At 37.7% G+C, this 144,179-nt stretch overlaps 2 pseudogenes; both read left to right on the forward strand.

The window, feature by feature from the left end:
* Nucleotides 1–3,187: 3,187 nt before the first annotated feature.
* Nucleotides 3,188–32,898, forward strand: LOC124973299 (flavin-containing monooxygenase 5-like; annotated as a pseudogene).
* Nucleotides 32,899–47,263: 14,365 nt separating this feature from the next.
* LOC124973271 (5'-AMP-activated protein kinase subunit beta-2-like) lies at nt 47,264–104,575 on the forward strand (annotated as a pseudogene).
* The last annotated feature ends 39,604 nt before the right edge of the window (nt 104,576–144,179 follow it).

Raw genomic sequence — 144,179 nt, forward strand, 5'->3', positions numbered from 1 at the left:
CTGTACATGTGTTTGGCCCTCACCACCTAGAGTTGCACTTATTGTCTGAGAAATTATCTGCTATTAATATTTTCTTTATTTTTTAATTTAATATTTTATTTGTTCTGTTTAGTTATACATGACACTAGAATGTATTTTGGCATATTATACATACATGGAGTATAACTTTCTATTCTTGTGCTTGTGCATGATGTGGAGTTACACTGGTTATGAATTCATATGTAAACATAGGAAAGTTATATTCAATTCATTTTACTGTCTTTCCTATTCTCATTCCCCTCCCTTTCCTTTATTCTCCTTTATCTAATGTACTTCTATTTTTCCCTTCTCCTACCTTATTGTGTGTTAGCATCTACATATCAGAGAAGATATTCAGCCTCTGGTTTTGGGGATTGGCTTATTTCACTTAGTATGATAGTCTCCATTTCATTGATTTATATGCAAATGCCATAATTTCATTCTTCTTTATGACTCAGTAATATTCCATTGTGTATATATACCACATTGCTTTATCCATTCATCTGTTGAAGGATATCTACATTGGTTCCATGGTTTAGCTATTGTAAATTGAGCTGCTATAAACATTGATGTGACTGTGTCACAATAGTATGTTGATTTTAAGGTCTTTGGGTATAAACCTAGGAGTGGGATAACTGGGTCAAATGGTGGTTCTATTCCAAGTTTTCTGAGGAATCTCCATATTGCTTTCCAGAGTGGTTGCACCAGTTTGCAGTCCCCCCAGCAATGTATGAGTGAACATTTTTCACCATATTCTTGCCAACATGTATTCTTACTTGTATTCTTGATAATTATTATTCTGACAGGAGTGAGATGAACTCTCCATGTCATTTTAATTTGTATTTCTCTAATCACTAGAGATGTTGAACATTTTTTTTATGTTCGTTGTGTGCTATTAATATTTTAAAAATAGTACAATCCTCACAGGTTAAGTAGAAGTTGCTCACATTTGCTCTTCTTATGTTCCTTGGTGATAGCTTGATCATAATTTTACACACAGATTAAGGAGAACCAGGAAAATACATTTCTTCTTTGTACAGCCCCATTCCAAAGGGATACATGATATTGTAAGCGGAGGAGAAAACATTTTACTGAGTATCTAGCCAGTGTCTGCTTCTTGTCTAGCCACTAAAATTCAATGTTAATTCTGCTCTTGATATGCTCATTCCTACCCCAAGAACAACAACTCCAAATCCATCTGGCTACTGCACCCAACTTGAATTGTATGTCTGGGTGACATGCAAATGTCTCTCTCGATTCAGATGTAGCTCCTTGTGGTCCAGTGATTCATTAACAGAAAGAATACCATCTGTGTTCTCCAACACCTGACAAACCATGGTTTAATAGAAACCGCATGGTTGTAGATGAGATATCTTGTTCTTAAGTATCCCTTGACGCTTCCACTACCATAGGTCTTGGGAGGGATGGAATGGGAAACTAATTATTCTGAAATCTCAAAGGAGATTTAGGTAACTGAATAAAAGAACATTGTTTTATCTTCCTAGGAGAAAGTAGCATTAAACAGAAGGAACGGTCCTTGGTGACAAAAGTCACTCTTTTTGGTGATAATCTGTGAGGACAGACACTATTTAAATAAAGGTTTTAGTGGAAGCATTGCAGGAGCAAAGTGAGATGAGAATTCAGAGCAAAATTAAATAGTAGATCTTTTAAAATAAAAACTACTTTACTAGGTCATCTTGATGTGTCCATTGAAAGACTAATATATTTTGATGTATAACTTTTGACAGAACCACATCAAAAAGTTAAAATAGTCTGCCCAGTGCTGTGGAACTCACCTATAATTCCAGTGGCTCAAGATGTTGAAGCAGGAGGGTCACAAGTTCAAAGCCAGCTTCAGAAAAGTAGTGAGACCCTAAGAAACTAAGTGAGATCCTGTCTCAAAATGAAAAATAATGGGTTGTGGCTCAGTAGGTAAGTGCCCAGGTTCAATCTCTCATACCCCAACCAAAATTAAAACATTCCTTTTTATTACATATATACATACATATATAAATATGTATGTATATATACATATTTACATATATACATACATATGTAAATATGTATGTGTATATATATATATATTTTTATGCGCACACACACACAACTCAACCTTTGATTCTCCTTTCTTTCATTCTCCCATTAGGTGATGTGGACATTTTGTGTTTCCAATTGTGTGCTTCCTACATTTTTATAAAATTCAGACCATATATTGGTCTAAGACAGGCATCTTCCTGATGGAGTAAAATAATCCTCCAAGCCAAAGATCTATTTGTAACCATATTTAAAAGTAGTTGAAATGAAAACGGCTATAGTTTATCTAAAAGTAGTTTAAAACATGCATGGGGATTTTAAAGTAAATTCTACCAGTAGTGTAGATCTGAAGATTCAGTTTGTGAGGTAGGGAGGAGGGAGAGAAAGTGGTAGGATCAGCTGTTTGAACAGATTTCCTGCAAGGAAGGTGTTCTGTATTTTGGCATTTCTGTCAAGCTTGCTTGGGAGTTGTTGACAGTTATGTTTTAGTAGGAGTTTGTCACTTTAAGGGAAATCCAGGAAGTTAAAAGTGAATGTGGAGAGTAGGGAAGCAAAAGAGACTAGAGGACCATTGTGACTCCAGAGGGAGTAAAAAGGCACTGCCTATAAGAGCAGCTGAATACTACAGAAGTTGTAGATAATTTTTTTGGTTTTTTTTCTGCCCAAAGCCGATTCACTCCATGTTTTCTTCCCATTATGAGAGGGAGAATTGCTGCCATGAGTGAGTGGGGTGTTGGCTGAAAGGAAGTGGGGCAGAACAGCTCCTCTCCATTGACTGTTGCTTCTGTTTGTACTTCTGTAGTTTATATTTCTTTTATTACTGCAGAAAATCAGATTAACTTCCAGATTGCAGCTGAAGAATCAGGCAGATGCTTCTGGAAACACTAAGATAACACTATGGAGCTGCTCAACTCTTGGTCCTGCAGGTAACAGGGCTGCCCTATCCTGTGCAGGAGATTCCTTCTGAAGAAGGCAACCCGATCTGGCTTTCCCAAAGTCACCTTTTGTTACAGCATTTATTTGAGTGTCATGGAAACTGTCTTTCTTAAAAACTGTGACATATTTGTGCTTTCTGTCTCTTGTCATTCTTTCTTTATGACAAGTGACATTGCCACAGCCATAACCTGTGGAAACCATGACCAAGAAAAGAATTGCTATGATTGGGAGTGAATCCTGTGGGCTCTCTTCTGTCAAGTGCTGCCTGGATGAAGATTGGAATCTGTTTGCTTTGAAAGGACTGTTGACATTGGATGGCTGTGTAGGTATCAGGTAAATCTCCCATCCCTTAATATTGAAGCCTTTCTGCAGATGGGTGCATGCAATATTTTATCTCATATTAGGTAATATGAGAGCTTGATAGTGACTAAACCTGATAAAATTCTGCCTGTTGACTTCTTAACATCCCCCCACCCCACATTTTATGAGGGTTTCTCTTTCCCTCTGTTGGTTGCAAAATGCATTGCAAATGTCCCTTTTTTTTCCTTTTCTACTGTCTATGAAAACCACAGACAATGTTTTCATTTCACTAGTTTTTGTTTTTTAGAAGAGGAAAACAATCTGGTGAAGCAGAGAGGATGAGTGACAGAACAACAAATATTAGAAAGCACAAAGTGATTAGAAAATGTAAAGTGGTTGCTTTTGATATGTCTTAAAGGTCAATGAGCTAGAACTGCCTGCTAACAACTCCTTCCAGGAATACCCCCTCCAATCCTCAACATTACTTTTTCTATTTAAAAAAAAAAACAGGTATTTTTCTGGCATTTCTTGTCCTTGAATAAGGTATAAAATTTGATAGAATTGTTTGCTGTAAACTTCTTGCTTTGAGAAGTTCAAAATTCTTTGTCTTCCAGAAGAGGGTAGAGGGAACCTGTAAATGGGTTTTCTAGTATTACACATACTCAGTTTTAAAGTTAAATTGTTTTGATATGCATATCCAACACTACAACTTGTTAGTAACCATTGACAATATCATCTCTTTAAATGGTATGCTTATTAAATTCCAAAAAGTATAAGTCTCCTTCTTTGATCTCTAACTTGGTTTACTTTTAAACTCATTTTCTGGACAAGTGAATGGAATTGAGGCATCACAGGTATATTTCACATCATAAAAACTAACACAGTGTTGGCCAGCTACTTAAAAGTGGCCTTATGACATTTCTTAGTTAACAAATGTGTTGTTTCTTGTCTCCATTTTGGGAACTAATTCTGACTATAGTCTTATTCAGATCTAAAATGAATCCCCTTAGCAAATACCTATACCTTTATCATAATCAGATGCGGGCTGAAAACCCTGTTAATTTGTTTTTAGTAACAGAAAATTCTACTCTTGAAATCCAGTCACACCTTAATGTAGAGGTTAAGAGAACTGTTTTAGATTCAAAGACTGTCATATACAAGAAATATGACCTTGGGCAAATCATTAAACCTCTCTGCCCACTGTTTTTTTAATCTTTAGGAAGGAATAATAGTAATACACCCTTTGTACACTGATCATAGTGAGTAAGTGAATGAAAAATTGCATCAATCACTTATAAAAGTGACAGCTCTGCATATGGTTACATGTCAGTTATTATTCATGCCTAGAGTGAGACTCCCACATTTTGAGTCTCCTTAAAGCATCCTAGCCAGGTTTGGCAATTACTGAACAGCTGTGAAATCAATTGAGGCAGGGATTATGTTGGGAGTGTAGCCATTATTCTGCCAGATTTTCAGTTTTGTGGTTTTTAAACTCTAAAATGATTTGAAGTTAAAATCTGCTGAATATACAGCATGGGGATTTCTTTTTTATTATCCTCTGGGCAAAATTTCAACACCTTATAAATTGCTTCTATAAAAAAATAAACTGTCATCATAATGTTCTGACTTCTCTGACTTTTCTTAACACACACACATCTATATGGATCACTATTATATTCTAAAACCAAGAATGATGCCTGGCATATATTTCCTACCAATATATTTCTGTTTAATAAGTGAATATCTGAGAAGGAAACTGTCCTGAGTGGCTGCTAAGAATGTTTATGGTGATATAGGCCCTCCTTTTTACATTTTTCAGTTACATAGCTGTGGAGACTAAAGTATTGTAAACATCCTTTAATGGGCTGAACATATTTTGCATGTTGCTGGTGGTTACCTTGAGAACTTTTTCCTGAGATATACTTCTCTATCAGTCCTATGATCATTATTTGGAGTCTAGTTGTCCTTCCACCCCCCAAAACTTTGTTATAATTTGCTAGAGGTTTCACATGTAGAATTGATCTAAGCACTTTGAAATTCCAGCTCCACTGGTAGGTGTCCAATAAGAACACTGGGAATTCAGGGTTCCTATTTTCTCATTTTTTGTGACTGTTTCCTGGGATTCAGTATATTTTCATTTTCTTCTCAGGTAGTACCACTTGTACTTTCCTATGGTGATTCCTCTTTCATTTTTCTATCTGCCAAACAAGTGTTTTCTCAGACACCACCATTTCTAATTTCTGATCATGTTCGACCTACCAAAACTGGTATTGTCTCCTCCTTGTACAGCTGAAAATTTCTAATAATAATTATATGAGCTCTCAAGACATTAATTTCAATCAATTCTTGATCTCTTCATTAACATTAAGTAAGATTGATGGTAGAAAGTAGGTTGTGATATGATATATATATATCAGTTTACTTTGATGTTACCTTATGAATGAAATTACTTGAAACATTAATAAATTTCAAAATGCTAAGGATTTAATAAGTACTCAATGCTATAAAATAATCTTGATATTTTTGAGTCAAACTGCAGATCTAAAAATCATTAAAGCATGCTAAACTGTGCTTTTCAAACTTTAATGTACGCATGATTTACTAGAGAGTCTCATGAACTAATTTGGAGTATACTGTTGTGCCCAGCAGCTCAAGACACCACAAAGACCACCAGAGACCATGATCAATGAAAGCAACAAAGAGTCACTTATTAGCAAGCTTGAGCCTGGTCCTCCACGCACTCAGTAACCGGTGATGCTAAGAGGCCCCGAGCCCTTGTTTAGCAGGGTTTTTATAATGAAAGGCAAGCAGTTTTACAGAGTCCTTTTTAATTGGTTAACATATAAAATTGTATACAAGGCATGTTAGTTTAATTCTGGGTCACCCTGACCTCCGAGAGGAGGGTTGTCATTATCTTTAAGTTTGCTTCTTTTTGCCAGTAAAGTTTGCTTTTGGGTCAGCCACCTGGCCTTTACAGGTAAGATAAGAGAAGAAAATTCTTTGTGACTTTTATGAGGGGTTGAGGGCAGTTTGGGAAAGCCTCATATTTACACAGGTGCAAGCTTTTTCTATCTTTTCATTCCCCCATTTCCAAGAACATTTAGAGAGCCAATCTTGGGTCTCTATTGTTTTAATTCTTGCTACTTAATGGGCTGATATTAGACCTTTAGCATGATTACTTGTACCATATTTATTCTATCATTAACAAAGGCAATTAACTTATTTAAAATGCAGGGGCCAAAAGTTAAAATAAGCAATAGCAGAGCTAAGGGGCCTACTAGGGTAGAGATTAGGGTAGCAAGCCAAGGGGACCTATTGAACCATGCTTCAAATCAATTTTCTTGGTCCTCCCTCTCTCTCTATCTCTTGGTGAGACCCTCTATGACCTTAGCAATGGATTCCCTCACTACTCCAGAATGATTGACATAAAACCAACATTCTTCTCCCAGAGCTGCACATAGACCTCCTTGCCTACAGTCTTTAAAGGCAGGTAAATTTGGTAATTAATGAGCTTAGAAGATCCTTAACATTTTATACTCCCAGGGGCAGTCTCCAACTTCCAGAGGCAGAAGGCCTTCATGGCCTTCATTTCCTCAATTTGACCTGATCCAATATTTCTATACTAACTGCCTGTCCCCAATTCTGACTTCATTTACCCCTCTAATACTAGGAACTCCTTCACTGCTATAGGGAAAATGGGTGATGACTGATCTGGCTTCTTCAAGCTGGAAGTGCGCAGCATGGGGCAAGCAGTTTGGAGTTCCCTTTTTAGAAATTGGGTCAACTGAGGGGTCCAATAGAAACTTGGTTGGGGAAGAGCAGGCTGTAAAGGCATCTGAGGATGGGTGCTTCTATGAGAGAAGAACAAAAAGACATGTGTACTGAAATGAAATTGATACAATATAAATGTTGCGGAATCTGGAACATGCCAATGAATATCATAAAGATGACAGAAGTCAATAATTCCTCACCAGGGGGTGGAAGAACTGAGAAGTTGTTCCCATAACAAGGCCTAGCAAAGGCTGGAGGGGACAAGGCCCTTATTTGGGGAATTTAACATTGTCCAGGTTATCAGGAATGTAAACACAATATTTAACTCTTAATGTCATTGAGGTCCCCAGAAAATATAGTTAAGCTACTTAATGTCATCTTGTTTTTATACAATATCCCTTTATTGGTATAGCCTGTGTTAAGTAGAGATCTCTATATTTCTGTTACTTAGAGCTAGATAATCATACTAGCAAACATAGATAAAGCCTATCTGTGAATGTAGGCCTTAAACTGACTAAAATCTTCTGACTCTGGCAGTTTCCCTTGATAGTTATCAGGCACATTTGCCTAAGAATCTTTCTTTTGTAGCTTCCACTCTTAATTTTAGTGGGCTAACACAACTGTACATCTTAAGTTACTTTTAGCTATTGTTTCTTTTAAATGCCCAAGAATGGCTGTATTTTGGTTTTTACTGTTTTGCTAGGTGTTTAAGATCAAGTTGGTCAAATTGACCTGGTTCCTGTCTTGTTAAAGAGTCAGCTGAGTTCCCACAGGGGTCACTCATAGAGAACTTAAGAGCAGCTTCTTAGCTCCAAGAGTGCCATTGGTTAGGCAGGGTCTTCTTGATGAGGTGGCTCTCCTTGAAAGCATTAGGGGTGTCTCCCTTTTTCTATGACCCTCCTCTGCAGCAGATGCACAGAGTGATTTTCATCCTCTAGTCTCAACAATCTCCTTGATCAGGAGGTTGTGTGACCCAGAGTTGCAGTGCTCCTTAGAGAAGTCTTCTTATTCCCTGGGTTCAGGCTGACTTTCAGGGCAAGATACTGTTTTTTTGTTTTTTTGTTTTTTTCTCTTGGCCTCTGTATTTAATTCCAATTTCTAAGTTTGAACTTAATCATTCAGCAAGCCAGTCTCACCAGTCATAAAGTAAGAGTACTGAGCTTTAACTTTAATGTCCATAACTTTACAGTCATTTACACTTTTATTAAAGTACTACTGCATACTATCTATTTTGAAGGTGATGGCCTATTATCACAAGTTACCTAGGTTGTATGTTCTGGAAGCAGCTACTTCTGCAAAACAGTAACAGGCAACAGTTTTACAAAATGAAATTAGCAAGAGTAAAAACATATTTAGCTTGTATAATAGTTATCTTGAATTTTGGTTGAGTCCTACATTATATACCCTGTTTGATATCACAGTTATCTTTACAAAAACATCAAACTTTTGAGCACAACTTTAAATGAGTTAAAGTCTGGCTTTCTTTGGAGCCATTCTAACATGTAGCAGGGTGAGGCACAGCCTTATCTCAGGTAAGACAGGGCTCTTCATAAATCTTATGTAAAATGTTCTAATCCTAAAGGTAATTTTTGCCCCTTTTGCCATGACCAGCATGACCAAATTTTCAAGTTCAGTGAGGGGCAAATGAGTATTAGAAAATAAAGGTTTATAAGCACAGATTTTGAAGATTAAGCTGAGATCAGATGGAGCTCTGTTCTCTGATGGAAATGCAGGACCTAAAGAGTTATGTTAGCAATCTTTATACTTGTCTTATTATTAGGTTAAAGACTATGTAAGCATTATTCTTTGTTTTCAGGAAAACTACAGAGACTAGAACACCTATGTAACTTTTTCCCACAACTGCAAAGTGCAATGTTAGAAACTCTGTGTATCTCTCAAAGAAGTCCAATATCCAAAGTTACTCTAAGATGGACAGGAGCTAGAGAAGGGAACTGATGAAACACTGGTTATCTAGCAAAACAATTTCTTTCTGCCCAAGAGCTGTGTGCCTGAGATCAATGTAAGAGCTGATCAATGTACAGCTGATCAATGCCACAGCAGTTAGACATCTTGTGCTCCTACACAGGAACATTCCCAGGCACCAGGCATGCTATAGTCATGAGTTCAGAGACCCCAATCTCAGTCATTGTTTTCCCATTTTTGCTATTGCCCATTACACTCTTTCTTAAATGTCATTTTAAGAAGTTTAATATATTGATTTCTGAGTCCATATGAACATTAGTTAACACAGTCTAACATTATATCCAAAAAAGGAATCAATCAAAGAAAGGCTGAGAGAGTTTTTAACTTTTCTTTTATGTAGCAAAATGCTTTCACCTTCTACAATATGAACCTTTAAACAATCAGGCTGTCACTAACTCTTAGAAATACATTTACATTTAAATTTTTATCTCAGTGAAATAAGTAACCAATTTTACATACACCTTACTGATAATAGGTCCCATAATAGAACATTAAATGATAGAAATAAATCCCCAGTAAAATGTACCCTTTAAGTTTAATATTACTTGTACAGACAAGTTTATTCTGGAGAATAGCAGCTTGACAAATTTCCTGCTTTAAAAACTTGTATACCTGGAAAATATGAATACATTTAATATACAAAGAGAGACCATTTCACAATTACCTTGACACTTTAATCTTACTAAATTCATTTTTGAAAGAAAAATTTAGACTCTGTAACATAGTACAATACTCTTAACAGTTGTTTAACCATAATTGTTTAAACCCCAATTTTTAAGACTAATTGTTCTAAAGAATAAAACTTAATAGACACAAAGTTAAGAGTAAATTAGTATTTCTTAGAAGTCCTTTTCATTTTACCATGTCATTTTACCATATAGGTTAAACTTTGGCTTATATCAGAACATTAGTATTTCACCTTAGGAAAAACCTTAAATAGCTTCAACTGTCTCATATACATACAACCAACTTAGTTAAACACAAACTTGTTGAAACTTGCCCTTTGCTTACACAGACTTTCTTAGCACTTACTTAGACCCTCATGTATTCCATCACACAAGCACTTTCTTACCCAGAAACATTTCTTTTCCTTTTTATTAAATATATTTCCATATCCAAAACCTTTTATTTTCTCTTTCCTATCTGTTGACCCCTTTTTGTTCACATTCTGAAACAACTCTTATGAAATTTCTGAATTTAGACAATTTACTCCAATTTAACCAGATAAAATACTTTATTGTTTATAGTAGTCTAACTGAAACACAGTGAGAGGGGAGATGGTAACTCTAAATCCAAATCTAAGAGCTCCTTGGAGCTTTGCAGAACTGGAGGGGGAGCAGGGAGAAGTGGTAAGGGAGCAGATGAAATGCTCACCCTCTGGGTTGGGATTTTACCTATTAGAACATAACTCTTAATAACCTTGTTTTTAGTAATGACACAAAGCAATGTTAAACACTTTTTAATTTACCAACCTATGAAAACACCAATAATATTTAAGTATGTTATTCCATGGAATTTAAGGACTTAAGAGTATTTAATGATATTTAACAAGTAGAATTTTAACTTCCTAAATTAATCAGATGTCACCAACAAACACATTTGAGTAGTCCCACACATGTTAAATTTAATTTACTTATTTTGAAAAAACCAAGATATCAGACAAGTGTCCTGAACAGTATTTGTCCTCTCTTTCCTGTTGAAGAAAAGTCTTAGAAACAATTGATATTAGACATTGTTTAACATCAACATTCCATTAGTTTGCCCACCTACAGACTTGCGAGTTATTTCTAAAGACATTTTACTTTTATTAGTTTACCCTGATTTAAATTGAACCCTTTGAAATCATGTGAATAAAAGTATTTGGATCCATTTTAAAATTTTAATTTTATGTGACCTTAAACAATTACACATACACATAACACAAAAGCAAAGGCCTTGTAATGTTTATCTCCATTGCAATGTAACAGATGTTTAAAAATAACTCCAGAGTTGGATAAAAATAGAACTAATCAAAAAGAAAAAAAAAATCATTAACCTATGTATGTAGGACCAAAATTATGAGCTCAAAAATACAGCATTAAAGAAAAACAAAACAAGAATCCTAGAAAATGAGTTAGTTCTGTGTAGCAACCCAGGAGTTTAAAAGGGACAACTTTTTTTTCTTCAGGTCACCCACCTCTTCCCGCTGAGACTGCTGCAGTTCATATTCCAATGCAGGTTTCAGCAAGGCCAGGCAGGGAGGAAGGGGGATCACCTAGGACTTTTTAACCCTTTTTCTTCCTGGTTGTGAAATCAGGTTAGGTTTGAATGCAGAAAATCACAAAATATTATTTCTCACTACTTTTGAGGAATGGAGCTGCTGAACTCTCTGCCTAGGGGGATTGGAGTAAACAAATCTCTCAGGAACAAGGAGAAGGATTGTAAAATACCCTGCAATGAGTATCCCTAAGCCTAAGATCAGATTAACACAATGAACATTTAATATGAGACAAGAGTAAAGACTGTACGGTACAAAACACAAACAGACAGACATATAGTGTGCTAAATCAAAATTGGCTAGTTGGTATTTGTTGACAAAAAACAAACAATTTCCAATTGTGACAAAGAGTTGTCCAGATGCAACACAAAGGCTTCCCAGATGCAACATGAAAGTTGCCCAGATGTGACAAAGAGTCACCCAGGGTGACAGAGTCAAGGGGCTGTCTCCCCAGATCCTACTGGGGTCCTATAGTGCATCCAACAGGACATTGCCAGCCCAGAACCAGAATCTGCAGGCAATCCAGAAAAAATGTGGCAATGCCTTACTCACTGGCCAAAGGTGTCACTTATGACTCTATGATCAGGTGTCTGTGTGGGCTTGGGGCATACTGGATGAGCCCCCAATATGTTGTTCCCAGCGGCTTGAGACCCCACAAAGACCACCATAGACCATGATCACTGCAAGCAACAAAGAGTCATTTATTAGCAAGCTCGAGCCTGGTCCTTCACGCACTCAGTAACCGGTGATGCTAAGAGGTCCCGAGCACTTGTTTAGCAGGGTTTTTATAATGAAAGGCAAGCAGTTTTACAGTGTCTTTTTAATTGGTTAATATATAAAATTGTATACAAATCATGTTAGTTTAAGTTCTGGGTCACCCTGACCGCCGAGAGGAGGGTTGTCATTATCTTTAGGTTTGCTTTTTTTTGCCAGCAAAGTTTGCTTTGGGTCAGCCACCTGGCCTTTACAGATAAGAGATGAAAATTCTTTGTGGCTTTTATGAGGGGTTGAGGGCAGTTTGGGAAGAGCCTCGTATTTACACAGGTGCAAGCTTTTTCTATCTTTTCAATACCAAAATTCTCCATTTCTGACAAACCCTAAGTGATATTTATGCTGATGATCAGATAACTATTTCACATAGTAAAGTTTTAAAGTATAGACAGACAAATTGATGCCATGTGGGCACAATATAATATAAAGTGTTACTGTTACTGTTTAATCAGAAAATTAAATAATATACACACTTTAATAAAATATGTTTTTAAAAAAACAAATTTCATAACTCCTCCTTTCTCAAAAAAATGGCAGAAAAGAGAATAAGACAATAAATGGATTGAAAAATCCTTTAAAGTATATGGTTGTCCACTTTTGCTACATATTTAAGAATTAATCACCAGAAGAACATTAACAAAAAATTGGTGTCAGCCCATTCATGGGATTCTGGTTGTGTTGATCTGGAATCCCAATAAAGCTCTCTGCTAGGTAATATAGGAAACATGAACAGCTAAAATATTTATTAGGGGAGAGATATAGTCATAACCACAACTTAAATGAATACTTTGGTTGAAATAGGTAAAGCAAATAAGAAAAGACTTGAAAGGAGACTCCTGAAAACCTTATTAGTAGTCAAAAAGAAATAATTATGGGGCAGAAAAATGAGTATGGTCAATTTTGGATTCCTAGACTAAATATTTTTTTTAATAAGAATTGGAAAAAAAAAATAAACCTGAATGTGGACAAATCCAACACTCTGTTTTGTGGATATTTACTGTTTTGTAATACCCACTCTCCTAATATTTATTCATTTCTGTAATACAAAGGAAGGAGAGGGTCCATATTGGTTAAGGTGATTTTCTATAATCAAAAAGAATTTAAATGTGATAGATTTGAAAACCTGTGTTTTGTAAAATTTCAGTGACAGAATAATAGGCTGGATTCATAGTGCATTATTTTAATGGATTACCACCTTAACCCCATAAATTAATTAATTGGAAATTTTGGAGGAAGCAAAAAGTTTGTTGTAGGGAGGAAGACACTGAATTAGGGATTAATGTCATGTGAACCAGTGTTTCTCAGTTTTCATTTGCATCTGAATCAGTAAGTCTAGGGAGGGGCCTAAAATTCTGCATTTCTAACAATGTCCCTAGTGATCCCCTTTGTGCTGGTCCACAGACCATACTTGGGGAAGCAAGGATCTTGAACAGTGGTTCTCAAATTTCAGTTATTTTTTCTTAAGCATTTAACTTGTTTTCTTTTTATTTTATGAATAATGCTGACAGTAACATCCTTTAACAATAATCTTTGTTTGCAAGGCTGAATATTTCTTAAAAGGATTTTTATATACATTGCAAAATTACTCAGAAAATATTATACTAACTTATACTCTCCCTAGTATGTTTTTATCTAACCCATTTTTACTCATTTAAATGACTGTGACCCAGCAATAGTAACAATGGGGTAAATAACAACTTATACTGGAAAGAGACTTAGTACATTTTCTTGAGAGCAATGTCTCAATATATATGAAAATTCTTGAGGCTTATTCATTCATCTAGGAAGTTCTCACTTGAAATTTCTTGTGATTGCCATCCAATGAGTGCTAAGACTGAATTTAATGTAACTACTTTGTTCACATGTTTAGAATTTTAGGTGGGATAGATAGAATTTCTGGGGGCTATTTGAATATTTCTCTATCCTAGATATTTTCTTTCATGTGCCTAGGTTTGGCTTCCTAAAATAATTGTGGTCTTAATGTAATTGGAGTTTTTATAGTAAAGATTTAGACTATCCCCAAAAATCCCAGGTGTTCAAGTCTCGGTATCCAATACAGCATTGTCCAGAGGTGGGTATTTTGGAAAGTGATTCACTCATTAGGGTTCTGACATCATCAATGGATTAATTCATTGACAGCTGAATGGATTACTAGGCAGTGGTAGAAACTGTAGGCAGGTGGGGGGACACAGTTGAAAAGCAGATCACATGTTCAGGGGGACTACCTTTGGGGACTCTATCTTGTCCTGGGCCTCTTCCCCCAACCCCTTCTTTCTGGCTACCATGAATTGAGAAGATTTCCTCTGCCATACCCTTCCACCATGATTTTCTGTGTTGCCTGAAGCCAAAAGCAGTGGAGCTGAAACCTCTGAATCCATGAGCCAAAAGAATTCTTTCTCATTTTCAGGTATTTGGGTCATAGCTACCATAGCTAACTTCTTACATGCCTGCTACATTCCACCAAACTGAGCCTTCTAAGACTCCCAGGTGGAAGCTGCAAGGCTACTTATTACTTAGTATTGAAAGTCATTCAGTGGCATTTCAACTGTATACTGTTGGTCAAAGGCAAGTCGTAAAGATACTGAGATTCAAGGGGAAGGAACTACACAGAGGTACAAGTACTGGAAGATATATGGAGGTGGTGTATGTGTGCATTTGTTTGAATTGGCATTTATTTTAGGAAATTTTTCAACTATTCACTCTTTGTAAATCATGATATTAGTTCTCAAGTTGCCATTAATACTTCTAATTTACTGCAGGAAAATCCTGAAGGAGGGAGACTCAGTATTTACAAATTGGTGATCATCAATTCTTCTAAGGAGATGATGTGCTTCAGTGACTACAGCACCCCAGATCATTATCTTAACTTAATGCACAATTCCTAGGTCCTTGAGTATTTCAGGATGTATGCAAAAGACTTCAACCTTTTAAAGTATATCCAGTTCAAGGTAGGCAGTTTTGTGGGTGTCTTTGTGTTTGAAATTCTTCATCAAGTAAATGAATAATGTGGCTTCATTTACCAGTGCTTATGTGTAAATATTAGCTTGATATGCTCAAGTACAAAGACTACACTCTTTGTTATCTCTTTAAAATAACCCTGGGATATTCTCTCATATATTTTGGCTGCAGATACAGAAAGATACCTGCCACCAGTATTTTCATTGTCTTCTTTTCACACTCTGCTTATAATAAAGAAGATGAGGGAAATGAATAAGTATGGGAAATTTAAATCTTTCTGGTTCCACTACTTTTCCACTATTGATTTATTCTTTTGTACTTTCTGAGGCACTTTTCAATATATTATTTTATGTGATCATCAAAACCACCTGGTGAAGTCCTTAGTGACTGGGAAGTTATTGAGGAAGCAAAGAAGTTAAATCTGGAGGAGAGAGTAGAACACTGAATTAGGAAACAAAACCCTGAATTCTGGCCCTTGTTCTTACCACTAATTAACTTATGACCTGAGATGAGTTAGTTTCTCAACTTGAATTTATCATAATTTTCTTTTTATGTAAAAGAAGATAATTGTACTGTATGACTTTTGGTTCCTTTCTTCTCTAAAGTCTGCTGTGATTTTTCCATAATTTATAATCATGACCATAAACAGATATACCACCTGGCTTAAAGCCCAAACCTTCCACCTTTTTCTGTTTAGCAACAATAACGAAATGGTATTATCTGGTGACAATTTCCAAAGCCAGTCATTTACAGCACAGTTGTGCATCTCTGACCTGTTTAAGTGTCAGATCTTGAACAAGTTTGTTACTGTACTAAGCAGTGATGATGCAAAGACAAAAAAATGTAAATTAACTAAGTAACTATTTTTAAAGACACAGAAAAATGAAGAAAATTATTATACATATAAGTAATAAACCAAGTGATAAGTGCTATAGAGATCTATACATTGCAGCTCAAAGAGGGATGTTTAACCCATCAGGGAAGAGGAATCAAGTTCCAGGAAAGATTTTTAGAGAAGATAATGTCCAAGCTGTCTTGAGTAGAAAGGACTCTACCAAATGAAGAATGAATAAATGGATGATCCAAGTAGAAGCACCAGCCTGTGTAAAAACACATGACAGGAACTATAAATTGTACAGGATCGTTAAGGCTTAGTGTCTCTATTATTCAACCAAGACATTATAGCCAAGGCCCTAGAAGCTCATTGGAATGCATTCTTGATGTTTCCTTAGGCTTATTGCTTTTTATTGAAAAGCTAAAAATTATATCACTATTTTCCTTTCTCACAACCTCTTTCTCTATAGTTACTTGTAAAGTGGGCATATGTAAAAGGCAAAGAGAGATTCCTTTAAAGAAATCTGAAATATTTTCCTGCTCTAAAATAAAATGGAGCCTCATAGTCACATGTTTGAGGTTAGTCAAAGAGAACAGGATTTTAGTGTCAGAAGACATCAGAGAATTTGGGGATGTCTGGGGTTAGTGAAGGAATAGGTGTTTAGTGCACAGAGTGTCACAGAAGTACAGGAGAAATTCAGGATTTATTCAGGTGCTACAATGCCTTAAGGCAGAGACTAGAAATTCTCAAAAATCCTACTTTTCTAGAGGCACAGGAGAGTACATTAGTCTGTCAACTTCATTTTACTTTATCTGCCTTATAGAAGACTTCTCAATTGAACCACAACCTCAAACAAAACTGTTCTTTATGGTGTATGAAAATCAAATAATCTTGCAAGGACACTAATGATGTGATGGTACCTGCAGTATCAACTTTTGTGTAACATTTTACATAAGTCATGTCTGGAAAGATATACATTGTACTGGCTATGGTTACAGTCCCCTATATATGTTACTTTGCTTTCAGACCACTGTGTACAGTGTGAAGAAGATGCCTGATTTCTCTACTTCAGGCCAATGGGAGGTGGTCACTGAGTGTGATGGGAAAAAGAAGGTTAATGTCTTTGATGGAGTCATGCTTTGCACTGGCCATCACACTAATGCTCACTTACCCCTGGAAAGCTTTCCAGGTGAGTGACTTACCAGAAAGGAGGTTGACCCTAAAACCATGCCTTTGACACTGAGGAATAGAAGGTCGTGGTCTGAGTGATTTTTACTTTGGGGTGAAATAAGGCCTACCCTAATTGTGCATGTTCCCTTGAAAATGGGATAATTTGTTTTATTGCCATTTGGGCAATGGTAATTTTAGAGTTTAGAGGTCTATGAACAATCATGCCACCACGTAATGCCATTTCAGTCAAGGCTGGAAAACATACAGAATGGTGATCCCATAAGATTATAATGTGGACTGAAAAATTCCCATTGGCTGAGTAGTATCATAGCCATTAAAATATCATGGTGATTTTGATGTATAAACCCATTTGCACTGTCACTTGTATAAAATTATAGCTCACACAATTATGTATGTGGTACATAATAAAAATAAACAACCATGTTACTGGTTTATGTATTTACTGTACTACATTTAGTGTAGAATGTACTATTTCTACTTATAGAAACATTTACTGTAAAGCAGATTGCCATGTTACACCAAATAGCCTCACATGTCTCATGTTTATTGTGGGTCTTGATTGTATCAGGAGGCCACATCGAGTGACTGGCCTAAACAATTTATGCTTGTGTAAGTACTTCTATGATGTTTTCACAATAATGAAACCAACTTACAGCAAATTTTTGGGAATGTATGTATTTCTGACAAGTAGAACATGATTATATTTATTTTCACAATGACTTTGGTCTTCTTAAGGATCAAAAAGGAAGACTGTGGAACTCTTACCAAGCATTGGTTCACATGTGGAATTTTTCAGTGATTGAGAAAACAAATATTGAGTTTCTAAGGGTTAAATGAAAGCTTGAATAATTTAGTTTCAGTTTGGGGCCTGAACTTTCTTTTTATAAAAAATGCACTTTATATATATCCTAGAGTATACAGAAACATATATACTCTAATTGAAATGGAAGTATGTATCTAAAGGAATGAAAAGACAAAAGAGAATGGCAGTTTTCTGAGACAGTTTGGATTTGTGAGTCTGCAAATACAAAAAAAAAGTACTTACAATAAAGGAATCACAAGTTACTATTCTGGGACTATGGAAGAAAAAAATAAGCAAAAGTATTCAGAATGACAAGAATAACTGAACAAAGGGAGATCATAAGAATAATATGTTCTTCAACTTTAAATTCTACAAAAGAATGATTTTACAAATGATATCCATCATATAAACTATCATCCAAAATTATTTTATATTCTCCTTTAGGAATTGAGAAGTTCAAAGGACAATACTTCCATAGTCAAGACTATAAAAACCCAGAGGCATTTGCTGGAAAAAGAGTTTTTATAATTGTCGGGAATTCTGGAGGAGATCTGGCTGTAGAGATTAACTACACAACCAAGCAGGTTTGAGTCAATGATTTACTTTGCTTCATTCTATCTTCAGTCTTATCAAGAAGGTAGACCCAACAGAGTATGGATGACTGCACCATTGCCCATCATTACCAGTGGCAAATATGGGGCTTGGTTTCATTGCCTAAATTGACATCATGTATGATGCTAATGGAGAGGCATGATTACTGGTTAGAGTTCCACTATTCAGTTGGCTTTATGCTAAGGAATAAGTTCACTGCTTCAGACTGCACTCAGAATCCCATTTAGGGCTTGGGCTATAGCTCTTTGGCAAGGCCTGGCATGTGTGAGGCACTGGGTTTCATCCTTAGCACCACAAAAAAATATACAAATAAAACAAAGGCATCTGTCCATCTATAACTACCAAAAAATTTTTTAAAGAATCCTAGTTAGCCTCTCCCTGGCCTTGATGAAGACCAGGTATTTGCTGGAAGAAGTTATATAAATGCAATATTGAGAGTGTGAATTGTCCATTGGCCAGAAGAAATGCCATGTTCTCATATAAAGGAAGACACATTTTGGTAATTAAAAACTTTTACTTAACAGGATGGTGCATGAGTTTCCTTTTTGTCACTCAAAGGGAAAAAAAATAAGCAATCTAATCTTTCCAAAAACATATGGATATCAGCACTTGCCAACTAAGTCACTTCCCCAGCTCTTTTTATATTTTATTTAGAGACAGGGTCTCACTGAGTTGATTAGGGCTTGCTAAATTGCTGAGGCTGGCTTTGAACTCATGATCCTCCAGTCTCAACCTCTGGAGCCACTGGGATTATAGGCATGCACCACTGAACCCAGCCTATTCCATGATTTTTAATGAGTCCTATAGTTGGTAAGTGCTAGTGAAGTTCAGAGGATGGAGAGAGAATTCTCAGTCTGAAAGGTCAGTGGTGTTCTCATAGAGGAAGGCAACTTGATTTGGATGTTAAAAATGAATGGGCTGAGGAGAATTTAAAAGAGGAACTTTTCAAGCACATTAACTTTAAACAGAAACATAGTGGTGGATCAGAGTGAGATATATTCTTGGACAGTGTTTAGGAAGGAAAATGGCAGGAAATTTTTTAAAAAGATTGTACAGTACTAAAATGCCACACTAGTGAGTTTGAACTTAATCTTGAATAAAGTGGGAGTGCTTTCAGATTGTGAGCCAAAATGATAAATGTAAATAATATTTTCCATGCCTTAGGTATTCCTCAGCACCAGGAGTGGGGTTTGGATCCTGAATTGTGTAGGGGACCATGGATACCCTTTTGATGTGGTACACTTTTCTGAACTTAAACATCTTATATCAAAGATATATGACCAAGCATTAACAAATACATTTTTGGAAAAAAGTATGAGTCAAAGATTTGATTATAAAATATTTGGCTTGAAGCTTAAACACAGGTATGTTCTCAGGATGAGAATGGAGTTGATAATGGCTAAGATACAAGATAAAGGATTGTTCACACAGGCTAACAGAGCCATCTCTACCCATACATTAAGAAAATCCAGAGAATTTGAAATTCAATTTTTACCTTATCAACCACAGAAGAAAAAGATCTGCTGGTCTAAAGGATTTCTGTCATTTATTCTCATTGGCATTAACCATTTTCTTATTCTGTCAGGTATCAGTTCTTTTTATATTGTGCCCAACAACAACAAAAATGTAGTACAGGGCAGTGTATCATTCAGTCAGTCAACAAATATGGGGCACCTGTTGTGAGCAAGGCATTATATTGGGCATGAAATACAGAGAGAAAATACATGATAATACAAATAATACCTTAACTTTTTTGAAGAGTTTTTAAAGACAAGCACAGTGAATAGTTATATGTATTATCTCATTTAACCCTTACAAATGGCCCTGGGGTTCCGTATCTTTTTATGTCCATTTTACAGATTTAAAAAAGTGAAACTAAGAGAAACTAAGTAATTTGCACTAGGAAAACATGAGTAACAAATGGAAGACTTCAGAATGGATATTACCTTAAAAATATATATGAGAAGACAGACAACAGAATATGACAAAGAAATGCATAGGATGCAGAGTATAAAGAATGAGATTCTCATAGAGCCAGGAGGACCATTGTGAAGTCATTTCTATATACTGACTTTAAATGATTTTTTTCTGTCTAATTTCTCATTTTTGAAAATGTTCAGATCCACAGAAAAACAGTTCAATAATAAATACATTGAACATTCATATATCTTTTACCTAGATTAACCTATCAAATATGGCCATATTTGCTTTTTCTGTTTTTCCCTTTTAGAAGATAGAAAGATCCAAACAATATGTAGTATACATACATACTTAAGTTCTTTTTTTTAAAAGTAAGTCAAAATCATTAATATATACCTAAGAAAATGGGCACTCCATTATATACCATAATACAATTATCACATTTGGGAAATTTAACATTGATAAAATTTAAAACATTGATTATCTACAATGTTGGCATATTTAAATTTCCACAGATGTTCCAATAATATTCTCTTCTTTTTTCTTTCGGTACTAGGGATTGAACCCAGAGTCACTTTACCACTGAGTTACATTCCCAGTCCTTTTTATTTTTTGAGATAGGGTCTCACTAAGTTGCTTAGGGCCTTGCTAAATTCCCTCAGCAATTTGAAATTAATTAGTGAGATGATACTCGGATGCTGTGTTTCCCAACAAATTTTTCATTTAGTTATTTAAGTATGAATATCTTTTGTAGTTGCAAAACAAATTGAGATGTTATGAATAATAAGGGTAGGTAAATAGTGTTAGCATCTAGCATTCTAATTATAATATCTTAGAATAGCAAAAGGAACATTACAGTCTGAGATCTGCACATTGTCTGATATATCTAGACTATATGGCAAAGGTAGAAGAGTAGTTGAATATATTTCTAGGTCTGTCAGGTAAGAAACTTTTTGTATTCTCTACTAAATAAAAAGTTTCGGGGTTGGGTATTTAGCTCAGTGGCAGAGCATTTGCCTAGAATTTAAGCAAGTGAGTGATATAAAAATAAATCTGTAATAAAAGTATTGTAGAATGACCACAGCACCTGACCGGATAATATTCTTTCTAGCTTTTTATTTTCTTTGCTAAATTGAGTATCCTAAAATCATGTTTACTTGTCTTTCTATTCTAAGGCAAATGGTATAGAAGGCAGATAGGAATGGAGCCCTAAAGACAACTGTAATAGTTCTGGGGAGATAGGTAGGAAACAAAACTATTCTGGGTAATCTCCCTTTTTAAGGGTTAAAGAGCATAGGCTTGGTAAGCAGATATGAGACAGTTTTGTGATTTGGCCATCTATGTAAATGGTGGTACTGCTAGTGAAAGGGAATAGGTTTAGAGAGAAAAATGAAATTATGATGTTGGATGCAGAAAATAATCTTCCAAAAGGTAAGAATCAAAGCAAATTAAATTCAACAAATCAAGAATAGTTGTAAACCATATAATATTTCTGAGGCTCGGCCAGGAAGATAACGGAATGAGGACTGTCACAGCCTACTGACTTAAAATTCATAAATTAAGATGGTTTTAAAACTGAATTAAGACTTTTTTTTTTAAAGACTCAAGATACTGGAAACCTGGCTTACTTATTTTGATACCCTTATTCCATGCTGTCTCTAGAAAAATACTACGTAACAGGTCCAAAGTATCCCAACAGAGTTTATAGAAAGTTATTTTAATAGAAATTCTAAAATACTAGGCTGTATAACATTGGTCAAGTCAGTTCACTTCTCTTGACATCGGGCTCCACATCTATACAACCGAGATAATGACACCTATCCTATCTCCTTCATAGAGTTTGTGTGACTGTCAAGTTAATGCATGGAAATGTAATTTAAATTCTAAGTTGCTATATGGATGTAATTTATTACACAGTTTGGGAAATGGAATTCTAAATCTACCTCTTGTGCCTTTGGAATTAGAAGTGGAACTGAACAGAATATTAACAGACAAGTTCTGCCAGACTTAATGATATGTGGACAGAAACTATTAGCCTATGGCCTTATGATACCACAGAGTATTAATATTATTAAGAAACCACATATGCATTCCTCAAATAAGACTCTTCTTCCTTCACTTCTCCAGTACTTTCCCCTTTCAGTGACTTCTAGGATTCAGTTTTTGCCCTGAAAAGCTGATGTAAAGTAGAACTGGTATAAAGTAGAACTTTTCCAAATTTCATTGGTAGACTGAGTGGAAACCATTGAAATTGTTTAACCACCTCCACCAAAGCAAAAATTTACTTACTTGATTTATTCCTCTCTTTCCCCTTCTTTTCCTCTCTCTTGGTCACTCTCATTTCTCCTCTTCATCTTTATCAGCACTCATAGAGCTCTGAACCAGCATCCAACAATAAATGATGATCTGCCAAATATATAACTTCTGGCTTGGTAAAAGTAAAAGGAAATGTGAAGGAATTCACAGAGAAAGCTGCCATATTTAAGGATGGTTCCAGAGAGGATGACATTGATACTGTTATCTTTGCCACAGGCTGTAGGTTTGCCTTTGCTTTTCTTGAAGTTTCCATCAAGGTGGTCAAAAACAAAATATCCCCATATAAAAAGGTCTTCCCCCAACCTAGAAAAGTCAATTCTTGCTATCATAGGCCTGATTCAATCCTTAGGAGCCATTATGTCCATTGCAGAGCTCCAAGGATGCTGGGCCACTCAAGTATTTAAAGGTAAGTGACTGTACAAATTGAGTACTTAGTTACTTGATTATGTTTAATTGTGTTTATGTGTTTGCTTTTAAATAGCATTATGTATAACTGAAATCTTGAGGGTTCCATAATGTCTGGCATAAAGTTATTACTAGAACATTTATTTTTAAGTGACTCTAAAATAGTAATTTATAAGCATAAACATATATTAGAATCACCTGGGATATTTTTCAAACTTAGAGATGCTTTGATCTCATCCCTGGTGATGCTTATTCAGTACATCTGGGTGGGACAGGCATAAGATGTTTTGACAAAATTGTTCCCCAGATGATTCCACTCATCTAAATTTTGGACAACTGGCATGTATTTGTGAAGTAAAAGAATACCATCTTTCATTATAGAGAATGTCAAATATAGAAATAATGTGACTTAATTTCAGACAGTAAGTTAACACTGGTAGGAGACTAGTCCAGAATGTAGAATATTCAACTTTCAAATCCTCACACCCTCCTTACATACCTTCTTTCAGTTTTGGCTAGGAGTACTAGGAAAAAACTTTGAGGTTTGGGTTACTAGGCTCAATATGAGACAGCAGAGGATAAGACTTCTAAAAGGCATGATTAAATCTAGCATCATCAAAAAATTATGTCCCAGAGCACATAATTTTTCTCTAAACTTATCAGACTACCACCTGAAAACATAAAATTGAAACTGGGATTCAATAAATAAGGAGAGAGATAAGAATGATTTAAGGAATGTGAAAACATATCAATTGAAATGCAGTTGAATTTGGTGGAGAAGTTTAGACAAAATAAGTTAAGATCTGGGGGAGATCTGAGAGTTCCCTTCAAATATTTAAAGGAATAACCTACTTAGTAGGGCAAAGAGTCAAACTAGAACCAAGGAGTGAAATCTTGAGGGTTGCATAATATCAGCTTAACATTAAAAAATAAAAGAGACAAGACCTTTTCCATTTTGTCCATATAAAGGTTTTTTCTTAATTTGTTGTTTTTAGATATGCATTACAGTATGGTGTATTTTGACATATTATACATACATGAAGTGCAACCCATTCCAATTTGGATCACATTATTGTTGTTGAACATGATGTGGAGTTACACTGGTCTTGTATTCATATATAAGCATAGGAATGTTATGTCTAATTCATTCTACTGTCTTTCCCATTCTCATCCCTCCTCCTTTCCCTTCATTCCCCTTTGTCTAATCCAGTGAGCATCCTTATTTTTCCTCTCTACCCTCCCCTGTTATGAGTTATCATCCACATATCAGAGAGTACTTTGGACTTTCAATTCTTGGGGCTGGTTAATTTCTTTTTTTTAATTTTTTTTTGGTGTAAGATGGACATAATAACTTTATATTATTCATTTTTTATGTGGTGTTGAGCATCAAACCCAGGACCTCACACATGCTAACCAAGCACTCAAACATTGAGCCACAACCCTAGTTCTGATTTATTTCACTTAGCATGATATTCTCCAGTTTCATCCCTTTACTAGCAAATGCCATAATTTCATTCTTCTTTATGGCTCAGTAATATTCCATTGTGTATATATGCCACATTTTCTTTATCTATTCATCTGTTGAAGGGCACCTAGGTTGGTTCCATAGCTTTCCTATAATGAATTGAGTGCTATAAACATTGATATGGCTGTATCACTGTAGTCTGCTGATCTTAAGTCCTTTGGGTATAAACCAAGGAGTGGGATAACTGGGTAAAATGGTGGTTCCATTCCAAGTTTTCTGAGGAATCTCCATACTGCTTTCTACAGTGGTTGCACCAGTTTGTAGTCCATCAGCAATTATGAGTGAACATTTTCCCCTACATCCTTGCCAACATTTACTGTTACTTGTATTCTTGATATATTTCTGACTGAGGTGAACTCTCAGTATACTTTTAATTTGCATTTCTCTCATTACTAGAGATGTTGACTATTTTTTCATATTTTTTGACCATTTGCATTTCTTCTGTGAGGTGCCTGTTTGGTTCCTTTGCCCATTTATCGATTGAGTTTTTGGGGATTTTTGGTATTAAACTTTTTGAGTTCTTTGTATATCCTTGAGATTAAAGCTCTGAGGTGTAGATGTTAAAGATTTTCTACCTTTCTGAGAGCTCTTTTGATTGTTTCTTTTGCTGTGAAGAAGCTTTTTATTTGGTACCATCCCATTTATTGATTCTTGATTTTACTTCTGCCTTAGGAGTCTTATGGAGGATGTCAGTTCCTGAGCCGACATGATAGAGAGTTGGGCCTTCTATTTCTTCTAATAGAGGCAGGGTTTTTAGTCTAATGCCTAGATCAGCAAGACCTTTTCTTGGGCAGCCTCTGAAATTCTGAGAAAACTAAACATAATAGCAAAAGAATGTCACATGGCTAGATGGCCATTTGAAAGAGGTGAATAGAGGAAAGTTAAGCCTCGGAATAGAGAGATGCCAGATGACTTTGAAGTTTCTTTCTAAAGAAGAAATTATTTGATCCTATAATCATTACAATAAAATTTGTTATCATTACTAGTATTTAATTAAAATTATTCAGTGTTTTCATTGGAATTATAGATTACTGTTTACTAGTGAGATCCTCATGATGTCAGAGAAAAAAATATAGTGCTATATAGTTAATAGGTAAAAGATATCTTTCCAAATGTCTGACATTTCTTAATTCCTTATAATTCATGCAGTAGGTCATGTACTATTTAAGAGCCCTGGACCACCAAATGCAAGTAACCCATGGTTGGCTTAATTCTAGTCATATTGAATGGATATTTTAATTAGATCAAGTAAGTAAGGGGAGAAAAATTCATTAACATAGACCAAAGCATCTTAGTATGATTGAAGCAAATGGGACTCTTATTCCATGCCCAAGTAACTTGCAAAGAGAAATTGGATAAATGAGTATTTGGAAGAATCTGCATTATGGGTATGAGAGTAGGTGATCCGAAGGAAAATTTACAAACATTTCAGCTTCTTATGGTAGCAGAAGTCTAGCACACATTCTTCCAACTTTTGCAAAAAAGAAATCTTTGGAAGAATCCCTATGACTTTTCCAAACTTCCAACAGGAACCCTGAGTTTTTTTTTCTAGCCATGACTTACCTGTCTACCTACCAAATTCTTGTCTTTCTCATCCCTGAATTTTATCTTCACTAGTTCATCTTTCACCTAGTTTCTCCTAGTCTTTCAAGCCTGCCCAGCCCAGTCTGTCCTCTTCTTTGGTCTGTCTTCCCTCTACTAAATCCCATTTTTCTTCTTCTTTCATTCTCTGGAATTATTGCCTTCTTGTCATGGGAAATATTCCACCATTTTCTATAACACTGAACCCATGTTCTTGCCATGAATGAAATCAAGTTTCTTTTTTCTTTGCCTGTTTTGCCAGTCTCACAAGGGTTCTTTCATTCAGCAACTGTCTTTCCTTGAAAACTATATCAAGTTATACCAATTCTTTTTATTACCAGAAGGTATAATGTCATAGGGTGATATTTAGGTTCCACCACAGATTGGTATAAATTGCTTTTTCAGATTCATTTTTTATTAGTCTTTACCACACATCAAGACTTCTAGAAACACAGGATGACTTACTCACTAACCAACAATATAGCACATATGCTTGTACCCAGAGATTTTGTTTCTCATGTTCTCTTCTTAGTATGCCATCCTTTACTTTCTGTTATTCAGGACAAACCTATGCATATTTCCTCCCTCCTTTATTATTATATTGAAAGCTCTTTAAATAATCATGTTTATTTACCTTTCTATTCCAAGGCTAGACCAATGCCTAGCACATAGAACATATCTAATAAATGTCACTTCTAATGAATACAGTGTGGCCTTAAAGCAAATGAAGTTCTGAATTCTGTAGTAGAAACTTTATAAGATCTCAGCTTATCAAGTGCCTTGGCCAATTTCTCTTCATGTTAAAAGGCTGAACTGGTCTGGAAGACCAGTAGGAGAGCCATATCTCTTTTCTCTTATAGCATTATACCCAAATGTACAGGGCAAGTCAGGATTTCAGAAAATCAGGATTAGACAAATACAACATGCCTTACAACTGAGAGTAGACCTTGAAAGACCCATTACCATAGAGCTTCATTTAGGCCTTCTTCATTCCCACATTGTCTTGGGACCCTGGGAAAATTAACTTCAATTCCTCACCATTCTTCAACAACATTGTTCAGCAAACATTTACTGATCTCTCAGTATATATGATCTCCTAGGTTCAGAAAAAACAAAAAAAAACAGAAATACCTATTTTCATGGAACTCAGAGTAATAGAAGGAAGATAGACAAGAAACAAACATTTAATGTGTTCATTCACTTCACACATATTTACTGCATCCTAAGCAGAGATGGTCTAGTAACAATGTAGAGGAACTACTGTGGGAAGAGTGGGCAACAAGTACCCAATTCTTCCATGGCTATATACTAAGAGAAAAAAGGAAATTTTGATATATGAGTAGAAAAATCACCAATATTTATATAAAGTTAGGGGAAAATAACAGTAAATTGAGTTCTGGGTATTACAAGTAATTGAGAATGTTGGGAAATAATGTTATAGGAATTAAGAAAAATGAAGTCTGGGGTACCCATAGAGGTGAAATCAAGAAAGTTCTTGGCTGCCATGCAAGAAGTTTTTTTTTTTTTTTTTTAATGTACACTGTAACAAATCACTAAAAGATTTTAAGTGGAAAAGGAGAACTCAAATCAGATTTGCAATTTAGAATACATGTTAGAGGGAGTAAAATGAGAATGTCAGTCCAAGTAAGACCTCTTGAAGCCTTTAGACCAAAGTAATGGCAATGTAATGAATAGGAGGTGACAAACTTGAATGAAATTTCATAGGAATTTTTAAAAGGATTTTGTGGCAGAATACATGTTGGGGATAAGAGAGAAAAGAATCTGCCCAGGTGCTGTGTCCATTAGTGTAAACTAGGAATATAAAAAGGGGAGCAAGATTGGGAGGGAGATAAGAAATATGATGCAATATGTGTGTAAACAAGATAATACTGAAAGTTAATGAATTCAAAGAGAACTGCATCACAGAATGTTGTAAATATCTTTGTCCATCAAATCTTAACAGATTTTTGTTATTGTTTATGAACTGACTCCCTGTCACCACCAAGAAATAGATCTCCACCCCCTCCTCCTCCATAAAGTTTCAAGCTAATAAATGTAAGACTTAATTGCATTTATTTACTTGCTCGGACATGTATTCTAAATTGCAAATCTGATTTAAGTTCTCTCCCAGTCAAAATCCTTCAGTGGTTCTCTATAGCCTACATTAAATGCAAATTTTTTGCATGGCAGCCAAGAACTTTCTTGATATCAACTCTATGAATACCCTGTAAGAAGTAATTGGAAATAAGCTCTCAAAATGTATTTCTTGAGCATCCTAAAAGACCTGTGATTAATTTCAAATGAAACATTCCCATTCTTCCTTATTAATTTATAAGTAAAAATTTCTGTAGCTAAAGTGAGAAAAGACATCAAAAAACACAGTAAGCTCTGAGTATTGAATTTCTGACTTCTGTGTTTCAGGATGAGCATATCAGGATAGTTAATTCAGTGTGCCCATTAGTTGCCAAAGGGCAATTAGAATGGCAGAGAACATGAAACCTGTTATATAAGAAACCTGTGCTGGTTAGCCAGATAATGAGATGATTAAAGTAGTTATGACAGGTGCTTTTCACATATTTTAAGGTCTGTCAATTCTGTAGTTCCAGAAGGAAGAGCTAGTTCCAATGATGCAAGTAGAATAGAAATAGATTTGGGGATCAGTACAAACAATAATGTTCCAGCAACTACAGTAATCAATTATATCATCTCCTTAGATGGCAGTGAGATCTCCAAGACTAGAGAATTTTAAGGAGGAATGAGATGATCACTTGATATTGTATTGTAGAAAGAAGGATTGGACTGAGTAATACACATTTATGTACTGAAATTCTACATTCTAGAATTTTATAGAGTAACACTTTAGGATTGTGGCTTAAATTTTCTACATGGCATACTGCCTACATATCTGGTCATAAGGCTATATATCCGGGCAAAAGGCTAATTGAGCTATAGTTGTTTATATGAACTTAAATTTGATTCTGCCTTTGTCTAGCCATGCCCTTGGTGTTAGATCCTAGTACAAGAACTGTTTGTACATTAATGCTTAAATTTATTTGTCAAGATTGGGTATTATGAGTTACCCTTGGCTTTACCTCCCACACAAACTCCTATCTAATAAACGAGGATAGAAGGTGAGGCTTATCTTCCATAGGACTTTAGCATAAAATGTGATTGAGAATTTATTTTTACTTCCTTTACTCTCCATTGTATAAAATACATTTGTTATTAAGATACCTGTGTAGGTGCATTTCTCCAGTCCCCTCCTTTTTTGAGATGGTGTTTTATCATTACTGATTGAACCCCTGGACTCAAATTATCCTCCTACTTCATCCTTCCAAGTGCTGGGATTGCAGGTTGTGTCACCACATCCAACTTTCCTTTGACCTTTTATATCATTTTCCATGTGATTTTAAAACCATTTGTCATTTCTATGTATCCATATTTCATTGACCAACTCAAAGACTATGTTAGGGAGAAGGCAGGTATTTGTTGGAAAGCAGAGTACAGTAAATGTGTTAAGACAAAGCAGAATAAAGTAAGCTACACATATTGATACAGGTGAATATTCTTTATCTGAAATACTTAGGACTACAGGTGTTTTGAACTTCATGTATTTTCAGAGTTTGAAATATTTGCATATATATAAAATGGCCTATCTTGGAGATGGAACCCAAATATAAAAATGAAATTCACTTATTTTTCATATGTACCTTATAAACATAACCATAAGGTAATTTTATACAATGGTTTTCATGTGCCTGTTTTTTGACTGTGAGCTATCACATGAGGTCAAGTGCTGAATTTTCTACTCCTGGCATCTTGTTAGCATTCAAAGAGTATTGGGGTTTGGAACATTTCAGATTTCTGTTTTTCCAATTAGGTATGCTCTACTTATTATATTTTGATGGTGGCCAGATTGGGTAATCAAGCAAACTATAATCTCTTTGAGTATAGAAAATTATTCTATATTTCTTTGAATTTCTCATAACACAGTAGTTGTTGATAAGATCATTGTTTTTACTGAGGTAATTTACACTCAATTTTTAAATTTTTTTCTTTAGGGCTAAGGAAATTTTCCTCACAAAGTGAAATGACAGGTATAACTAAAATTCAAGAGTAAATGGCCAAAAGATAAGAAATTCTCCCAGGATGATGTATAGTAATTTTTTCTACATATTTTATAATACAAACAAAATTTTACTACATTTCAATTTCCTCTTGTTAATTTGAGAATTCTGATTAAAAAGGGAACAATAATGGTGACAACTGAATGGGAAAATATCACTAAGGTTTCAATGCAAATGAGAAAGGAGAGAAAACTCAAGAAAAGTGTATAAGGACTAATGTTTAGGACTTAAAAGAAAAGTTAGATAGAAAAAAACTCATGGAGAAAAAAGTTTGGTATATTATCTTGGTAGGAATTACTTGAAGCAGTAATACAACTGCCAAAGGAAGGAAGAGTATGTTGAATTAATGATAATTTCAAATCTGTTTAGTAGATTTACAAATATGAACTGACTGCTTTGCTGGCTATCATCAGGTGAATAGCACATGCAGGTTAGACTGGCTTGGCACATGAAAAGTCCATGTGACGTGGTAAGGTAATAACATCAGCTGACTGCTTTGTGCTTTGGTGAACACAGTGATTTGGAAGTCTGAACTTGAGCTCAATCCTAGGGTTGTTTTTACTCAGAAAAAGTGGAAATTGATTGTTGAAGTTCCCAAAATGGTGGTTTTCTGCAACTGACTTATATTAGCATAACTTCCCTATCTTGGAGGAAGAGAAAGTAATTTTTTATTTAATCTTCTTATCCTTACCAGGTGCTCTCCTATTTTCTTCTCCTCTTTCATTGCCAAAACATCTAAAGTTTCTACATCCTATGCTCTCAGGCCTCTCCCCTTGTTCCCCAGAGTCCCTGCATTTTAAACTCACCTTCTTACTCCTGACACTGTTCCCTTGAAAGTCATCCATGACCAGGTTCCAATCTCTCACTACTGAGCTTGGCATTTTTAAACATTTTCCCTTGGAGAGCTTTCTTTCCCTTCTTTTCTGGCACTAAACTCTTATTTGGACTTTTCTTCTGTCCTTCCTTTGTCTTATTCTTGTCCCACCACCTTCTTACTATAAGCAGTCCCCAAGGATATAACTTGAACTTTATTAAGGGTTGACAGTTACATTCAACATTTCATGTTCATGGAGCTTATTTAATCCTCATAACAATCCTGCAAGGCTGGAACTAGTGAATCCTTTTGTGAAACCTTCATGAAAACTCCAGCTCTTGACCTACTGCTATAAGATAAATAAAAGCATGCAAACACCTGAGTTAATATCATCTCCAGAAAGCAAATCTCTCAAATTTTTTCCTATTTAATCTCTTCAAAACTCCACCCCATTTTGATAAAGTACTACTTGACCATCTATCAGTTCCTTCAGAATTCCATCTCAAGAATTCTACCTAAAATTTATTTTCTAATCATTTTTTTCTGTCCTTGTTTTTGGATCCCTCAATCAGCTTAATGTGACTTTTCTCTTATTTCCTTTGTGTTCCATTGTTCCTTCTTTTTATTACAGAAAGTAGCAAGTGAAGGTCTCCTAGTCACACTTCTTTCACCTATTTTACTGTTCACCACATTTTACCACTAAAAAATCTCTTTAGCTCTCCAAAAGCACTTGGTATAATCATTTGATCTGGTTCCATCTGGAGGGCCACTTCCTTTTGTAGGATAAGTCACCCTCTCTCATCCTTTCAGAATTCCAAGTTAACATTTTCCCTGGGAAGCCCTGATCTGTGGACACCCACCACCCCACCACCATTGCCCTCATAAAATAATTGAGAATCCCATGTTTGAGTATTTTTGTGGTGAGTTCCCTCTTTTTCATCAGTCTTCTGAATCTGGAGTGCTGTCCATTCTTGTTTTCTACTAATTTAGGCATTGACCATAAATATTATTTGACCCATTCCTGCTTTATTCTTTCACTTCACTGCTGTTCCCTGATTTTTAATACTTTTCTTTGTTCTCATTTTATCTATATCTTTCACATCCTTCAAGGGCCTAGTATAACTCTCTCTAAAGTGCCCATTTTTACATTTCTATTATCAGTCAAACCCACAATATTTAGCAAAACCCTTGAGTTCTCTTATGTGTATACATATCTTATCTCTTATTAGTAGATTTGTAAGATCTTTAAGGATGTTGACAAATATCCTTTTTTTCACTATTTACTACAGCTAATAGTTCAATATAAAATCAATACCAGCACTCAGAAATCACTGATTTATTGATCATATAATTGATTGCCTTGTTGATAGGCCATGGCTTCTATCTTCTCTACTTTTAGGTACTCGGAGAGCCAATATCATACCATTCAGGGAGACTACATTTATAGCATGGAAGGGATTACTGTTTTGGTGGGAGACAAGCCTAATCTGTCTCTGACCTTCACTGACCCCAAGCTAGAATTACAGTTATTTTTGGGACCATGTGCTCCATTCCAGTTTCATCTACATGTCCCTGGAAAGTGGGATGGGGTTTGAGAAACCATCTGAACCACAGATCATCATATCAGGAAGCCTATTAAGACAGGAGTAATTGAAAATAATAATTCCATAGCTTCAACAAAGACAGTGGGCAGGTTTATGCTACCTGTTATTTTCTTTGAGGTGATTATGGTTTATTTTTAGATGTCCCATTGTCAATGCCCTGGCTTTCATTGGGAAGCTCAATGTAGAGATGGCTTCCAAACCTAACAAGATGAAACAACTCTCAGCTTCAAATTTCCCAGAAAATACTTTTATTTCTCTTTCAGAAGTGTTGATCCTCTTTCTGCTTTTTTCTACAATGAAATCCTGGGTTTTCATTTGTGCTGATTCATCCCCCCCTTACTCTTGTAATCTGTCACATTTTTCTTCCAATAATTTCTAGACTATGAGCTCAGTGACTTCTTTAGTCATTTTTATATTATGTCCTTAGGTATGTTGATTATCAAATATTATGGTGGGGACCCTAAATCAGCATCTCTAAAAAATGGTTGACTCCATGTAATTTTTCTGATAGGATTTGATTTTCTATTAAAAGCTCAATTTTTGTTTGTTTTTAATATTATAACTATATGTTTTCTGAGAAATAAGATAAATAATGGTCTTAACATAGTTGTCTATGATAAGACATTTTGTTTTACTTACTATTTACTAATGTACCTCATAACTGGTCATTTTTGCTCCTCTCCCTAAGCAACATGTCTTTATTTTCTTAATAAAGAAATTACTTTCAACTTTCTAGGCTCATAGGTCATTTTAATAATTTAGCATCAACCCATGGGTTCTTCTTGGTTTAGACAATTGGGATTTTTTTAAAGTAGTTGTCCTATCTTTTTTGATCTCAGTTCCCTGATTGAATCTAATCAGAGTTTTACTTTAGGAAATAAGTAACTGCCAACTATTGTAAGGTGAACTACAAATGTGTTTTGTCTCCTCCTACTCTAATTTTCTCCCATTCCTTCAAGTAGATTCTAAGTAATAAGAATTTAAATAGGTTATGTCTAAAATGCAGGAATATTTTTCTAATATCTCTTTTTCTTATGTCATACCGTGTAGTTCTCAAAAACAGAGAAAAGAAATACAAAGCAGGAACTTGGATTTACATCCAGTGCTGCTGCTGCTATTTTTTTCTCATATGTTGAAGTTTTGCTTTGTTCTAGTTCATGAGAAATTGTCAGATGTCAAGCACAATGAACTCCATAGGGAAATGCAGAAGACATGTTTAAGTAGCCCTAAGATGGTGGCTAGCGTTGGGCCAAGAGGTGGTTTATAATTAGTGTTAACACGGCATGATCTACTTTTGCCTAATTGGTTAAAGTCTCCTCTGCACTAATGGTCAACAGATGTTCCTCATTATTCTTAATTGGAATTGGAGCGCATGCTCCAATCATGTTACCTAATCCTAAGCTGATTGGCTGCCTTGAAGTATATAAGACATCTCTTCATCTAAATTGCAGGATGGAGAACTAAAACCACACCTCTAGATCGCAGATCACTGGGTGGAGGACTGAGAACACACCTCTAGGTCACAGGTTGCAGATCACAGATAGCAGATCATAGAACACAGAACTAAGAATGAACCACTAAGAAGCACCTCTGATAGACAGCACCTTTGATAGACAGCACCTCTAGCATGCACCTCTAGCATGCATCTTTAGTTTGCAGGATGCAGGGTGCACCTTTAAGAAGAAGCAGCAGACCTTTAAGAAGCAGATCTCTGATAATAGTAGCCTCTCTGAAAGCATAGCAAGCCTCTCTTCCTCTAAGATTAAGCAAAGTCTCTCTTCCTCTAAGCAAAGTCTTTCTTCCTCTAAGCAAAATCTCTCTTCCTCTAAAACTTCCTCTACAAGCAAGTAAGCCTCTCTTGCTCTATAAACTAGCAAGCAAGCAAAAAAGCAGCCCACTGAAGAGAAAGATAATAGAAGTAGTTTGTTTCCAGTCCCCTCCAATAAATACCTGTGAGATTGTTGCTGCGGGTGGCAACAGGGAAAGGTGCTGAAAGTATACCAGTCAAGTGTGTATATTCATTAATAGCTGTTGTGCAATATGTTTATATGTTTGGATAACTGCCATTTTTTTAACTACAGGATAAATTTGAACAACTAAAAGGACATCCAACAAATACAAATGTACACAAGAGAATTAGAAATGTGAGAGCTAAGACTTCTTAATCATATAATTACTTGGTTTTTTTGTTGTTGTTGTTTTTGTTTTTGTGGTGCTGGGGATTGAACCCAGGTCCTTGTGCTTGCAAGGCAAGCACTGTACCAACTGAGCTATATCCCCAGCCCTCACATAATTATTTGGACAGCTGTCTGTCATTTCACTTTTCAAGAACTAAAGTGCTGAAAGTTGATATTATTTCTTAGGTCTTTTTCCTTCTCTAATATTTATGATACAGGGGATTTGTCATCTATTAAAGTAGAACTAGTGTTTTTTGATCTGCAGATTATTCTTGTTCAAAAGTAAATTGAAGTTCTCTTCTTAAATTTTCTCCTTTTATAATAAAAACTTACCTCTGTTTTAGAATGTAAATGTATTGAATTAATAATCCACTAATAATTCCTAATTATTACTAATAACAACTCAATTTCCTCTTTAAAGTGTTTGTTTTTAAATTGATTTGATTTCTATTATGTAAGGCTACCAAAAATGAAATCATTGCTCATTTTCTCAACCAAGCTGAAAGCAAGATGTGAATAGAATATTGCACTCAAAACAACTCAAGATGCAAAGCCTTAGTTATTGATGCATATGTACTAATATTCTACATACATATTTTGCTCTTCATATTAAGATCATATACATGTATTTATATATATTTATGTAAAATTTTTCCAATTGTATTAAATCTAGTTATCAAAGAAAAATTCATTCTTGTAGTGCCAGAGAGTGAGAAAGTGCTCAAAACAGAACTGAATAAGTATATATCAAAGGGACACCAGAGCCATCATATAGTGGAAAATTTGAACAGTAAAAGAGATAACCTAGTATTAGAATATAAGACATAAAAGTACATGAGTCCATAGTGATACAAATAAATGATTAAATAAATAAATGAATACATTAATAAATGATATGAAACAGACAACTCTCCCATACAAACGAATTCTGAATTTATATAGTTTCTTCTCAAGGAGATGGAACACAATTTTCTACTTCTTAAATGGGCTGCAGAGATTGACTTCCCTCCAAAAATTACAGTATGGAAAGGAGGAAAAAGTGACTCCAATGGAAAAATTTGAAAAATACCACTGCAGCTAGGTGATCAAGATTAACATCAATGTGATAAATCACACTGACTGTATGTACCCTTGAAATAATATGATAAGAAGGTCACTTACTTCTGTGGTATTCCTCCCCTAAAACATAACTCAGTTTAACCATGATAAAAGTATCAACAATCTCAAATTGAGGAATATTCTGCAAACTACCTGATCACCTCAAAAGTTTCAAGGTCATCAAAAACAAGGATTTTTTTAGCAACTGACACAGTATAGAGGAGCCTAAGGAGATCTGTCATAAAAATGTAATGGATATTCTGGAATAGAGGATCCATTTTTAAAATAGGTGAATATAAATAAAGTAGGCATTTTGATTCATAATAATGTGTCAATGTTGGTTTATGAGTTGTGACAAATGTACCATAATAATGTGTAAACAATAAGAAAACTAGGTGTGTTATATCCAAGAACTTTGAAATATTTTTGCAACCTTTCTTAATTCAAAAACTATTTCAAAATTAAAAGCTACTTTAAAAAAGAGAAATGTATTTATTTGATTCAGGATTTGACCCAGAGCTACAATCTAGTGAAATTTTCTTAGAGGAAGAACATTAACTATACCATTCATTTCTATTACTATGTGTTTACCTGATTACTCTCAAATTAAGTTCATCTAATAAAACATAATCTAACTGAGCAAGAGGAACAGCAATGAGGAACAATAAAGAGAAATAGCCAGTTTTAAGATGGCAGACTAGAGGGTGGCTGCATTTCATGTTGCTCCAGGACACAGGATTCAAAAGAGGAGATAGTGAGAGACTTGGGACCAACTCAAAGCTGCCGGAGGGCTGCCCAGAGGAAGAGGAGGAATGTGGCAGGTCACTTGGTCTAGGAGTGACTGCATCAGAGCTACAGGTGGTTGCCAGAGGAGGAGCTGTGTGGCAGAATGTTTAGACTCAGAACGAACGCTTCTGAACACCGGGGGGCTGCCCAGAGGAAGAGGAGCAACATGGTGGTTCACTTGGTCTAGGAGTGACTGCATCAGAGCTACAGGCGGTTGCCAGAGGAGGAGGCAAGTGGTGAGTTGTTTGGACTCAAAGGGACCGCTCCTGAACACCGGTGGCCTGCCTGGAGGAGGAGCACGGTGGGTCGCTTGGTCTCTGAGCGACCACCCCTGAACACCTGGGGGGCTACCCCAAGGAGGAGGAGGAACAGTGCGGATCACTTGGACTTGGAGTGACTGCCTAGGGCTATGGGCGGTTGGCAGGAGGAGGAGACACGAAGTGAGTTGCTTGGACTCCTAGTGCCTGTGTCGGAACACCTGGAAGTTGTCCAGAGGAAGAGGTGTGTGGTGGGTCTCTGGGTCTCGAAGTTATTGTACGGGTCTCCAGGTGGTGGCTCAGAGGATGGGCCACATAGCCAGGCGATTAGGTGCACAGAAGGGTCCCAGGACCTAGGCGGCTTCGTGGTGGAAGAGTCACACAGAGATACGCCTAGGGGCGGAACGAAGGTTCTAGGACTGCAGGCAGATTCTCTGAGGAGAGGCAGCCTAAGGAGACTCATCTGGGAAGGGTGAGGCTCCCAGGCCCAGGAGGTAGGTCTGGGCCCCTGGGAACATAGAAGAGGAAGGCAGCCCAGCCCAGGCAGCATTTGTAGATTGAGGGGAACCTCTAGGAGGGGAACTGACCAGCGAGACCTCCCCACTGGGTGAGTCTTCCCTGCCTGGTGAGGTTTTCCCACAAGGACGGTAAAACCAGAGACACAGGCCCAAACAGTCCGTGCCTCAGTACGCAGCCTAGTTCCCCTTTCGATGACCATTGGTCAACAAGTGGAGGTATCTCTGCCCACTATCAGGGAATATACCCCACCTGAGGGTCACCAACCCTAGAGAGGCAGCTTCCTTGTGGAGAACCGCATTATCAACTTCCTCCAAGACTGCAGGCCACTGAAGGATAAGAGGGGATACACTAGCAATCTTCAGGGACATTATAAGTCAATAGAGGAAATCTGAAATATCTAAATGACCCACTGATTCCTGAACAATATGAGAAAACAAGGGAAGAAAATGCCCCAAACAATTCTAGATGTTACATCAATAAAATCCAACAACAGCATGGCAGAAGAAATGACAGAAAGGGAGTTCAGAATGTACATAATTAAAATGATCAGGGAAGCAAATAAGGAGATGAAAGAGCAAATGCAGGCATTGAAGGAGGAGATGAAAGAGCAAATGGATGCACTGAATGATCGCACCAAACGACAGTTAAAAGAGCAAACACAGGAAGCAAAAGATCATTTCAATAAAGAGTTAGAGATATTGAAAAAAGACCAAACGGAAATCCTTGAAATGAAGGAAACAATAAACCAAATTAAAAACTCCATAGAAAGCATAACCAATAGGATAGAACACCTGGAAGACAGAACCTCAGATATTGAAGACAAAATATTTAACTTCAAAAACAAAGTTGAACAAACAGAGAAGATGGTAAGAAATCATGAACAGAATCTCCAAGAACTATGGGACATCTTGAAAAGGCCAAATTTGAGAATTATTGGGATTGAGGAAGGCTTAGAGAAACAAACCAAAGGAATGAACAATCTATTCAATGAAATAATATCAGAAAATTTCCCAAATCTGAAGAATGAAATGGAAAATCAAGTTCAAGAGGCTTATACGACTCCAAATACACAAAATTACAACAGACCCACACCAAGGCACATTATAATGAAAATACCTAACATACAAAATAAAGACAGAATTTTAAAGGCTGTGAGAGAAAAGAATGAAATTACATTCAGGAGGAAACCAATACAAATATCAGCAGATTTTTCAATCCAGACCCTAAAAGCTAGAAGGGCCTGGAAAAACATATACCAAGCCCTGAAAGAAAATGGATGCCAACCAAGAATCTTATACCCAGCAATACTTACCTTCAAATTTGACGATGAAATAAAAATCCCTCCATGATAAACAAAAGCTGAAAGAATTTACAAAAAGAAAGCCAGCATTACAGAACATTCTCAGCAAAATATTCCATGAGGAAGAGATAAAAAACAAAGAAGAAAATCAGCAAAGGAAAGAATTATCCTAAAGGACCTGTCAAATAAAGGAGGAAACAAGTTGTGTCAAAAATAAATAAATATATAAATAAAATTTAAAAAATGAACCAAATGATCGGGAATATAAATCATATCTCAATAATAACCCTGAATGTTAATGGCCTGAATTTATCAATCAAAATATAGACTGGCAGATTGGATTAAAAAGAAAGATCCAACAATATGTAGCCTGCAAGAGACTCACCTCATAGAAAGAGATACCCATGGACTAAAGGTGAAAGGATGGGGAAAAACATACCATGCACATGAACTCAGCAAAAAAGCTGAAGTATCCATCCTCATTTCAGATAATGGGGACTTCAAGCCAAAACTAGTCAGAATGGATAAAGAAGGACATTTCATACTGGTTAAGGGAACCATAAATCAGCAAGATATAACAATCAAATATCTATGCCCCAAACAGTGGCTCATCCATGTATGTCAAACAAATTCTTCTCAATCTCAGAAACCAAATAGACCATAATACAATAATACGAGGTGATTTTAACATGCCACTCTCACCACTGGACAGATCTTCCAAACAAAAATTGAACAAAGAAACCATAGATCTCAATAATACTATCAATAATTTAGACTTAACAAACATTTATAGAATATACCATCCAACCAAGAGCGAATACACTTTCTTCTCAGCAGCACATGGATCCTTCTCTAAAATAGACCATATATTATGCCACAAAGCTAATGTTAGCAAATACAAGAAGATAGAGACACTACCTTGTATTCTCTCAGATCATAATGGATTGAAGTTAGAAATAAATGAAAGAGTGAAAAACAGAAACTACTCCAACACCTGGAGATTAAACAATATGCTATTATATGATGAATGGATAACAGAAGATATTAGGAAGGAAATAAAAAACTCTTAGAGGTAAATGAGAAAGAAGAAATATCATTTCAAAATCTCTGGGACACTATGAAAGCTGTACTTATAGGAAAATTTATTTCATGGAGCGCATTTAATAAAAGAAGTAAAACTCAACAAATAAATGACCTAACACTACTGCTCAAAACCCTAGAAAAAGAAGAACAGATCAACACCAAAAGTAGTAGAAGACAGGAAACAGTTAAACTCAGAGCTGAAATCAACAAAACTGAAACAAAAGAAACAATACAAAAAATTGACAAAATAAATAGTTGGTTCTTCGAAAAATAAACAAAATTGATAAACCTTTAGCCACACTAACAAAGAGAAGACGAGAGAAAACCCAAATCACTAAAATTCGGAATGAACAAGGATATATCACAACAGACACGACTGAAATACAAAACATAATTAGAAACTATTTTGAAAATCTGTACTCCAACAAAATAGAAAATTTCGAAGACATCAACAGGTTTCTAGAGACATGAATTGCCTAAACTAAACGAGGAGGACATACACAATTTAAATAGACCAATTTCAAGTAAAAAATAGAAGAAGTCATCAAAAGCCTACCAACAAAGTAAAGTCTAGGACTAGATGGGTTCTCAGCCGAGTTCTACAAAACCTTTAAAGAACAGCTCATTCCAATACTTCTCAAAGTATTCCATAAAATAGAAGAAGAGGGAACCCTCCCAAACCCATTCTATGAAGCCAATATTACCCTATACCTAAACCAGACAGAGACATATCGAGGAAAGAAAATTTCAGACCAATATCCTTAATGAACATCGACACAAAAATTCTCAACAAAATTTTAGCAAATCACATACAAAAACATATTAAAAAGATAGTGCACCATGATCAAGTGGATTTCATCCAGGGATTCAAGGTTGTTTCAACATCCAGAAATCAATAAATGTAATCCACCATATCAATAGACTTAAAGTCAAGAATCACATGATTATTTCAATAGATGCAGAAAAGGCATTTGATACAATACAGCACCCCTTCTTGCTCAAAACACTAGAAAAAATAGGAATAGTGGGAACATTCCTTAACATTGTAAAGGCCATCTATGCTAAGCCCATGGCTAATATCATTCTAAATGGTGAAAAACTGAAAGCATTCTCCCTAAAATCTGGAACAAGGCAGGGATGCCCTCTCTTTCCACTCCTACCCAATAGCATCCTTGAAACTTTAGCCAGAGCAATTAGAGAGACTAAAGAAATTAAAGGGATACAAATAAGAAAAGAAGAACTCAAACTATCCCTATTTGCTGATGATATGACTATATACTTAGAGGAACCAGGAAATTCCACCAGGAAACTTTTAGATTTCATAAGTGAATTCAGTAACGTAGCAGGATATAAAATCAAAACACATAAATCCAATGAATTTTTATACATAAGTGATGAATCTTCAGAAAGAGAAATTAGGAAAACTACCCCATTAACAATAGCATCGAAAAAAATAAAATACTTGGGAATCAATCTCAAAAAAGAGGTGAAAGACCTCTACAATGAGAACTACAGAACACTAAAGAAAGAAATTAAAGAAAACCTTAGAAGATGGAAAGATCTCCCATGTTCTTGGATAGGAAGTATTAATATTGTCAAAATGGCCATACTACCAAAACTGCTATACAGATCCAATGCAATTCCAATTAAAATCCCAATGATGTATCTTACAGAAATAGAGCAAGCAATTATGAAATTCATCTGAAAGAATAAAAAACCCAGAATAGCTACAGCAATCCTTGGCAGAAAGAGTGAAGCAGGGGGTATCGCAATACCAGCTCTTCACCTCTACTACAAAGCAATAGTAACAAAAATGGCATGGTATTGGTACCAAAATAGAAAGGTTGATCAGTGGTACAGAATAGAGGACATGGACACAAACCCAAATAAATACAATTTTCTCATACTAGACAAAGGGGCCAAAAATATGCAATGGAGAAAAGATAGCCTCTTCAACAAATGGTGCTGGGAGAATTGGAAATCCATATGCAACAGAATGAAACTAAACCCATATCTCTCACCATGCACGAAACTAAACTCAAAATGGATTAAGGAACTTGGAATCAGACAAGAGACCTTGCATCTTATAGAAGAAAAAGTAGGTCCAGAGCTTCAACATGTTGGCTTGGGACCAGACTTCCTCAACAGGACTCCCATAGCACAAGAAATAAAGCAAGAATCAATAACTGGGATAGATTCAAACTAAAAAGCTTTCTCTCAGCAAAGGAAACTATCAGCATTGCGAAGAAAGAGCCTACAGAGTGGGAGAAAATCTTTGCCAATCTTACTTCAGATAGAGCACTAATCTCCAGAATCTATAAAGAACTCAAAAACTCTACACCAACAATGCAAATAATCCAATCAACAAATGGGCTAAGGAAATGAATAGACACTTCACAGAAGAAGATATACAAGCAATCAACAAACATATGGAAAAATGTTCAACATCTCTAGTAATAAGAGAAATGCAAATCAAAACCACCCTAAGATACCATCTCACCCCAATTAGAATGGTGATTATCAAGAATACAAGCAACAACAGGTGTTGGCGAGGATGTGGGGAGAAATGTACACTCAAACATTGCTGGTGGGGCTGCAAATTAGTGCAGCCACTCTGGAAAGCAGTGTGGAGACTCCTTAGAAATCTTGGAATGGAACCACCATTTGACCCAGCTATTCCACTTCTTGGCCTATACCCAAAGGACTTAAAATCAGCATATTACAGAGACACAGCCACATCAATGTTCATAGCTGCTCAGTTCACAATAGCCAGATTGTGGAACCAACCTAGGTGTCCTTCAATAGATGAATGGATAAACAATCTGTGGTATATATATACAATGGAATATTACTCAGCCAAAAAGAATGATAAAATTATGGCATTTGCAGGCAAATGGATGAAATTGGAGAATATCATGCTAAGTGAGATAAGCCAATCTCAAAAAACCAAAGGAAGAATGATCTCGCTGATAAGTGGATGATGACACATAATGGGGCATGGGAGGGGTTAGTTTTAGGGTTAGAGTTAGGGTTAGGGAGGGGGGAAAGAATGGGGGAAGGAAGGACTGTATAGAGAGAAAAGAGGGATGGGAGGGATGGGGGAAGGGAAAAAGTAACAGAATGAATCAACCAACATTACCCTATGTAAATTTATGATTACACAAATGGTATGCCTTTACTCTATGTACAAACAGAGAAACAACATGTATCCCATTTGTTTCCAATTAAAAAAATAGTATAAAAAAAAGAGAACTAGAAATGAGGAACTCTAGGCAGCATGAGGAATGAGGAAGACATATACTGCACTTTTCTTTTTATGTTGATCCTGCTCCTTTGAAGTATTGCCCACCACCTCTCCTCATTGTAGTTATTCTCAGACCCATTTACTCCCCTTCATTCTGTAAATATTTTAGTATCAAGCTTTGTGCCTTTCTCTGTAAACATAACTACTCCTGCAGTTCACTTTAGTATCTAGGTTATAACTTTCATATATCCAACATATTAGTTAGGAATAGTTTTGGCTATATATAATAGAAAAGTCCCATAAAATGATGTAAACAAGACTGAAGCTTATTTTCCTCTCATATAAAAAAGTCCAGAGGCAGACAGGCCTGATATATAACAGCTCCATAGTTCTTTTTTCTGCTGTACTCTTCTCAGCTACCTCACGGTCCAAAGTGACTGCTGGATTTCAGCCATTCAATGAACAGTCATACAGAAGGGAGGAGAAATGTAAGGACATACCCTTTCTTTTAAGTAGATTTAACAGAAGTTGCACATAGAATTTCCACTTAGATCTCACTGGAAGAATGTAATCACATATCTAACTACCAGGGAAGCTAAGAAATGTGTCTGTATACAGAAAGACTACATATCAAGGTTATTGAAAATGAAGAGAGAATGAATATTAAGGTGGGACTTTACCACTTTCTGTCATCTCATTTTTCAGTTCTGTAACCTTATTCCAATGATTTTATGATCATCTCACCTACCTACACCTATGGTCAAATTTAAGACCGTACTAATAAATGCAACATTACTGAAATCTCAATGTCAAACATCCTATTCTCCAAACCATCTCTTACCTACTAAGCTCATCTCCTCTGGTACTTACTGCCATCAGCCAGTTCTTTGACTCCACTGGGTCCTCAATCAATCTGCTTTTCATTTCCCAGACCAACAGGTTTAACATCTACCACCCTGCATTATAATCCCACCCTGCTATGCACTCTCAACTCCTTTGTTGCCCTTCTCTATACCTGCTTGTATATACTTTACCTTGGTATATGCCTGCACCTAAAAAACTAAATATGGTAAGACAAAAATACCACTATGGTGAATTGGCTTGTCTTAAATTCATAACCACCAAACATACCTAGACCTTCAGTACAATCTGCCATTAACACTTAGATTTTCTAGTCAATTCTCTATCCTACTATTCTAGTTGATTATTTCACACCTCCTACCTGTTCAAACTTCAAATATTTGTCTCCTCTCCTCAATCAAATAATCACCTTGCTGCTGCTTTTCTTCCTCTAATAGAACAGAAGCACAGCTCAGGATATAGCCCAGTTGGTAGAGTGCTTGCCTCACATGCACATAAGCCCTGGGTTCAATTCCCAGTCAGTTCCCAGGGGAAGACAAAGGAATTGGAGGTGAGAGGGGAAAAAGTAAGGATAAACAAAAGGAGGTACTCAGGCAGTCAAGAATTTGGAGGGGTGAGCAAGAAGTTGTGGTAAAATTGCACCTCTTCCCTTAAACGGTTTTTGATCAACAGCAAGAAGATGAGTTCATAAAGAAACAGAGCAAAAAATGAGGGATGCAGTGTATATTAAGTAGATTTCTTAACTTCATAATATAAGAATGGGCTTTGCAACAAACAGTGCTGCTCACTCAGAAACCATGGCCTGTGTGACTTGGAGTTCCCCAGCTTTGGCTGCCTTCCCCATCACTACCCCTAAGTGGCATATCTTGTAAGAAATGTAGTGAGTAGTATTACTGTACTCCTCACTCAGCAAATGTTTACTGAAATCTTGCTCTCTACACAGTGTGTGCAGAATATGAAAAGGGATCAAATCTGGATCTATGCTGTTATCAGCTGTCAAAGCAGTGATTCTCACACTTTAAAATACACTTGTTAAAATGCAAATTCTACAAAAATCTCTACACCAAGAATACAAATAATTCAACCAACAAATGGGCAAAGGAAATAAACAGACAATTCACAGAAGATCTACTAGCAATCAACAGATATATGAAAAAATGTTCAATTGCTCTAGTAATAAGGCACATGCAAATCAAAACTACCCTAAGTTTCCATCTCACCCCAATTAGAATGGCGATTATCAAGAATACAAGCAACAATAGGTGTTGGCGAGAATGTGGGAAAAAAGGTACACTTATACTTTGCTGGCGGGGCTGCAAATTAGTGCAACCACTCTGGAAAGCAGTGTGGAGATTCCTTAGAAAACTTGGAATGGAACCACCATTTGACCCAGCTATCCCACTCCTTGGCCTATACCCAAAGGACTTACAATCAGCATACTACAGAGACACAGCCACACCAATGTTCATACCTGCTCAATTCACAATGGCCAGATTGTGGAACCAAACTAGATGCCCCTCAATTGACAAATGGATAAAAAAACTGTGAGATATATATATATATATATATATATATATATAATGAATATTTCTCAGCCATAAAGGATAATAAAATTATGGCATTTGTAGGCAAATGGATGAAGTTGGAGAATATCATGCTAAGTAAAATGAGCCAATCTCAAAAAACTAAAGGATAAATGATCTCGCTAATAAGCGGATGATGATACATAATGGGGGGTGGTGGGGCAAGAATGGAGGAAGGAGGGACTGCATAGAAGGAAAAGAGGGGTGGGAGAGGCGGGGGGAAGAAAAAAACCAGAATGAGTCAAAAACTATTACCCTATGTAAATGAATGATTACACAAATGGTATGCCTCTACTTCATGTACAGAGAAACAAGATGTATCCCATTCGTTTACAATAGAAAAAAAAGCAGATTCTGGTTCTGTACAGGAGGATGGAACCTTGGATCCTGCTTAGATTGTAACAAGCAACCAGGTGATACGTGAATGCTGCTGGTCTGTATATATAACACATATTGCATAATAAAGGTTGCTCATAGGGAACAATAAGCCCCATTATAATAATATCTTGGACTCCTTCTAACCCTAGAATTGTCTGTGACATTTTTATACATTTTGTGTGCCTTCTAATGTTATTTTTTTTTATTGCTCTTTCTCTTGGAGTTTTTTTTTTTTTTTTTCTGGAGTTAATCATTGCAAAAATGCAATTTCTTAGCGTATAAGAGTATTCTCCTTCTTCTAACAATTCACTAATTTGTCAGGGTCTATCTACTATTAGACACTTCATTTTGAATTATTCCCCAGGACCCCAATTCAGGCTGACTAGTCCTTCCTGTGGCTCTGCACAGTATCAGCTTCTAACCTTGACCTCTACTTCCCTCTGCCTGGAGATGAAGTCCATGGTATTCCTCTCCCGGTCACCACTCAGAGAGACACGGCTCAGAAAATGTTTCAACACACCTGAGGCCGAATGAGGCCGCCATAGAGAAAGCTGCACCTGTCCTATGGCACTGAGCCTCTGGCGTCCTCTGAGCTGTCCACTCGCCAGGCAGAGCGGGGCCCACAACTCTGGTGCTTCCTCCTTCGGGCATGGTGCCCCATGGGGCGGTCCCTGTCTTGTGCTCCCGGGAGGCGCTGGAGGCTGTGCGCGCCCACCATCCAGTTGGTGGCAGCTAGAGAGGCCGGAGGGCAAGGGAGCCATGGTAGCGGGCGGCAGAAGCACGCAGGAGTGGCCTCCTGCCATGGGCCTTGTAGCCATTTTAGGAGGAAACCCAGATCCCTGGCCAGGGGTAAGGCTTCAAATTCAATAACTTTATTGGTGGCCTTGCCTGCCCAACGGCCAACGCGCCAGTGGTACCAGGAAGAAGGAGCGCATCGCTGGAGGTGATCGGGGTGCGGGAGTGGGCGTGGTACTGCAGGGTAGTCCTGAGGGCGGGTTTCCAGAGTGAGGGCGGCGGGAGACCCAGGGCGGTTGTGTGAGTCCCTGTAGGCCACGAGGTTGGGGACCACGGGGCACAGTTTGCCGCGGCGGGGATTCTCTTCCCGGGTCCCCAGGCACAGAGGCGGGGCCGGTGTGCCCCTGACGTGGCCACTGGGGTGTTTGTTTCCTAACGGTGTAGCTCTCCGCACCAAATGGTCCCCAAATCGAGTCGCAGCCATGGAAAACACCACCAGCAAACGGGTGTCTGGGGAGCGTCATGGCACCAAGGCTGCACGAGTGGAGGGCGATGCGGCCATGCCCCGGGAAAGGAGCACAATATCATGGTGGAGAGCATCAGCGACCCAGGCATCTTCAGCCTGCTGGACTCCGAGGTACTCGTCTCTGCATCCCCTACCATGGTGGTGCAGCTGCTGCTAGGCTTCAGAACTCCCCCTTTCCTTGGTTCCTTTACATCACACTAAACTGGGTTACGAGAATTTTTTTTTTTTTTAATTAAAGGGATATTCCGGGGAGGGAGGCGTTGGATCGTAAACTCTTCTTGTGGTACCACCTCAATATAAGGCACACGTGAAATTCTTGTTTTCTTGGTGGTTTATCCAAGCCTTGAGCCACATATTTAGGGCAGAAACCATGGACATTTCCCCACCCTCACCATCCTTGGTTCTTCTAACAATTTATAGGTTGTAAACTTTGATGGAAAACTTGAGGGGTTAGATTGTTTGAGCTACTGGCCCTAGTTCAGTTGCTTACATTTTCCTTGAAATGGCTAAGTGATTTTTTTTTTCCTAGAATTTTCTGTTTGGATCCTTTTTGCTCTTTTCAGAACTCTGCACTTTAGGTTCTTTTCCCCTTTGGCATGACTGTGAGCACCCACCACTTGTTAACTAGAATACTTGTGCCTAGACTTGGAGATCAATAAAGGGCATCATTTAGTTGACTGTTCAGTTTTTGTCCTATATTTTGTAGTTGTGGTGACTGTGCTTTCAGGCCAGCTGTGCTTTCAGGCCAACTTCTCAAGTGGGAGAACCAGTGATTCTCAGATAGCTCCACTCCACAGTAGTCCTTCAAAATTTTTCCTTAGCCTAAAAGCAACAATTTATCACTTCCCTGAAAACCTTGCTTTCAATCGAAGGAGTTACAGGAAGAGGTCAATTGTGTTCCCCACCTAACAGAAAAGGCAGATGGAACTGACTTCAATGTTATTACCATCCTAATGTTTCTAATAACTTAGAAGTGTCAGCATAAATACATTTCATTCTTTCTGGTATGCTGTTCAGAGGTGAAATATAAAAATAGAGGGATTGAGGCAATTGGGGGATATATTTGAGGCTTTATAGAGAAATTAGTTTTATTTGCCACAGCAGTAGTACATGGAATTTGGATGCTATGGTTTACTTTTTTGGATCCCAATTGAGAACATCATCATAGAGGGAGAAATAAGAGTGGTTGAAAGGGGCATTTCATGGGGCTTTTTCTCCATTCCTTTCTTTCCTCTCCCACTTCAGAATTTCTTCCTCATCATGTGCTCTGTCTATCCAGCTATCTGTATTTACTTCTTTAAAGCTTTCCCAAAGTGATCAACCTCATTGTATTTTTACCCCCTTTCCTACATCAATGACTCAGGATTTAAGTACATTCTATTTGTCAAACCACAGCTGAAGTCATTGGTATCCTGAATTAAAGCCAAATTGTTCTGTGTGAATTGGGGCCTATTCTATGTCATTCTTTCCCTCACTCCAATCTTGCCATTTGGAAAACAAGAAAATGGTTCATATAATTCTTATGGTCCCACCCAAATCTAAAGGTTTTTGACCGACCCTTTCTTCTCTCTGTATTTTACTAAAGCCTCTTCAAACTATAATGTTAATTGTTGTTTTGCCTCTTTTATCAGTGGTTCTGCTTTTTTACTTAAAGAAATCATCTTTTTTTCTAGTCAGCTGCATTCAATCCTACCACAGAAATATCATGTCATAAGTGGAAGGTCTTTGCTCCAAATGTTGAAGCATTAGTAGTTTGTGGCTTTCAGATTCTAAATGAAAAATCCTAAGTTGTAAAATAATTGATAGAAACAGTGGCAGAGGAGCCTCCATTGGATGCTAGCCTTTTTCAGCAGACTAATTCAGTGGTTCTCAATCTTATTTATGTATTGGAATCACCTGAGATTTATTTAAATACTTTATGGAAAATTTGAATCATTCACAAAGTAGGGAGAACAGCATAATGAACTCTGTGTACCTCTCACCAAGTTTAGAGATAGATCAAAGCATGAATATATGTATATCATCCATACCCTAATCTACTATTCCTCCACCAACTTTTTACACCAATTTTTTGAAGCAAATTCCAGATGTCATAACAAATTATGATGTACCTCAAAAGATGAGTTTTTTTTCTCTATTTTAACATAATCACAGTCTTATTTGGGATGATTTTAAAAATAGAATCCCAGATCCTATGTCTGAATCAGAATCTTAGTTTATTCTTAGGCATATGCAAAAATTCCTGTCTAATGCAGCCTGTCAGACAGAATACATTGCTTTTAGAATATGGATACTAGGTTTTCTCTTATGCTAATTCCTTGTAATATTTTAAAATCCTCTTCAGTTTTTTTCAGATTTTTTCTTTCTTTTAGTTAATTAATTAATCTGTACTTCTGCGGCTGGAACCCAAGACCTCATTCATTCTAGGCAAGTGCTCTCTCACCAAGCTACATCCCCAGACCTTGAATTTTATTTTAGATCATGTAACTGGTTTCCAGACTGTAGTTTTGAGGAATAGTGAGAGACAGTATGGAAAGTAGATTTTTCCATTCCCCACCACCACCACACACAAAAAAATCCTAAGTAAATTAGCTGGTCTTTTTTTTTTTAATGCAATTTATTTTGTTTGGTAATATCTTTACTTAACAGTGTAAAGTCCTTTTTACCTGTTACCAGTTTAAGGCAGGGCTTAGCAAATATTTTCTGTAAGGGACCACATGGTAAATATTTTAGATTATGTAGATAATACAGTCTTTCACAACTGCTTCCACAGTGGCATGAAAATAGCTGTAGATAATAGGCATACAAATGAGTGTAGCTATTTTTCATTAGAAACTTTATAAAAGCACCTGGCTTACTGCCTGCAGTTTGCCAACTACTGGTCTAAAGGGATGGTAATAAAAGAAAAACTAAGGAGTTAATATTTTTCAGAATCCTGCAAACTTTATTTGATTATATATTTTGATTATATAATTGTTTTTGTTAAAGGAAAATGTTTTTATTTTCTTTTGCTGTTTGAGGTGACAAAATTTGAATTCCTATACCTTAAATAGAATAAACCTGTCATAGGTGAGCAAGTATGATTTCATAACCACTTTTTGGTTCTAGTACTGTCTCTCACTAGCTAGGCCAAGTCCTCTACCACTAAGCTACATTCCCACCCACTATTTCTCCATTTTATAAAATCAATGGTCTTTTTTAAAAAATTTAATTAATTATCTGATTAATCTGTGGTTCTGGGTCTTGAACCCAGGGCCTTGCAAAGGCTAGGCAAGTGCTCTGCCACTGAGCTACTTCCCTAGACCTTTAATATTAAATTTTTAGTGTCTCCTCTTTGTGTAACTTATTGGCTAAAATAGAGTTTATAATTTTTTTATGAAGTTTGGTATCTGTTACTTTCTTTGCAGTTGATGATTGAGATCTGTTTATAGTTGCATGTGAAAAGTATACACCTGACATAATTTTTAAAAATATATCCATCTTTTGTTTTTATTTTTTTCTCTATCTTAAGAGGTACTCAGAAGTGTGTTATAATTGCCTGCCTATGAATTAAACTGGCAGTAGGGAATAGGGTTTTCTTTTTCTTTTCTTTTTTTTTAAGGTCAATCTTGAGGTTCTTAAAGGGTAAGTAATATATGCAAACTCAAAAGTTAGATTATGATTTATGCAGCACTTGAGCATAAGCCATTTGACAATTTTTGGTTAAAGATTAGTTCTTTTCCTATGGTTTATAAAAATCTGATTTATTCTAATTTTAAGGCTTATTTCCTTAGCTGAAGCCTAGCAACTCTCTCTACTCTAAGAAGGAGAATGATCTTTTTAAGAATTCTTGGGTCACAATTTATTTTACAGATAACCTACTCCTTCTTACAGCTCCCTGGGGACCAAGAGTTTGTATCATGGCAGCAGGATTTGGATGACTTCATAAAGCCCACCCAGAAGGCCCAGTCTACTGTTATCCACTGGTCTGAAAGAGGCAAGGAGATCTTCATTTCTGGTTCTTTCACTAACTGGAGCACCAAGATTCTACTGATTAAGAGGTGAAAATAAGTGTCTTGGTTGAGGCTGAGGGGTCCAGGAATACAGCCTGACCTATTATCCTTTCTAATAGAAGTGAACAGGTTAGACATCCCATCCACTCTCTAGTTGCTTTCTTTGGAATATGTCCTATTCTGTGACCACTTAGTGTTTATGGCATTATTTTTTAACCTCATTGTGAGTCAGATGCATTACCACTTAGAATATCATTACCTCAAGAGAATTTATAATAGCTTTGTGGGTGTATTCTTTAGGATGGTGTTACACAGGTCTTTTCTATGCTTGGAGGAAGCCTGTAACTGACAGAATCTGTTGCTGTGACTTCTGCACTAAAGCAAAATGCACTGTAAAATTTGAGGTGTTAGTGTTATGTGGTACTTGCAGAGCAATGATGAATTAACAGATTGACCCAGATAATGGCCCAGATAACCAAATAGGTCATTTTCCAGTAATGGCTCACCAAAATATGGAAAGTACCTTAAGGACTCCTATATCCCTAATCTTTTAAGGTGCTTATACTTGTGAGGGATCTGTTCTGCTAGAGCAAAATAGTTATACCAAGATGAACCATTTTGGGAGATCATTGACTGTTTTTTCTAGGCATTGATTTAAGAAACAAAGTTTTTGGAAGAGTTGGTAACATATGTCCAAGATGATATAGATAAAGAGATTGGAGAGTGGATGTATACATTATTATGTACACAAGAGACACAGTGGCTTAGGGATATGGGAAGTCATTGGAATAATACTATAATTACCACTTGGTTTTCTATATTCTATCTTCTTAAAGAAACTTGTCTGACCTTCTGTTTTCTTCTACAGCCATAATTACTTCATTGCCATCTTGGATCTTCCTGCTGGTAGAGAACCAATACTAGTTTTTTGAGGTTGGACAGTGGGTTCATGATTCATCAGAGGTAAGGCTTTGATCTCCAAAGGTCACCATGACTTAGCAGCCTCATTTTAACTATCATTGTTCTCTGAAATGATGGTAGCAGTTCCCTTACCCTAAAGGATTTCTCTCAATAAAAGATGGAGATGCTGAGTGTTATCATTTGTAACTTTTAATAGATGCAGAGAGGAGGATGGGTGGAAGAAAAGGATTTGAAAAGGGAACTCAAGAATTTTTTTCTGCTTATTGTTTCAGTCTATGGTTACCAGTCAGGTTGGCACGATTACCAATTTGACCCATGTCAAGAAATCCAATTTTGAGGTGTTTGATGCTTTAAAACTAGATTCATGGAAGGCTGTGAGACACCTTGTTGAGGTAATTTTATAATATTTGCTCTCTTTGCCTTGTCGTTTTTGTAACACAGAAGTGGTTTTTAAATTTCCTCTTGAGAGTAATCTTTTAATTTTGCTTTTTATTTCCATTTCTTCTCAGGAATCTTCTGCATCATTTATATATGTGCACATATTTCTTATATAAACATTTAGATCCTATTCTTTATACCAAAAAGTCTCAGTCTAGTGCACTTTAACTTTTTAACCAAGTATCTACAGTAAGACATTTATTTTGCATTGCAGCCCAATACACACATAACAGATATACAGAAGTGTAATATGTGGTATAATGTTTGCCTTTATTCCCTGTGATGTATTCTTTTCTGTTTTTTAAAAATATTTATTTATTTATTTGGGTACTGAAATTGAACTCAGAAACCCTCTACCAACTGAGCAATAACCACATCCTCTTTTATTTTGAAACAGGGTCTCACTAAATTGCTGTGACTAGCCTTGAACTTGAGATCCTCCTGCCTCAGCCTTTGGGTCACTGGGACTACAGGTGTGTGCCACAGCACATGACTGCTATTGTATTTTTTACAGCCCAATAGTGGGCTATAGCCTATTGTTTGAAAACTCTTTCTAGTAATATTTCAAGTTTTCCATTGACCTCTGGTGGTATCACCCAGCAGAGACTATATGTGCCTTGTTTGTCTTATGAAGTTGCCTCAGCTTAATCTGCCAGTTTGATAAATTGGTTGGCAGTTCTGTAGTTTTATTAGACCCTGCAAGAATAGTAGTCATTGGGAAAATATAGCTTAAAAAACAACAACCACACACAAAATATCAGGCAATTCTTTCGCATATAATCAAAATTTTGTAATTTTTTTATTTAAAAAATTTCCCTGGTATTGGAAAAGATCTCTATAAACTTTTTTTTTCCTTGCAGTGCTGAGGATTGAACACAGGGCCTTGTGCTTGCAAGGCCACTCTATCAGCTGAGCTATATCCCCAGCTCCTTTTGTTTCCTATAATATTAGTTTTTCAAGACCTTCATCTCTACTTAATTTACTGTCAGTAATGCAAATATTCTCCAAACCACATTCATAATTACTGTTTGCTACTTTACAATAAGAGCTATGCTGATCTAAGGAACTGTGCACTGAATTTATGCTGAGCATTCTTCTCGCTTTGAATTCAAAACCCGCTTCTGCTACTAAGTAGTTTTACCATTGTGGACAAGGCCCTCAATTATTTTGGTTCTGTATTCCATAACAGTAAAATCAGGGGTTAGACTCAGTGTTTCTCAGCAATCACAAGTCCTGAAGTGCAACATATTAATATTCACAGGGCATAAGGATGACATGTTGTTTCTAAAACTGTTTAGTATAATAATTAGGAAATTTTGGATAATATTGTTTTCATTATATAAGCTCTCAAAGTTAAGCTAGACATTCTTTTTGACTGGTGGGCAGAGATTTAAAAGGGTTTAAAGATACCAAATTAAATTATGAGGCCAGTGGTAACTACATTTTTGCATTATATGATTCTGGCAAAGCAACAAATGAATAATAGTCAATCATAACTACACAGAGAGAAGACTAGAATACCTTTGATATTTCTCTCTCACTTCCATTTTTCACCTAATTTCCCAATTCATTCAGGTAAGCCTTAGAATACACTTTTATTAGATTTTAATTTCACTAAGTTTAGTGTAGCCAGTTACTTAACCAATTTGCTTTTTCTTTTTTTTGGATGATGATGATGATGAAAAGGAAGTTTAAAAAAAAAAAAAACTATTCTGTGTACTTCCCAGCAGTGTTCTGTGGATTACATGACATAATAGCTGGATGTGCTTTGGAAAGTTTTTAAGATATTGTATAATATCACTGTATTTATTAATTTTGCTTTTGCTTCATATATGTTTAACTGAAATCAGTTCTTTAAATGAACTATTATAATTTTCCACTGGAGACTATAAAACATTTTTTTAAATCTTTAAACAAAATCAGTTTTCTTTATTGTTAATTTTTTCTTCTATGATGCATTATTTTTTCCATTTTTGAAGTATAATTTACATACCATAAAATTTATCCTTTCAATTGTACAGTTTTATAAGTTTTAGTACATTCAGAGTTGTTTTACATTACCACTAGTTCCAGAGCATTTTTATCATCCCCAGAAGGAACCCTGTACCCATTTTCAGTCACTTTCCATTTCTTCTCTCTCATACTCCTATCAACCACAAGTCTACTTTCTGTCTTTATGGATTTGTCTATTCATGGTATTTTTTGTGAGACTCTTTCACTTAGCTTAATGTTTCAGGATTCATCCAAATTGAAATATGTATCTATTTATGACACAATAATATTCCATGGTATGGACATACCATTTTGTTTATTTGTTATTGATAGACATTTGTATTGTTTCTGTTTTTTGGTACCATAAACATTAACATACAAGTTTTCATGTGGACACATATATCTTGGATATATACCTGGGAATGTAATTGTTGAGTCACATGGTAACTTTCTGTTTAACTCTTTGAAGAAATACCAAACTGTTTTCCCTTGTGGCTATGCTATTGTAGATTCCCACTGGCAATGGGAATACTTTAGTTTGAAAGTTTCAACTTCTCCATCTTTGCCAGTATTCATTAGTTTGTCATTTTAATGATAGCCATCCTAGTGAGTATGAAATGGCATCTTACTGTGGTTTTGATTTGCATTTCCCTAATGGCTCTTACATAGCTCTTGGTCTTATTGCTGTAGTCATTGTAGTATCAGAAATCTTAGAATTTGTAACCTTGTTATGCGTTTCTTGGGTGCAAGAAAAATGAAATCTTAATTTGTTCACATTGTTTGAAAGTTTGCAAGGCCTCTTCATATCCATTATCTTTTTAGTTTCCTCAATAACATTGGAAATAGTGCAAGGATTCTTTTTATTTTTATGGGAGAGGGAACTGACTGTGGTAAAAGCATTTTCCAAGGTTGTAAAGCTGATAAATAGGGTAGCTCTTTCCTTACCTCAAGACTATGACCCTTGTCCTCTTCATGGAATCTTGATGCCATGTTAGGAAATTTTTTCCTTGCACTACTTGATGCTTGTAGACCCAATGAGTTAAAAGTTATGATCCATGACTTATATATTTAACATTAGTGGCCATGTATTTTTCTATGCTTTGTCCTAATTTTTGAAATTTTGCTCATATTTGTGGAAATATCTTTTAGATCTTTCCAGCTCACCCCCTGTGCCTTATGGTCAATAAATGTATGTATTTTGATCTGAAGAGAGATTCAAATCCCCACACACCCTTCTTCCTCACCTACTCCAATTTATTCTTAACAAGGACACTAATATTTCTGTAAGTATCCTGAGAATATTGCTGGAGAATCTGGGGAACTGTAGGATCAATTTGGCCAAAATTCAGTAATCCTAGAGCTTGGGATTAATATAAAGGTATATTGAGATTATAAATCATATACATAGGAATAGCACTATAGACTACTTTTATCAAGGCTGGTTTGTTAGCTTATTCAGGAACTAAAATCAAAGCTGATAGTTGTCTCTGTTCCTGAAAAAATCAGGACCACAGTATATTCTGGAAGTAATTTCTGAGATTTCTATTCCAACATGAGGTAAGGAATACTTATCATTTGGGGATATACAAAAGAGTTACCAGTTTTGTTTGCATATAATTGACTTCTGTAGTATTCTCATTGACTCTCACTAAGATTACTTTTGCCATTTAATGCAAATCTTCCATAGTTGTCATAGGTAAGATTTTTGTTTTAGCTGTGTTAGGATTAGCAGATCTTGATGCTTAGGGTTTCTGCCATGAACTGAGAACTTTCCAAATTTTCTGTAATAAGAATATATTATTGATACATACTGGAGCAGATACACTATTGAAAGGAGATAAAGATAAGATGTTCTTAACAGTCCCAGAAAGCTCTAAGAAATAGTAAGCTGATGGTTTGTCCATACAACAATGTGTTATTTTAAAATTTTTGTGTCTCTTAGTGTGATCCAGCCTTACTTCCTGAGCCCACCCATGTTATGCTGAACCATCTCTATGCATTATCTATTAAAGCAAGTGGTGTCCTTGGTTCTTCACATCTCTGCTATATGAAAGGTTAGGGGTAGCATGTTGTGCAGTGGTTACTTGCTCAGCTAATTCATTTTACCTGAAGGTGACAGTAATGGTTAAGAAGAACTTACATTTTAGTCAGCAGATCATTTGTTTTTAATTTCATTCACTGTGTCTGTGTTCTGGCTAACTGACTTGTCCAGTGATTGAATGGTCTATTTTCTTTCCCAGTTTCTTTTTGGATGGCTAGGACATTTATACCACCTACTTATTTGAGTTCATAGCAGTAAGACATCATTTGCCAAAAGTCAGGTTTAGCTTCTAGTTCAAAGAATACTTGAATGTGATAGTAAGACTTCTTTCTCCCATTTTAAATGTGGAATTCAGCTACTTTTAGGTGCCACTATCATATACCCAAAATCTTGCTTCTGTCCTGTATAGTAGGTAAAGGAGAAATGTGACCATAGTTGCCCTGTCCCCTCTAGCTCAAGAGTTCTCTTTGCTTTCTCTGCTATTTTAGATTCTGGGATGAAAATTTCTGTTCTGTTCTAACTTGCCATCTCTGGGTTTAGACTATTAGAATAAAGTTATATAGCTCTGTGGCTGTCAAACTAAGCTGATCATGATCAGAATGACCTGGGAAAGTTTGTGAGCATACAGATTCAGTGAATCCATCTCCAAAGATTTCAAATAAGAGCATCGAGATCCAGGCACATCCCTAAACCTTTTTGTGTTATTTTTATTTTGAAACAGGGCCTCACTAAGTTTCTGAGGCTGTCTTTGAACTCATGATCCTCCTGCCTCAGCCTCCCAAGTCATTGAGATTATAGTCATGCACCACCATGCATGGCATACTGCTTTTATTTCTTAGATGTGTGTAGCTAGATTAGGGAAATCACTGGTAGAACAACTGTAATAGATTATATGGTAATATAGAAAATTTAAAAATATATTTTTGAATTTCACTTTTATAATTACCTTGTGAGCCATTATTTTTAACCCCAGTTTGATAGATAAACTAAGACTCAGAGAAGGTCAAATTGCTAGTAATTAACAGAAAAGACTGAGATTCAGCCTCCTTATCATAATTCCATGTTATATCCTCTGCGTCATCATGCCATGTTTACCAAATAGGTCTTTCTTTGACCTGCTTCTCATTTCTACAAAATTTTTGCTGGGATTGTGTCTGCTGGTGTGTTTTACTATGATTCATATCCAGGGCATGTGCGTGCCAGGGAAGCACTCTACCCCTGAGCTCCACCTCAGCATTTTTATTTAATTTCAAGACAGGATCTTGCTAAGTTTCCCAGGCTAGACCTCAAACTTGCCTTTGCCTGCTGAGTAACTAGTATTACAGTCATACACCACCATGCCCAACTGAAGTTGAATTTTTACCCACCTTCTGTCATATTTAGGCTATGTGTCAGCATACTCTGGTCAAAGTGTTAACCTGAGATTCATTTATTATGGATAATACAGTATGGGGGTGAAGGTAGGAAAATAAATTGGTTTCTAAATTAGATTGACTTGGGTTCTTTGACTACTGAAAAAAAATGACACCATGATTCCATCAAGGTCAAACTTGAATTGGTTTGTGCTTTCTAAAGCATCTATTTCTTGTCTACTTGACTTGTGACCTTTTGCTTTATCCCTTCTAAACCTACCCCACCTCTCCAGCAGTGATGAGGACCAGTGACAGAGATGGTTCAGGGACTTTCTGAATCTCTCCTTCCCCTTTCCCTCTGGCCTCTGTGGTAACCATACAGCCACACATAGGCAGTTCTGGAGTGCCACCTGCCTTTGCCTAACATCCCCTGGCTCCAGGGCACTTAAGTTGACTGAAGATGAACTGCTTCATGTTTTATGTCCTGTTAGCACTTTTCCTGCACTCATGCATATTCTGAAAGAACTCCCTGTTTTGAGTTTTCCTTTTGTCAGAAATCAGAAGGCCTAAGGTAATATGCTATGTATTTTAAGACCCCAAGTAGTTTTTCACATACTTCTCTACTACTGAGATCTAATTTCCATTCATTACTGCTTCCAAAGTTCTTAATAGTGACAGTTTGTGAGAAGATCAAGTAAAGATATTGGGCATCTGAAGGAGTGAATATTACTGCAGGCCTGTGTACCAGTATCTTAAGGGGGGAAATTCTGACTTTCATTCCCATCGATAACTCAGAACTGTGGTCCTACAGCTCTTCTTCTTTTCAGGGATTTTTGTTATCAATTACAAAATTGAAGTTCTGGGTCACAATTATAAGTTGGGAGTTAGAACTGAATAGTCACATGGGTGTTGTCCTTAACAGGGCCTTAGAAAATAAGAGAAAGGGAATTTGGACAGACTAAGGACATTTTAAATACACAAATGTTTGGAAATGTTTGTGATAACCTGAAGGTGGTGTTCCTCTTCCCCAGTTAGTAGAGTTACTTTCTGTAGATTGTCTGGGAGAGTGATTTACAGTTAGAGTATCTATAGATGAAATAAAAGGAATTGTCAGTCCACAGATCCACCAGATCAAGAACTAGTCTGAGCTCAGAAGATTCTGAGGGTAGCATCTTATTTTCAGATGCATCAGAGAACTGTGGTAGCAACTACAACTAGATGAACTTAAAGTTCAGGAAATAAGGTAGAACTGTCCAATGTGTACTGAGATCAATAGTCATTTATCCTCTGGGGCCATTTGCTAATAATGTGTCTGGACTGTGAATGACCTTTGCCTAGTCAGAGGATATCTGTTAAGGTAATAAAGCTCCTAGCAGTATGAGCTAATAGAGGGTGAGTTGGAAACTTGAGGGACTTCAGACATGCAGCCGATTTTAACCCAAAGGACACTTACTATATGGGAAGTGTAAAGAGACACCACAAAAGCTTATAAGAAGCAGAGTAAAATCTCTTAAAGATGTATGATGCTAAGGTCATAAAGACTAAAGCAAGTGGACTCAAGTAAAGCATATGGTTCCAAAATATTTTCCAAGTATTAAAGTAAGGTAGAGTATTATAACTAAAGACCTTCCCAAAATGTTTTTGAAGAAGCAAACTGAATACCAGAACAAAACTCAAGAATACCTGTCAGAATAAAAAAATGTCCACCTCTCAACATGGTAAACAGCTACTATGATTGACAGACAATCAAAAATTACTAGGAAGATTTCTAGGCAAGATAGAATAGCATTAGCTAGATTTATCCTGCCACCAAAAAACACATTCCAGACACATTATATGAACCAGTAGTTTTCAGGCATTGTCTTAGTCTATTGTGCAGCAGTAACAAAATACTGAAGATTCAGAAATTTGCCAAGAAGCCAGGCATGGTGATACATACCTGCAATCCAAGCAACCCTGGAGGCTGAGGAAGGAAGAACACAAGTTCAAGGCCAGCATCCTCTAACTTAGTGAGGTCCTAAGCAGCTTAGTGAGGTCCTAAACAGTGAGAACTGTTTCAAAAATTTAAAAAATGACTTGTTACATGGTTCTGATTAAGTACCTCTAGAATCAATGCCAGGTATACACACACATACACCAAATATGTATATGTACACATACACATATAAAACATTTATTTATTACAGTTCTGGAGACTGGGAAGTCAAGAACAAGGGCCTAGTATCTGACGAGTGCCTTTGTACTATGTCATTCCATGTGGAGGGTCAAACTCAATCTTTTATAAGGAATTCACTCCTATGATAATAAACCCATTCTCACAGTAACAGTTTTAATCTATTAATGAGGCAGAAACTTCATGGCCTAATCACCTCTTAATTTTACTATAATGGAATTTAATTTTGTAACATACTTTTTGGGAGATATATTCAAACTACCATAGATATTAAATACCAAGCAATGAAGAATGATGACCTCTGAAATATGAGAAACAAATGAGGTGGACTTTTTAATTGATTGCCTCAGCTTACTACCCTGAGGATATTTCTGAGTTATGTCTGTAAATTTCTGAATTATGAATTTCCAGCCTACTGAACTGCCTAAGTTGAGAACACGGAGTATAGAACAAAAGGGTTTTCCATTAGTAGTAGGGAACATTCTTCTGAGGACTGAATGCTAATAGTAGGCATAAAAATGACCCTCCAAAGATATCTTTGTGTTCATTCCCAAAATCTCTGATTAGGTTAGCTTATATACCAAAGTGTAACTAAGATTATAGATGGAGGGATTCCGCCTTTGGGTCCCCTTCTTCCACCCGGGAGAAGTCTGCTTTTCCTTTTCTTTAATAAAACTGCATTTTCCACTCTACATTTGCCTCGGCGTGCTTCTCCGGCGTTATACTTCAACACCTGAGGAAGCAGGACTCGTCACCGGGTAAAAAGCGGTATCAGATTTGGAGGTCCCACCGAGATCTACGCCGAGGTAAGTGAGCTTTTCTCTTCACGCACCCCAATCTCTCCGAGGTGCATCTTTCTGTCTCTTTCTTTCTGGAGGGCAAAATGGGCACCCGTCGGCTACTTAAATGCAACTAGTGCAGCCGCCATTCTTAAGACTCGGGTGAGAGGTTTCTCGGCCCAGGCAAGTTTCCAATCCCCTGCTCTGCAGGCACGTTGGGGCTCTGCTGAAGCCGTTTCCTACTTTTCTGTCCAGGCCCGGAGCGCAATTGCCGTGAGTACACAGTGTCCCTAGTCCTGATCTGCCCAGGATGCGTGGAGGCGGAGGAAAGGTTGGAGCAACTGCGGGGTTCTCGGCCCGGGCTACTCTCGGGTGGATCCCAATGGTTCCTTCTCTGGACTCCCCCTCCCGACAGCCCTAAGGGGTATCCAAGGTGATCAGTAGACAAACGGCACCGAGGGAAAGCGCCAATTACATTTGCCTCCGTATGGGCCACGCAGCACACCGCACACATCCATTCCCTCCTGGATGTTTTCCCTTCGCTCGCCGATCAGACATTAAACATTCAGATAGTAGGATCATAGGAAAATCAATAGGAAAGTACTCAGGTTATCTTTGTTTGCATATTTAGCCTTTGTTAGTTTGTTTAAAGTTTTCCTGTGCTTAAAGGTGCTCAGTGTGTCCTAAGCTGCAAGGAGGATGTATACTTTAATTCAACCCCTCCCTTGAATCCCTCAGAGAACAGGGTATTATATGTCTAACAATCAATAGGTGTCCCCCTCACCCTCCGGAGATTCCTTTCATCTACAGGGCAAGAAGATAGGCAAAAGGCACACTTTTTACTTTTGTCATCGTTTTTCATAATTAGGAGTTTATAGTGGCAGGGAGGAAAGCAGTAATGCCCTTAAGTCTGAATCCTCCAAGGGTCTCTAGCACAGGGCAAACTAGAGCCCCAGCACTTTGCCAAAGGAGGCCAGAAATACTTTGGCAAAGCCAGGTAGTGAGAGACGGGTTTTCTGGACCGGATTGAAGCTCAAACTTAGGGAGACGTCCCTGCACATAGTCTCCGGCGCGGGCGCCTGAGGTCTATTTTTCTTTTCTTCCACTTAGATGGGAGCTTCACTCTCAACAGTATTGCCAGGTTCACCACTAGCCTGCATACTGAAAAACTGAGACAAATTTGACCCACAGACACTCAAGAAAAAGCGCCTCATTTTCTTCTGCCGCCAGGCCTGGCCTCAATACAAACTCTCTGATGGAGAATCTTGGCCGCCAGAGGGAAGTACAAATTTTAATACCATTTTACAGCTTGATAGATTTTGCAAAAGGGAAGGAAAATGGTGTGAGGTACCTTATGTTCAGATCTTCTTTATTCTAAGGGAAGACCCCAAATTATGCCAACAATGTAAAATAGATTCAGCCAGAACCACTACTCTAAAGGAAGAAAGCCTTAAAGAGTCACCTACTGAGGGAAAGGAATTTTCTGCTAAAGTCCATCAGCAGGCCTCCTGTCCTCCATACCCTGGTCCTTCTCCATCTGCCCCAATGGACAGATCAAATGTACTACCTCTCCAGGAGATGCCGGGAGGAGAATTTGGACCAATTAAAGTATAAAACCCCTTCTCCCTCCAAGACCTAAGACAGATAAAAACAGACCTAGGGAAATTTTCAGAAGATCCAGATAAATATATTGAGGTGTTTCAAAACCTATGCCAGGTGTTTGACCTCACCTGGAAAGATATTATCCTGTTACTTAACCAGACTTTAACCTCCAATGAGAAGGAAGCCACCCTGAAAGCAGCTGAACAATTTGGGGATGACCTACACCTTGCTTATGCCCCAGGAGCCCAAACTAGATCTAAACCCAACTATCCATCGGGAGCACAGGCAGTTCCAAGAAATGACCCCGACTGGGACCCAAACGATGAACAGGATGCTTGGAAGATCAGACACTTCCAGATGTTAGTCCTTGAGGCCCTTAGGAGAATCAAACAGAAGCCTATTAACTATTCTAAGATTTCTGAAATTACACAAGGTCCCGAAGAAAGCCCGGCTATTTTCATGGAGAAACTCAGGGAGGCAATGAGAAAACACACCACCGTGGATCCTGAATCCACAGAGGGCCATTTACTTTTAAAGGACAAATTTATCATTCAGTCGGCCCCAGACATTCGGAGGAAATTACAAAAATTGGCATATGGCCCTGATCAATCCTTAGATGATATCCTCCGACTTGCAACTTCGGTTTTTTATAACCGAGATGTAGAGGAAAAGAAGGAAAAAGAGTGTAGAGACAGAAGAAAAACTGAAGCGCTGGTCTTAGCCCTAAGAGGAGTTAGCTTCCCGGGTGATGAAGAAAGAAAACGGAATGTACCTCAGGCCACAAGAGGGATTTGTTTCCGTTGTGGAAAGGAGGGACATTTCAGACAGGAATGTCCCCAAGCCAAACGGCCACCACCAAAGCCCTGCCCCAAGTGTCAAGGCAACCATTGGAAAAGTGACTGTCCTCAGGGGCGTAGGTCCTCGAGGCCAGACTCTTCCACACAGGCCTGACGGGGCCCGGGGCCAATTCTAATGGCTCCCGTAACTCCTATCACTACGCATGAGCCCCGGGTATGCTTCTCCGTAGGGAGCCAAGAGGTCAACTTCCTCTTAGATACTGGCGCTAGTTTTTCAGTGCTCACCTCTTATCCTGGACCTCTTTCCTCTAATACTATAATGGTGCAAGGGGTGTCTGGACGGCCTATTACCAGAAAGTTTACTCCCCCACTGAGTTGTGAGTGGGATGGGATGATGTTTTCTCTTGCATTCCTGATAGTGCCAGAATGCCCTACCCCTCTATTGGGAAGGGATTTACTTTCAAAACTTCAGACTTCCATTACAATGAATTTGGGACCACAAGGATCATTGTGTTTACCTTTACTAGAATGTGATATAAACCCTGAGGTATGGGCCACTGAAGGCAAGATTGGACGGGCAAAAAGAGCAATCCCAGTTAAAATAGTCTTAAAGGATCCCTCTGTCTTTCCACATCAGAGACAATACCCGCTACGCCCAGAAGCAAAAAAGGGCTTATTAAAAATCATCCAGAACCTCAAACAGCAGAAACTTTTAGTACCTTGTAACAGCCCATGCAATACACCAATTTTGGGAGTTCAAAAATCAAATGGGGAATGGCGTTTAGTCCAAGACCTCAGAATAATTAATGAAGCAGTTGTTCCCCTCCACCCAGTAGTTCCTAATCCATATACTCTGCTATCTGAGATTCCAGCAACTGCCGCTTGGTTTACTGTGTTAGATTTAAAAGATGCCTTCTTTTGCATACCTCTGGATTCTCAGTCTCAGTATCTGTTTGCCTTTGAGGAACCAGATAGTGGATCTCAACTAACCTGGTCAGTACTCCCCCAAGGATTTAGAGATAGCCCCCACCTATTTGGACAAACTCTAGCTAAGGACTTAGCAGAATTCAGAGATAAGACATCTGCAATTCTCCAATATGTGGATGACATCCTGTTATTAGTCTCTATAATCATCATCATACTCATTGGTGTGTTCCTATGTTGTGGCATTTACTGTTGCATTAATCTTATCCCGGTACTCATAACTTCTTGTTTCTCTTATAGACCGCCCATCTCTCAAATGACCCTCCAGCCTATTACTCTTCAACCAGACTTTTACCGTGGACCCCTTGATCGACCCGATTTCTAAAAAGGAACTCCAAGCTGCTTGCCCCTCACCGTCCACTTTCAGCTCGAAGAAGTCAGAGCGGTCATCGACCCCCTTCCCCAGCAGCATGGAGTTCCTAAAATTAGAGGGGGGAATGAAGCCAGAATTGGGGACAGGTAGTTAGTGTAGAAATAGGAAATCGGGTCAGATCAAGAAAATGGAGGCCATAAAGTCATCTGCCCCTGGAAGAATGGAATGTCAAGGATCTCCGGAGCCCATTGATTACCAAATTTACCTGCCCTTGTCAGAGACAACAGGCAGGAAGATGCTAATTAATGCCCCCTGGGCCCTTGCCCATCTGGGTCACCTTGACCCTCCCTCTGCCCCATCCGCTTTTCGCTTTTTACATTTCAAAACCAGGCCTAATCCGGTAGGCAGGAAGGGAGGAGACAAGGGGGAAAGAATGGGAGAATGAAACCCATAAAAAGAACGAGATTTGCTCATCCCACGGATTCCGCCTTTGGGTCCCCTTCTTCCACCCGGGAGAAGTCTGCTTTTCCTTTTCTTTAATAAAACTGCATTTTCCACTCTAAAAAAAAAAAAAAAGATTATAGATGGAATTAAGGTTAGTTTGAAATGGGGAGTTTGCCTTGGATTATTCAGTTGGACCCAACTATAAATGGAAGAATCTCTGAATGATGTGATATGAAAAGATCCTGATGTATTTGCTGGTTTTAAAGTTGGAAAAAGAGGATAATGAATCAAGCCATGTAGGTAGCCCCTGGGAGCTAGAAATTAAGGAAATGAATTCTCTCCTAGAGCCTCCAGGAAAGAGAAGCTTTAATATTAACCCAGAGATACCCATTATGGAGTTGGGAACCAAAGAAATGTAAGATAATTTGTTTTGTTTTAAGCCACTGAATTTGCTGTATTTTGTCATAGTGGTCATAGAAAAATTAATGCAAAGTCTAAATCTTAAAATGCCAAGTCATGGGGATCAAGTTACTTCAACATATCTGCATCCCAGAACAAAGCTCAAACATATGCACAGAAAACAAAAATATCAAGCACTGAGCAGGATAAAATTTACCATATCTGATATCTAATTAAAAAATGAAGCATTCAAAAAATAGGAAAATTAAACCATAATGAGAAAAAAATAATTGAAATTGACTCAAAACTTAAAAAGAATAGACACATCAGACAATGAATATTGAAAGATATAATTTTTTCTACATATTTGGAAAGATTAACTATATGTCCACACATGTACATATTTATATCACTTGAGCTTCAAGAGATTAGAACTACAAATTATGAGAGGAAACATACTCAGATAAACATTGCTGTTAGATATGGAAAATGAAAAATCCCCAAATAGTGAAGCCTGAGAAAAAGGAGTGAAAAAGAAAGCCATACATTAATAGCATTGATCCTTTTCCATTGCATTCCTGCCCAATGACAGAAAAATCCCATAGAAAGGAAACCAAAGCATTGATCCTTCGCCCAGATAAATTATTTCCCAGGGTAAGTACAATGGCACCCTGAAAGGAAAGAGATAAGTACTGAACACTAACCCCAGACCCTCCATTCTTCTTCAAGTAAAAATAATGCCCAGTAAAAAATTTTCAAATTCTCACAAAGCTGTTTCCTGAGTGCCCAAATTGCTGACTCCAGACTCCTTCCAAATTCACCCAGTAAGACAGACCCCGAATTTCTGAGTGCCCAAGCAGACATGCTCATTACTTAAGTTACCTGTCAGTATAACCTATATAAACCCAGTCTCCTCCTTTATTCAGTGGCCCATTTTCCACCAGGATGGTGGGTCCAGAGGTGTCACCCCATTCCCACCCCTCATCCATCTCTGCATAATACTTCATTCTTGAATAAATAGCTGATCTGTGAAATTTGTGTCCACACCAGTCTTTTTGTGCTAACAATTGCAAAACAATACAAACCACTCAAAATAAAACAAGTGAAAAAGGCTTTTAAAAATGAACAATACAGGGGAATTCAAGATAGCAGGCTAGGGGAATACTGTATTCCTTGTTGTTCCATGAACTGGGATTCGAGCAGCAGGAATATTGCTTTGAGAGGTTGGTGAAAGAGGGATTTCACTAAAACAGTATTGGGCCATCAAAGTATCTTAGAGACTCAGAAATTTGGATACAAGATAATGTAGAGGGAAGTGAGAGGGGGAGGGGTATGAAAAATGGTGGAATGGAACAGACATCATTACCCTGTTTACATGTATGATTACATGAATGGTATGAATCTACATCATGCACAATCATAGACACAAAATGATGTACCCCATTTGTGTACAATGAATCAAAATGCAGTCTATAAAAAAAATAAATAAATAGTTTTTTTAAAAAAAGACTACATTAGAGTCAAGCAGCTTGCAGTGCTTGTTCAACAGAGGGAGAGAGAATGCAGAGAAACAACAGGTTTTGTAAGAAAATTCTGAGATCAGAAAAGCAGCCTGCCCTTACCTGATCCAGAGGCTGCACTGAACATGGTGTTTACCACCTGGTGCCAAAGAACTGAGGCAGGAGTCATCTTGAGGTGGCCATGCCGCAGTACCTCCTGCAGGAGCTGTGAGATTTGAGCAAACGCAGCTGTGTTACTATCCGGGGTGCTGGATGTATTGTCTATGTTCAGCACAGAAATGAAGAACAGCACACAGAGATAGCAAGCAAGAAGCAGGTTTATTGCCAAAGGTAACAGAGATAGACTTTTCTGAAGAGAAGGTACCCCAGAACTGGGAATCCATTGGGTGGGTTTTGTCCTGTTGTTTTTATGGTCTCTGGAATTTTCTCCTGTCCTTATTTCTTCCCCATCTACACACGCCTCACTGTTATCAGTTGGTTCCCTCTCTGTCCATATATCTGTTTTAGCTTTTCTATTAGACAACTGCCCTCTGCCCTTTGCTTTGAGGCATGGAACTTATTTTACCCAGGGGAATTCAAACCAGAAAGGTGAAGGGGAACCCGACTCACTTTCCCCTTTGAGTCTGGTGGCTTGCAGAACCAGGTCAGAAATCTGAACAGGTAGGTGTATAAGTTCAAGGACCAAACCCAACAAGACTGGAAAGGCTGTGTCCATGGACAGCAGAGGGGTGAAGGATTGGCTTCCCTGTCCCACAAGTGGTGAGTCCTGGAATCCAGACTCCCAGCAGAGATAGGGTAAGTGCTGGGCCCTACATGTTGATCCAGTTTATCCAGAGCAGTCACCACCCCTGAGACCTGATTAGACCTAAGTCCCATCTACAGAAACTCCACTCTTAGAACTCTGCAGCAGCCACACCCTGGGAGTGCAGTGATCTGGTCTATGCTGACAGAACTCCAGCTGACAGGACTTCCCATCCCATCCTACCTCACACTGGTGAGAAGTGAAGCAGAGAATTTTTATCTCCAACTGGCAACTTGGTGAGCAACACAAAAAGAGGAAGGTTTAAACAACCTTTTGCCCTTATGCTCATGCTCAGTACATCATTCAGGAACAAGTGGAAAGAAAGACAGTTGGACATAGACAGTGAATGAAAAGTGAAAAGGCACCCAGAGAAACCACTCCAGATGTGGGAACTCACACAGAGTTTTTTTTTTTTAATTTTTTTTTATTGTAAGCAAATGGGATACATGTTGTTTCTCTGTACATAGAGTAAAGGCATACCATTTGTGTAATCATAAATTTACATAGGGTAATGTTGGTTGATTCATTCTGTTACTTTTTCCCTTCCCCTCACCCCAACCATCCCTCTTTTCCCTCTATACAGTCCTTCCTTCCCCCATTCTTGCCCCCCTCCCTAACCCTAACTCTAACCCTAAAACTAACCCCTCCCATGCCCCATTATGTATCATCATCAACTTATCAGTGAGATCATTCTTCCCTTGTTTTTTTGAGATTGACTTATCATGTCACTTAGCATGACATTCTCCAATTTTATCAATTTGCCTGCAAATGCCATAAATTTATCATTCTTTATGGCTGAGTAATATTCCATTGTATATATATGCCACAGTTTCTTTATCCATTCATCAACCTAGGGCATCTAGGTTGGTTCCACAATCTGGCTATGGTGAATTGAGCAGAAATGAACATTGATGTGGCTGTATCTCTGTAGTATGCTGATTTTAAGTTCTTTGGGTATAGGCCAAGGAGTGGGATAGCTGTGTCAAATGGTAGTTCCATTCCAAGTTTTCTAAGTAATCTCCATACTGCCTTCCAGAGTGGCTGCACTAATTTGCAACCCCACCAGCAATGTATGAGTATACCTTTTTCCCCACATCCTCGCCAACACCTGTTGTTGCTTGTATTCTTGATAATCGCCATTCTGATTGGGGTGAGATGGAATCTTAGGGTGGTTTTGATTTGCATTTCTCTTATTACTAGAGATGTTGAACATTTTTCCATATGTTTGTTGATTGTTTGTAGGTCTTCTTCTGTGAAGTGTCTGTTCATTTCCTTAGCCCATTTGTCGATTGTGTTATTTGTAGTCTTGGTGTTGAATTTTTTGAGTTCTTTATAGATTCTGGAGATTAGTGCTCTATCTGAAGTATGATTGGCAAAGATTTTCTCCCACTCTGTAGGCTCTTTCTTCGCATTGCTGATAGTTTCCTTTGCTGAGAGAAAGCTTTTTAGTTTGAATCTATCCCAGCTATAGATTCTTGCTTTTATTTCTTGTGCTATGGGACTCCTGTTGAGAAAGTCTGGTCCTAAGCTGACATGTTGAAGATCTGGACCTACTTTTTCTTCTATAAGATGCAGGATCTCTGGTCTGATTCTGAGGTCCTTAAACCACTTTGAGTTTAGTTTCGTGCATGGTGAGAGATATGGGTTAATTTCATTCTGTTGCATATGGATTTCCAATTTTCCAAGCACCATTTGTTGAAGAGGCTATCTTTTCTCCATTGCATATTTTTGGCCCCTTTGTCTGGTATGAGAAAATTATATTTATTTGGGTTTGTGTCCGTGTCCTCTATTCTGTACCATTGATCTACCTGTCTATTTTGGTACCAATACCATGCCATTTTGGTTACTATTGCTTTGTAGTGTAGTTGAAGTTCAGGTATTGCAATACCCCCTGCTTCATTTTTCCTGCGAAGGATTGCTTTAGCAATTCTGGGTTTCTTATTCTTCCAGATGAATTTCATGATTGCTTGTTCTATTTCTGTAAGGTACATCATTGGGATTTTAATTGGAATTGCATTGAATCTGTATAGCACTTTTGGTAGTATGGCCATTTTGACAATATTCATTCTGCCTATCCAGGAACATGGGAGATCTTTCCATCTTCTAAGGTGTTCCTTAATTTCTTTCTTTAGTGTTCTGTAGTTCTCATTGTAGAGGTCTTTCACCTCTTTTGTGAGATTGATTCCCAAGTAATTTATTTTTTTCGATGCTATTGTGAATGGGGTAGTTTTCCTAACTTCTCTTTCTGAAGATTATCACTTATGTATAAAAATGCATTAGATTTATAAGCATTGATCTTATATCCTGCTACTTTACAAAATTCACTTATGAGTTCTAAGAGTTTTCTGGTGGAATTTCCTGGTTCCTTTAAGTATATAATCATATCATCAGCAAATAGGGATAGTTTGAGTTCTTCTTTTCCAATTCGTATCCCTTTAATTTCATTAGTCTGTCTAATTGCTCTGGCTAGACTTTCAAGGACAATATTGAATAGGAGTGGTGAGAGAGGGCATCCCTGCCTTGTTCCAGATTTTAGGGAGAATGCTTTCAGTTTTTCATCATTTAGAATGATATTAGCCATGGGCTTAGCATAGATGGCCCTTACAATGTTAAGGAACGTTCCCACTATCCCTGTTTTTTCTAGTGTTTTGAGCATGAAAGGGTGCTGTATTTTATCAAATGCTTTTTCTGCATCTATTGAAATAATCATGTGATTCTTGACTTTAGGTCTGTTGATATGGTGAATTACATTTATTGATTTCCTGATGTTGAACCAACCTTGCATCCCTGGGATGAAACCCACTTGATCATGGTGCACTATCTTCTTAATATGTTTTTGTATGCAATTTGCTAAAATTTTGTTGAGAATTTTTGCGTCGATGTTCATTAAAGATATTGGTCTAAAATTTTCTTTCCTCTATGTGTCTCTGTCTAGTTTAGGTATCAGGGTGATATTGGCTTCATGGAATGAGTTTGGGAGAGTTCCCTCCTCTTCTATTTCATGGAATACTTTGAAAAACACTGTAATGACCTCTTCTTTAAAGGTTTTGTAGAACTCTGCTGCGAACCCATCTGGTCCTGGACTTTTCTTTGTTGGTAGGCTTTTGATGACTTCTTCTATTTCATTAGTTGAAATTGGTCTATTTAAATTGTGTATGTCCTCCTCCTCGTTTAGTTTAGGCAATTCATACCTCTCCAGAAAATTGTTGATATCTTCGAAATTTTCTATTTTGTTGCAGTAGAGATTTTCAAAATAGCTTCTAATTATGTTTTGTATTTCAATCGTGTCTGTTGTGATATTTCCTTGTTCATTCCGAATTTTGGTGATTTGGGTTTTCTCTCGTCTTCTCTTTGTTAGTGTGGCTAAAGGTTTATCAATTTTGTTTGTTTTCTCAAAGAACCCACTATTTATTTTGTCAATTTTTGTATTGTTTCTTTTGTTTCAATTTCATTTTCTTCAGCTCTGAGTTTAAACATTTTCTGTCTTTTACTACTTTAGGTGTTGGTCTGTTCTTCTTTTTCTAGGGCTTTGAGCTGTAGTGTTAGGTCATTTATTTGTTGAGTTTTATTTATTTTATTGAATGCACTCCATGAAATAAATTTTCCTCTAAGTACTACTTTTATAGTGTCCCAGAGATTTTGATATGATGTTTCTTTGTTCTCATTCACCTCTAAAAATTTTTTAATTTACTTCCTAATATCTTCTGTTATCCATTCATCATAAAATAGCATATTGTTTAATCTCCAGGTTTTGGAGTAATTTCTGTTTTTTACTCTTTCATTTATTTCTAATTTCAATCCATTATGATCTGACAAAATACAAGGAAGTGTCTCTATCTTCTTGTATTTGCTAACATTAGCTTTGTGGCATAATATATGGTCTATTTTAGAGAAGGATCCATGTGCTGCTGAGAAGAAAGTGTATTCACTCTCTTTGAATGGTATATTCTATAAATGTCTGTTAAGTCTAAATTATTGATTCTGTTATTGAATTCTATGGTTTCTTTGTTCAATTTTTGTTTGGAAGATCTGTCCAGTTGTGAGAGAGGCAAGTTAAAATCACCTAGTATTATTGTATTATGGTCTATTTGGTTTGTGAGATTGAGAAGGATTTGTTTGACATACATGGGTGAGCCACTGTTTGGGGCATAGATATTTATGATTGTTATGTCTTGCTGATTTATGGTTCCCTTAAGCAGTATGAAATGTCCTTCTTTATCCCTTCTGACTAACTTTGGCTTGAAGTCCACATTATCTGAAATGAGGATGGATACCCCAGCTTTTTTGCTGGGTCCATGTGCATGGTATGTTTTTTCCCATGCTTCACCTTTAGTCTATGGGTATCTCTTTCTATGAGATGAGTCTCTTGCAGGCAACATATTGTTGGATCTTTCTTTTTTATCCAATCTGCCAGTCTATATCTTTTGATTGATGAATTCAGGGCATTAATATTCAGGGTTAATATTGAGATATGATTTGTATTTCTGGTCATTTGACTCATTTTATTCATTTATTTGTTTATTTTTGACACAACTTGGTTCCTCTTTTTTTGAGAGTTCCTTTAGGATAGCTCCTCCTTTTGCTGATTTGCTTCTTTGTTTTTCATCTCTTCCTCATGGAATATTTTGCTGAGAATGTTCTGTAATGCTGGCTTTCTTTTTGTATATTCTTTTAGCTTTTGTTTATCATGGAAGGATTTTATTTCATCGTCAAATCTGAAGGTAAGTTTTGCTGGTTATAAGATTCTTGGTTGGCATCCATTTTCTTTTAGGGCTTGAAAAATGTTATTCCAGGCCCTTCTAGCTTTTCAGGTCTGGATTGAAAAATCTGCTGATATCTGTATTGGTTTCCCCCTGAGTGAAATTTGGTTCTTTTCTCTCACAGCCTTTAAAATTCTGTCTTTATTTTGTATGTTAGGTATCTTCATAATAATGTGCCTTGGACAGCCAGCTTCTCCAGGTTCTTGGAACGGAACTGGCCCGCTAGTGAGAGCCTGTCTGAACAGAGCAGGCTCCGAGTCCCGGAGCCGCTGCAGTGCAGTGTACTCCTGCAAAGAACCAGCGGAGAGCCTCGATCTGCAATTAGCCTCAGGGATAAGGGCAGGGCAGACGGAGACCTCTTCAGGCGGCTCTGCCCACTCCGGCTGCGGGCTCTCTTCACGGGGCGATCCAAGATGGTGGCCTAGAGGGAGACTGCACCTCCAGTCGCTCCAGAACCCAGGAGTTAAGAAGGGGAGGCATTGAGAGACTCGGACTGAAGTGGAGCCACGGGTGAGTCTGCCCACTGGGTAAAGCTCGGCCCGGGTGGCAGGCCCAGATAGAGGTGGCTTAACGGAGCCGGGCAGGGCAGCTAGAGTCATCCACAGGCAGTCCTGCGCACTCCGGCGGTGGGCCCCGCCCACACAGTCAGCTTCTCCAGGTTCTCGGAACGGAACTGGCCCGCTAGTGAGAGCCTGTCTGAACAGAGCAGGCTCCGAGTCCCGGAGCCGCTGCAGTGCAGTGTACTCCTGCAAAGAACCAGCGGAGAGCCTCGATCTGCAATTAGCCTCAGGGATAAGGGCAGGGCAGCCAGAGACCTCTTCAGGCGGCTCTGCCCACTCCGGCTGCGGGCTCTCTTCACGGGGCGATCCAAGATGGCGGCCTAGAGGGAGACTGCACCCCCGGTCGCTCCACAACCCAGGAGTTAAGAAGGGGAGGCATTGAGAGACTCGGACTGAAGTGGAGCCACGGGTGAGTCTGCCCACTGGGTAAAGCTCAGCCCGGGTGGCAGGCCCAGATAGAGGTGGCTTAGCAGAGCCGGGCAGGGCAGCTTGAGTCTTCCCAAGGTAGTCTTCCACACTCCGGCAGTGGGCTCTTCCCACACGGCCAGCTGCACGGTGCAGGTCCACAGTGAGAGCATTTCCGCACAGAGCCAGTTCCAAAACGTGGAACCAGTAGGGGGCTAGGGGCAGTATTCTTCGAATGAGCTGCTTTATCAGATTACTCCAAGACATCAGGCTACTGAAGGCTGGGAGGTGATACACTGGAAATCTACTGGGACACTATAAGCCAATAGTGGAAAACTGCAATATCTCAGGGTCCCACTGACAACTGACCATTATGAGAAAACAAGGGAAGAAAATGTCCCAAACAAACCTAGATACTACATCAATAAAACCCAATGACAGCACAGCAGAAGAAATGTCAGAAAGGGAGTTCAGAATGTACGTAATTAAAACGATCAGGGAAGCTAATGAGGAGATGAAAGAGCAAATGCAGGCATTGAAGGAGGAGATGAAAGAGCAAATGCAGGCATTAAATGATCGCACCAATCAACAGTTAAAAGACCAAATACGGGAAGCAAGAGATCATTTCAATAAAGAGTTAGAGATACTGAAAAAAAACCAAACTGAAATCCTTGAAATGAAGGAAACAATAAACCAAGTTAAAAACTCCATAGAAAGCATAACCAATAGGATAGAACACCTGGAAGACAGAACCTCAGACATTGAAGACAAAATATTTAACCTTGAAAACAAAGTTGAACAAACAGAGAAGATGGTAAGAAATCATGAACAGAATCTCCAAGAACTATGGGATATCATGAAAAGGCCAAATTTGAGAATTATTGGGATTGAGGAAGGCTTAGAGAAACAAACCAAAGGAATGAACAATCTATTCAATGAAATAATAACAGAAAATTTCCCAAATCTGAAGAACGAAATGGAAAACCAAGTACAAGAGGCTTATAGAACTCCAAACATACAAAATTACAACAGACCCACACCAAGGCACATTATTATGAAAATACCTAACATACAAAATAAAGACAGAATTTTAAAGGCCGCGAGAGAAAAGAATCAAATTACATTCAGAGGGAAACCAATAAGAATAGCAGCAGATTTTTCAATCCAGACCCTAAAAGCTAGAAGGGCCTGGAAAAACATATACCAAGCCCTGAAAGAAAATGGATGCCAACCAAGAATCTTATACCCAGCAAAACTTACCTTCAAATTTGATGATGAAATAAGATCCTTCCATGATAAACAAAAGCTAAAGGAATTTACAAAAAGAAAGCCAGCATTACAGAACATTCTCAGCAAAATATTCCATGAGGAAGAGATGAAAAACAACAATGCAAATCAGCAACAGGAGGCGCTAGCCTAAAGGAATAGCCAAATAAAGGAGAAACCAAATCATGTCAAAAACAAATATGAGTCAATTGACTGGGAATACAAATCATATCACAATAATAACCCTGAATGTTAATGGCCTGAATTCATCAATCAAAAGACACAGACTGGCAGATTGGATTAAAAAGAAAAATCCAACAATATTCTGCCTGCAAGAGACTCATCTCATAGAAAGAGACACCCATAGACTAAAGGTGAAAGGATGGGGACAAACATACCATGCACACGGACACAGCAAAAAAGCTGGAGTATCCATCCTCATTTCAGATAATGTGGACTTCAAACCAAAACTAGTCAGAAGGGATAAAGAAGGACATTACATGCTGCTTAAGGGAAGCATAAATCAGCAAGACATAACAATCATAAATATCTATGCCCCGAACATTGGCTCATCCACGTACGTCAAACAAATCCTTCTCAATTCCAGAAATCAAATAGACCACAACACAATAATACTAGGTGATTTTAACACACCTCTCTCATCACTGGATAGATCGTCCAAACAAAAATTGAATAAAGAAACTATAGATCTCAACAACACAATCAGCAATTTAGACTTAACGGACATATATAGAATATACCATCCAACAAAGAATGAATACACTTTCTTCTCAGCAGCACATGGATCCTTCTCTAAAATAGACCATATTTTATGCCACAAAGCTACTGTTAGTAAATACAAGAAGATAGAGATACTACCTTGTACTCTATCAGATCATAATGGATTGAAATTAGAAATAAATGACAGAATAAAAAACAGAAACTTCTCCAATACCTGGAGACTAAATAATACACTATTATATGATGAATGGATAACAGAAGACATCAGGAGGGAAATTAAAAAATTCTTAGAAGTAAACGAGAACAAAGACACATCATATCAAAATCTCTGGGACACTATGAAAGCAGTACTTAGAGGAAGATTTATTTCATGGGGTGCATTCAAAAAAAGAAGTAGAAATCAACAAATAAACGAGTTAACACTACAGCTCAAAGCACTAGAAAAAGAAGAGCAGACCAATACCAAAAGTAGTAGAAGACAGGAAAGAGTTAAAATCAGAGCCGAAATCAACGAAATTGAAACAAAAGAAACAATCGGAAAAATTAATAAAATAAATAGTTGGTTCTTTGAAAAAATAAATAAAATTGATAAACCCTTAGCCACACTAACAAAGAGAAAGAGGGAGAAAACTCAAATTACTAAAATTCGGAATGAACAAGGAAACATCACAACAGACACGAGTGAAATACAAAACATAATTAGAAGCTATTTCGAAAATCTATACTCCAACAAAACAGAAAACCTTGAAGACATCAACAAATTTCTAGAGACATATGAACTACCTAAACTGAACGAGGAGGACATACACAACTTAAATAAACCAATTTCAAGCAATGAAATAGAAGAGGTCATCAAAAGCCTACCAACAAAGAAAAGTCCAGGACCAGATGGGTTCTCAGCCGAGTTCTACAAAACCTTTAAAGAAGAGCTCATTCCAATACTTCTCAAACTATTCCATGAAATAGAAGAGGAGGGAACCCTACCAAACTCGTTCTATGAAGCCAATATCACCCTGATACCTAAACCAGACAGAGACACATCAAGGAAAGAAAATTTCAGACCAATATCCTTAATGAACATCGATGCAAAAATTCTCAACAAAATTTTAGCAAATCGCATACAAATATATATTAAAAAGATAGTGCACCACGATCAAGTGGGTTTTATCCCAGGGATGCAAGGTTGGTTCAACATTCGGAAATCAATAAATGTCATTCACCATATCAACAGACTTAAAGTTAAGAATCACATGATTATTTCAATAGATGAAGAAAAAGCATTTGATAAAATACAGCATCCCTTCATGCTCAAAACACTAGAAAAAATTGGGGTAATGGGAACATTCCTAAACATTATAAAGGTCATCTACGCTAAGCCCATGGCTAATATCATTCTAAATGGTGAAAAACTGAAAGCGTTCCCCCTAAAAACTGGAACAAGGCAGGGATGCCCTCTTTCACCGCTTCTATTCAACATCGTCCTTGAGACTCTAGCCAGAGCAATCAGACAAACCAAAGAAATTAAAGGGATACGAATAGGAAAAGAAGAATTCAAACTATCCCTGTTCGCTGATGACATGATTATATATTTAGAGGAACCTGGAAATTCCACCAGAAAACTTTTAGAACTCATAAATGAATTCAGTAAAGTAGCAGGTTACAAGATCAATGCTCATAAATCCAATGCATTTTTATACATAAGTGATGAATCTTCAAAAGAGAAATTAGGAAAACTACCCCATTCACAATAGCATCGAAAAAAATAAAATACTTGGGAATCAATCTCACAAAAGAGGTGAAAGACCTCTACAATGAGAACTACAGAACACTAAAGAAAGAAATTCAAGAAAACCTTAGAAGATGGAAAGATCTCCCATGTTCCTGGATAGGCAGAATTAATATCGTCAAAATGGTTATACTACCTAAAGTTCTATACAGATTCAATGCAATTCCAATTAAAATCCCAATGATGTACCTCGCAGAAATAGAGCAAGCAATTATGAAATTCATCTGGAAGAATAAAAAACCTAGAATAGCTAAAGCAATCCTCAGTAGCAAGAGCGAAGCAGGGGGTATTGCAATACCAGATCTTCAACTCTACTACAAAGCAATAGTAACAAAAACGGCATGGTATTGGTACCAAAATAGACAGGTAGATCAATGGTACAGAATAGAGGACATGGACACAAACCCAAATAAATACAATTTTCTCATACTAGACAAAGGTTCCAACAATATGCAATGGAGAAAAGATAGCCTCTTCAACAAATGGTGCTGGGAAAACTGGAAAACTATATGCAATAGAATGAAACTAAACCCCTATCTCTCACCCTACACAAAACTCAACTCAAAATGGATCAAGGACCTCGGAATCAGACCAGAGACCCTGCATCTTATAGAAGAAAAAGTAGGTCCAAATCTTCAACTTGTTGGCTCAGGATCAGATTTCCTTAACAGGACTCCCATAGCACAAGAAATAAAAGCAAGAATAAACAACTGGGATAGATTCAAACTAAAAAGCTTTCTCTCAGCAAAGGAAACTATCAGAAATGTGAAGAGAGAGCCTACAGAGTGGGAGAATATCTTTGCCAACCATACCTCAGATAGAGCGCTAATTTCCAGAATCTATAAAGAACTCAAAAAACTCTACACGAAGAATACAAATAATCCAATCAACAAATGGGCTAAGGAAATGAACAGACACTTCACAGAAGAAGATGTACAAGTAATCACCAGATATATGAAAAAATGTTCAACATCCCTAGTAATAAGGGAAATGCAAATCAAAACTACCCTAAGATTTCATCTCACCCCAATTAGAATGGCGATTATCAAGAATACAAGCAACAATAGGTGTTGGCGAGGATGTGGTGAAAAAGGAACACTCATACATTGCTGGTGGGGTTGCAAATTAGTGCAACCACTCTGGAAAGCAGTGTGGAGATTCCTCAGAAAGCTTGGAATGGAAACACCATTTGACCCAGCTATCCCACTCCTTGGCCTATACCCAAAGGACTTAAAATCAGCATACTACAGAGATACAGCCACATCAATGTTCATTGCTGCTCAATTCACCATAGCCAGATTGTGGAACCAACCTAGATACCCTTCAGTTGATGAATGGATAAAGAAACTGTGGCATATTTATACAATGGAATATTACTCCGCAATGAAGAATGATAAAATTATGGCATTTGTAGGCAAATGGTCGAAATTGGAGAATATCATGCTAAGTGAGATAAGCCAATCTCAAAAAACTAAAGGACGAATGATCTCGCTGATAAGCGGATGAGGACATATAATGGGGGGTGGGACGGGATAGCATTAGGTTTAGGGTTAGGTTTAGAGTTAGGCTAAGGAGAGCAGTAAGAATGAAGGAAAGAAGGACTGTGTAGAGGGAAAAGAGGGGTGGGAGGGGTGGGAGGGGTGGGAGGGGTGGGGGGGAGGGGAAAAATATAATAAACATCATTACCCTATGTAAACGTAAAAAAAAAATAATAAAAAATTAAAAAAAAAATAATGTGCCTTGGTGTGGGTCTGTTGTAATTTTGTGTATTTGGAGTCCTATAAGCCTCTTGAACTTGATTTTCCATTTCATTCTTCAGATTTGGGAAATTTTCTGATATTATCTCATTGAATAGATTGTTCATTCCTTTGGTTTGTTTCTCTAAGCCTTCCTCAATCCCAGTAATTCTCAAATTTGACCTTTTCATGATAACCCATAGTTCTTGGAGATTCTGTTCATGATTTCTTACCATCTTCTCTGTTTGTTCAATTTTGTTTTCAAGGTTAAATATTTTGTCTTCAATATCTGATGTTCTGTCTTCCAGGTGTTCTATCCTATTGGTTGTGCTTTTTATGGAGTTCTTAATTTGGTTTATTATTCCCTTCATTTCAAGGATTTCTGTTTGGTTTTTTTCAATATCTCTAACTCTTTATTGAAATGATGTTTTGCTTCCTGTATTTGCTCTTTTAACTGTCTATTGGTGCATTCATTCAATAACTGCATTTGCTCTTTCATTTCATCATTTGCTTCCCTTCTCATGTTAATTATGTACATTCTGAACTCCCTTTCTGACATTTCTTCTGCCATGCTGTCTTTGAATTTTATTGATGTAACATCCAGATTTGTTTGAGGCATTTTCTTCCCTTGTTTTCTCATGTCGTTCAGGTATCAGTGGATTGTTGAGATGTTGCACAGTTCCTCTATTGACTTTTAAATTCCCTGAAGATTGCTAGTGTATCCCCTCTTATCCTTCAGTAGCCTGAAGTCTTAGAGGAAGTTGATACTGTGGTGCTCCCCAAGGAAGCTGCCTCTCTAGGGGTGGTGGTCTTCAGGTGGAGTATATTCCCTGCTAGTGGGCAGAGGTGCCTCTACTTGTTGACCAATGGTCATCCAAAGGGGAACTAGGCTGCGGGTAAGGCAAGGCCTGTTTGAGCCTGTGTCTCTGGTTTTACCGTCCTTGTGGAAAAACCTCACCCAGCGGGGAAGACTCACCCAGTGGGGAGGTCTCGCTGGTCAGTTCCCCTCCTAGAGGTTCCCCTCAGTCCACAACTACCACCTGGGCAGGGCAGCCTTCCCAGACAACGTTTCCAGGGGCCCGGACCTACCTCCTGGGCCTGGGAGCCCTGCCCTTTGCAGAGGAGACTACTTAGGTTGCCCCTCCTCAGAGAAGCTGCCCGCAGTCCTAGAACCTTCGCTCCGCCCCTCAGCTTGTCTCTGTGTAGCTCTTTCAACAAAAGGTGCTTAGGTCCCTGGACCGGACCGTGCTTTGCACCTAATTGCCTGGCTATGCAACCCCTCCTCTGAGCAGCCACCTGGAGCCTCATACATATGTTCCAAGCCCCAGTGACCCGCCACTCACCTCTTCCTCCAGGCAGCCACCCAGTGTTCTGTGTGGGCGCTTGGAAACCAAGCAACTCACAGCGCACCTCCACCTCCTCAGGAGAGTCCCCCCCTGTTGTTCAGGAGGTTGCTGAGTCCAAACAGCTTTCTGCCCAGCTCTTCCTCTGGCAGCAGCCAAAGCCCTGGCAGGTTGCTCCGAAACCAAGCGTTGTGCTGTGTGGCCTCCTCTGCAAAGTTCCCTGCTGTCCATGTTTACCGCTCCAGCTGGGGGGAGGAGTGTCTCGCCGGGCAACTCTACTTCACAATGTTCCCTGCATTCCGGGGCTACTGCCCCATCCGGGATGCCTCCCCAATGGGAGAGACTCACCCAGCGACTTTGCGTTGGTCCCAAGTCGCTCACTATCTCCTCTTTTGAATCCTGAGTCCTGGAGCAACATGAAATGCAGCCACCCTCTAGTCAGCCATCTTGATAACCCACAAGAGTTTTTATTAGGCAGACTTACAGTGTCTGCCCTGAAGAGAAAGCAGCCTGTGAGAGACAGCGTGAAGGGGGAGCTTCAATTATGTACTTGAATTGCCTGTGCTAAGGATGATTGGGTCAATTGCTGTGTAGTTAAAATTTGTGTGCTACAGATTAAGTCAATGGCTGCCAAACACAAACTGACAACTGGGCCAATGGCTGGCTTGGAGAGTAGACTGACATCTGGGGATGCTGTCATTCCTCCTTGCCTTTCCCTGCAGGCATGTTCTGTGCCCAATTGCTCAGGAAGAAGCCCCATGAGGTCCTAAGGTGTGCTGGTTGTAGGCAGCTCGAGGCCCAAGGTGAAAGCCAGACTGCAGGGCAAACCCAGTGCCTGCCTCCTGCCTGCCACAGCCAGGTGACACCTGGCTGGTTCACACAGGCAGAGCGCTGCATCGGCAGCTGTAGACCTGCCATGCTGCATCTGCTCACCAGGCAGTTCACTAAGCACTACAGTGAATATATATTCTAACTGACAATTTGACCACCTCAGTGGAAAGGTGCCTTAAGCTTTCATTAGGAATTTCTTTGTGTGTGTGTGTGTGTGTGTGTGTGTGTGTATGTGTGTGTGTGTTATGCCGATTGGTTCATGGACATATATATGTACATGGATTTGTTTCTTTTATTCTTTTTTTTTCTGATGTTCTTTTTTATTGCTTTATTTTAAGGATGAGTTTTATGAAGTAGAATTACAAGTAGTAAAATTCATCTTTTTTGGGGGCACAAATGCATCAGTTGTGTAGCCACCGCCACAGACAACAGATAAGATAGTTTTATCACTCAAACAGTCCCTGGGTGCTACCTCTTTGTGACCAACCCCTCCTATGTACTGGCAATCACCCATTTGTTCTATTGCTATAGTTTTGCTTTCTTTGGGCATCATATGAATGGAGTTATCACTAGACTTTTTAAAAAAATATATTGGGGATTGAACCCAGGGTCTTGCCCTTGTGCACCATACTAAGCTACATCCCTTTTTAATCTTTTGTGCTCAAAATAATAGTATATTTGGAACAAAAAGTTTCTATTATTGTGTGTATCAGTAGTTGGTTACTTTTTTATTGCATAATAGAATTCCATAGTATAGATGCAACAGTTTGTTTATCTGACACTAACCAGTTGAAGGATTCAAATTTGCTTTGATTAAAAAAAAATAATCAATGCACCTCATGTTGCTGCCGGAATTACTGTCTGTCTGTCTCATGATTGACCAATTGAATTAGAGGCAAGGTGTTGAGTCAAGGAAGGTGACTTTATTTGGAAAGCCTACTAAACATGAGAAAAGGGGAACTCTTGTCACAAAGCTCTTCTTGCCAAGAAGTTTATCCAAGATGACTTATATAGGTGGCCTTTGGTTTTTCCCCAGACTGGTGGATGTGTTCCTGCAGCAGGAGGCCTGGATGTTGCACATCCTACCAGATTACTTAGTTATGAGGTGTTTTTCACTTCCCACAATTCTCAAAAACCATGATCAGGGCTGGGGTTGTAGGACAGTGGAGTTCATGCCTAGTATGTGTGGGGCACTGGGTTCAATTCTCAGCACTGCATATAAGTAAACAAATAAAGGTACCTTGACAACTAAAAAAACTTTAGAAAAAAAAGGATATCCTTTCTCTATTGTTACATACTACAAACTTCCCCACAATGAATGTACATCATCATTCCTCAGTTAGTTGCAAATTCAGCTAAGCCCTGAAACATCCTTATGCATGGTTTTACTAGTTTGAATGAAGCCATGTGGGTGGGGATCCCTTCACCTTGAGGGATGGTGAAGGGTGTAGATGTGATCAAGGCTTTTGCTCTTAGTACCCAGCCTAGACACAGCCATCTCATGTGGGGGAGAGTGTGTGTGAAGTGTGGTGGGGCGTAGCCACTGAGGGAAGGTACAATGTGTGGTTGAAGATTGAGTGCTTGGCTTTAGAAAAGGACTGAACAAGAGAGCACCTGCTTCTGAGAGTAGAGCAAGCCAGAGTGTGTGCATGTGTAAAAGCAAACACCCTCACAAGCTAATCCTTTCCTGGGCCTGGGGAAGCCAATGGATGGCAGGCGCCCAGGAGGCTGCATTTCTTTTGGCCGATAGATGGAGGTGTTGTACCATGTCAGTTCTGCTCTGCAATCTCCCCATTCAACATTCCTGAAAGACCCATTAACCACTGCATTCTGGCAGTGAAGGACAATAGAGGCCACTGTCCATGTTTCACAGAACAGGGTGTTTGAACCAGTTTTCCTGAGTTCTGTCCTTGGGAAGCCTTGATCTCTAGAGAAATGAGAGTTTCTTGAAGTGTCAGCCTTAAGAGAGAGGTCCAAAAGTGGAGGAACAGTCAGCCATGATCACCAGGGGGCTGGTTCTGATCCTACAATTAATTTACTGACTTGAGTTCATTTGCCTTTCCCTGTGGTCCTTTGTGTAATAAAATTACAAATTTCTAGCTTTAAAATACTTGCTACTAGAGGTACTAAGATTAAAGCATTTACCAACAAATGCCATAATTGTATTATTTTCAATGGCTGAGTAATATTCCATTGTGTATATATACTACAGTTTCTTTATCCATTGAACAATTGAAGGGCATCTCGGTTGGTTCCACAATCTAGCTATTGTGAATTAAGCTTCTATGAACATTGACGTGGTTGCATCAGTGTAGTATGCTGATTTTAAGTCCTTTGGGTATAAACCAAGGAGTGGGATAGCTGGGTCAAATGGTGGGTCCATTCCAAGTTTTCTGAGAAATCTCCATACTGCTTTCCAGAGTGTCTACACCAATTTGCAACTCCACCAGCAATATTTTAATGTGCCTTTTCCCCCACATCCATGCCAACACTTATTATTGCTTGTGTTCTTGATAATAGCAATTCTAATTGTAGTTTGATGAAATCTTAAGGTCGTTTTTATTTGCATTTCTCTAATTACTTGGGATGATGAGCACTTTTTCATTTATTTGTTGATCACCTGTATATCTTCTTCTGTGAAATGTCTGCCCAGTTTCTTAACCCATTTAATGATTGGTTCTTTGTATTTTGGGTGTAAAGTTTTTTAAGTTCTTTATAAACTTTTAGCGATTAGTGCTCTGTCTGAAGTATGTGTGGAAAAGATTTTCTCCCACTCTGTAAGCTCTCTTATCACATTATTGATTGTTTTGTTTGCTAAGAACAAGCTTTTTAGTTTGAGTCTATTCCATTAATTGATTCTTGCATTTATTTCTTGCATTATGGCGGTCTTGTTAAGGAAGTCTGGTCCTAAGTCAATGTGATGGAGATTTGGGCCTACTTTTCTATTTGGTGAAGGGTCTTAAGCCTAATTCCTAGATCATTGATCCATTTTGAGTTGAGTTTTACACAGTGTGAGAGATAGAGGTTTAATTTCATTTTACTGCATATGAATTTCCAGTTTTGCCAGTACAATTTGTTGAAGAGGTTATCTGTTCTCTATTGTTTGTTTTTGGCACCTTTGTCTAGTATGAGATAACTGTACTTATGTGGATATGTCTCCGTGTCTTCTATTCTGTACCATTGGTCTACCTGTTTGTTTTAGTCCCAATACCATGCCGTTTTTGTTACTATTGCTCTATAGTAGAGTTTAAGGTCTGGTATTGTGATACCACCTGCATCAATCTTCCTGCCCAGGATTGCTTTGGCTATTCTGGGTCTTTTTTTCTTCCAGATGAATTTCATGATTGATTTTTCTATTTCTATGAGAAATATAATTGTGGTTTTATTTGGAATTGCATTAAATCTGCATAGCACCTGTGGAAGTATGGCCATTTTGATAATATTAATTCTGCCTATCCAAGAACACAGAAGATCTTTCCAATTTATAAGGTCTTCTTCAATTTCTTTTTTTAGTATTCTGTAGTTTTCATTATAGAGATCTTCACCTCTTTGTTTAGATTGATTCCCAAGTATTTTATTTTAGACAAATATCTTTGATAAATATAGACACAAATATTCTTTGTGTGTGTGTGTGTGTGTGTGTGTGTGTGTGTGTGTGCTGGGGATCGAACCCAGGGCCTTGTGCTTACAAGCCCTAGCTTGTAATATATCAAGCCCTAGCTCAACTCTGGGCAGCAGGTACACTGGAAGATGAAATGTTCCTAGGAAACCTCCCCCCAAAGACCACCAGCTGCAAGACACAATGTGCTCCCCAAGTGGAGGAAAAAAGCTGATTCTGGGGGAATCAATATCTACTGGGCCCTTCCCAGGCTCCCCACAGGCCCACTACTCTTACACAACACAATAAACAGAAAACACTTCTGAGGGTCTTTAAACCTCTGCACCAGGACTCACTAAGTACCTGGAGAGAGTGCCCCTTCCCTCAGTGCTGCCAGCTTCCCTAGTTCCCTAATATATTCAAGGAGCCCCAAGTTACAGGATGGTGAATGGAAAAGCATCAGGCAAATATTCCCCTTCTGAAGATATTTTTAAGGGTACAACTAGTTGGTAAATGTCCTCCCTTAAGTTAATCATCATCAAACTGCTAATTAGTATCATTTATTCTGAGTGAGGTCCTAACCCAAAATTATATAAAAAGGAGTCTTATTTCAAATTCTTAATCTCAATTAACCTGTGGAGCAAAAATCTAACCTGTTTGTCACTGAGAGGAAAATTAACCCTAATCAGTCCAACAGGTATTGGCATGTCTCAATCCCTGTACTTAAAATATTGGGAGATAATGTTTCATTATTTTCTGCATCCAAACCTGGACAAATTCCCAACTGGGGAAAAAAGAGTTAAAAAGTTCTAGGCAGCAATTTCCCTGGTCTGATCACAGGGAAGCCTGCATTCAAATGTAAATTGCAAAAGTCAGCAGGCCCAGTTCAATAGGAGATCAACCTGAGACTAGAAAAAAAAATTGTGTTTTTTAACTTCTCCGTGGCACTGCAACACAGAAAAAGTGTTTTGATATCTTACTCTGTCTCTCTCTCCCTCTCTCTCTCTCTCCTTTCTCGCCCTCTCACACTGCTTTCATTAATGGCCATGCCATTTTTTTTCTTCTAGAAACCGGGGCTTTTTTTAAAATTCTACATTTTTTAGCTCCTGATTTTGATTCTGTGCACCTAAGTTAAAATTTCTGATTAGAACTATTTTATTCAACTATAAAGTTTTTTAATACTGTTTTGTTCAGAGGCCAATTTACAAGGGTTGATTCTTAATCTAATACGATTTTTAAAAGGCTATAAGGCCTTTGTTGTTGGTTCAAAAATATGAATCCAAATACCTTTGATTCACATGATTAAAAAGTTTAATTTTGAAGGGTAATGTAAAATAATATTCCTACAAGATATCCCCCAAAGAAAAACCAGACAGAGGTGTAGCTCAGGAAGAGGGAACAAAACTAGCCAAGGATTAACAACCCAACAAATCCTTACCTAAGAAAAATGGGCCTTAAAGGAAAGGGGGAGTTATTGAATGCTGGGTCCTGAACCTTGACTTTCCCCCTTGGAAAATTAGTTCTAAGTGAAGGCACAGCAAATATTGAAACTCTGGAAAACAACAGATCTGAGTGAAAGTAGAATAATGGGCAAGAATTGAGTACTCATTACTAGGGATCAGGACTCCTATCTCCCCAGACAAAAATGAGTTTCAAACTTTCTACAACTACCCTCGTAAGTTAAAGTTTTAACTTGTACTGAAAAGGGAGCTGAACCATGGCCATGACAGGCTGCATTTAGGGCATGAAAGATTTCAGGCCTAGGTTTCTATTTCCTGGATCTCAGATAGCCAATTCCAGGAAGGTCACTAAAACAAACAGCATACAAAATGAGTCAAGATTATGACTGGCCTTTGGCAAATAACCAATTGGGAGCTAAAAAACCAATACCTAACATTCCAAACTATATATGTCAATATGTTAAGACCTGGGTACCCTAAGCCAATGGAAACATGCCAAACCACACATGCTGAAAGACCAGACAATCATGTACTTTGCTTTGTTCAATTTTTCCACGCTACTGTGGAGCTCATAAAAATCCCACTGAAGCCAGTACCTGCTGCTTCAGTGAATGCTGTGAGTCTGAGCTTGAGCTTGCAATAAAGACCTCTTGCTTTTGCTTTGCAGATGGCTCCCTGGTGGTCTTTGGGGATTCGTGATGTGGGCACAGCAGTACAACTAGCCCCTGACTGTAAAAACTGCACATCCACACATTCTCCAATAAAACTATAAAACCCAGACTCCTTCTGTAACTCTGGGGCCATCTCCATACTCAGAAAATGGACCCTCCCCTGCCTGTTCAATGGACTTTGCTGCAGAATAAAGGAAAGCTAACTGATCTGAAGTTTTGTTCCAATCTGCTGCCTCCGTCATTTGTGGGCCATTAACTTACAAAGACATTTTTAAAAAAATACTAACTCGGGGGACTGGGGATATAGCTCAGTTGGTAGAGTGCTTGCCTCATGAGAACAAGGCCCTGGATTCAATCCCCAGCACCACAAATAAATAAATAAAATAAAATGTTTAGTATCCATTGTTTCTAGAACTTTTCTTAAATAAGGGAAAAATGACTGTACTGTTCAATACACTTGTCTGATATCTCAGTTTTTATAGGAAAAATAAGCAAATTAGATTTGACATGTATAGGATTAATTATGAATGTGTTTGCTAGAGACATCTGATTAAATTGCAAGTTAAACTGCTGTTAAATATAACACAAAGTACTCAACTTCTTGAATGACATGGGATAATAAGATTGAACATTGTGTTTTCATGAATTGGTAAAGAAATTGATGTACTTCTATGTATTAGCGTCCAAAAGTTTCAACTGTGTTTCAATTACATAAAATATTTCTTCTAATTAAAATGAAATAATTTGTCTAAAGTCAGATATTTCAAAAGGATTGTTTCAGAGTGTGAACAAAAAGAGAGGTCAACACATAGGAAAGAGAAATTAGAAGTTTCTAGGTATAGAAATATATTTAGGAGAAGAAAAAAGAAAATGTTTCTGGATAAGAAAGTCTTTATGTGATGAATTAAAAAACAATAGGGTCTATGTGATAAGCAAATCTGTGTAAATAAATGCAAATTTCACCAAGTTTATGTGTAATTAATTTGGTTATGTAGAACAATCAGTTAAAACTATTTAAGGTTATTCCCTAAAGTCAAATGCTAATGTACTCATATAAAACCAAGTTTTAATCTATATGTTAACCTGACAAGGATCTCTTAAAACATGAATTTACTCTTAACATTGTGTTTGTTAAGTTTTATTCTTAAAGCAACTGTCTTAAAGGAATTAAGATCTATACAACACTGGTTACACAGCAACAACTGTTATTCTCAAGTATTATACTACATTAAAGAGTCTAAATTTTCCTTTAAAACTTGGATAATATAAAAACATCAATGTAATTGTGATGTTATTACTTTTCTTTGTATATTGAATGTGTTCATAACTTCCAGGTATGTAAGTCCTTAAAGCAGGAAAATTAAAATAGCATTTTTACAAGGCTGATGTTCTCCAAACTAAAGTTGTCTATAATGGTGATTTTTCAACTTATAAGAATAACAAATTTAATTGGGATTTATTCATATAATTTAATGTTCTGTAACTGAAACTTTCTACAATGGAATAAAAATGTAAATATATTTCTAAAACATAATAAGATCCTGCTCTGTTTAAAAGTTAATATTGTAAAACATGAAAATATTTTGCCACTTTTCCACACAAAAAGAAATTTAAAAGCTCTCTCAGCCTTTCATTGATTCATATTTCAAATGTAATGCTATATTAACTAATGTCCATATAGACTTAGGAAATAATATATATAAACTTTGTAAAATGACAAAGGTCAGCTTCAGAACTAAAACACTTTACCTAAAATACATAAAAAGCCCCAACTTACCTAAGATAAGACTCTACCTCCCACCTTACTGGATGTTAGAATGGCTCCAAAATAGGCAGGACTTCAGCTCATTTAAAATTGTGTTCAGAAGATTGATTTTTTTGTAAAAACTACTGTGATCTCAAACAGGGATATAATGTATAACTCAGTCCAAATTCAAGATAGCAATTGCACAAACGAAATATGATTTTATTCTTGTTAATTTCTGAAAGCACAAAATGATCAGAGGCAGACATCAACAGACTCAGAGAAGCCATTATTCCTTCATGGACTTGGGCACCATTGGGCCCATTGTCAGATGAGGAAAATTGTCATCAATTACAGAGGAGATTCTGGTTTTACAGGGTACATTGAGTGCGGGGGCATCTGGAATTCCATCCAGTGCTTGACAAAGATCCTCTGGAGGATGATTGCAAAGGCTCATCCTAAAAGGAATTGCCGGATGTTTTGCTCTGAAGCATGGTGTTTTCTCTGATAATATATTACTCATTTCAGTCTGAATGGATTGCTTAAGGGGACGAAGGGAATACAACAAAAATTCCAGAAAATATTACCTACAATCTGAAAAACAATGGGTCTTTACCACTAACAAAATTAAAAATAATTTTGCAACCGTACAATGAGTCCCTGAAAGCCTCTGGAGAAAATAGTTGTAGATCTGCCTTTGTCTCCAACAGGCTGGTTAAATTTTAACGATGGTTTTGTTCATGTGTGGTGGTGAGGTAAGAGAATAAGGTTTCATAACATCCCTTCCTTCCTACAAAGAATATGTCACCCCTATAATAAATGTTGGTACACAATTTCAATTGGGACCGCTGCTCTCCTGTACCCCTTAACTCAGCAATTCAGATATTAACCAGATGGACCTAGTAGAGATAGTCACATGAGATTACTTGTCTATTGTTTTAACCACAAGAATATTAAGAATAGTTTTAGGTCACATAGAGTTTAGATAATATTGTATTAGTTCACAGAGGTAGTTAGATATTCCTAAAACAATTGTGAATAGGTAAGGATAATCTGTAAGGTTACTGTTTTCATCATAATTTTCTGTTCCTTGTTAAAAACAATTTCTGCCTATGCTTTGAAAACTTCTTTAATATTAACCACAAGATTGTCATTATAGCCTGAAGAAAAATGTATATAAACCCAGCCTTCCCCAGAATAAAGTGGGATTGATTGCACCAGAACTAGAGTCTGTGTCTTTCATTCTCCATCCATCGCCGACACTGTCTCCCCACGCCCCGTTTATCGGTGTGGAACCCATGAATTCCTGCTAGGGCTGGACCCCGGCAATTGAGGATGATGTAATCATCAGAAACTGTGGACTTGCAGTTTTGACCATCAGGGGTTAGATGAATGGGTTAAAACTTTAATTTAGGAGGGTGGTTGTAAAAGGTTGAAACTCATTGTTGTCTGGGGAGATAAGAATCCAGATTCCTAGGGATGAGTACTCAAATCTTGCCCATTGGTATTTGCTGTGCTTCTGTTTAATACTAATTTGCCATGTAGGAAGGTCATGGTTTAGGGCCCAGTATTCAGTATCTGCCCCTTTTCCCCCAGGGCCCATTGTTATTAGGAAAGAAAGCACTGGGAGAAGTTTACTATTTGGTCAATTTCCCTCCCTCTTCTCTAGCCATACCAACCCTCCATTTTCTTGGGGGCTGTCATACAGGAATATTATTTTCCATAACCCTTTACTAAACACCTTTACAACTCTGGACCATATGACCTGATCAGGGAGATTAGTGAGACCACTGGAGAATGGAAAGCCAATCAGTGCACCTGCTGCAAAGAGAAGGGTCATTGGAGAAGAGAGACGCACCAAATGCTTCCAAGGGAAGCCACCTCATCAAGGAGACTCACCTAGCAGATGGCACTAAAAGAGCTAGAAGCTGCTTTCAAGTTCCCCAATAGTGACACCTGTGGGAACTCAGCTGCCTTTTTTTTTGAGTGGGGGTGATGGGGATTGAAACCAGGGCTTTGTGCTTAACAGGCAAACACTCTGAACTGAGTTATATCCCCATATCCCCAGTCCTTAGCTGACTCTTAACAGCAAATAGAAACAAGGTCAATTTGACCAGTTTGTTCTTTAACACCTAGCAAAAAAAGTTATAATCAAAATACAGCCATGCATGGGCATTTTAGAAGAAAAACAATAGTTCTTCTAAACAGACCTAAGATGTACACTTGTGTCAGTCCACAGGGCTGATGCCCCCAAATTTCAGAGGTTTGTTCTCTGTGAGGGTCACATTTATCCCTGCCTACCAAATTTAAACTAGCCTCTGTACTTAGTTTTTCTTACTCCTCAAATTGACATTTAACCCCATAACCAAAGCCTACACATTCCAATAACGCCAGAGGTAGGAGAGCCTCCCAATTATTTCCTTACTCTTAGGGCTAAAAAATACACCAGGTTTAATATAGAAGCAAGAGGATTAAGAACCTCTATTCACAATAAAAATAACACAGGCTATTGTAGATTTCCAACAGGATACTGATTGGATACTGACTTTATGAAATCAATTGGACTCCCTGTTATCTGTTTTCCTGCAAAACCTATCAGGGAAGAACACTATGTTTACATATTCTATGTAAACCAAGCTGGAATGGTAAGAAATAAGGTTAAACAGCTCCAGGATGACCTGAAACATGGAAAATGTCTGACTCAGGAGGATTTTTGGCTCTGAAATGTGAGTCTCAATATGGAAAATCAAAAACTGTTATCTATCTTGAATGTTTCTTTCATAAAGAATTCTGCCTCATGGTATATGTATTATATCCCCATGCTTAATCATCTGGGCCCATTCAAATACAGTATAATGCCTCACAAAATATATATTATGTTAAATGTGAAAAACATGCTGCAGCACTGTATTAATCAAACCATATTGCAGAACCCAGAACAAATCTTAAGATTCTTGAAAGACCAGTAGCTACCTGGCTCCCTATAAAAGTGGAAAAAAAATGGCAGAAAATACCTTCAGTAATTTCATGCAGGAGTCACTAAGACATTTGAAGCACTGGACTAAATGATTTATCAGATTATTAATAGCTGATATTGTTGGTTTGTGTGGCACCATTGCCTCTGCCTCTATGGTGGCCATAGCCTTCAAACAAGAGGTCCAAAGAAAATATTACCTTCAGCAATTTCATAAAAATTATAATGAAACCTAGCAAACTCAAGTACATATTGAACAGGAAATTCTGAGTGAGATCCTGCAACTAAAGATTCTGTTATATGGCTAGGGGAACAAATACAAGACTTACAGTAGATCCAGAGACTTCAATGCCATTATAATATTACTTACTTTTGTGTTATTAGATTTCCATACAATTACACTGAGATTGAAAAGCAGAGTGTACACAATCATCTAATGGAACTTGATAATTTTTATAATGTTTCTTTAGATGTGTTCAAAACAATCTCAGTTCCTGGTCATAGTTAATGCCATATCCCCTACTTTTGATAATGAAGAAATTTGGGGAAGTGTATCTGAATGTATTTCTTCCTTTATCCCTTTTAGGGGCTTTTCTACAAATATAAATGGATTATTAGTCTTAACTATACTGTCAATGGTATCCCTATTCTTGTTTTGCATAATTTGTCAAGCAGGATGAAAATGACTAAACCACCAGGAGAATGTAATTCCTAGGTTAATCGTGCTTGCTATGCTGCAAAAAAACCGGACCCCTGAAAACATGTGAAGAACATCCTAAATCTGATTGGGTCTTAATTAAGAATAAGTCCTCAGTTATATTACATGCCAAAGTCATTTTCTTAGCACTAACAAATAAGTTAATCTTTATCTTTCATGCTAGTATCATTCTCATAACACTAGTAAGTTAATTGATTTTTATTCTATATGTTACAATTATTTCCCCTAACCTAACAAAACCAGTTAATCTTCATGAACTCTTATAATGTTTTTTCTTTTCCCTATTTTAGTTTTAATTTTTTTTTTTTTTGGTGGTGCTGGGGATTTGAACCCAGGGCCATGTGCTTGTGAGACAAGCACTCTACCAACCAAGCTATAAACCCAGCCCTAGTTTTAATTTCTTAATAAAGTAACCAGCTCAACAACAATATCTGGGAAACATCTCACAGCATCTCTCCTTCTGCACTCTGATCTTATGGAGCAACATAAAGAGAACTGACATTAATCAAAATGGCTTTAGTACTTACCTCAAACATCCCCCTTTGCATGACCCACATATTAAATTTTAGGACTCTAAAAGAAAGTCCCCTTTTCTATGTTCCCCTTCCAAGCAAAGACAGAATTAAAGACAGACAGGATAGATATGTGAATGGGTCATATGGAGAAAATGGAGGCCAGTTTGAATTCTGGAAATTGGAGACTGCCCCTGGGGGATTGGAATATCAATGTCTTCAGAGACCTCTGATTACCAAGATTACTGGCCTTTACTACCCCTTCCAAAATGTTGCAGAATGCAAGTTGTTAATTAATGTCCTCTGGGTTGCTTCCTGCCTGAATCACTCCATTTGGTCCTTCCCCCCCCAACCATCTGCTTCTCACATTTTGGCCATCCCACCAGCATCTCCTAGAAAGGAAAGAGATAATGGGAGAGAGAGTAGGAAAACAAAGGAAACTTTAGTCTATAAAAGTTGCCTGGGGGACTGGGGAGATAGCTCAGTAGGTAGAGTGCTTGCCTTGTAAGCACAAGTCCCTGGGTTCGATCCCCAGTACCCCTCCCCCCCAAAAAAAAAGTTTTCAGGGGCTGAGGATATAGCTCAGTTGGTAGAAGGCTTGCCTTGCAAGCATAAGGCCCTGGGTTCAATCTCCAGCGCTGATACCACCATTTACCAGTGACAAGTTCTGCTTCTTCTAATGTTGAAGATTGAGCACTAGAGAAGCATGCCAAGGCAAGAATATTAAACAGGTTTTATTTAAAGGTAATAATACAGACTTCTCCCAGGAGGAAGAAGGGGCCCATGGCTAATGTTCTAAAGTCCCAAGAAGTGAGCACACCCTACATCTTTTATAGGTTAGTCTTTTTTGTTCCCCAGTTCTCTCCCCCCTTATCTCTCCTTCCTGCCTCTATGACCAGGCCTGGTTTTGCATTAAGTGAAAAGTCATGAACAGGGGGAGAGCCAAGGTGATTCAGGCAGATAAGGGCCCAGTGGGCACTAATTAGCAGCTCCATGATTGCAGTCCTTGATAAAGGCAGGTAAATTTGGTAATCATTGGGCTCCAGAGATCCTTGACATTTCATTCTTCCAGGGGCAGTCTCCAACTTCCAGAGGCAGATGGCTTCATGGCTTTATCTCCTCCATTTGACCCGATCCCCTATTTCTACACTAACTACCTGTCCTTAGTCTGGCTTCAGCACCACAAATAGAAAAAGAAAAAGAAAGTGTTGTGCCCAGTGGCTTGAGACCCCACAAAGACCACCAGAGACCACGATCAATGCACGCAACAGAGTCACTTATTAGCAAGCTCAAGTCTGGTAATCAGTGATGCTAAGAGGCCCTGAGCCCTTGTTTAGTAGGGTTTTTATAATGAAAGGCAAGGAGTTTTACAGTGTTGTTTTAATTGGTTAACTTACAAAATTGTATACAAAGCATGTTAGTTTAAGTTCTGGGTCTCCCTGACCTCCAAGAGGAGGGTTGTCATTATCTTTAAGTTTGCTTTTTGAACTTGGCCTTTACAGATAAGATAAGAGACAAGACGTAAATTCTTTGCGGCTTTTATGAGGGGTTGAAGGCAGTTTGGGAAGAGACTCATATTTACACAGGTGCAAGTTTTTTCTATCTTTCATTCCCCCCTCTCTAAGAACATTTAGAGAGCCAATCTTGGGTCTCTATTGTTTTAATTCTTGCTGATTAATGGACTGATATTGGGCCTTAGCACCATTAGCTGTACCGTATTTATTCTATCTTTAAAAAAAGCAATTAACTTATTTAAAATTCAGGGGTCAAAAAGTTAAAATAAGCAAAAGCAGAGCTAAGGGGGCCTACTAGGGTAGAGATTAGGGTAGCAAGCCAAGGTGACCTATTGAACCATGCTTCAAATCAATTTTCTTGGGCCTCCCTCTCCCGCTTTCTCTTGGCGAGACCCTCTCTGTCCTTAACCATGGATTCCCTCACTACTCCAGAATGATTAGCATAAAACCAACATTCTTCTTCCAGGGCTGCACATAGACCTTCTTTCTTACAGTCTTTAAAGGCAGGTAAATTTGGTAATTAATGAGCTTGGGGGATCCTTAACATTTTATTCTCCCAGGGGCAGTCTCCAACTTCGAGAGGCAGATGGCCTTCATGGCCTTCATTTCCTCAATTTGACCCGATCCCATATTTCTATACTGACTGTCTGTCCCCAATTCTGACTTCATTGCCCCCCCTTTTGCTATAGCAACTCTTAACTGCTGTAAGGAAAAGAAAGGGGGCGCCGAAAATTCTGGCTGCTTTGAAGCTGAAAGGGGGCAGTGAGGGGCAAGAAGTTTGGAGTTCCTTTTTCTAAAATTGGGTCAATCGAGGGGTCCAAGGTAGAAGTCTGTTTGGGGAAGAGCAGGTTGTAAAGTTATCTGGGGGTGGGTGCTTCTATGATAGAAGAACAAAAAGACATGGGTACTGAAATGAGATTGATACAATTTAAATGTTGCACAATCTGGAACATGCCAATGAATATCATAAAGATGACAGAAGTCAATAATTCCTCACCATGGGGTGGAAGAACTGAGAAGTTGTTCCCATACAAGGCGTAGCAAAGGCTGGAAGGGACAAGGCCTTTATTTGGTGACTTTAACATTGTCCACGTTATCAGAAATGTAAACACAATATTTAACTCTTAATGTCATTGAGGTCCCCAGAAAATATAGTTAAGCTACTTAATGTCATCTGATTTTTGTACAATATCCCTTTATTGGTATAACCTGTGTTTAGTAGAGATCTCTATATTTCTGTTACTTAGGGCTAGATAATCATACTAGCAAACATAGATTAAGCCTACCTGTGACTGTAGGCATTAAACTGACTAAAATCTTCTGACTCTGGCAGTTTCCCTTGATAGTTTTCAGGCACATTTGCCTAAGAATCTTTCCTTTGTAGCTTCCACTCTTAATTTTAGTGGGCTAACACAAGTGTACATCTTAAGTTTCTTTAAACTATTATTTCTTTTAAATGCCCAAGAATGGCTATATTTTGGTTTTAACTGTTTTTTTGGGTTTCCAAGATCAAGCTGGTCAAATTGGCCTGGTTCCTGTCTTGTTAAAGAGTCAGCTGAGTTTCCACAGGGGTCACTCTTAGAGAACTTAAGAGCAGCTTCTTAGCTCCACCTGTGCCATTGGTTAGGCAGGGTCTCCTTGATGAGGTGGCTTCCTTTGGAAGCATCAAGGGATGTCTCCCTTTTTCCATGATCCTCCTCTGCAACAGATACACTGAGTGATTTTTCATCCTCTAGTGGTCTCAACAATCTTCTTGATCAGGAGGTTGTGTGACCCAGAGTTGCAACACTCCTTAGAGAAGTCCTCTTATTCCCTGTGTTCAGGCTGACTTTGAGGGCAAGATACTGTTTTTTTTTTTTTTTCTTGGCCTCTGTATTTAATTCCAATTTCTGTTTGATTTTAACCATCCAGCAAGTCAGTCTCACCAGTGATAAAGTAAGAGTACTGGGCTTTAGCTTCAATGTTCATAACTTTACAGCCATTTACCCTTTTTTAAAGTACTACCACATACTATCTGTTTTGAAGGTGATGGCCTATTATCACAAGTTACCTAGGTTGTATGTTCTGGAAGCAGCTACTTCTGCAAAACAGTAACAGGCAACAGTTTTACAAAATGAAATTGGCAAGAGTAAAAACATATTTAGCTTGTATAATAGTTATCTTGAATTTTGGCTGAGTTCTACATTTTATACCCTGTTTGAGATCACAGTAATCTTTACAACAAACATCAAACTTTTGAGCACAACTTTAAATGAGTTAAAGTCTGGCTTTCTTTGGAGACATTCTAACATGCAGCAGGGTGAGGCAGAGCCTTATCTCAGGTAAGGCAGGGCTCTTCACAAATCTTAAGTAAAATGTTCTAATCCTAAAGCTAATTTTTGCCCCTTTTGCCATGACCAGCATGACCAAATTTTCAAGTTCAGTGAGGGTCAAAGGAGTATTAGAAAATAAAGGTTTATAAACACAGATTTTTGAAGATTAAGCTGAGATCAGATGAAGCTCTGTTCTCTGATGGAAATGCAGACCTAAAGAGTTATGTTAGCAATCTTTATACATGTCTTATTATTAGGTTAAAGACTATGGAAGCATTATTCTTTGTTTTCAGGAAAGCTACAGAGACTAGAACACCTACATAACTTTTTCCCACAACTGCAAAGTGCAATGTTAGGAACTCTGTGTAGCTCTCAAAGAAGTCCAGTGTCCAAAGTTACTGTAAGATGGGCAGGAACTAGAGAAGGGAGCTGATGAAACATTGGTTATCTAGCAAAACAATTTCTTTCTGCCCAAGAGCTGTATGCCTGAGATCAAAGTAAGAGCTGATAGGACTCCTGTACAGAGTCTCCCCAGGGAGGCTACTGCAACAGCAGTAAGGCATCTTGTGCTCCTACACAGGAACACTCCCAGGCACCAGGCATGCTACAGTCATGAGGTCAGAGACCCCAATCTTAGTCATTGTTGTCCCATTTTTGCTATTGTGCATTACACTCTTTCTTAAATGTCATTTTAAGAAGTTTACATATGTTGATTTCTGAGTCCATATGAACATTAGTTAACACAGTCTAACATTATATCCAAAACAGGAATCAATCAAAGAAAGGCTGAGAGAGCTTTTAACTTTTCTTTTGTGTAGCGAAATGCTTTCACCTTCTATGATATGAACCTTTAAACAAATCAGGTTGTCACTAACTCTCAGAAATACATTTACATTTAAATTTTTATCTCAGTGAAATAAGTAACCAATTTTACAAATACCTTACTGATAATAGGTCCCATAATAGAACATTAAATGATAGAAATAAATCACCAATAAAATGTACTATTTTAAGTTTAAAATTACCATTACAGACAAGTTTATTCTGGAGAATAGCAGCTTGACAAATTTCCTGCTTTAAAACCTTGTATACCTGGAAAATATGAATACATTTAATATACAAAGAGTGACCATTTCACAATTACCTTGACACTTTAATCTTACTAAATTTGGTCTTTAAAGAAAAATTTAGACTCTGTAACATAGTACAATACTCTTAAGAGTTGTTTAACCATAATTGTGTAAACCCCAATTTTTAAAACTAATTATTTTAAGGAATAAAATTTAATAGACACAAAGTTAAGAGTGACTTAGTGTTTCTAAGAAATCCTTGTCATTTTACCATGTCAATTTACCATATAGGTTAAACTTTGGCTTATATTAGAACATTAGTATTTCACCTTAGGAAAAACCTTAAATAGCTTTAGCTGTCTCACATGCATACAACCAACTTAGTTACATGCAAACTTGTTGAAACTTGCCCTTCACTTACAGACTTTCTTAGAACTTACTTAGACCTTCATGTATTTCATCACATAAATCCTTTCTTACCCAGAAACATTTCCTTTTCCCTTTTACTAAATGTATTTTCATACCCAGAACCTTTTATTTTCTTTTCCTTTTCTGTCGACACCTTTTTGTTCACATTCTGAAATAACTCTTGTGAAATTTTTGAATTTAGACAAATTACTCCAATTTAACAGGATAAAATACTTTGTTTTTTATAGTACTCTAACTGAAAACACAGTGAGATGGGAGATGGTAACTCTAAATCCGAATCTAAGATCTCCTTGGAGATTAGCAGAACTGGAGGGGGAGCAGGGGGAAGTGGTAAGGGAGCAGATGGAATGCTCACCCTCCCAGTTGAGGTTTTATCTGTTAGAACATAACTCTTAATAACCTTGTTTTTAGTAATGACACAAAGAAATTTTAAACCCTTTTTAATTTACCAACCTATGAAAACACCAATAATGTTTAAGTATGTAACTCCATGGAATTTAAAGACTTAAGAGTACTTGATGTTATTTAGGAATTAGCATTTTAACTTTGGAAATTAATCAGATGTCACCAACAAACACATTTGAGTAGTCCCATACATGTTAAATTTAATTTACTTATTTTGAAAAAAACCAAGATATCAGACAAGTGTCCTGAACAGTATTTGCCATCTCTTTCCTGTTGAAGAAAAGTTCTAGAAACAATTGATATTAGACATTGTTTAACATCAACATTTCATTAATTTGACCACCTAGAGACTTGCGAATTATTTCTAAAGACATTTTACTTTTATTAGTTTACCCAATTTAAATCAACCCTTTTAAATCACATGAATAAAAGGATTTGGGTACATTTTTAAAATTTTAATTTTAGGAGTGCTCAATTTTGATACAGACAAAACATGACATTAGACAGCATGATATACAAATAATACAGAATCAAAGGCCTTGTAACTTTATAGGTGAATCTCCATTGCAGTGTAGCAGATGTTCAAAAACTCTAAATAAAAAATAGAAATGATCAAAAAGGAAAAAAAAATCATTAACCTAGGTATGTAGGATCAAAATTATGAACTCAAAAATACAGCATAAAAGAAAAACAAAACAAAACAAGAATCCAAGAAAATGAGTTAGTTCTGTGTAGCAGCCCAGGAGTTAAAAACGGACAACTTTTTTTCTTCTTTTCTTCAGGTCACCCCCCCCCTTCTAGCTGAGACTGCTGCAGTCTACATTCCAATGCAGGCTTCAGCAAGGCCAGGCAAGGGGAAGGGGGGATCACCTAGGACTTTTTAACCCTTTTTCTTCCTAGTTGAGATATCAGGTTAGGTTTGAATGTGGAAAATCACAAAACATTATTTCTCACTACTTTTGAGGAATGGAACTGCTGAACTATCTGCCAAGGGGGATTGGAGTAAACAAATCTCCAGGAACAAGGAGAAGGACTGTAATGTACCCTGCAATGAGTATCCCTAAGCCTAAGATAAGATTAACACAATGAAGAATTTAATATGAGACAAGAGTAAAGACCGTATGGTACAATACACAAACAGACAGACATATAGCGTGCTAAATCAAAATTGGCTAGTTGGTATTTTGTCAACAAAAACAAACAATTTCCAATTGTGACAAAGAGTCGCCCAGATGCAACACAAAGACTTCCCAGATGCAACACAAAAGTTTTCCAGATGTGACAGTCACCCAGATGTGACAGAGTCACCCAGATGCAGCACAAAAGCTGCCCAGATGGGTCGAGGGGACATCTCCCAAGACCCTGCTGGGGTCCTATAGCACATCCACCAGGACTTTGCCAGTCCAGAACCAGAACCTGCAGGCAATCCAGACCAGAAAAAATGCAGCAATGCCTTACTCACTGGCCGAAGGTGTCACTTATGACTCTATGATCAGGTGTCTGGGTGGGCTTGGGGCATCCCGGGTGAGCCTCCAAGATGTTGTGCCCAACAGCTCGAGACCCCACAAAGACCACCAGAGACCATGATCAATGCAAGCAACAAAGAATCATTTATTAGCAAGCTCGAGCCTGGTCGTCCGCACACTCGGTAACCAGTGATGCTAAGAGGCCCCGAGCACTTGTTTAGCAGGGTTTTTATAATGAAAGGCAAGCAGTTTTGCAGTGTTGTTTTAATTGGTTAACATATAAAATTGTATACAAAGCACGTTAGTTTAAGTTCTGGGTCTCCCTGACCTCCAGGAGGAGGGTTGTCATTATCTTTAAGTTTGCCTTTTGGGTCAACCACTTGACCTTTACAGATAAGATAAGAGATGAGATGTAAATTCTTTGTGGCTTTTGTGAGGGGTTGAGGGCAGTTTGGGAATAGCCTTGTAATTACACAGGTGCAAGCTTTTTCTATCTTTTCAAAAGATACAGGGTGCTTTCACTATCTTGGGAGAGGAGAATACTAACAAAGGCCCCCTTCTCTCTTCTGGGAGAAATCTGTGTTACTACTTTTAAATAAAACCTGCTTTATATGCTTGCCTCAGTCTGCTTATCTAATGTTCAAACTTCAACATTTTAGGAAGCAAAATTCATCAACAATAACCAGCAGTATTACCAGCACAAAACTAGAGACTTCAATGTCCAATTTTCCCCTTCCTTTCAGAGTCTAAAATTTGGATATGGAAAAAAAAAAAAAAAAAACCCCAGAATGGTGAGACCTGAGAAGAGGGAATGAAAAAGAAAGTCATATATTGAAAGCTTTCCCAGTTCATTTTTCCCAATGACAGAACAATCCCTAGAAAAGAAGCCAAAGAATAAATCCTTTCCCAGCAACAATACAATGAAGGGAAAGACAGAAACACTGAAAGCTGATCCCAGAGCCTCCACTCTTCTCCAAATTAAAATATTGCCCAATACAAAATTTCAACTTCTCAAAAACCTGTTTCCTGAGTGCCCAAGCTGACTGTTGACCACAGACTCTTCCAATTTTGTCCAGAAAAAAAGATCCCAAATTTATCAGTGTCCAAGCTGACATGCTCATTAAGTCACCTCTCAGAATAACCTGTAAAAACCTAGTCCTCTCCTTTCTTTCAGTGGCTCATTTTTCACTAAGAAAGTGGGTTCATCAGAGGCATGAAACTCTTTTTCATTACAACAGATGATTCATGAAGATTGCATCCATCTGGCCTGGCCTTTCTATGCTAACAGAATCAACTGTGTTTCATGGTTATTTTTTTTGTTTTCTTTTTTTTTTTTTTGGTATTGCTGTTTTCTTTGTTTCTTTGTTGTAGGTCCCCAGGAATCCAACCAAGTTCCTCAGGCATGCTCAACAGTTTGTGCATGCTCTATCATGGCTGAACTGATCCCCAATCCCTGGCCTTTGAGTTTTTTTCTTCTATAGACATCTAACTCTTGCTGAGGAAGAAGAAATGGAGCAACAGGAGAAAAGGAAGGATGGGTCTTCTTTCTGGTCTTTTTTTGTTGTTGCTGTTACTGGGCATTGAACACAAGGACACTTTGTCACTCAGCCACATTTCCAGCCCTTTTTATTTTTTACTTTGAGATGAGGTCTCACTAAGTTGCATGGGGCAACACTAAATTGCTGAGGATGGTCTTGAACTTGCAGATCTTCCTATCTTCCTTAGCCTCCCAACTCCCTTGGAAAATGGGCAGACATGGGCCACCATGCCTGGTTTGGTCTTTTTTTTTTTTCTTTTTTTTCTTATATACTGTAGTTGAAGCAATGAGTGGGGAGACATTACTTTCACCCTTGTTATCTGTTCAAGTTCTTCAGCCTCAACCATCCCCCAGAAGATGTCTCTGGTGGCTCTCCCCTGCCTTTGTCAAAGAATCCTATTTCCATTCTGTCATTTAAGTCAGAATCCACCCTTACCTCCAAGCCCAGCCCACCCCACATCCCAAGAAGTTGTCCCTGTACCTGTCACTACCAGAGGTCAAGAATAAAACACTCTTGGGCAGAGGTTGTGGCTCAGTTGTACAGCACTTGCCTCACATGTGTGAGGCACTGGGTTCTATCCTTAGCACCACATATAAATAGATGCATAAAATAAAGGTCTATCAGCAAATAAATTTAAAAAAAGAATAAAACACTTCTCCCCTGAGACAATGGAATGATAGTTCTCAGGGCCTGGGTGAGGTTGAAAGATAAATAAACAAAAAGGACAAAATGATTTTTTTCTTTAATTATTTTTTGATGGAACCCAAGGGCTCTTGAGAACAGAGTCACATCCCCAGCCCTATTTATTTATTTATTTATTTATTTATTTATTTATTTATTTATTCATTGATTCATTTACTTAGGGTCTCACTAAGTTGCTGAGGTTAACTGAATTCTGGAGATCCTGCCTCAGCCTCTTGAGATGCTGTGCCACCATGACACCCTTGACAGGCATGTGCTGCTATTCCTGGCTGCACATATATCAAATATTTATAATAATGATGCTTTCTCTAGTAAACATCAGGCTTCAATAGACCATATGTAAAATGAGCCTAGACTTAGTATTTTACTAGGCAATCTACAGCAAATGCTTAATATATACACATAGTGTGCATGTGAGATTCAAGAAAATGATGATTCATTGGTTTATTTCATTTTTTCTTCTTAAAGAAAATACAACTGTATAAGTGAAATAAGTTTGTGCTGCTGCTCTGAGTGAAGTAAAAAAATTAAAAACCACTAACAAGATAATTTTGAGATTTTGAATTTAGGTAACACAAATCTGGTGCATATTACATGACAGATACGCACAGAACACACACACACCTCTTTAAATCTACTAATTCTAAAATCTAAGCCAAATGGCAAATTAATTTTAGGTAAAATACATGCACAACTTGTGTGGAAAATAAAACTTCCTAAAAAAATGTAGCTTCCTGTGTTGAGATATTTCAGTGTTGTGAGGACAAGAATATCATCATAGATGTGAATGTCAGTGATGGTGGTACCATGTGGTGTTTTTGTTGTTATTTGTTTGGAACTTTTTTTGGCAGTGTGGGGTGAAGGCAGCAGACCAAGTGCCTTCCAGTTTTTTGGGCAAATACGTACCACCAGTCCTTTGGAATGTGTGTTTGCTGGGGTTGCAACTCAGCAGGAGAACACTTGTTTTACATGTGTGAGGCACTGGGTTTGATTCTCAGCACATTTAAAGATAAATAAAACAAAGTTATTGTATCGACTATAACCCAAAAAAAGAAAAATATTCAAGAGGGCTGAGGTTGTAGCTTACTGGTAGAGCTCTTGCCTGTGTGTGAGGCACTGGGTTCAATCCTCAGCACCTCATGAAAATCAGTTTTAAAAATTATAAAGAAATATAGCATTAAAAATCTTTTAAAAATTAAAGAAATGACACTTTGCATGGAAAGAAGGAGAACCACAAACTGAGTACCTTCTGCAACTCAAGGAGTCTTGAGGTATGCCTTCTCAAAATATGCTCAGATTATTAATTATCTGAAGCTGCAATCACTGGAGCAATTGTAAATTTAAAAAGAGCCATGGGGCTAAGAATATAGCTCAGTGGCAGAGCACTTCCCTAAAGTACACCGAGCCCTTGGTTGAATCCCCAGTACTGGAAGGAGAAGGAGGGAGGGTGAGTGTTGCGAGGGGCAGAGAGACAAGAGACTAGAATTTGGTTCCAAACAAATTGGCTTTATTTGATACACTCGGGATAACACAAACCTAATATTCCTAATATCACACATCAATTAAATCATATGACAAATAAACACACCTCAATCAAATAGTCCAAAATCCTCTCTGCCTTGTCGATTCCAACGACCCTGAATGCGATGTTATCTTAGTTGGAGGGAAGACGATGACTGGTCTCAGAACTTCCTCCAGCTGATGGTCTGGGAATTGAGGACAGGCAGGCTGTGCTGGCCGTGAAGCTGTCACAGCACGGGAGTCTTGGTGGTCTCGAGGGTTGGATGATCAGTGGGGCTCTCGAACCTGGCTGATGTGGATTCATCAGGAGATCCGGGCTGAGCTGAGGAGTTATCTGAGAGGGGAGTTTATATACCCTTCTTCTTGACTAGTTTCCAATTCTGGTCCAGATGGTGTCTTTTTCCTTGGTGCAAAGCTTTCGTGACACTTATGTCTTTTTGGCTTACTGTCCACTAGGGGCTTGCCAATTATTCGTCAGACATCGCAGTCTGGTCCTTTCAGGGATCCTGTGCTCTGTCCAAGGTGGGTGCAGAGCACCTGCAGACAATCACACTGCCACCCGTGTTGGCTACAGAAGATGACATCACTATCCGCCAGGCTCCACACTGGCGCCAGTACCATGCCCTGATGATGCCACCCCTTCAGAGCCAAAAGTGAACTGTGCCTGCGCCTGCGCACTCTGGCCTCCCAGGAAGTGGTGGGTAGTCTTTAGATCACCAGGGCTGGGCCTAGGTGAGCTTGCTTGGCCCCAGTACAACAGAGGTGTGGAGAGTGCTTTTGTCAAGTACCAGAAACTTTGGTGTAAAACCCAGGCAGATCTCTGGATGACCAAGAATTGGAGGGTGGCCTGGAGGCCTCCACTGTTGTTTTCCTGTCCCTTGTGGACATGAGGTTTTTGTAAAATAGAAGAAATGTGAGGGGTGAGGGAAACTTGCCTGCTGGTAGATTGGGGGGAGCTCAGATTATAATGAATGTTCAATTTTTAAATGGATAATGTTATAATTGGAATCACTTTCTTTTGTTTCCTAACTTGCAGGTTTTAGGTAGAGTTTAGGTACATCCAAGGTGTTGGAGGTTTGTTACCAGAACAATACCACTGAATGACAAGACAGGGAGAGGTAACATCACGTCTTTGTTTACTTTAAGTGCCATTGCCATGACAATTCCCGCCACTGAGGACTTATCACCATGGCAGCTCCAACCTCAGGTTTGTCCTTCTAAAATGACCAATGAGAATGAAGTGGACAGTATTCTAATTTGGTTTTCTAAAGTAACCAATGAGCGAACATCAGACACTATTCTGATCAGGTATTACAAGTTAATCAATGGGAGCAAATGCTATAAGGTTTTCAATCATGTCCGTATAGGTAAGTGAATAACTCAGAACCCAGCATGTAAGATTGATTTGTCGACATGGGAGTATTGAGCTTCTTTTGCTAGGCTTACTCCAGTCTACCTTACAGAATGCTGCTTTCACATTCACCTTCAATAATTCTATACTTTGTCTGTTACTTCTGTGTTTCTTGCTCAGTTCTTTCTTAGCACATCAAGGACTTGGACCCCAACTGGCACCCCAACAATAACAGTACCTGAGCAATGCAATGGGAATATGCATCTTGTAAACTATTGGCAAAGAGGTTGAGGCAAGGACAACAATTTAAAGACAAAAATGATGAGGATTAGATCAGCTACTTCAAAAGTTTAAACCTTGACCACCACTGTTAAATACAAGAGTGACCTCAATCTGAGATTGCCCAGACAATTATTGGACAGATCCTTGTAGAAGCACTTTTTGTATAAAGTTGTAGTGGTCTCTGTACAAATTGTGATCATGGCAGAATATTTTGTGATAGTTACTAACAAGTAACTGTTACCCCCTCTGAGTCAGTATTCATTTATAACCAATCTGAACTACAATTCAGGGATGAGGAGGCAAGAGTTTGGGACTTCAGGACCACCTATGCTTATTTCTCAGATTTATGACCATCTTTAGAGTGCAGGTGCTTATTTCTCAAATTCATGGCTGTCTTCACAGAGTGCAGGTGTAGGAGAAGAAGTGTATATTTGAGGCTGGTTTAAAAATACTTTTGTCTTTTCTTTATTAAAAATCTCACTGAGGGGCCACTCCACTTTTTCCAGTCCTTGCAATGAGTCCTAATTTCCGCCCCTCATACCTGGCTTGCACAGGCAGTTGGGCTTGACACTGGAACCTGCTCAGGGTGGCAGCTGCAGCAACACTGGACAGGTAGGAAACACCTGAACCTGGTGTCTATGACTAACCTCTAGTGTTTCATATTCATAAATGTATGTGAGAACAACAGCACTTAGTAGAATCCATAAAGAGCCATGGCAAACTAAGGAGAAAGCACTTCTACCCAGTTGGTTGCCCTACATCATCTCCCCCAATCCCTGGCATTTATCTGTTGTCTTCTTGTTGTTGCTATAACTCCTCATCTTCATAGAGACAGGTGCAAACCTCCCACCCCTACCTGTCTCACACCCCAGGTGCACCGTTTCTCCTGTGCTTTCAAGTCTTCTTGCCTCTCAGTATCTTTTTTTTATCCAGCAGAGGGCAGTGGTTCTGCATTTTCTAGTTTTCTTTCCAACTAATGCCTGAGGTTCCTAAATATGGTTAACCATCCCTGGCTTGGTAAACCCTCCGGGGAGTCCCAGCTCTCCCTATCACTACTCTTTGTGAGGAAGATTCTAAAATCCATACTTACCTTTCACTCTGTTTTATGTTTTGCTCCACTCTTAGTTTCCAGGCTCTGACATCATCATCAATTTTCTGTGGAGTTTCTATGACTATGTCTGCAGTCAAGATGGCATGAAACTGCTCAGTTAGCTTTTGGGTGGAGGAGCAGCAGTAGACAGGAAGAACCAGTGGATTTCAAGAGATGTCATTTGTCCTCCAGCCTTCTGTCCAGTACTGTCTACATCTCAGCCTCAACTTCCAGGTCTTTCTTTGTGTGCTTTTACTTGCCTTCATCTCAGTGGAGAGGTACCAAGGAGCGTTTACATAAAGATTTCTACAGTATCCTGGTTCCTTTTGCTGGTACTTTCCTCCTCAATCCCTCTCAACACACAGTTCAAGAGGCTTCCATCAGGTCACTATGACCTCAGACCTCAGGCAGACTACAGGTAAAACATGCTCATAAGGATTAGAATACAAATGTCACATGTTCTGAGGCTGCTTCAAAGAGATGAGGGCATCTTCTTCCTGCTCCCACCTCCACATTTGTCAGAGTCTAGCTTTCTCAGCTGTCTTTCACAGGAGCATGAGAAAAGGTGAGGACCTGAGTCTGGGCTACTCTGTTCTATCTCTTCTATCAGTGAGTTGAGGTAAAGTTTGATAGCCAGTAGATGAAACTTTGCATTAAAAAGTCATTCTTATGTATATGCTATAAAATCTTTCTTATTTTTTGTTTAATTTTTCAGTATTGAAGATTGAACCTGAGCTATATACCCCAAGACTTTTTTTTTTTTGATATGGTCTATTTAGTTTATCCAGGCTGACCTCAAACTTGAGATCCTCCTCAGTCTCCCAAGTCATTGGTATTACAAGAATACACCACCATACCTGATTAGTGTTTTGAAATGTTTTAATTTTAATTTCTATGATCTTTATTTGGGGGAATGCATCATTACCAGTTCTTGCATGTGTTGAAGAGCCCCATCAACAGAGAAGTACCCATGTCACTCATTCTAAACCATGCCTAATTTATCCTTCTTTGTAGACTCCTTGTTTGGAGAAGGAGCTGAAAGACTCCTGCCCAGGTACACTGCCCTTGGCCCTGGTCACATTCCACTCACATTTGCCAATCCTCTACTACCCATAACACTCTACATGGCTATTATATGGGGCATAAAAAAACAAAATGCAAGCCCAGGTTCATGGGCACCACTCCAGTACAGACACATATGTCAGAAACTCCTTTTCCCACCACATCAGCACATCCAGTATGCCCATCAGCATCATTGTGATTCTTACTAGGGGGAACACACCTGGTGAGGTATATGTGGATGGCACGATACCATTATTTTCAGACACCAACTGTCATCCAACCCATGTGGGATGACAGTGCTCCATCACCAGGAGTCCATGCCAACACTGACCATTAGTAAGGTCAAACCCAGGACAACTGTATTGACCAGTAGAGTAGGAGACCAAAACTCCCCCAAGAACTATCAAACACACAGGGCCACACCTAGTGGGCAACTATTCTCAAATCAAACCCAGGCCACCAGAGCCTCCATCTGTCCATCACACACCATAGCCAGAAAAAAGCTCTATGAATTCACAGAGCTCATCTTTTATGTGTGTGGGAGAAACAGAGATTCAACTCAGGGGCACTCAATGACTGAATCACATCCCCAGTCCTATTTTGTATTTTATTTACACAAAGGATCTCACTGAGTTGCTTAGAACCTTACTTTTAATGTGACTAGCCTTTAACTCACTATCCTCCTGCCTCAGGCTCCTGAGCTTCTGGGATTACAAGCATGTGCCACCACACCTGGCCACAGGGCTCATCCTTTATAAAAGAGTACAACTAATTTAAGTTTGCATTTGTGCCTGGGGCTCCATTCAGCTGGATCTAAGGGGTGATCCTTATCCACCCTCAACCTTGAAATAGGGCATAGTATATGTTGTACTGCCTCCCACCTGACTCTGCTTTTAGCTTTCTGCTCTCAATTTTATGATAACCAACCAAAAAAGAGAAAAAAATTGACAAACACACAAACACACAGGAAAACAAGGAAAAACAAAACTAAACAAAAAGCCCAAAGCTTACTGTACTGTTACTCACTTTTTGACAAGAGGCAAAAATTTAAGCAGAGTTGATATGGTTGCTGAAAGTACTTAAGTACAACTTATTACACACACACACACACACACACACACATGGTAGGATAGGTAGAATTTTTATTTTGAGGAAAGCATTTCAGTACCCAAAATTAAAAATGTGGTCTTCATGAGAAACTCTACTTACCTGATAGAAAGACAACCCTTAGACAAGTGTATGAGAAATTAGCCTAAATTTTTAAAGGTTAGGAACAAAATTAGATACTTTCACATTTTCATTTAAGAAAGAGATGTTCTTCTAGGCCTTGCTAAATTCTTAATGTAATCATTTTTAACTGTACCCAGTAACATTTTACCTGTTTAAAAAGTGCAATAATGCTTTGTATAAATACTTATTTCATGAACAGGATACTACTGCAAGTAACCTGTATTATAACTGCTCTGTTATTTTATGTGAACAAATAGATTAAATGTGAAATAATGTGGCATGAATATAAAATTTATAATTCCCAATAAAGAAATAATATTTGGGTATCTGTGTGCCAAATAATTCAGCAGCAACCTTCCAAAAGCAGAAGTTACATGAAATGTAAGAAGTGATACTAACATGTTAGTAGCATGTTACCACACCACTCTAAATTAAAAAAAAATCATATGGAAGTCCTCAGTTTCTACTAGCCATGACACCAAAATTTATACTCAAATAATGGAGACAATCTCTTCGTGCACACATAGAACACTTATAAAAATTGACCACCTAATAATGCACAAATGACACTTCAATAATTTCCATAAGATAGCATTCGTAGAAATATTCTGTATTCACTGTGTAGTAAAATTTGAAATTCATTTAAAAACCAAAGCATCATTTCCAATTGGAAATGTTTTTAATGATTAAATGACTCTTGGGTCAAAATAAGAATACAATCTAAAAATGCAGAATTTGTTAAAATGATGACCTCTTAGAATCTATAATGCAGTAAAACAATGATTCTCTAAAACTTACATCAAATATGAAAGAATGAAAAAGAAACCACATGAAAATGTAGGAAAAAAACAATGAAGTAAGTGCAGTTGGAGAAAAATTGCATAATAAAAAGAAAAATTAATTATAAAGCTTATAAAGTTAAAAAGCTTATGTTAGGGCTGGGGAGATAGCTCAGTTGTTAAAATGCTTGCCTTACAAGAACAGGGCCCTGGGTTTAATCCCCAGCACCACACAAATATAAATAAATAAATAAAAAGCTAAATTGATTCTGTGGATCCCACATGACTTGCTGAACAAAAAGCTTATGTTATAAAACTACCAAAAATAAATGAAACATATGTAAGGAAATTATTAAAACACATAAAAAGCAAGTTAAATAAAGGGTGGTACATTCCCCATAATAAATAGCTTTATTTGCCATAAAGATGTCAATACTTCCCATTTTAAAAATCTTTGGAGCTAAGTCAATTAATATTTGAACATACAGAAATGGACCCATTCATGGAAATCTAAAACAGTGGTAAGACATTGCAAATAGTTCTGGAAAGCAATTAATTAAAATGGTGGTGTTTCAGTTAGATTTTCCTGCATTACCAAACAACCCAAAGTTAAATGACTTAATTCACAATAACAATGTGTTGCCTCTCATCAAACTGAAGATCACTTGTCAAGGCCTTATGGTTCCAAGGAGCAGCCTTGTAGCAGAAGCAGTATGTTCAGTTACAGGTGGTGAGGTTGGTGGGCTACCCCAGGCCAGATTTGGTGCACAATTGTGGGGTTAGGATCAGATTCAAAAGATAGTGATGTAGGAGTGTTGATAAGGCATAGCACATAGGGGACTGCAGTCAGAAATCACTGCTGTGGTGCAGGCAAAGGCAGCTCCAGATACAAAAATGTCAGATTCCCTGTGAAACCAAAAAGGCTCATCTCTTCCTCTTGAGGCCTGCCCAGAGTCTTCAGGAAAGGGGTTAATATTGGCAGTGAAATTTTCAATGTGTAGGTCAGATGCTCTTTGCACAATCACTGGTCTGACCTTATTATTTGGCATAACAGGGTCAGAAGTACAATGCATTATGTGACCAGATGAGAGGAAAGGGATACATTTGGCAATTAACACTAAAGGGCAGCACACACCGCAAGACAAAGAGACATCCAGGAAGCTCTATGCAAAACATCCTTGGGCAACAGTGACCATGAGAATAACTGGAAGAAAAGAGAGTCAATCCCCAAATCCCCCCCCCGTGATGAGAACTGAACCCAGGCCTTGTACTTGCAAGGCAAGCACTCTACCAACTGAACTATATATGCCCAGCCCCAATCCCCACACTTTAATGTCTCCAAGTAGAAGAGAGGTCATGGTAGAAGAGAGTTTTGCTTTGCACTTAGCAAAGTGTAAGTATCTCAGAATTCCTTACTGCTCTTTTTATGTTCAAGTACAATCACATTATAGTTCATTATCTATATCCATGGGTCCTGCATCCACAACTTCAACCAACCACAGAGAGAATCTATTTAGTGAAAAAATTATGTGTACTGAATATATGTAGAGTTAATTTTCCTATCACTATTCCCTAAACAATGCAGTATAACAAGCACTAATTTAACATTTACATCATAATAGGTATTATAAATCATCTACATATGATTGAAGGTATATGAAATGATTTACCTAGGTAATATGTAAATATTCCCTTTTATATAAGGAACTTTATCTTTGGTATCCACAAGGGATCTTAGAACCAGTCCCATGTGAACCCTAATGAATAGGTATAACTGAGCAATATTGTCTGTGTTAGAATGGAGTGGAACCACTAAAAATAAATGTGAATTCTTTCACAGGAGTGAAAAATTCTTCTTTCTGCAACTTAGAATTGAGTTTAAAATACACAAAGAAATAGATTTTCTACAGGCATTTTACACTGCCAGGCATGACTGTGAGCTATTAGCAACACCGACACCCTTTGACTCTACCTGCCATACTGGGAACTCAGGATAGAACCTCATTTTCAAACTAAAGATCTTTAGGGAGGTTAGTGAACAAAGGTTTCAAATCAGTGCAAACTACTGTTCTCTGAAACCTACATAAAATGGACTGAGGACCCCTTTCTTGAAGGGGTTTTCATCAGCCTTTAAATCACTGAATTCAAAAGATCTGGCAAGAAACAATTGAGGAGGATAAGCTTATATGAGACTCATGATTTCAGAGGTTGTTGACAGTAACTTTTAACTGGATTCTAAAGCTAGATGGTATTCTTCTGTTGAATGTCACAGGAAACACACATATATCTTCAACAAGTGTCAGATAAGGTCAAACATTTGGTAAATGCCAAAGTATGACCTCTGTATCAGGCACAAAGAATGCCGTTTGAAGTCTTTGCTTCCTCTTTAAGGGTCTACAGAGACCTAAAGTGAGTTGGAGCTTTATTTGAAAAGTAAAAAAACTTCAGGATGCAGGTCTGCTACCACTCACCTACCCTGCAGTTATTTCAGAAGGAATGACTGAAAGGGAATAAAGGGGAAGGCCATTTAAGTTTTATTTATTCACAAATATCTCCAACTAACTTTTACTCATTTTTGATGTCACAAAAATGTTTCCATGATAACCCCACAATGATATTAAGATAGAATATCTCTTGAGTGGGATTTTATTTGATAGCCTCTCATCAATTCTTGTCTCCCAATGGGCATATACTAACTCCCACTGTAAGTCCCATTACCTTGAACTTTTTGAACAGTAGAAGACCCCTGAGAAGACTCCATGTATGCACAGACATATCTGTGAAAACTACTGCAGATGTGGACTTAGTTTTTTTGCCACACTGGTCAGTAGTTTTGAGCCAGGGCAATTGTCAGATCCAAGGAACATTTGTCCTGGCTAAAATACTTTGATTGTCCATATTTTCAGGGTCCAGTATTAAGAAATCTAGTAGGTAAATACCAGAGTTACTACTAAACACATCATCATGCACAGGGAAGTCCTTCATCACAAAGAAGCACCTAATTCCTGCTGAGGTTTAAGAATCCTAGTCTAGATCATAAATGCTATACAGGAAGGCACTTGGGCTTTTCTCATTCATATTTTGTCCCCATTGTTTCAAACACAGAGATTATCTCCTACTCAATAAAGAAGGGAGAAAAGAAACAAAAGGGGGAGAGGGAGACGCATAGCCTATTCTCAGGAGAAACTTCAAACTTGGAGGTAGAGGCCTGATTACTAATTTGGGCCTGATTCTTGTGCTACAGTCTCTCTGTCAGAAAGTTTTTCATCCTTCCAAAAATTTTCCAGTCAGAGCCCCATTGTTGTTGTTGAACCAGATACCTCTACTTGAATGTCAGGCAAGAATCCTCCTAGGTAGTAATTCCCAATTGAAAAGTAATATTTCCTCCTTCTATATCCCAAGCATGTACAATGAGTCATTAAGAACTTGAGCTGCATGCACAGGGCATGCATGCACACAAAACACACACACACACAAACTACCATGCAGGACATTAAAATCCACTGCCCCATGCTGGAACTGGTGGTCTGAGAAGGTCTTAGTCAACTGCAAGGAAACTCTGTTGACTTCTGATACCAGGCATTCCAGAGTGGTCTGTGCAGTGCTTCACTTCCCCTTCCATGTTGCTATCAGAATATAAGCTCCAGTGAGACACAATGTCATGCAAGGACAGCCCACTGCCCTCTTCTCTGTATTTGAGAAGTCTTCTCTTTTCCAGGCTTGCTGAGCCTACTCCAGGCAGATACCTGCACATTAGTGTTTGAGGATCAAATGAAAGACTGTTGAGGGACATCTGCACTATCTGCTCTGCTGGCCAAAATTTTTGTCTTACCTGAAGATTCTCCATTAAAACTAGGTGTTCTCCTGTGCAGTCACTCAGAAGTCTGCTTAGTGTCCATGAAGTGTGTAATCTAGAAGATGATAAACACAAGTCCTAGTCTGGATGGACCAGAGGGCAGACTTGCTAGGAACATCTGCAGGATTATACTTTTCTTCATTTCTTGGAATGGATTTTGGTTATGTTAACCATTACTTTACTGTTGGTAGTCTGTTGCTTTGACATTGGGGTTCTGCAGAACCTTAAGGACATGCTCCCCTATGCTGTGTGTGTGTGAGGGGGTGGTGAGTATTGGAATTGAACCCAGGAGCATTCTCTATCTTATATACAACTGAAGCATATCTCTACCCATTTCAAATTATATTTCAAGACAGAATCTCATTAAATCACCCAGGTTGTCTTTAAATTTGCAATCCTCCTGCTTTAATCCCTTGAGCCACTTGGATTTCTGGCATGTACCATAGTACACAGAGCATGCCATCTGGGGGATAGCAATTCCTAGAATAGTCAGCTATCTCCCCAGTATGTTCACTTTACCCAAACTAACAAATCAAGTTCCCACACCACCAATACCCTCCCTTTTGGACTCCTACCCTCCTAGGCCACTATCTGTCTGCCCTAATCACACCAGGTCCAGGTAAAGGAGAATCAGTAAGGGCCCTTGCCCCTAGAGCCTACTGAAATTACTGAAACAATGTAACCCTAAAGCTTCTTATGCTGCTTCAACTTTTCTTTCTGCACAAATACATTAAAGTCTCATTCCCATGTTCTCCCCTACCTTCCATACCCTCTGTCTCCTGACCAATCCTTGTGCCTTCCTCATGGCCCTGCACAACTATTTTAGGCAACTGTAGAGGTCTGTGCCTATCAAATCTGTTTCTGAGTCTTACCATACCAGATTAAAACAAACCCAAGTTAAACTCACAAAAATGCCAAACCTGCAAAGTTTCTTGAAAGGGCCAAGCAATTACATCCATGACCTGCACCTAGGTAATGAGGGTTGTACTCAGTTCTGTACTTTCCATTTTCTGATATAGGCACTCATTATCTTAATGTTGGAGAACAGTTTGGGCTGCCAGAAGTGCAATGGGAGGAAGGCTTCTACACTTGAGAAACAGAAACTGTGCAAACATTATTCCTGTTACACATGCTCTTCTGTCATGGCTGCAACCTTGGGACACAGAAGAGGCTCAGAAGCAGACAAAAGCTCTCTATAGTAGGGAATAGAGCCTGACTTAAATCCAAGTTTTAAATACTAGTTCTCCTCCTGCTTCCTCACTTACCTTCCCAGTGAACAATTCAAAGTGCAAAAAAAGAAACATCTTTTTCTTTTCTGGGTATCTTTACAATCAGATTAGACTTTCTATGAGAAGAAAATACCCTGTTGCTGTTATACGCCCTTGTCTTAAGGGTATTAAGGCCAGTGACTAGACCTCTGACAGCCCCCATGACTCCAGCCTGTGAAAAAATGGTCCTCTTGCTCTGCAAGAGAATGAGGACTTGTACAATTCTAAAAAATCTTTCTTCTACAGTACCATGGCCATTGCTCCCTCTAGTCAATGTCATGGCTACATATCACTTCCTTGAAACCACAGTAAAATCAGCCTCAGCACACTGACACTTTAGCGTTTCTGATGCGACCCAGAGAAGCCAGAAGACTGGCTGCAAAGGGCCCCTCTGTGCTTGTAGAAAAGTGTATCCCTGCCGTATAGTGTTCGCAGGGTACAATGGTGGGGATCTGCTCTCTATGACCCAAGATCTTCCCTAGAAGAAAAAACGTGGTCCCAAACGTGTTACCAATCATGATCAAAGTGCAGAGAAAAGTTCTCATGTTCTGCACTGATTTTGCTCCAGTTACACTCAAGGTTTCTGGAGCCTCAGTCTCCAGCTCCTTCAGGAAAAGTAAATGGGAGAAAGTGTAAGATGGAACTGAACACCAGGACTGTCTTTCTCTTCCTCATGCTCTAGAGGGTTGGTCCACTGGGAGAAAAAGTTGGACCTGGTTCCTGAGCAGCAAAGGCACTTGGTCCTCACTGCAGCATTCAAATGGTCAATGAGGCCAGAATGGTCATTATCCACAACCAGGTTTTAGATGTCTCCACAAGATAGACAAATTTCCATTCCCACCACTTTTACATAAATATTTGCATGTGAGGAATTTTATCCTAGAGATTTACCAGCACAAATAAGAAACCTCTGTGTAGTACAAGCAGGAATGAAATGAGAGTATCATTTTCAGTCAGCATTCTCCAGTGCATGAGGCTCTGGTAGATTCTTAATCCAATAAGACCACTGTGCATTTATCCAGTCAAAAGTGAGCAGTGCTCTAAGCTTCTGTCCCACCCTGTTTAGCCTAATCAAACTGCAAGTACTTTTATTCAATCAGAAGTGAACCTTGGGGCTGTGGAGATAGCTCAGTTGGTAGAGTGCTTGCCTCACAAACATAAGGCCCTGGGTTTGATCCCCAGTACCGCAAAAAAAAAAAAAAAAAAAAAAAAAGTGAACCTTGCTCTGACACCCTAAAAACTGGAATCCACAACATGGCTACACCCATTCTATTAACTAAAAAAATGTGCCTCAGTTTATGTGGTTCTTAATATGTATTGTAAATCTAGTAAAAATTCATTTGTCTGTACTAGCATTTTGGTTACTGTATGACTACTGACAAATATGTATATATAATACAGAAAAAAAGCAAGAACTTTCAGAGTTGAATTATTCATTAGAAAAAAAAAACACAGTGCCAACCTAAAGTGGAACTGTTTTATTTTTAAATACAAAGAAAAATGAATAATACAATCTGTCCTGGATTATATTTAATTCACTCTAGTCCATTAGCAGAATGTGACTTTTAACTTTGTTTTCATAGGGAGAGGCCAATGAAGGCAGAAATAACTCTCTAGGACTTTCAATGTCATCATCTAACTGATGTGGAGAATTAGGTCATTTTCAAGGACTCTATGCACTTAATCATTTTTTGGGTGGAGGGTAGCAGGAATTGAACACAGGTGCACTCGACCACTAAGCCACATCTCCAGTCTATTTAATTCTTTTGTATTTTAATTATAGACAGGGTCTCACTGAGTTGCTGAGAACATCGCTTTTTTTTTTTTTTTTAGAACATCTTTTTTGTTGAGGCTGGCTTTGAACTCACAGTCCTCCTGCCTCAGCCTCCTAATACACAGTGATTACAGAAAAAGCCATCATGTTCAACTGGACTTAATCTTTTATTCTCCACATTTTTACTAGTGCATTATAGTTGTACAAAATGCTGAGATTTGTTGCTACATATTTGTACATGCACACAATATAAACATATAATTTGGCCAATATCACTCCTCGGCACTTGTTTCCTCTCTCCCCAATAGCAACACATTGGTCCCTTTCTTCTACTGATCTTTCCATGAGTTTATAGGAGATTCATCTCCAGCTTTGTTTTCCTTTATCCTCTCATATGGCATATGACCCTTAATCCTCTGATTTTGACTGCTTTCACTTAACACAATGGTCTCTAGTTTTATCCATTTTTCCTGCAAATGACATAATTTTATTTTTTCTTTATTCCTGAATTAAATTCTGTTTTGTATATATACCACATTTTTTTTAGCTTTTCATCCATTGATCGATGCCTAGGATGTTTCTGTAGTTTGGCTATTGTGAATTGTGCAGCTATAAATATGGGTATATATGTACCACTGTAGTATAATGATTTTAATTCTTCAGGATAAATGAAGAGAAGTGGTATATCTTGGTCATATGGTGATTCCTTGCCTAGTCTTTTGAGGAGCCTCCATACTTATTTCCATAGTGATTGTACTAATTTACAGTTCCAGTAACAAAAATTTTTCATTTTTCTCCACATGATATCCAGAATTTATTATTTGTATTTTTGATGATTGTCATTCTGATTGTGGGAAGTGAAATTTCATTGTAGTTTTGATAGACCTTTTCCCAATTAGTAATGATGTAGAATATTTTGGGGGTATATTTGTTGTCTATTTGTATTTCTTTTGTTTTTGAAGTATTTGTTTAGTTTATTTGCCCATTTATTACTTGATTTTAGTTAGATGTAAAGGGGGCAGTTTTGGTTCGTCGATAACTCCCAGAAAAGATGCTCTGCAGATACAGGTCTCACACGAGGAACTTTTATTCAAGTGGACCAAACGTGTCTGCTCGGGGGAAAGGGGAAAGGGAAAGAGAGAGAAAAAGATGGCACCCGGTTCTTTGTATTGGAATTTCACGGGCTGGGAGGAACCAATCATGGAGGAGAATTATTACAGACTGACTGATGGACCAATGACATATTGGAACGTAATGTAGGGGGGGGCAGGAAGGTTACAGCGACGTAAGCTGGAAATTAAGCCGGAAATTCGTGTAACGGGAGAGGCGGGCTTAACACAGATTGACAGGTGATGCCTGTAGCGGGAGAGGAAAAGGTGGCTTTATACCTAACATTCCCCCATTTCCTTTTTTATAAAAAAAAGTTTTTTGGGTACATGAATGAAGGTCAGTTTTCTGTAATTACTTCCTGCTGGGGTGTGGAATGTAGAGCTGGTATCATTGTGACAGGAAGAACTGGAGACTTGATAGTTTCTCTGGAGGCACATCTGCAGCCAGGCTCCAATCCTGGAGGCACATCTGAAGCCAGGCTCCAATTTTTGTGAAATCCTGATATTTCTGCAATACAAGTTGATTAATTGACATGGAAGTAAAAGACAGGGGGTGGAAGAACTGAGAAGTTGTTCCCATAACAAGGCCTAGCAAAGGCTGGAGAGGATAGGCCCTCATTTGGGAATTTCAACATTGTCTAGGTCATCAGGAATGTGAACACAACATTTAGTACTAGCAAACATAGATTAAGCCTATTTGTGTCTGTAGGCCTTAAGCTGACTAAAAACAGAAATTCTGACTCTAGCAGTTTCTCTTGGTAGTTACTATTATTTTTAAATGCCCAAGAATAGCTATACTTTGGTTTTAACTGATTTTCTAGGTGTTTAAGATCAAACTGGTCAAAGTGACCTGCTCCTGTCTGTTAAAGAGTCAGCTAAGTTTCCACAGGGGTCACTCATAGAGAACTTAAGAGCAGTTTCTTAGCTCCACTAGTGCAATTGGTTAGGCAGGGTCTTTTCGATGATGTGACTTTCCTTGAAAGCGCCAGTGATGTCTCCCTTTTTCTGTGACCCTCCTCTGCAGCAGATGCACTGAGTCGCTTTTTCTCTAGCAGTCTCATCAATCTCCTTGTTCAGGAGGTTGTGTGACTCAGAGTTGCAAAGCTTTTTGGAGAAGTCCTCTTATTCCCTGGGTTCAGGCTGACTTTGAGGCCAAGACCCAAATATAGAGTTTTTCTTGGCCTCTGTATTTAATTTCTATCTTTAAGTTTGATCTTAACCATCAAGCAAGTCAGTCTCACCAGTCATAAAGTAAGAGTACTGGGCTTTAGCTTTAATGTCTATAACTTTACAGTTATTTACCCTTTTATCTAATTGGGGTTTACATTATCTGTTCTATAGGTGATGGCGTACTATTCCAAGTTAATTTACAGTGTTCACTCTTGAAGCAGTACTTCTGCAAAATATTGATCAGGCAACAATTAGAGTTTACAAGGAAAATACAAAATAGAATTACCAACAGTAAAGCATTCAGTTTGTGCAATAGCTATCTTGAATTTTGGCTGAGTCCCATATTTGCTACTGCATATTACACTCTTTATTAAATGTCATTTTACATATACCCTATTGATGACAGGTTCTATAACATAATATTAAATGATAGGGTAACCATTACAGACAAGTTTAATTTGGAGAACAGCAGCTTGATAAATTTTCTGCTTTAAAAGCTTGTATACCTGGAAAATATGAACACATTTAATATACAAAGAATAATGTTTTAAGTATGTTACTCCATGGAGTAACCTTATAAATTAATCAGATGTTTCTAACAAACACATTTGAGTAATTCCATACATGTTGACTCCAATTCACTCATCTTATTGTAGAAAAATCAAGATATTAGACAAGTGTACCAATAGTATTTGCTATCTCTTTTCTGTTGAAGAAAATTCCTAGAAAATTGATGTTAGACATTTTATAAATATTAATATTTTATTAGTTTGACCACTTAGAGACTTGTGAGTTAATTTTAAGGACATTTTACTTTTATTAGTATACCCAATTTAAATTGAACCTCATTAAATCACGTGAATTAAAAATATTTGGATCCATTTTTAAAATTTAATTTTTATGCGTGCTTATATTTAACACAAAAGTAAAGGCCTTGTAATATTTATCTCCATTGCAATGTAGATGTTCAAAAATAACTCGAGTTGGATAAAAAGAACTGATCAAAAATCATTAACCTAGGTCTGTAGGATCAAAATTGTGAGCTCAAAAATACAGCATTTAAGAAAAAAAAAAGTCCTGGAAGAAAAATGATAATGGTTATTAATTAAAGCATGAGAAAATGAGAAGGAAAGTAAAGGCAAAAGGGAGAAAAGAATTCTGAGTTGTAGCCCAGGAGAAATTTAAAATGGACACCTTTTTTTCCTTGGGTTTGAAACTGGTCTCCTACTGAGCGTTTCTTCATTTACATTTCAATGTAACCCTTGACTGAAATCTGAATCTGAAAGGGGCTAATATGTTCTAGCAGAGACTTGATGCTTAGGATCTTTTAATTTCTTGAGTCTGTAGGGAGAGCTAAGATAAGAAAGAAAAGATTTGAAAATAAGGAATTAGCCAAGAGAATGTGTTCAGGTTTTACTCCCTCCATGTCAGCCTCCTCCAGTAAAGGAGTTAGAATGTGTGTACGAGACCGCATGGTTGGGGAACTTGAAGGGCTGAATGGAGGAGTGGAAGGAGAAACAGAACGAGGTGAACTCGGAAGGGAAAGAAAGGTTAAAAGGTGGGGGAGAAGCCAAGAGATGTTTAGCAAGAAAGAAAGGAAAAACAAGAAGGGGAAAAGTTCCTTTCCATTCACCAGGTTGCCCATATATGTACTTAATTATAACTAGCATAATTAGACATACAATTTTACCTAGTATAAAGCTAGAATTTAGGGTGTCATAAATAGACCATTCTGACTTACTATCTAAAGGACAATTTAGCTCTGATTCAGGGAATAGGTGAAGGGGTTTGAGATGGTTTAATAAACATCTCAGGGGCAAGTTTGCTGGGTTGGATGTTTTGAATTTCATGGTAAGCTGAGACCCACCTGGGTAGTGGATTTGGCATCCCAGAATCTACGGTACCAGGCAATGAGAGGTTAAAAACAATGATTAGGTTATCACTCGAAATCACTGTTTAACCGGGCAAAAAGCCGAGAGAGAGTTTGAAGACCTGGCCAGGGTTTCGAGAGGGAGCCGCGAGAGGAGGGGGAGAAAAGCCGCAGAGCAGCGAGAGGGACTAGCAGTGGCAGAAGTGAGTAAACTTCAAACCCTGAGAAAGAATCATGGCATCATAAAATTCAGACATCCACCCAACAACTAAGACCAATTATGAGGACCAAGGAGGTACCCCCACACCTTGGCGGTTGAGTGGCAGGAACCACGAGGGGTGAAGCCGCAGGGCGGCGAGAGATGAAGCCGCTGGGCAGACAACAAAAGGCTGTAAGCCGGCGGAGGGAGCTGGGGACTGGCCGCTTTATAATAAGGAGGGGAGCTGCAGCAGACTGCAGGTGGAGGTGTGGGTAGCCGAGATGTGTTTAAATGGTCAGGGACCTGCCTAAGGGGAACTCACCAATTTTGGAGTCCGTTGTTGTATGCAGAAAACTGGGCATCCAAGTAAATGGAAGGTGAGCCTGAATCTGCGAGCACAGGAGAAATCGGATGGGGTTCCGCTTGCTTAGTCAGCGGAAAAAAAACACCCATCCCGGGTCTTTCGGCACCAGATGTTAGTTAGATGTAAAGGGGGCAGTTTTGGTTCGTCGATAACTCCCAGAAAAGATGCTCCGCAGATACAGGTCTCACACGAGGAACTTTTATTCAAGCGGACAAAACGTGTCTGCTCGGGGGAAAGGGGAAAGGGAAAGAGAGAGAAAAAGATGGCACCCGGTTCTTTGTATTGGAATTTCGCGGGCTGGGAGGAACCAATCACGAAGGAGAATTATTACAGACTGACTGATGGACCAATGACATATTGGAATGTAATGTGGGTGGGGGCAGGAAGGTTACAGTGACGTAATAGCCGGAAATTCGTGTAACGGGAGAGGTGGACTTAACACAGATTGACAGGTGATGCCTGTAGTGGGAGAGGAAAAGGTGGCTTTATACCTTACACTTGAGTCATTTGATTTTTTTTGAGATTAATCTTCTGTTGTTTCTTGTTATCATTCTCTTGTCCCTCCATTACTATGAAAGAAAGGGAATTGAGGACTGGAGATATAGCTCAGTTGATAGAGTGTTTGCCTCACAAGTACAAGGCCCTGGGTTCAATCCCTAGCATCACAACAACAACAAAAAAAAAGGAATTGAGAAAATCAATAGATCAGTCAATACTCTAGGTATCCAGTGACAGAAAACCAACTCAAACTAACATCAGAAAAGGGAGTGCTTTTCTGTTACAAGTAAAAACCCTGGGTGAAGTTCTGATTGCAGGCACAGATGGTTTCAGTGATCCACAGTCTTTTCATTTCTTAGTTCCCATTCTTTTTTTTTTCTCCCCTGTAGCCATAAGATGGCAGTAAGTTTTTCATGCTCAGTTCCAACCAGTCATTTTTGGGCCTCTGAAACAAACTGCCTCAAACCAACTTGGCAGACTCAGTGCCTCTTTGTTCAGGGGACTTCCATGCTGACTTTTTAGTCCTGATCACCTGCCCCATGCAGAGGGGGATTTCAGGAAAATCAGGGGCTGATTATGGAGAAGAGAAAAGAGATAAACCCTTTGAGCAGACTCCCCTCTGATATGCAGAAGAACAGCAGTCTACACCATAGAGCTGGGAAACAACTGTTCATGTCAACTCATGTCACTGTCCAAGAGTCCAGGTACCAGGACATCCCCACTTTATAGATGAGGAGATAATGGTCCTCTGCAAAACCTTGAAAGTGGCCTTGAAAGTGGTAGAACCAGAATATGAAGTTAAATCTAGTCTCCAAAGGGGTGTTTTGAGTCAATTTTGGCCTCCCAGCTCACTGCTAGTCTTAGGAAGAAATTATCATAGACCAGAGCAAGAAAGGGAAAGAAGAAAGAATGAAGACTCACTGACAGCACCTCACAGAGGCCCTGCATTGGTCAGTTTGTTGCTGGGTTTGGGAGTTTTCCTTTCTGCTCATGTCTTTTAAAGTTTTCCCCATATATTTATTTTCATGTCATCTTTGCAATTTTGCCACTTCTATTATTTTTCATTTACTTATTTTCCTAAGTCAATTGATCTGTTATACTTACAAAACTGTTTTTAAAACTCCAACTGTTTATGGCAATTATCAATCAAAATGAGTACCACTTGCCTCAAATAAAAATTAACTTCAAAATCCCATAGAATTACTAAGTCAAACACTGGCCATATGTGCATGATTCAAAATCATCCACATCTGAGGTAGAATCTTCAGACTAAAGGAGAATTACAGCTACTTGGTCAAACCAAAACACACCAAAATCTCTGCCACATGCATACTTGTTTTCCAGGCATACCTGAAATCTTCCTTGCACTCTGCACTTTTCTACAACTGAGCTTCAGTCTGGCCACCTCTATCTCCTCTCACAGTGCTGGTGGGGTATGACCAGGAGAAGACACTGCTTCCCAACTCCTCAGATTCAGCACAACTATACCAAAAGGAGAGCTGAGAAGGTGTGAAAAACACAAAGAGGCAAAGGGGACATAGGTCTAAACAATTCAAGGGCAGAGCTTGTGCCAAGGGAACAGAATTCCAAAGAAGGCTGCTCTTCTTGGGAAATGATGGGAGAGGAAAGAAACCCTCCCTCAACCAAAAATACTTCCTCTATGCTCATTCTTTGGTTTTACTGCTTTAGGTAGGAACTTATTATTTTACAGATAATTTTTATACTAAATAAAAAATAGGAGGAAAGTAAATTTTCAAAAGGGGCAATCTGGCTGGGTCAACCAGGGTATAGCTGCTCTACAAGCTCTTATTCAGTCTTAAGAATGATGTTTTAAAAACATGAACGGGGCTGGGACTGTAGTTCAGTGGTGGAACACTTGTGTAGCACATTTGAAACCCTGGGTTTGATCCTCAGCACTGCATAAAAATAAACAAATAAAGTAGATACAACTAAAATATTTAAAAACCATTAATTGTCATTAAAATAATGCTCAAGTATAAAAAATAAATTGCATTTATGATGAGACTACTACAGAGCTACCTGATGCTGTACTTCTAAGTCTTGAAGTATATAAAACTCTAGTGGTGCTAGTGAACTTCTGAAGCAGTTTGTAGAAATATAGAAGAATATGACCCCATTACACTCCTTGTCCCAACTGAGAGTCTCAAAGCCACCTGGGACACCCTACAGGGCTCTGCATGCCCTACACAGTTGTCACTTGGACTTCTGACCAGGAACTCATCCTAGCCTATCCTGCCTCAAGGGAGGTTCCATGCCAAGAAGGATCACACAGAATTTTGCTGAATCCAAGTCACCTTTAGTTTATTTTTTAACCTAAATATTCAGTCTTGAAGTTGACATTCATATAGGACTGAGTGTGTCAATGTTGCATGGGCATCGAGCCTTGACCCTCACCTCAGAAAATTTACAATGCAGGATGACTATTCACATATGTACACTTTCTAACTCAGTGTTCCTGAAGCATTGTAAGGGAACTCGAGGTTGCCAGTCCATTCCATCAACCACTGTGACAATTCTCTTTGTCTCTATTCCTGCTACCTAGTCCCCTAGCAGAACCCCACAAGGGAGTTCCTTCATCAGCACAGTTAAAGCCCATATGTTGACATGCTGCTTATTAATACTAGAAGGAAAAAAAATCCCTGGAACCTTGAAATTTTTTTGTTTCATCTTGGAGTTGCTACTTGCACTGGCAGAAAATCCTATGAGACATATATATGACATATATATGACATATCTGCCATGCCAGAGATTCTCTGTCATCCTTCAACACAGTACCTGGCCCAATGTGTCAAGAAGGAATGGTTGACTTAATTAAAATTTGATAAGCCAAGTGTGTACTAAACTGAGGTTGTGAGTACCAGAGGCATACAGCATACCATGAGTAGTCGGATCTTGGGCACATTTGTTACCAGTCTAAGCTTGATTTAGCTATGAAAATGGCCTTTAGGAAAATGGCAAAATGGCCTTAGATAAAAAATACCCACTCATCTCATCAAGACCTGTTGACCAGATCTGACTCCAGCTAGCCTGCACATGATGGAGGAAGGTAAGACTCCTGGTCTCAACTCATTGCTTTTCTGTCCTGTCCCTTGCTCCCATCTCTCTTCTCATCTCACTTTTATTTTTCTCATCATTGTGGGCAAGACTGGATATCCCTGGAATCCTGGGTGTTCCTTAAGCTTCCCAGCCAATCCTTCAAGAGAAACATTGTTCCCATTTTATAAATGGAGCAAAAGTGGTCCCCCAAATACATTTGATACTGTTACTGAGAAGTTAAATTTAAAAATGAACATGGGAGAAAAGTGATGCATCATAGCTTGTTGAATAAATGTCTTTAAGTACATTCCATTATTTTCTGAATATCTCCCCTGGTGGAGGCTGCCAACAGTATTAGAAACTGAGAGAAAGGTAGAGGTTCAGGGTGCTGTACGGAGGAGCAGAAAGGACACTACTCCCAGTTTTATTCATCCATAGGTGACAAGATCCCAGGGAGCAGGAAGTCTCAAAACCTGTCACATTGAACTAGGGCAAAGAGAAGTAGTGTACCTTTTAGTGAATTAGTGAGAGACATTATTTATTTATTGGCAAGTCTATTGGGTTATTTACAAAATGAGGAAAATCTAGAATCAACTTTCCCAGACTCACAAAGAAGGCCAAATATTTTTCCTAAAAGAGAGAGATCCCTGAGCCCCTCTTAAAAATAACATTTCTCTTTATTAAGTGACTTTTTTGCACCACTGAAAATTGGGGAGCAAATGAACCTCCCTTTTGAAACAGATTATCTCTGTATGCATCAAGACAAGAAAGCAAGGATGAAGAGTTTGTGATGCTGTTTTTTTTTTTCCCCTTGTAAAACGCAGTTTCCAGCTGAAAGAAGGATGTATATCTGGTCAGGGCTTCTGGTTTTTGTAGGAAGGTAGGGGAGAACCCACTGCCTGGGATCCAGTTGACTGGTAGGGAACCTAAAAGAGCATGAGGTTTGCCTTGGTTTGTGTAAGCCTGCCATCATGTGGCCACCACAGGTATTTCTTTCAAAAAGTGGCCCACCAGCGAGCTCGGTTTTAGAAGAGTTTGTGCTCTCTGAGTATCTCTTCTATGCTGATCGCTATTTTCTGCCTTCAGCCAGAATGCAGGTTCAAGATATAGATTAAACTCAGTTGGAGAAAAATCAAGTTCTAATATTTAACCTCCAAACTCAGTCTTCTAGAAGGCATCTGCCCAGTCTGCTGTGAGCCTCCACCAAAGTGGGCAGTGATGCATTGACAACTTCCCAATGGATTGAAAGGTCATCTGATTGTATAAGTTTGCATAGATGAGCAGAAGCCAAGTTAGTACCCCAGAAGACACTTTGGAAAGTTCTTATTATATCAAGAGTCTCAGGTAATTAAAATTTAAAAAAGAGACCTCAATTTCTTAGCATTAGAACCCAAAAGAACTTAGAACTCTGGTAACCAGGCACACATATTCTAGAGAGAGTCTCTTATTCAGTTCATGTGGTGAAGGCAATTGGGCAAAAGATCTGGATGTTTTCTTGATTTCTCCATAAATTCCAAAGTTCTAGGAACAAAAAAATTAGATTTTTGACTCAGTCTTTACACCAGATCATTATGGCCACTTATCCAGAGCCCACCCACAGGTAAAATAGGGCAGCCCAGAGAAGTCCAATCCAGGCAAGTCCTCTTCTATGATCACATGTGAGAAGTCCTTTGACCTTCCCCTTCTGTGAGCACAGGGTGGGCAGGAATTGCACGGGATCTGCAATTTCAGGAGTAGGTTATTCCATGTTAAAATTGTGGCAGGATTCTCATGTTTGTACCACTGGACATGGCTGTTTGGGTTGATATTTTAGTATTGGATGCTAGTTTCTCTGCTCAAATATTTAGCCATAGACCTTATTCTGTAACCCAGTGTCACCACTCCATGGAGGCCTACACATATATTTATATATACCCAATCTGGGTATCAAATTTTTCAATGGGATTGTCCCCTGTGGAGTCAGTCAGAATGGTCAACATTGACTATTGTCCTACATTTAAGACAATCTCTTTTCAGAATTCCATGAAGATTATCCTTGAGCTACTTGCCAATTCTGTCTCCTTGAGGAATGAGCAAGTCTACTATATAATCAACAATAATACCTCTGATCTAAGGTTAAAGGAGCTTTCTGGAAAAGGATCAGCACAGGCAGAAATTGGAGATGGCCAAGAGAGGTCCAGGACAAATACCCATATATGGGAACTCCCCTAAGCCCTGTTCCAGGAATTTACCACTTGAATGACCTACATTCCATTTCTCAAAGAAATCTGGACTGTATTACTCTCCCTAGCAATTTAATAGGTGTAAATCTCCAGATTGTAGAAATAAAAGAACAAATATTTTCACATCTTCTTTAATGTTTTCTGGGCATGAATATTCTTTTCTTAAGCTACTGTTTTTGTTTTTGCTACTTGTCCTAGATACCCATGTACCATTCAACCACACTGAATTTGAGTTCTTTTACAAGACTTCAACACTAACAACTTTATCACCAGGAAATTATTGACACAAAGAGGAGTGAGGGTTACATAAACAAATGAGATAAAAGTAGTCTACATGATTTCATGACTGTGCCATAGCACAAAACAAATTTCTATAGTCCCACCAGGTGAGGAGCATGTCTTCAAATGCTTTCATAATTTTTCAGTAAGAAATGCCATTTATAGCAACAGTTTAGCCTTTCAATGCTGGTGGAATATTATATTAGTTAATGGTTCCTTCAGTCAGTCATAGTACAGGGAGAGTATATATGTGTACTAGTGGTCTGTGTCAGTATAATTGGGCTATCATAACAATGCCATAGATGGGGTTAAACAAAAAAAAATTTTTGGTGCTTTTTCCATATTGTGTATATCAAGATACTTGCTGGAATAACTTCCTTTGAGGCCCACTCTTTGACATGCAGATTGCCATCTTCTGTCTCTATATTTGCATGGCATTTTTCTGTGCTTCTCTATGTCCTTATTGCTGCTTTTTATAAGGAGAAAGAGTTAATTAGATTAGACTCTACACCAATTAACTGGATTAACATTAATCATATCTTTAAGAACCATATATTTAAATAGAGTCAGTCTGAGGTGCTAGGTATTTGGAATATCAATATATGAGATTTGGAAAGAGGACACAATTCAGCTGGTAACATAAACTCATCTCCTGCTGAAGATAGACTCCAAGGAAAGAAAATATTGAGTGAAGGAATATGCACATGTAACATTTTAATAGCTACATTCAGATTACTTCACATCACAGAAGGATTGCTGAAGTTACATTGCCACAAGAAATCTCTGGTTGTATCTGTTTCTCTGCATCCAGTATTCTGTGGGTGTTGACATTTAGCAAGTTATTTTTCTTGGTTAATCTCTTGTCCATGTGGAAAATAAAATTCCACTGTTCCATTATTTTCCTGTGATATCCCAATTGAGAAGTTGTAGTTATCTTTTAGTTGATTATCAGTCATTTCAATTTTTTTTGTTCCCTGAGTCAGACTCAGATTTTGAGCCCTGTGTTGGGCTTTCTTGCACCCTGCAGTCTCCAAGCATTTGTCCTGAGGAAACTGGGTTGTCATAGCTCTGTTACTGAAGAATCCCCTCAACATTAAAGGATTAAAAATAGTCCTTGAAGTCAAAGTACCTCCTGGGATATCTTCCTCAGGCTCTCTCTTTAAAATGGAGAAGAAAGTATATTTCTCTAAATGTCCCTATATCAAGAGCAAAACAGAATTTGAGAAGATTAGATCGAATTTCATACAATTCTGTCCTGGGCACTTTTCAGTTTTCAAACATGTTGCTGAGAAGCCATTTGCTATCTTGAAGCCTGTGTTTTCTCATCTTTGCAATTGGATGTTTTCAGAGGACTCAATTGGCTAAGGGCTTCATGGGGAATATTGATATAAGTAGGTGCTGTGCTGTGTATTAGTGACATGAAGTTACTATTCTGTATATGCTGAATTTCAGCTGTTTCTTTTTATGTTATTAATGTGAATACTAGAAATATTTAAATTACCCTTGTGCCTTATGTGTTGTTTTCAGTGGACATTGTTGCTATACAGGCTGCTTCCCAGTTCAATGTTCAATCTGAATTCTAACAGGATCAGAGAGCAGAAAAGTTAAATAGAATTTTATAGTAATTGTCATCACATTATTTTCCTTCATGAATAATATACAGCCAAAAATAATTCATAAACTGAAATGACCTTATATGCAAGATTAAGCAAATGTCCTGCTGTTTGGAGGCTTTAAGGTGTAATTACCAGATCTCAAAAGAAAAAAAAAAGTGCAACCAAAAACCTGTCATTCTGGCCTTATTCATTCCTGGATTGGACATTATTCTCTGTCACTCAAAAAGAATGTTCCTTGTGCTAAGATTGGGGAGCATGGCCTGAAGTCGTGTCCAATCAGGAGCACTAAGTGAGAACTCTCCAATCCTGTGTGCAGACAGCGAGGAGGGGGCAGGCTTCCACAATCTGGCGGGGTTCTTTTCTCCTGCATCCGCCATTCCTGCCATTTGGCACTAGGGTTCACTCTCACTTTCTGTAGTCCCCAGTTGCTCTGCTGTGGGGGTGCTGAAGATCCCCAGGAAGTAGCCCTGGTTTTGGGGCACAAGGAAATGGTGAGTGTGCAGTGGCATCATGAGTCTGGGGAGGGAGGCTGTGTGAGAGAGACTCTTGGAACTGGGTGCTGGCTATGGTGGGAACAGGAGCTTGTGGCCGTGACTCCAGGAAGTCTCTCAAGTCAAGGTCTGAACCCTCTTCTGGGGGCACAACTGGCCATCCAGGTGGGAAGCATATCAGTGGCAGAGACCCCTCACAACCTTCCTTATCCCTGCAGGGAACCCTCAGTCCCTGACTCAAATCCTATCTGGCAGGTTTGCGCCTGTGGCCCAGCATCTTCGCAGACAGGAGCTGTGGTCTGGTCTATAGGAAACTTGCTTCTTCCTGAGCGAGCTAGTTTTCATTTAATTTTTTATTTAATTTTCTATTTTGTTTTGTTTTGTTACTGAAGGTTGAATGGTGGAATACTTCACCTCTGATCTATATCCCTGGTAGTTTTAATTTTTATTTTGAGAAAGTGTCTAGCTAAGTTGCTAAGATTGGCCTTGTGGTTTGATTTACCTAGATTTTTCTATTACAATTAAGTATGTAATTTTTACGTATATATGTGTTCACGTATGCATTTTGTTTATATTGTTATTCCTTGATGGTTATCGTAATAGTATAGTTTCATAATATTCATGAATGTCAGGTAATGATGAGGCTTCTCTTGCTCTTATAATTGAAAAGTTTTTTGGCTAAATTTAGATATATTTAACTTTGTGGTGAATTTTAGAACTGTATGCTTTGGTTCCTTCTTTCATTAAAAGTAATTCATGTTGATTTTTTTTATTATTGCATTATAGTTATACCTAGTATTTGGGTTCATTTTGACATTATCATGCAGGCATGGAGTATAATTTTCTTCACTTCAGTCCCGGTTGTTTCCCTTTCTTGCTACAGCTACCTTCCTGTCTTCCTTCTATTTATTGCTTTTAAAAAATTACTACTATATAGATACACATAAAGGTAGAATTTAATGTAATATAGTCATATATGTACATGATGATTTTGATTAATATATTGTAGATAAATTGGGGGAATATTGTCATCTTTATATTGATGAGATTTATCATCTACACATGGGATTGTAATTGTCTTTTTTGTACTTCTGATGAATTTTATTTTCTCGTAAGTTCTACCTATTTTCTAAACATGTATACTTGCGAATACACCATATGCATATTGCACCTATATAAAACTTAAATATGGTGTTTTATACCATTTTTTAACTAAATATACCATGGTTAAAAATGTGACTGACCTTAGTGACCATTTTCCCCACTAGGAAAATACTATTTCTCTCTTCCCAGATGTACGTTCTCTTGAAACATCTGCCTGTGTTTCAAGTGTTTGGATGAGTTCTCTTGTGTTCTTCCTGGTTATCATGTTCACATGTGCTGTAATTTCAATGTTTCTGTGGTGGGTAGTATCCTGTATCTTCAATAGCAAAAAAGTTTCCACAAGTAGATAATAACTTAAACTCCTCTTTAGTTTTTGAGTATTATATCTTCAACAATACTATTTAGTTTTGTCTATGATGAGATTTTATATTTCTCTAATTTCTAAAGTGTTATGGGATGTAACTTAAGAACAGACCGATCACCACTGAGAAGTCCAAATTTGAGGGTCTTTATTAAGCTGGCCAGCTGACTGTCTCACACAATGCCCCAAAAAATGGGTATTGGGAGAACAGCCCTGACCACAGGGTTGTAGGGGTTCTTATACCAAAAATCACATCAATCATAATTGTCTGTTGCTATGATACAAACTAACATCATGAGATCACTGACAGAGGGGGAAGTGGGTCAAACTGACCCTCACCTAGGTACAAACTAAAGAATGGTTGCTACAAACTAACATCATGAGATAGATCATTGACAGAGGGGGAAGTGGGTTAAATTGTCCCTTACCTAGGTGCAAACTAAAGAATGGTTGCTAGCATCCACACAATTACCATTTACATGGTACATTGGTTAAGAGCAATAGAGATCAAAGGAGAGCAATTTTTACTACATAGGAGTTGCCATTGTATATTATTAAACATATCATGCTACGTAACTAATGATGGGTATAGAGGTGGGTGTTCCCATGGTAGAAACTTATTTCTTACATAACATGAAGTCTCAGAGCAACATGAAGTCTGTTTAGTCATTTCCCTTAGAGTCTGGCCTATAACATTCTCATGGAGCCAGATCTGTCAGCCCATCACATAAAGATGTTGATTTTTTTATGCTTATTGAACACTTACATATCTCCTATATGAGTTGGTTGTTCAAGGCTCTTACCTGCCTTTCTTTTGTGGTTTTTGGTTTCAAAGATAAAAGACAGAGTTTGATTTCAGGGAATAATGGTGCTATTTTTAATTATTAAAAAAACATTGATTTGACTTTTTTCTTTCTTTGAGTATACATTATAGGTTTCTTGTCTGTCTTATATTTGGAGATTAATTTAAATGGGATTCTAGGACCTATCTTTGAAAATTCTAATAGGAAAAATGAATAAGGGAAATCTCTCTTCCTCATGGCTGTAGGAAAATGAATATATTTCCTCAAAATAATTTGGTAAGTAAGTTGTTGAATGACACATTCACAAAAACATCCACTTCTATTTCTTTAAGTTTTTTTTTTTTAATGTTTTTGACAGAGGATCATGCATTCTACTGTCTGGATTTTGGAGTTTAATACAAAATCACATGGGATAAGGTTTGGCAAATTCGAGAAATATTCACACATGATTTACTATTTATTGAATGACATGCTGTGGAGATAGCAACAGGAGAATATTTATTTTTAGAAATACATATTTTTTCAATTTATTATATGCAGGGAATTTAAATAAAATTTTACAGTGTAGTCAAATGTTTCCATTCATGAATCATATACAGACATATATAATCCACAAATTGAAAAGGTCTTATGCAAGGTAAAATGCACAATCCTCCGAATTTGGCTGGATTCCACTTCTCCAAAAAAACTTTGCTTTAATTTAGCTGCAGTCTGAGGATCTGGATTTCAATTCCTAGCACCTCAACAGGAAAAAAAAAAAAAAGCTGCATTCAAGAACCTGCCATTGTGACTTAATTCATTTATAAATTAGTTGTCACCTCCTATCACTCAGAAGACTCACTAGACTCATTCTGAACATGTGAAAACATAAACCCTATCCATTCAGAAGCTTTTAGGTAAGCATTGTCCAATACAGCATACACTCAGTGTAGACAAGCAGGCTTAGCCATCTGGTATGACTTTTGTCTCTGGAGCCTGCCAGTGTTAGTATCCATGTCTAGGCTCCCTCTTTCATGTTCAGGGGACCTGGTTTGCTCTGCTGTGCAGGTGCAGGAAGATCTATGAGGAGAACACTGAGACCTGCAAAAAGCCAATAAATGGTTAGTGTGCAGTGGCATCCTGAGACCTTGAAATTGACTGCAATGACTATGTTGGGATCTGCAATTTTGGACTAGCATCTATATGGTAATCTAGTATCTGCAGGCCTGGGTGTTCCTCTGAGGCAGGTCAGCTCTGAATTCCCCACTGGCCAGTCAAGTGGGGTGTATGTCAGCAGTAGACAGTGGGAGTCCTGTCCTATCCCTGCAGTGTATCTGCAGCCCCTACCTGAAGTTCTACATAAGCACATATGTGGCAGCATTCCAGCACCTTCCCAGACTGTGTGGTGGATTGAGGAGTGGGATAATCATCAGAATCACAACTCCTTGTATTGTTTTTTTGCATGAGGGGACTATGGTCTATAGGGGTCTCAGTTCTTTTTTCTGAGCTTGCTTTTCTTTCTTTTTTGGGGGGATGTTGGTACCATGAATCGAACCCAGAGATCCTTTATCACTGTGACTATATCCCTCATGCTTTTTTTTATTTTGAGACAGTTACTGAGTCTGGCCTTGAACTTGTGCCTCAGTTTTCTGAGTTGCTGGGATTATAGGTGCATGCCACACTGCCTGTATCCTCCTTAATATTCTAAATAAATGGGAAACAAAATGTCAAATCCAGAACCCTAATTCCTAGTCTAAACCTTTATGTATATATGTCAATAAACTCCTAAAATTCCAGTTCCCTGTTCATATCCCCAAGACAAATTCCCCTCTCCCCAGTATTATCAATTGCTTTTGCCATATTGCATTTGAAATAAGCAGTGTTTTTAAATTATTTTACCAATAACTGGATGGAACTTCTTAATGAATTTATTTTCTGGCAGGGTGCAGTGGCACATGTCTATAATTCCAGAGACTCAGGTGGCTAAGGCAGGAAGATGCAATTTCAAGGTCAACATTGGAATTTAGGTAGACTATAGGCAAGTTAGAAAGTCCTGTCTCAAAATTTTAAAACAAGGACTGAGTATGGGCTCAGATTTAACATGACCCTCTGTCAAATCCCCAGTACCATAGAAAAATTTCAAAAGAAAATAATTTTTGTTTGTTTATGAACATTTCACATGATAGAAAATAGAGAAAAATCACTTGACCTTTACCAAAATATATGTGTTTCTCTCCTCCCTTTGTCTCTCCAAGTCAGGACAACTTGTCAGAATGTCTTTGTGCTGAGAGTCCCCCTTGTGGAATTTATGAGAGAGAGCTTTCATTCTCCCTCTTGTTTTTTTTTTTTTTTTTTACAACTGTCTGATATGAGAATTCCACAGCTTGCACATCTAATATTTTTTGAGAGTCTAGTGAATATCAGTACTTGGGAATTACCTTGTTAGAGAGCAGTATAAATTTAGGGAGTATAATCTCTCAAGGAACTATCTGAGTGCCTTAAAGCTGGGAAAAGTCTCCTGTTGAATCCTTCATCCAAAAGGCACTTCAGTTGTTTTCTTATTTTGGCTATTATGAAAACTGCTACAGTAAAGATGAGAATGCAACCATTTAACATACTGATTTTACCTATTTTGGAAATGCAGTCAGAGTTATTATTGTTAGTTCTTAAGAACTTTCAATGCTTTTTTTTTAAATGGCTGTACCAAATTTATATTCTAAAACAGTGACAATGTGTTTCTTTCTTTCATATCCATATAATTAGAGTACTACTTTTCTTCAATTGTTTGATAGCCATTCTAACATCTGTGCTCAGGATGCAGAAGGTCTTATAGTTGAATGGTGAACTGAATTCCTGATGCAAGTTGTTAGATTTCAGGCTTCCTTATTCCTACTGGAAAAAGATTATGTAAACCTTTTTAGTAATAAACAGAGATTTGTGCTTTTAACCCTTTTTCTTCAATCCTGGAGGGGATTGTGACCCATGGAAATGCTTGCACACTGATGCAAAGCCACTCCTTTGTGATCTTGGGAGATAAACAATGCACATTTGGCATAGCTACCAAAGCTTGATGGTTTAGGATGTAGTCCATTGAATGTAAAAAGTTGAAGTTGGGAAAAATTTCTTATAGAAAGAAATGGTTAGGCATGGAGTTATTACTGAACTGAGTTAGGTTACGGGCTCAGGAAGTGCTGAACTCCTACTTGGGTTGCCAGTTGTGGACTCTTTTTCTCCTACTAACTCTTTAGTGCTGACTAGATAGAAGATCAACTGTTAGCAACAACAGTGTGCAGAGTATACTGACAAATATCTTTTTGGGATAAACAGGGACCCTTGAGATTTAACTCCTCTTCTGTCCTGGTCACATGGAATAAAGCCCAGAGATCTTGAATAGCTCTAGAAAAACACCTCTTTTTCTGGTCTTGATGCTTGTGTATATCTAGTCCCTTCCTCTGTGAGCATCAGATAAATTAGTAAACTACAGGCAATTTAGAGTTAAATGTGATATATTGATGACCACAATCAGTTTTCCTCTATTCAGAGTGACACCAGAGTTAGGTATTCTGTACCAAATATATGGTACATTGCTCAAGGAAGGCTAATGTCCAAGTGTACCCCAACTTTTCCTACTTATCTCAGTGTAGATTCTTTTGTTTTTGCTGTCCATTGTATATGACTCTAAATTCATTTTAAGAGGAACTCAAAACAGTAGTAGATGTTTATTTGACACATTCATGAATAGATGGAGACTCACAAGGCTCATATTCTGCTATATTTCAAAAATCATCCCTCTTAATATCTGTTTTTTGGGGAATGCCGGGTGTAATTCCAGTGTTACATACATTCTACACACAAGCCCTACCAGTGATCTTTGCCTCTTCTTATAACATCTGCCTTCAGGTTGGGTTGTAGCATTCTATCACATTAAATATTTTTCTTGATGTAGTTGGATTTTATATAGGTCCTCTCATTGCACTTAATAAAATTATTTACATACATTTGGAATATTCTGTATTGTGACTTCTTGGTCTTTAAATTACTGTGATAATGTAATTTGATAATATATATTAGTGTTAATGAATGATAGCTGTTACTTTTTCTCTTATATTTTAGAGAGTTCTTAGCTAATGTTTTGTGTATTTAGTCCTCAGGAGAATTTTAGAAATTTTTGCTTTCATTTCTTCTTTAATTAAAAGGAAAATATGTTTTTAATTTTGATGGGGTATTATAGATTAACTTGGGAAAAATGATCATCTTTATGAGTTTTATCTATACATAGAGTGTGTAGCTAATTCTTTTATATGCTCTTCTCTATTTTTACTTTCTCAAATTTTGCACACTTTTTAAATATGCTTACATATGAAATGTGACATTCATGTAACATTGATATAAAACATACATGGTGTTTTATAGCATTTGTCAAACTGAATGCTCTATAGCAAAAAAAGTGTCTTTCTTCTAGAAGCCATTATTTTCCACAGTTTATTATTTATTTCTTCCTAAATGTACATCCTCTTTAACCATGCTCCTGGGTTTCAACTCTGGAGAAATATGGCTATTTCCTATGTACAGGAGCTGTAATTTCAGTCTGTTTCCTGTGGGGTTGTATCATGTATGTCAGATAGCAAAACAGTTTCCACAGATAAATAATAACAGCTTAAACTCCATCTTTCCTTCATGAGAGCATTTATTCCATGTTCATCAATACTATTTAGTTTTATTTTTTTCAGAAAATTTACTCATTCTATTGATGTATTGCAATTGCTCTACATTTTAACAGATTATGTAGAAAATACTGAAAATATAAGCTACTTTGTAAAACCAAAGATAATTATTGAATTCAAAGATAAACTATGTTTTACACAATGGTCCCTTTTCCCATAGTTAGTATTAAATTTTAAATATCTACTTCTTTTCTCTAAATAATTTTTAGATATTGATAAACTTTTATTTTTATTCATTTATTTATATGTGATGCTGAGAATCAAACCCAGTGTCTAACACTTGCTAGGCAAGCGCTCTACCACTGAGCCACAGCCCCAGCCTTAAATATATATTTCTTTTATTAAAGTGATTATTTTGCATACTACCTAAGTACATCTCCTTTACAAAAGGCTCAGTAATTCTCAGAAACTCTTTCTAGAAGGTTGTTGTAAAAGAAAGTGCACAACCAGAAAAGGAGAAAGCAAAAAAAGTTTAAATCATGCACAATAACTAGCATATCAAATACATTTAATACATTAGAAATTCCATTGCAATATCAAGAATTCAAAGAAGAAATACTAGCATTACATATAATGTACATATGATGTACTGATACATGTAGCAAAATTATTTTTTAAGCTGAATTGAAACCACTTACTATATTAAGTTTCTATTGTAATTTTGTGCATTTGGTGTTCTGTAAGACTCTTGCAGTTGATTTTTCCATTTCATTTTTCAGGTTTGGTAAATTTTCTGATTTTATTTCATTGAATATGTTGTTCATTCCTTTGGTTTGTATCTTTATGCTTTCCTCAATCCTGAAAATTTTTAAATTTGGTCTTTTCATGATCTCTCATAGTTATTGGAGGTTCTGTTAAAGAATTCTTACCATTTTTGTTTGGTCAACTTTATTTTCAAGATTAAATATTTTGTCTTCATTGTCTGAGGATCTGTCTTCCAAGTGATCTAGTCTGTTGATGATGCTTTCCATTGAGTTTTTATTTGGTTTATCATTTCCTTCATTTCAAGGATTTCTGTTTGTTTTTTTTCCTCAGAATCTCTATCTCTTTGTTGAAATGATCTTTTGCTTCCTGCAGTTGCTCTTTCAATTTTTCATTGGAGTGATTTTTCATTGCCTGCATTTGCTCTCTTACCTCATCTTTTGCTTCATGAATCATTTTAATTAAGTATATTCGAAACTCCTTTTCTGATATTTCTTCTACTGTGCTGTCACTGGATTCTATTAATATAGAATCTTGGTTTGTTTGGAACACTTTTCTTATATTATCATGTTGTTCACATATCTTCCCCTCTTGCAGTGCAGATCTGGGGTATTTCAGATTCCCCCCTACAGGTTTATAGTAACCCTGCAGGTTTCCAAAGCCTCTTCTTTAAGGTGCATATCAATATTAGCAGTACCCAGTACAGATAATATTCAGCCCTAAACTAAATAGCCCCTATGAAGATGTTAAAAATATTGTCATAGTAAATAGGATGAGTTCAAATATTATCTACAGTAAAACAAATAGATTTGCAATGAGGTCTACAGTTTATAATGGTGAACAAAGGATGGGGAGGAGTGTAGGATGTACATGTTAGAAGGATAAGAAAAGAGTATTTAGAAGTACTAAATCATAGGAAGAGTGATAGCAGAATCTAAAGAAGTTGGTTGTTAGCAATGGAAAGCAGAGAAAGAGACTCAGAGGAAACAGAAAAACAAAAGGATAATAGAGTGAGAAAAATAAAGAAATAAAAACTTAAAAAATTTCAGAAAAAAAATCTACACTACAACAGTCATATACTATTCAAACCTCCCAGTCTTCAGTAGCCTGATTCATGAGAGGTACCTGACAGTGAGCTTCCTGTCACCAGTAGGTATCTCAGGATGGAATTGGCCCCACCTAATGATAGCAGCTTCCACTTTCAGATTAATGCAAAATGAATGCACTGGCTTCAAAATGTGTTGGCAAATGGAGAGCTACAATGCGGGGTGTGGGTGACTATTCCATGCTGGATACAGTAGGTTGTGCCAGGGTTCCTGGAGGTGGGGATGCAGTCGGTTATGCAGGTCTTGACTGTTGTCTTAAAATGGCAGTAGCCATGCACATCTAACCAAATCTGACAGTGGACCTCCCGGTAATAGCCAGCAGCTGGTGTTTTGCTGGTGGTCTGCAGTCTGCAGGTGATCAGAGACCATCAGCAGGTGGACCTCATGTGGTGGGTGAGGGGTAGGTGAAAGGCAGGTAATGGGCAGGCAAGAGGCAGGCAAATGGGCAAATGGCAGAGGCAGCAGTGAGTGAGAGCTCTGCACTCAACAATTTGTCAATATGCTGGCAGACTGTGGGTGATTGAGGTGGACAAATGAGATAAACAGCAGGTGATTGATAAGCAGCAAAGACTGCCTCACAGAGAAAGAGGTTTTCCTCTGCTTGAAACCTGAGTTATGAAACGACAAGGAATGTAGCCTCCCTCTAGTCTTCCATTTTGTGTCTCCAATTTTGTTTTTTGTATATATGAGTTATTTTACATTACCTAAGTTCTAAAGATGTTAAGTTTTGGGGCTGTGGTTGTGGCTCAGTGGTACAGCGCTTGCCCAGCATGTGTGAGGCACAGGGTTTGATTCTCAGCACTGTATATAAATGAATAATAAAAAGATGTTAAGTTTTTATTGATTATTGAATAATTAGATATCTATCTCCTACTTAAAGTGATTATTCAAGTCTCTTGCCTGCTTTTCTTTTGCAATTTTTCCTTTCTTACCTTCTTTTAAGTGTTTGATTTTATGTGAGGTAATGAGTTTTTTTCAATCTGTTCCTTCTCCTTGCACCCTTCAATGGACTTATTTGAGATATATAATTTTTATTTTAATATTATACAATTTATAAATTTAAAAATAATATTTTGTGTAACTTTGAAAAACAATAACCATTTGTTTTTTTCCCCCTTTTGTGACATTGGGGATTGAAACCAGGGTGTCCTGTTACCAATCTATATCCTCAGCTCTTTTTAAAATTTTATTTTCAGATGGGATTTTACACAGCTGCTTGGATTGGCCTCCAATTGTGATCCTCCTACCTTAGCCTGCAGAGTACTGGATATTTTAAGTGTGTACCACCACATGCAACCTTTCTCACTCTTCCTTATTCCAACTTGTGAATGCTTTATATTTTCTTTAATATTTCACTATTACTTATTTGTAATATTTATATTCAGTATTTAGTGTGTGAAAATGAATTTTTATATGCTATGATGAATAGCACTTTTATTATTACAAAATTTTCTCTATATCCTAGCATCTTTTTTTGGAAAGAATGCCATTTTTCTTCTTCCCAGTACTGTAATCTCTTTGATTTTTTTTTACTGTCTATATAGTAAGTGGCTTAGCAAATATTTTGTCTTGAGTTCTACCATTTGTTCATTTCATTATGAGGTCTACACTGGTTGCTATAACTTTATAACATCAGTCATGAGTGGTATCATAGTGTTTTGGTCAGGGATATACTTTTGTGCAATACAATGGAAACAGAAAAAAATCTAGTTACATAATAGTCTGTATCAACAAGATTCTTGCCATTACACTCAGATATTCAGAAAATGGCAGAATCTTTTAGAACAAATTTCTACAATGTAGTCCCATCAAGTGAGACATAATTATATATATGCATATGCTGGCAATTAAATAGTACATAATTGACATAATTTTTACTTGTCAAATTTACCAGAGCTTTTTCAATTCCATTTGCTTTTGGAAAGCACCAAAATTGACACTGATGATTTTTTCTGTGGCATGGGCATTTATAGTATCTTCTAATTTTGCTCTTTGCTTAGGCTTTTCTTTCTCTACTCTTCTTTTTATAAAATTTACTTTTTCCAAAATATTGAGAGGGATGATTTGATAATATGTTCTTAGTCATTTTTATGGCCAAGGAATCAACCAATGAAATATAAGTGGACCATGGATTGAAGAAAATATTTGATAACCACATATCTAAGAAAAGTTTAATATCAAAATATATGAAAAACATGCAACTCATCAAAAAATAAAAATAATAAAAGTAATACTGTATGGTAAAATGCCTAAAAATCAAACAAATGTATAAAGTTATATAAAAGGTACTTAACATCATTATCAGAAAAATGCTACTCAAATTTATAATTTACTTTAGATTCTCTGCTTCATTTATCTCACAGAAATATGAGTGCTAAATAGTGTATATTCTCCATTCTACACAGGGCATCCTGAGACAGTTGTCAGTACATAAAATGCAAAGTATTCATTTCTCCATATTATTCTATCACTTTCATTTTTTATTTTTTGCAGTGCTGGGGATTGAATCCAGGGCCCTGTGCTTGTGAGGCAAGCACTTTACCAACTGAGCTATCTCCCCAGCCCACATTTTTCCATCTCAATCTAGATAGTCATGAGTTTTGAAAATCAAATAAAAAAAGAATAGAATGCACTAATGAACCTAGATGCAAGAAAATATAAGAAAAGACCTACAAAACAAAATTTAACTTAATTACAAGTATTCTTATAAGAACCTGAAAAACTGTTCATGGGAGAGCATGGCAGTAGTCCCAGACACTGGTGAGGCTAAAGCAGGAGAATGATTTTACACCTAGGAATTTTACACCTAGGGCAACACAGCAAGAACCTAGATCTAAAAACAAAACAAACAACAAAAATTAAACAATAGCCACATATGAAAAAAAGTACCTTCACTGACACTGATGATTTCAACCAAACTTTTAGTAATAATTTATGATCACTTTTAAAACAGAATAAAACCTTCTAATTTATTCTATAAGGCAAGTTTACCAGATAAGACATCACAAGAAAGAAAATTAGAAGCCATATTCCATTTTGGATATTGACTAAAATATTCAAAATTTCTAGCAAACTGAAGGTAACTACCTAAAAAGGAAAGGATGTACCCCATGTCCAACAGGGTCATCTCTCTATAGTCATAATAGAGAAAGGTTCCAAAAATAATATATATATATAATATATATAATAATATATATTAATATATATTATATATAAATATATAAATAATATATATAAAATATATTTATATATATTATTATATAATATTATATAATATTATATATTATTTATATATATATATATATTATTTGCAGTGCTGGGGATCGAATCCAGGGCCCCAGCCTTCCAAAAATAATTTTGACAGAGAAAAACTTGGCAAATCATATGTCAATGTATGTTAAACCTATAGCAGATTACAACTAGAGGATAATTCTTATTCAATCCACAAAAGGGCCCCTGGGAACTATCTTCTGTTATTCTCTTTTGTTTTGAAAACCTAAGTGCTTCACAACTTAGTTTGGGTAACAGGAAAAAGTGGTATGATTTTCTGACTTCTACTACATATTTTTCTGAGAATATTAAAGATGGATATTATACATCAAAAGAGAAATAGCCTATGCAGATGATAGTATACTTCATATAATATTTCTAAGAAATTTTTACACACTAACAAAACTACAACTACATTAGTTTGGTAAGAGAATAGGTTACAGGGTCAACATAAAATTTTATAAATTACCCTAGCAATGAGCAATGTCAAAAGGGAGACACAAGGCATTCACAAATGTAGGAAAAATAATTGGAAATAAAAGTTATGACTAAAAATTTAAGACCTGTCCACTGCAAAGTAAAAAGTAAAGGTAAAAATCAAATGAAAAAAATATGGAAACAAATGGGAAAGCAGCTAATATTCAATGATCAAAAGTTTAATTTTGATAAAAGTCACAGTGTTCCCCAGTAGATCTGCAAATTCAACATAATTAGGTGCAAATGTCAAAGTCATTTTGTAGAAATTGGCCGACTGACACTAGTAATCATAAAATTATAGGAAGGAAATAAAAAATAAAATCAGTATTGAAGTAAAATGTTGTTACTTTTAAGAAAAATGTGCATTGCAAGCAAAATATGCCATGTCAAATATTGAATTTAAATATTTTTAAGATTACCAGTGAGTAGTAGTCCTATGCCTGAAGTGAGGGGATCTGTGTCAACCTAGAGAATTATGCTGGGAATGACATTTGTCATCACAGATATAACCTTCTGAGCATGAGAGGATTTGACAACTTTCTTGATAACTTTCTTCTTCTTCCTATATTTTTTGCATGTTTCCTACCATAGATGTTCTGTCTTTTGCATTTTACTCAAATCTAGTCCAGTGTGTATCATGCTTAGGTACAACTCTTTTTGGTAAGTCTCTACACTTAAAAAATTAACTCAGAAACCATCCATTATCTTTACATATGATTTTTCTCCTTTATACTTTGGAAGTTATTTTAGGACCTGATTAGTGTGTTCTCCCGTACTAGTTCGTATTAAGTATTTTCTCTATTTGTATGCTATTATGTCTTTATTTTAAAATCAGATTTATGTTCGTGTTAATCTGATTTACTATTTCTCATGGAAAGCCAGGTAACACATTTCAAATTTATTCTACTATTAAATAAATAGTCAATTGCTCAGGACCACATGTGTTTTAGGCAGATTTGCATTATCAAAGGATGTGACATGAACAATATAGAGGAGGAAACAATTATTTTGGCTCATTGTTTCAGAGGTTCATTCCAGCACTAACTCCATAACTTTGAGTCCAAAGTGAGATCTCACTGTAGTCAGTGTGATTGAGTCAGATCAGTCTGGCCACAGCTCTTCGTTCCCAGTGTATACCTGTAGCATATATGTATAGAAGAGACTTAGCCAAACCTATCTCTTGTCTTCAATCATGGAGAGTGTGGCATCTGGCTTCAGTACTTTATTCTTTGCACTTTATGAAGATCATATTTTTTGCTTATGCAAGTCTAAGAATTTATGTCTTATGTGTATACATGTTGATATATACAGTTTTTGAACTTCTTCATTTCCCCCTTTCTGCTCCATCCTTCTCTTCTCCTTATTGCTCGCTTCCACTCCCTTTTCACCTCATTTTCCTCTCTCCAGATCTCCTTAAGTTCCTTTCCTTTTTATTTCCTACTCTCCTTCCCTTTTCTTTCCCTTTGTCCTCTTTATCCTCCCTTTCTCTTTTTCTCTTTCCATTTTTCCTTTCTTTTTCTTCCCTATCCCTTATCTTCTGTATTATTTTTATTGTTTTTGATTTCAGAATGAGTATTAAAATAATGCAAATAATATTTAGGACTACTTGCCTCCATCCGCAAAATGAGCATCTGTAGTAGTTTAGATTCACATTCTTTACAAGAGGAGGAAATATAATTCTTGCATAATTAATATTGTATATTTGAATACTTATAGTACCTTACTGTATATTTTTGGCTCTCACAACTTCATTCATTTGAAAGTCATTGGAATTTATTGGCGAGAGCATTTTGTGTTCACCGTACAGGTTGTCTGGTTCTAGGTCCTTTGCCCATCATTTAGCAGGTATGAGCCATTGAACAAGTTGCTTAACCTTTTCCTGCTTCAGTTTCCTAATCTAGAATAGAGGTTAACAGTAGTACCTACTTAATATGATCATTATATACATTAAAATTCACAGTAAATTGATTCTACATAATGATAATCTACTGTGCATTTCAAGAGAGCCAGAAGAGTTTTGAATGTTTGTTTTTACAATAAAAGGACATAAGTTTGAGGAAAGTGATATACTTACCCTGATTTCAACTTTCTACAATGTATACCTGTATTGAAACATCATATGGTACCCTACAAATTTGTACAATTTTAATGTTTCAATTAAGGAATAA

This window comes from Sciurus carolinensis (genome assembly GCF_902686445.1).
Source record: "Sciurus carolinensis chromosome 14 unlocalized genomic scaffold, mSciCar1.2 scaffold_115_arrow_ctg1, whole genome shotgun sequence".
Taxonomy (NCBI): Eukaryota; Metazoa; Chordata; class Mammalia; order Rodentia; family Sciuridae; genus Sciurus; species Sciurus carolinensis.